This window comes from Aquarana catesbeiana, linkage group LG02 (genome assembly GCF_042186555.1).
Source record: "Aquarana catesbeiana isolate 2022-GZ linkage group LG02, ASM4218655v1, whole genome shotgun sequence".
In the NCBI taxonomy this organism is placed as follows: Eukaryota; Metazoa; Chordata; class Amphibia; order Anura; family Ranidae; genus Aquarana; species Aquarana catesbeiana.
This window is the reverse complement of record NC_133325.1, coordinates 773046634-773190812: the sequence shown is the minus strand read 5'-3', so window position 1 is coordinate 773190812 and position 144179 is coordinate 773046634. Positions and strand designations below refer to the sequence as shown.

The 144179-nt window shown below is 43.5% G+C and overlaps 1 protein-coding gene across 3 annotated transcripts; it reads left to right on the top strand.

Moving 5' to 3' along the window:
* Nucleotides 1-66141: 66141 nt before the first annotated feature.
* LOC141129354 (T-lymphocyte activation antigen CD86-like) lies at nucleotides 66142-132241 on the top strand. Of its 3 annotated transcripts, none has more exons than XM_073617329.1 (8): nucleotides 66145-66414; nucleotides 96531-96687; nucleotides 98242-98300; nucleotides 106826-107167; nucleotides 111681-111974; nucleotides 115831-115968; nucleotides 123066-123120; nucleotides 129869-132241. In XM_073617329.1, the coding sequence occupies exons 3-8, from the start codon at nucleotides 98255-98257 to the stop codon at nucleotides 129897-129899; spliced, it is 906 nt and encodes a 301-aa protein (XP_073473430.1). In that variant the 5' UTR covers nucleotides 66145-66414; nucleotides 96531-96687; nucleotides 98242-98254; the 3' UTR covers nucleotides 129900-132241. The 3 variants fall into 3 exon arrangements, with proteins under 3 accessions (XP_073473433.1, XP_073473430.1, XP_073473432.1); XM_073617331.1 differs by lacking the exon at nucleotides 66145-66414 and adding an exon at nucleotides 93452-93760; XM_073617332.1 differs by lacking the exon at nucleotides 96531-96687 and having other exon boundaries at nucleotides 66142-66414.
* The last annotated feature ends 11938 nt before the right edge of the window (nucleotides 132242-144179 follow it).

The window sequence follows — 144179 nt, the reverse complement described above, 5'->3', positions numbered from 1 at the left end:
CGTTTTATCATACTATTAATAAGGAACTTAAGAAAAGGGGTTAGAAGGGAGGGGGGAAGAGGAGGGAAAAGTCTAGAGAGAGAGAAAGAAGAAGAGGAAGAAGAGCTGCAAGGGGGAGGGAGGCCGAAGGCACTGTGAGGGACCCATGTCATAAGGTATCACTCAAGCTGGGGGGGGGGGGGGGTACAGGGGAGTTCATATTCCTGTCTGAACATTGTGTTCAGTCTTCAGGTGGACTAAAACCCGGACACATGATTCAAAACCCGGACTGTCCAGGTGAATCCTGGACAGGTGGCAACCCTAGCAGTTGCTCCAGAGGTTAGTAAATGAGGTAAAGCTACACTTTGCAATTAGTACCCAATCACATGCAAGGAAAAAAAAAAAAAAAAACATTTTTGTTTGCACATGATTGGATAATGGAAGTCTGCAGAGCTTCTGCTTATTTACTAAGCTCTGGAGTAAGTGCGCTTTGAAAAGTGCACAGTCTGGGGTTTATTTACTAAAGGCAAATCCACTTTACACTACAAGTGCACTTGGAAGTGCAATCGCTGTAGATCTGAGGGGGACATGCAAGGAAAATAAAAAAACTGCATTTTTGCTTGTATATGATTGGACAATAGAAATCGGCAGAGCTTCCCCTCATTTTGATCTTCCCCTCAGATCTACAGCGACTGCACTTTCAAGTGCACTTGCTGTGCACTTGTAGTGCAAAGTGGATTTGCCTTTAGTAAATCAACCCCTCTATTTTCTTTGAGTAAATCAACCCCTATGTGTCAGCATGCTTACCCCTAAGCATAAATTCCCCCTCCTCCAGGAAAAATCAACCCCCCCGCTGAAATCCCCCCTCCCAGCTTAAAACCTCTATGTCCTCAAATCCCTTTCAGCACAAATCCCCCCCCCCCCCCCCGCACAAAAAAAAAACTCCTACCCCTCAAATTTCCCCTCCAAGTACACATCCTCTCCACCTACTCCAAACACACCACCCAGCACAAATCCCCCCTCCTAGTACAAATATGCCCTGATCATCCTTACACTGTTGCTTTAATTTTTTTTTTAGCACTTTTATTGCAAAAGTCGCGTGACAGGTACTCTTTATGGAGGGATCTGGGGTTTATAAGACCCCAGATCCTTCTTCTGCCCTTTAAAGCTTTCAAAACACCAAGATCTGTGTTTTTGAATACTTAAATTTTCCAAAAATGACGCCGTTGACATCCAGGTAAACCAGAAGTGGTCTCATGTCATCACTTCCAGGTTACCATAGTGGAGACCCGATCAAAGCTGATCCTGGCCTAGTATGGGTCTCCAACCAGCCGGCGGACATGCCAGCTGGTAGCTCGGGACTCCTGGTGGGACGGGAGAGCCAGAGAGAGCCACGGAAGGCGACGGGAGGGGGGGATGTCCCCTCCCACTGCTTGTAATAGAAATCGAGCGCCTAGTTTTTTTTTTATCTCCACATTACCAAGAGGTCTGAGGCCACGCATTATTATCTCCAATCTCCATGCCCTGCTGCTAGGGAGTATGTGAGAAGCTGTGTCCATATGGCTTCCAGAGTCCAGAAATATCTGATATTAAAAAAAAAAATGTTGTACTTTCCAACAACCCCCAATAGACTGACCTCACTAGGGGTGCACTTAGACCTTGAAATTATTTCGAGTGTTCCATTGCTCTCTCCCATGGCTTTCCTCCTTTCAATGGCCAACTACCCTGAGCTAAGCTCCATCCAAGCTATTTAAGGGATCCTGCCAGAAAGGAAATTAAATTATCCTCCTTCCAGGAAGGATTTTCGTTTCCAATCATTTATATTAAAGTTTTAACAATTTGAACAAAACCCCCCCCCCCCAAAAAAAAAATTACAACGCATCACTGACTGTACACTTAGTCTATTTTTGGTTCCAATCTTTTTATTAAAGTTTTAACAGTTCCTGGAAGGATTTAAAAGGAAAAAATACTTAGGTGGGCCACCAAGGTGACCATGCTTACTCACTGCCTGTATTAAAAAAAAAAAAAATTATATATATATATATATATATATATATATATATATATATATGCATAATTGAAGATAGACAACTATTCATATCAAGGGCTGGTTGCAACTCGAAACAGAGCAACTAGAAGTGTTAAAAAACAGGGCAAAAGAATGCACTGCTATTGTCATTGCCATTGTTTTTTAATTGGCAGAACATTAGCTATATACCAATTTCGGGCTCTAGTTGGAGTTGACCTTTGAATACATAAAAAATTGACATTTGCAACTTTTTGATATCTTGCAGAACTACATCTGAATCGGCATAATTCCACATCTCATCTGGTCCTTATTATTGGTCTCCCAGGTACTTACTCCATGAGTTACTCTTAGCTGGAAATTACCATTTTCCATTAGATTGGAATTTACCAATAATTACTTGGAATATGACAAATATGTCTTCATGCTTGTTCTTTTTATGCTTAGAATTCTTCATAATTAGCCACATTATTCTGTAATGCAGGTTCCCCTTCCGTGTTTATAGGTATTGCAAAATATATCCTAAAAAGCTCCAGTATGCATACAAAGCAGATGAATATTTTAAAGCCCCGGTGCCCAACCCATGGCCCAAGGGCCTCATTTGGCTCTGTGGTATATGATGTGCGACCCTCGGACCTCAGCAATCTGTAGTTAGAACATTGATTAGGGTAATAGCACTGATCTCTACTAATCTCATGTAACATGTTCCCATTTTGGTATTGTCTTCTGCAGCATATCATCAGCCAAAAAACGTAGCATGTCCACACTCTCTGACCCTCATTTTCTCTATTAGGTCTGCAGTCTCTGACAGTCCTCCCAGGCATTACATATGTAGCGCTATTCCCTAGAGGGCCACTGGATTTGGGCCCCCCTACTCCTGCACATTCAGGCAGCATGCATTTTTCTCCAACTTGCATACAGACACAGAAACCAGTCCTTGGTTTTGTTGTTTTATTAGGGGAATAACAACTTGGATAGGGATGAGAAGTTATGGGATGCCCAAAACTGAATGGACAAACGTCACTATATATTCTACTTGCAGGAAAGAAATTTATCCCAGACTGTACTCCCTCTGGAATAATTTCAGTCCTTACAATACCCAGTATCCCAACTGCTGGCAGGAGCTCTAGGTCCCCTTTCAGAAAATATCAGCCCTCCTGGCTGCCTTGAAAAGCAACTACCGGACTGCAGATCATTTTTTCTACATTACTCTACTCAGCCAGTGACTGTGGATCGAGCACCTGGGAGCTCTGCCATCTATGTGGTGTATGGGTAGTAGCACTGACTTTTCTGTTTATACTTTGCCTTGAAAAGTGTCCCAGAGCAAGGGTTTTAGGTAAGCTGTGACACCTGTCCCTTTACAGGTGGCTGATTAGTGCATCCGACTGCCTTCTCCCTTGTTTGCCCTGGAGGGTGATAGGTAGATGTACTCACACTGTCCCCTTGGCTCCTGCTGCCTTGGTTAAGACAGATGTTCAGACCTCCTTCTGTACAGGTCTTCCCATGCTAGCCAGGGTGTCACTTGGATGAGATTGAAGCGTGGTGAAGATCCCTCTTTTCAGCTTCTTCTTCTTCAGCTCCAGCCTGGAGGCAGAGTCCTCCAGCCCTGGGGTCCCCTCCCAGGCCTCACGATCCTCAGCACTCCATCTACCAACCAGCAACAGCAACCACAACTGGCCAGGCTCCTCAATATTTAAAGTGGTTGTAAACCCCATTCATGAAATTTGACCTAAGCACATATATCTGTAGTGTTTACTTATCTCTCTCTAAAGCTCTAAATGCAGTGTCTTTCTGCTGCTCCGTTCTTCTGGTTTCAGCAGACACACAAGATAACAGCAGCTGAAAATTTGTGTCGGGGAGGGAGCTTAGAGGTAGATAAGCAGAGAGTTTGTCCATTCAGGGTACAGCTCTGCATGTCCCTTTGTTACTCTGCCTATGTGGAGGGGGGGGGGGGGGGTGTGCCTTTCCTCCAATCAGCTCTCACACAGTGTAAGCCCAAACTCCCCTCCCACTGCTGGAAGAGGAAGAAAGATTTGTAACATCATCTGCACTTTCCAAAGAATGTAGAAAGGGAAAGACAACAGATATACAAGTAAAACTTATGTAGGGAGATTTGTTTAATGGGTGTACCATCTGAGACTATTCACTTCACTGGGTATAGAAGAGGGTTTACAACCACTTTAAAGGCCATCTCCCCACCTTCTGGGCCATCCTTGCCCAGGGATTGGCAGAGATCCCTTGAATATTTAGGCTTCCATTTCTATACTCCCTCCCACTAAGTTCTGGAACTTTGCAGAAGCTTCCAGAAGTCAGGGGGTGGGTACTAGAAGCCCAGCCTGCGGAGGCTGCCAGCTGACCTCGATCTGAACCCACAGCAATTACTCAGACTCACTTAAGCTACTGCGAGTCAACAACTTTGTACACTAGTGGGTGCTACACATATATTGAACATTACGTGCGGACCTTTTGGTGATGTCAAGGGCCACATTAAGGCGTCCTTTAGCACATAAGTTGTTAACCACTGGTTTAGGGGTTCTTGTACACGGTACTGATGTATGAACATTAGATATTCCTCACAGAAAGGTTCTGCTTTAGCTACATTCACATCTAGCATACATTTTCCTGCGTAATTATCAGTAAATAATTACATAAAATGGTCCTGTTTTTTTTTTTTTTGTAAGTCAGAGTTTCTCAAACACTTTAATAGCACCAAGAAGGTGCTGCTTTAACCCCCCCCCCCCCCACACACACACACACACACCTCTCGTACTGGTCATGGCAGTTCCAAGGCTCTCCTGTTCCTTCTGTAGCCAGGGAAGCAGCTAATCAAGCACAATTTGTGCTTGACTGGCTGCAGTGGAGGACAGGGGTGACCTCAGGGGTCCAGCAGCCCACACCTAAGTGCGAATGAAAAAAAGTGCACATTGGGTGCACACATATATGTAAACAGCAATAGCACCACACATGTAAGGTATCAGCGCCAATGATGTAGTGAGAGCAATTATCATAGAGCCATAATTCATGGTTAACTTTAAGCTGCTAACCTGTAAAGGTTTTAACCACTTCAGCCCCGGAAGGATTTGCCCCCTTAATGACCAGGCCATTTTTTTGCGATACGGCACTGCGTTACTTGTGTTACCCACAAATATAGCTTTCTTTTGGTGCTGTTCGATCACCTCTGCGTTTTTTTTGCGCTATAAACAAAAAAGAATGACAATTTTGATAATTACTTTCTGCTATAACATATATAACATATAACATATAAAACATATCCAATAGAAAAAAAAAAAATTAAAAATCTAATTTGTATTCTGCTACATATTTTTGGTAAAAAAAAATCCCAATAAGAGTATATTGATTGGTTTGCTCAAAAGTTATGGCGCCTACAAACTATTATATATATATATATATATATATATATATATATATGTTAATATTTATATTTTTTTTACTAGTAATGGCGGCGATCAGCGTCTTATAGCAGGACTGCGATATTGTTGTGGACACTGACACTTGTTGGGGACCAGTGACACTAGCACAGTGATCAGTGCTAAAAATATGCACTGTCGCTGTACTAATGTCACTGGCTGGAAAGGTGTTAACATCAGGGGAGATCAAAGGGTTAAACGTGTGCCCAGCCAGTGATTTTGTGTACTGTGGGAGGTGCTTTTACTAAGGGAAGGCATCCTGCTTTGCAGGAACACAGGATCCATGCCTTCCCTACTGACAGAACAGCAATCTTCCTTGTTTACATAGGCAGACCACCATTTTCCCTCAGTACAGAAGGATCGCCGGGTGCCGGAGGACATGGGGGGTTGATTTACTAAAGGCAAAAAAGACTGTGCAGTTTGCAAAGTGCACTTGCTCCAGAGCGTCCATCATCCAATCATATTCAAGCAAAAATGCATTTTTTTTTAATTCTCCTTGCATGTGATTGGGTGCTCTTTGCAAAGTGAAGCCTTACCTCATTTACTAAGCTCTGGAGCAACTGCACTTGCAGAGGGCAACTGCAAAGTGCACAGTCCTTTTAGTAAATCAACCCCATAGAGTCCACGGTACCTGCCGATCAGCTCCTCCTGTGTATAATCACAGCAGGAGCAGGCCGCCAGCAGCGCCCATAGCTCCCAATTGTCCCGGATTTCGAGAGGCTGTCCCTGATTTTGAGCCCCTGTCCCTCTTTCCTCCTCCTTTGTCCCTCATTATTATAGTACAACCATCCACCCTAATCCTATTTGCCATTCATCTGGGCATCAGAAAACCCCTGTTTGTGATGCTGGAGGGAAACTCCCAGACACAACCACCGCAGGCTTTTTTCTCTTTCACATAGAGGAAGGTGAGAACAACCATTCAGCTAGTAAAGTCAGATCTTCAGAGGAAAGGTTGACCCATTCTGTGTCAATGACAAACACATTATTATTATCCTAAAGGCACGCCTCCCAACTTTTTGAGATGGGAACGAGGAACACCTATTAGCAAAAGTATGTAGGCACAGGACACACACCCTGCCACACCTCCTGCCACACCCCCTTAAAGGAGACTTAAACACAAAAAAAGATTAGTAAATCTCACAAGTGCTTTTTTTTACCACTACTATTTCTTTATATCGACTTTTTACATTTACAAATGCAGCAATTTAGTAATTGGATGAAAGGTTTAGCACTGGGAAAAATTTTTTGAAAGATAAAAAGTGCATTTTATATACATCTATATAGATCAGACCAAAATGAGGGACAAATGAGGAGGAAAGAGGGACAGAGGGACATTGCTCCAAATCAGGGACAATTGGGAGCTATGCTAAAGGATATTTATGACTTTCTTCTGCCTTGTCTGCCTGCCTGCTTGTACCAAATCGAAATGTATTTAACCACCTCAACACCGGGCACTTTCACCCCCTTCCTGCCCAGGTCATTTTTTAGCTTTCCCGGTCATGCAACGCTGTACCCAAATAATTTTTTTATAATTTTCTTCACACAAACAGAGCTTTCTTTTGGTGGTATTTAATCACTGCTGGGTTTTTTATTAAAAGAAAAGAAAATAGTTTTTCTTAGCTTCTGTCAGTAAATTTTGTAATAAGTAATTTTTCTGCTTCACTAATGGGCACTGATGAGGTGGCACTTATGGGCACTGATTAGGTGGCACTATTATGCCTTTTACTGATGGGCACTGATAGGCGGCACTGGTGAGCACTGATAGGCGGCACCGGTGGGCACTGATAGGTGGCACTGATGGGCACTGATAGGCGGCACTGGTGATCACTGATAGGCGGCACTGGTGGGCACTGATAGGCGGCACTGATGGGCACTGATAGGCGGCACTGGTGATCACTGATAGGCGGCACTGGTGGGCACTGATAGGTAGCACTAATGGGCACTGATAAGCGGCACTGGTGATCACTGATAGGTGGCACTGATAGGCGGCACTGATGGGCGCTGATAGGTAGCGCGCATAGGCGGCACTCATGGGCGGCACTGATGGGAATTGATAGGCAGCACTGATGAGCAGGCACTGATGGGCACTAAAAGGCAGCACTGGCAGGCACCAGTAATGGGCAATGATTTGTGTCACTGATTTGTGTCATTGATGGGCACTCATGGGCACTGATTGGTGGCACTCATGGGCCATGGGCATTGATTGTTGCCCTGATTACATACCCCGTTCTCCCCTGCGAGAAGATGATGCTAATCAGCTCTCCTTACCACGCACTCTGTCAATGTGGGGCGATGAGGGCCGATTACTGGAACTTCCTGTATTTACATGTGACCGGCCGGACACAGCCAATCACATGGTTGAAGAGCTGCGTCAGCGGCTCTTTACAGAGATCGTGGTCACACCGCGGCTGTTTTGGCGCGTCGTCATGTGACGTCCACCCAGAACGAGAGCCGCACCGTCCCTCCGTCATTTGACAGTGGGCGGGCGGCAAGTGGTTAACCTCCCTGGCGGTATTCCCGAGTCTGGCTCGGGGTGGATTTTTCATACCAAAAGCGGTATCCCCGAGCCAGACTCAGGCTTGCATCGCAGGATCCAGGAAGAGTTTACTTACCTTGTGCCCTGGATCCTGCGATGTCTCCCCGCTGTGATCGGCGAGCCGCTGTGTCTCGCTCGATTCACAGTGCCGAGCTCCGTTCCCTGCGAGCATTGCGACGCTCGGGGACGGAGTTCGACGGTAAATTCAAAAGTGAAACACACAGTACAGATACAGCATACTGTAATCTTACAGATTACAGTACTGTATCAAATAACTTAACATCCCCTTTGTCCCTAGTGGTCTGCCCAGTGTCCTGCATGCAGTTTTATATATATAAAAACTGTTCTTTCTGCCAGGAAACTGGAGATTGTCCATAGCAACCAAAACTGTCTCTTTACATCAAAAGTGGCTTTAGACCAGCTAGAAAAAAGCGATAATAAATTATAATCACTTGCAGAATTGAGCGATAGTGATTTGTGAGGAGATCCGTCATCAAACACTAAAAGTAACAAAAGCTACAATTCTGCAACTGAGCAAATTTCAGTGTTTTTGATTTGATTACATTATTATATAATTTTTATTATTATTATATTATTATTTGTTATAATTATTTATAGTTATTTATTATATTATAATTTTTTATTTCGTTTTTCAAACTTTATCATACCCGGGATATCTACTAGACTCTTGTTTGGACAGATTTAAGTGAGTTATTCCTAAGAATTACAGGCCTACAATATAAAACGCCAAATTTCTGTGCAAAATAATGGTACTGCTTTCAGCACCTAAAATCTGAAATAATCATACCGCCAGGGAGGTTAAGAGAACCAGTCTGTCCAACTATAATGGATTGGAAAAGGGAGATAGAAAAAATAATGGAAGCAGAGAGATGGATACATAGGGTCAAAGACCAACAGAATATATTTAAAGATACATGGGCAGGATGGCTATATTACTCCTCAGAAATAGGGGTGTATTAAACCCTTTTGGGGTGGAATTTCTGCGTTATGGATCAGATAGTCAATGAGATGCGTCTGGTGGGGGGGAAATTGGGAGGAGTTGGGGTTTTTTTTTTCTTTTTTTGTGTTGTTTTTTTTTTTTCCTCCCCTGGGAGGCACATTGGAGAGATGACTGGTCTCATTAAAGGAAGAGGATTAGTAAATTGGGCACGGGATGGGCAACACGTAATGGAATCACATTAAGAAGGGTAGATTGAAATAAAAGGTGGAGAGGTATGAAAAAATGAAATAGTAGAGTGAGATTATATTGAATTAAAACACTAAACGTAATAGGACATGAAAATAGTCATTCGAAATTATACACTTTTTTCATTTTTTTTCATTGTTTTCATTTATATATAATATATTATTTATATATAATATATATATATATATATATATATATATATATATATATATATTTGTATATATATTTATATAGATCTATCTATCTATCTATCTATCTATCTATCTATCTATCTATCTATCTATCTATCTATCTATCTATCTATCTATCTATATAGATATATATATCTATATAGATAGATAGATATAGATATATATATATATATATATATATATATATATATATATATATATATATATATATTTTTTTTTTTATTAGGTAATTTTTTTTTGTTTGTATTGTAGGTTGTTTGACACATGTAATAGGGTGCTGTAAAGCCCCCTTCTTAATTATAATGTTTTGCACAAATTGAGTTTTGATTATGGGTAGGTAAGTGGGCGGGCTTTCTCCTTTTTTTTTTTTTTCTTTCTCTCTTTTTAAGAGGACAAGAATCCGGTGTGTTTTCTCGGGGTGGGGGGGGTGGGGGGGGGGGGTTAGTGTGGTGTATGTTAATGAAAAGATTTATATAGATATATTGTGCAATGTGTATTTCTATGTTGTATGTTGAAATTTGTCTTAATAAAGAAAAAGTGATTATAAAAAAAATAAGAGATCCAGTCAATAGACCATTTATTTCACCAATGCTCTTCCCATAAGATTATATTTGAACTAACTAGCAGTAAACTGGAGGGGAGGAAAGAGGGATGTAACAAAACAGAAGGTAAACAAGTTGTAGCTGCGCTAAACCACCACTAGATGTCAGCACAATAGACAGTTTGATACAGCAATAGAAAAAAAAAAATTAAGTGGGACCGAACATAAAAATATTATGGCACGTAAGCGTATAAAATGCTTAATTTTTCTGTGTCTTTGCCGGCATTTTATTGAAGTTAGTGATAGGGACTCTTTATAAAGGCAAGAAACAGCCAGGAAACTAAAATAGTCAGCTGAGCCCCCCCACCCCCACCCCCATATTTCTAACAGTAAAAGGAACATTATTTTAGATTTTCCAAACATGCCATCACAGCAGATGTTTTTGGTACTTCGATGCCACATAAAGGGAAGTCAAAGCCACCATCCTCTGAGAAACTTCCTCTATTCCTTCGCCGTGACGCAGAAAAAATGCCTTTCTTTTGAAAACTTCTTTGGCTGAAAAAGCCGGAGAATGTTCTGCCCGGGTACACTGCAACTGGCCGACCCATCTCTGTACTTCTATTTACAAGAGAAATGACAAACTAAACAAACAAACCGCAGAGAAATAAATCGCAAGGAGCTAAAAATCCCCCTTATACAAAGTAGCCCGGGCTCTGGAGGATCACATCACAGTCATTCCTGGCCTGTGTGGGGGTGGGGAGGGCGTAAGATTTTAGAGAAAGTAAAAAGTAACAAAAAAAAAAAAAAAAAGGCGATGAACCGGAAAAAAAAAAAAGCGTTCCATAATTAATCGATGAGAGACTGTGTTAGGTTTGCTATGCTTGGCTAACTGCAAATAAAAAAAAAAAAAATTCAAGGTAAAAATTTTTTTAAGTGATTTGGTGCAATAAAATTAATGTAAACCTTACAGCAGTATTAAACCCTAACACAAACAGTTATTATACTGCAGCTTACTGATTCCTAGGCGTGATGGCTGCATTAGAATTCTTTTTTTTAGGCTTTCTTTCTTCTATTTTCATCAGGTGATCCAGCCAGAAAGTCTGTTGTTTTTTTTTTTTTAAAAAGCACAAGCTCCCCAGTAGAATGTAACACTTTACAGGGATGGAACAAACCACTTAACCTCTTCAGCCCCGGAAGGTTTTACCCCCTTAACCACTTCCGGACCGGCTCATGCCGATGTACGTCGGCACTTTGAACAGGGATATCGTTGTTATGGCAGCAGCTAGCTGCCATAACCCCCGGTATCTTCTTTAGTGAGCGGTCTGGTTTCAGATAAAAGTGGTCTCAGCGGCGGATTCGCAGCAAAATCACTTTTATTGGCGGTGGGAGATGGTCCCCCCTCCCGTCGCTCTCCGATGCCCTCCGCCGCTTACCGGAGCCGCCGGCAGCGGCGGAGGCGATCAGATCCTTCTCCCTGTTAGGTATGGAGATGAGTGAGAGGAAGATGGCCCCCACCCGTCTCCATACCATTGCAGAAGCGACATCAAAACGTCACTTCCGCCCATAGCTCTTAACCGCTTCCCGACCAGCCGCCGCAGTTTTACTGCGGCAGAATGGCACAGGTGGGCGAAGTGACGTTACCTTACGTCGGGCACCCGGCGACAGTTGGATTCGTTTCAGAACCAATCAGTCTCCAAGCCAATCATTTCTGCCCTGGACCTGCTGATCGGTCCTGACAAATGAAATCCTACCCTGCCTGTGTAAGTGTAAACACAGGCAGGGGAAGTGATGTCAGCTCCCCTTGTGGAACTCTTTTCCATTCCAGAGAGAGGAGAGAGGACATGAGTTGCACCAACACTACACTGACACAGTACACATAGGCACACATTTCATCCCCCGATCGCCCCCCCCCCCCAGTTAACCCCTTCACTCCCTGTCATTGTGTCACCCAGTGCAATTTTCATATTTTTCTTTGAACACTGTACTGGTGTCATTTGTGACACTAATCAGCGTTAGGGTACTTAGTAGTAGCCCCAGATAGGTCTAGGGACCCCCCTAACCCCCCCTAATAAAGGTTTAACCCCTTGATCACCCTCTGTCACCAGTGATCACTGTATAGTGTTAAGGGTGACGCTGGTTAGTTAGTTATTTTTTTATAGCGTCACCCTCCATATATTACCCAATAAAGGTTTAATGCCCTGATCGCCCGGCGGGTGATATAAGTTAGGTTTTGGCGTCAGTAAGGGTCTGCGTTGCCCCAAGCAGTGTCAGATTAGTGCCAGTAGCGCTAACCCCCACGCAGCATACACCTCCCTTAGTAGTATAGTGTCTGAACGGATCAATATCTTTGATCTGATCAGAACTATGTTAGCGTCCCCAATAGTTTAGCGTTCCCAGCCCACCCAAGTGCAGTATCGATCGATCACTGTCACTTACGAAACACTAAACACATAACTGCAGCACTCGCAGAGTCAGGCCTGATCCCTGCGAGCGCTAGCAGGTTTTTTGGTAACGTTTGAAGCAGTCGCTGACAGTCAGGTGCTCTTTTTTCCTGTGAGTCGCACTAGTGTTACAGTACATTACAAAAATGTCCAATCGAAGGTACACTAGTGAAGAGGCCTACACGTTTCTGAGCATGATAGATGAGAGTGAAGTGGAACTCACCCATCTGTCAGATTCAGGCTCAGAACACGAACCTGTAGACAGCAGCGGCACCCTGACAGATGGCAGGGACCATTACTCCATGGTCAGAGCTAAGGTCAGGCGTACCTGACCCCATTCTTCTGCTGTCGTTGAGGTGCAAGAACCGCAGGGCTCTGGCATGGAGCAGAGAGCCAGTACTAGTGATGCTCATCCTTCTGGTGAACTGGCAAGCACCAGCGGCCTAATACATCCTGGTAGTACATCCAGCACTGCAGTATCACGTGGTGACGTGGCGAGTCCCATAAGTGCAGTTCAAGCTGGCAATGTGGCAAGCACCACTAGTGTCCCGCACCTAACAAGAAGAAGACAAAGACAGGCCCATCGAGCCCATAGTGCCCTTCCTGCTGCATTTGCCAATCCGAATTGGGAGCCTTCCACTTCTGCAGCGCCTGTACTTCCCCCATTCACTGGGCAACCTGAAATTTAGGTGGAAACAGTTGATTTTACATCACTTGATTTTCATTTGCTGTTTTTCACGGAAGATCTCTATAGCTCTATTGTGGACCAAAGCAATTTGTATGCTGGTCAATTCATCGCCACTAATTCCCAGTTGACCCCTGCCAGAGATTGGAGACCTATTAAGGTATCCGAATTTAAGACCTTCCCGGGCCTATCCCTCCTCATGGGCATAACTAAAAAAAGTGAGCCACTGACCCAATTCACCATATGCCCTTGTTCTCTGCCTCCATGACCAGGACACAATACGAGCAGACCTTGTGGTTCATGCATTTCAATGACAATGAACTCTGTCATCCTCGCGGTGACCCTGAATACGATTGGCTCTACAAAGTTTGGCCCCTGGTAAACCACTTCAACCAGCAGTTTGCAGCCTTGTTTACTCCCCATCAAGTTGTCTGCATTGAGGAGTCCCTGGTTACGTTTTCTGGCCGCTTGTAATTCAAACAGTACCTTCCCAGCAAGCGTGCCAGATACAGGGTCAAGATGTATAAGCTCTGTGACAGGGCCACAGGCTATACATAAAGTTTTATGGTTTATGAGGGAAGAGATAGTCACGGGGAGACCGAGAACTGCCCAGACTACATAGGGAGCGCTGGTAAGATTGTGTGGGACTTGGTGTCACCCTTATTCGGAAAGGGGTACCACTTGTATGTGGACAATATTACACAAGCGTGACACTTTTTAGTCACTTGTTTGATCGTGGAATTGGCGAATGTGGCACCGTGCAATCTAATCGCCAGGGCTTTCCCCATCGGCTTGTAGATTCCCGTCTTAGGCTGGGTGAGAGAGCCTGCTTGAGATGTAATCATTTGCTCGCTGTGAAGTGGAGGGATAATAAGAATGTTTTTGTTCCATCCTCCCTTCACACAGACACAACGGTCCAAATTCAAACGGCGACTGATGTTGTGGACCAGTTGTTGGCGCCGTACCTAATTGCCTGTAAGGCCGGACGTTGGTACAAAAAAGCGTCTGTATATTTATTACAATTGGTTCTGCTGAATGCTTATGTGCTATACAGAGCTTCAGGATGAACTGGATCCTTCCTTAAATTCCAGGAAGAGATCATCAGAGCCCTTCTGTTTCCAGACGGTGCTGGGCCCCAACTTCCCAATCCAAAAGGAGTGAGCTGGCTGCATGAGAGGCATTTTCCGTATGTCCTCCCTGGTACCCCTACAGGCCCTACCCAGTCGTGTCTGTAGAAAGCGTGGATATAGGCGTAACACACGTTTTTATTGTCCCTCCTGTCCTGACCAACCTGGTCTTTGCATTGATGAATGTTTCAAACGCTACCACACACTAGTGAAGTATTAGCATAGGGTACAGCATTGCACAGTCCTAGGTCACATTTACACAGGGTCTCGAAAGATGAGATGGCCATCACATTTTGAGAGACCCTAATCTGGAACGTTTACAGTTTATATAAAAGTGCAAAACAAATACAAAATACAAAAAAAAATAAAAAAAACAAAAATAATTGAGGTTTTATTTTTCTTCTCTCGCTATTGTTCTCTCTCTTATGTTCACTCTCTATTGTGTGCTCTATTGTTCACTCTCTATTGTTCTATATCTATTGTTCTCTCTCTATTGTTACTGTATTTTAGAACTGGAACGTTTTATTTTTACTATGTTTTATTGTAAAATAAAGCTGCAGCACGGTTTTATTTATTCTGACAGCAACAGCGTTTGCTCCCATGATGCATAAAGCCGTGACTCCAGCGCTGTAGGAGGTGATTTCACCATCACAGTAAAAAAAAAGAGCATATATGCCAAAGCATGGGGGCAGGGGTGGAGGAGTGATTTGCTCCTAATATTAGGGGCGGATTGCCCTCATGCTTTGGCATATATATTTTAGGCACAGATTGAAAAAATCAAGTTTGTTTTATTGAGTTAATGTTTTATCGTTACCATTGTTTGCTTTTCAGGTATGCCATTCAGCTGCAGCACTGATTTATTCATCTTGACAGCAACAGCGTTTGCTCTCACGATACGAAAATCAGAGACTCCAGCTCTGTAGGAGGTGATTTCACCACCAAAGTTAACAAAATGGTGCATGTATATCCATCATTAGATGTGGGTGGATGAAGGGTGGTATTCTAATGGTGGGCATACTCACCGATCAATCTCTTTTTTTACGCTCAGCCCACAGGCTGCATGAAAAAAAGAGCATTACAATATAAGCCCAACAAGGACCAGCAACTTACTGGTATGTTGCTGGACTTTGAGTGGTTATACCAGAATGATGCCTGCAGGTTTAGGTATCATCTTGGTATCATTCTTTTCAGCCAGCGGTCAGCTTTCATGTAAAAGCAATGCTAGCAGCTAATTAGCCTCTAGACTGCTTTTACAAGCAGTGGGAGGGAATGCCCCACCCTCCCACCGTCTTCCATGGTTTCCTCTGGCTCTCCTGTGCCACTGGGGAACCTGAGAATGCAGCCAGTGGTTCTGCCAGCTGACCATAGAGCTGATCGAAAGCTATGAGCATTTCATGTCTTAGGTTTCGCCGGATATAAACAGCGCCATTGGGAAATTGGGAAAGCATTTTATCACACCGATCTATTTTTTTCAAAAAAGAGTATCTGTCACTACCTATTGCTATCATAAGGGATATTTACATTCCCTGAGATAACAATAAAAATGATCAAAAAAAATTCAAAATGAAAGGAACAGTTTAAAAAAAAAAAAAAAAAAAAAGCAAAATAAATAATAATAGTAATAAAAAAAAAACACCCCTGTCCCCCTGTGCTCACACGCAAAGGCGAACGCAATCTTCGGTCTGGTGTCATATGTAAACAGCAATTGCACCATGCATGTGAGGTATTACTGCAAAGGTCAGACTGAGGGCAGTAATTTTAGCAGTGGACCTCCTCTGTAAATCTAAAGTGGTAACCTGTAAAGGTTTTAAAGGTTTTTAAAAATGTATGTAGTTTGTCGCCGCTGCACGTTTGTGCGCAATTTTGAAGCATGTTATGTTTGGTATCCATGTACTCAGCATAGGATCATCTTTTTTATTTCATCAAACATTTGGGCAATATAGTGTGTTTTAGTGCATTAAAATTAAAAAAAAGTGTTTTTTTTTTTTTAATTGCATTTGAAAAATCGCTGCGCGATTTGTAGGGCCTTTGCTTTTAAAAAATATATAATGTTTGGGGGTAGAAAGTAACCTTCTAGCAAAAAAAAATATTTTTTCATGTAAACAAAAAGTGTCAGAAAGTGGTTAGAAGAGTGGGTGATGTGTGACATAAGCTTCTTTTTTTTCTAGTAAACTTTCTTTTATTTGAAGGTAAAAAGCATTTACAGAAATCTTACAGTTATACAATGAACATTTGTAAAGCCACAGTATACGTTCCCTAGAAAATTCAGTCATTTCAACATAAATGTCATCATCATGTGCGATGTGGATATGTTTTTCCATTTCAGCGACTTTGCAAATTCTAATAAACCATTGTTTGAGTGTGGGTATCTGCGTTTAACTCCAGTACAAGGGGTTGCACTGTTTCGCTGCGTTAATCATGTGCATTGCTAGAGATTAGTGGTAGGATTCGTGTGGTAAGGGCCAATGGTGGCGTAAGAGTTGGGCTGGGGAAAATTCTAGATCGTAGGAGGTAACCTGGGAAGTGATGCGGCATACTTCTTTCCAAAAAGTTTGTAGAGGGGTGCAGGACCACAAGATCCCCCTGTCTTGATGGCATCTCCAACAGGTTTTTAGTGTAGCGGGGTTAAATTTGCTTAGAAGGGCTGGTGTGCGGTACCATCTAGATTGTATTTTGTATCCATTTTCCTGCGTAGTGACGTTAGTTGACCCTTTATGGATATTCAGGAATATTTGTTCCCAGTTCTTTGTTGAAAGTGAGATGGAGAGGTCTTTCTCCCAATTTTTGTAGGCTAAGCTTTCATTGGCCTGCAGGTCTGCAAAAATGAGATTGTGCATGGAAGATATCAGGTGAGATTGGGGTGTCTTCTGGGTGCATAGCCTGTCGAAAGGGGTAAACTGTCTTGAACATTGCAAATCTTTGTACAGAGATTTTAGGTAGTGGGCAAGAAGTAGATATGCCAGGGGGGGGGGGGGAATAGGTGGCTTTTCTAGTCGGGTGGAGAGTTGGGAGGCAGTCAGGAGTTTCCCCTGATGAAAGAACTGGTGGTTCCTGATTTGATCTTGTGGCCAGTTGTCGGTGAGATAGTGGCAGTGCATTCCTGGAGGGAAGTCAGGGTTTAGTTTAACTGGGGTCAGTGGTCCATGGATGAAAGATATGGTGGTTTGGGTACACGTCTTATGGAAGCAATGTAAGGTAGGTCCTATTAATGGATGAAGATGAATTTCCGAAGGAATGTGACATGGAGTTATCCATGGTAGAGAGTCCAGGGGCAGGGTTGTGAAGGATGCTTCCAGGGAGACCCAGTCTTTGTGAGGGGAATGAACATTCCAGTCCACTATCCTAGTAAGGTGGGTAGCTGTGTAGTGGTTAAGAAGGACTGGGAGGCCTATACCTCCAAGTTGCTTTGGTCGGGTAAATTGCTAAAAGCTGATTCTGGGTTTGCGTCCCCCCCAGAGAAATCTGCAGCAGATATTTTTGTATGTTTTAAAGAAGGATAGTGGGATTTGTATGGGAACCGTCTGCAGGATGTATAACAGTCTTGGCAGGACGTTCATCTTTAGGATTGCCACTCTGCCAAACCACAAAAACATTCGTTTGTTCCAGTTTTTGAGGTCAGAGGTTAGTTTATTTAGGAGGAGTATGTGGTGTTTCATATATAGGTCTGGGAGTTTGGAGGGGATTTGTATACCTAAGTACGTGATTGACTCGTGTTTCCACTGACATGGAAAATTCTCTTTGCATTGATCTACTAAGTGTTGTGGTAAGGATATGTTGAGGGCAAAGGACTTAGAGAAATAAATTTTGAGGTTGGAGAGAAGTTGGAAGTGTTTAAATTCTGTTAGTAATACTGGTAAGGTGTTCAGTGGTTTTACTAGGAACAGCAGTATGTTGTCTGTGAAGGCAGCATATTTATATTTTCTGTTGGGTGTTTGAATTCCTTGGATATCTGTGTTGAATCTCGGTTTACAGAGGAACGGTTCGAGCATGAGTACAAAAAGGACAGGGGATGGGGGCAGCCCTGTCTCATCCCGTTACGGATGGGGAAGGCATTCGACAGAGTGTTGTTGACACACAATTTAGCTGATGGACCCGCGTATAGGGAGAGGATCGGGCCGTACATGTGTGGGCCTATGCCTATAGCTTGTAAGACCGCTTTCATGTAGTCCCATTCCACTCTGTCGAATGCCTTTTCTGCATCTAGGGACAGGAAAAAACCTTTTTTGGTTTGTTTGTGTCATCAGATGGTATAGGTTAATTGTCTTAATGGTATTGTCCCTAGCTTCGCGACCAGGGATGAAGCCTACTTGGTCCTGGGAGATGATAGAGGGGAGGAGTGGTAAGAGTCTGTTTGCTAGTATCTTGGAAAATATTTTGATGTCCACATTCAGTAGTGAGATTGGTCTGTAGTTTCCTGTTTGTGTGGGGTTTTCTCCATCTTTGGGGATGACTACTATGTGGGCTTCCAGCATCCCACATGTGAGAGGGTTTGAGGGAGAGCGGGATTTGAAGGCATTTAAGAAGGGGGTTTGGAGGGTATCCGAGAACGTCTTGTAGTATACCACGGATAGACCATCTGGGCCTGGACCCTTACCGGGTTTTAGTTGTTTAATTGCTTGTTCCCATTCTTTTATGGTGATCGGGGATTCAAGAGCTGTGGTGGCATCTTTTAAAATGTTCCCTGGGGCAAATTGGTCCAGAAATGATTTGATCTTGTTAATTCTTTTAGAGGGAGGAGTAAGGGGGGGTTGGTTATGCTGAGGGTGTATAGGGAGGAGTAGAATTTTTCAAATTCCTGTGCTATGTCGCTATTTTTCGTGAGTGTCTTACCTGTAGTGGAATGTGGTTGGTGTATTGTGTTGCTGGCTTTCTTCTTACGTAGTGCTTGAGCAAGGAGGTGGCCACACTTATTTCCGAACTCGTAAAAGAGTTTCTGTGATAAGGTGAATTTTTTTCTGAGGTTATGGCCTAGCTCCTCCTTTATACGTGTATGAGTTTCGATAAGTTCTAAGTGGGTTCGTTGAGCTAAGTTGTACTTGTGTAATGCTTTGAGCTTTTTAAGTTTGGTGAATAAGTCAGCACGTTTGGTTTTCTTTTCTCTTTTAAGTGCTGCTGTTAAGGAGATCAGTTTACCTCTTACTACAGATTTATGTGCCTCCCATTGTGTCAGTTTTGAGGTGTCTGGAGTGTCGTTTTCGGTGAGTAATTGACTAGATATTTGTGAATATCTTGTTCCTTTATTTTTTCTGTCAGGATGGTTGGGTTTAGTCTCCATATGTGTGTGAGTGAGTTTGTCAGGGAAGGTGAGTGTAACTGAGATAGGGTGGTGGTCAGAAAATGTCACTGGTTCTATGGTTTCCACTGTTATGCCCCGTACACACGGTCGGACTTTGTTCGGACATTCCGACAACAAAATCCTAGGATTTTTTCCGACAGATGTTGGCTCAAACTTGTCTTGCATACACACGGTCACACAAAGTTGTCGGAAAATCCGATCGTTCTAAACGCGGTGACGTAAAACACCTACGTCGGGACTATAAATGGGGCAGTGGCCAATAGCTTTCATCTCTTTATTTATTCTGAGCATGCGTGGCACTTTGTCCGTCGGATTTGTGTACACACGATCGGAATTTCCAACAACGGATTTTGTTGTCGGAAAATTTTATATCCTGCTCTCAAACTTTGTGTGTCGGAAAATCCGATGGAAAATGTGTGATGGAGCCCACACACAGTCGAAATTTCCGACAACAAGGTCCTATCACACATTTTCCGTCGGAAAATCCGACCGTGTGTACAGGGCATTAGAGTTGGGAGATCCTGTTGTGTGAGTCCATGAGACAATACAGTAACATATTTGTAGGTTATAACATACCTTAATTCTTGTATACGAATAGTGTGAATAAAGAGTCGCGTTGCAGTTTAGAACCATTCAGAACTTTTAACCGGTAACCTGAGATTTGAGGTTTACATGACACATACTGAAAAATATGAAAGAATGGAAATCCCGTCAGAATAGAAATATAGTAGTACTCACCACATATATTAAAGGGGGTGTGATCAAAAAACTGTATGTATAAAGGAAAAATAAAAAACTAAATGACCAAGGCACACAAAACAGAGTAAACTACAAAAAAGTTTATTAAGCTATACAAAGCTGAACACAGAAAAAAAGTGTACACAACCACCCCTAAAAGACAGATATGGTGGAAATACCGGTAAGGGGATCCCACCAATCTATCTGTACCCTCCCTGTAAACAGTATATAATCCCTCATAAAAAAGGCGAGGAAGTCCGCAAGTGGGGGAGGATCCTCCCTAGCCCAATAGATAGCACATGCCTATAGCACCTATGAAACCCCCTACTACCTGAGATGGCGGGCTGAACCATACAGTTCCTGAAGGGACAGCGTGATAATGCAAATGCACTAGATATTCACGCTGTTCCCAGACACAAACAGCTCAATGGCTAGCCATGGTATCTGCAGTCAGTCAGTCAAAGGAAAAAATGGGTGGTAAAAAATGGGTGTAAAAAATCAATTGTGTATTGGAATTGTGTCTCTATCTAGCATTCATTCAGCTATTCAGCCGTGAAGACATTTTGTCTTATAATAGACTCTTCAGCATATGGGTATAGTGCATATCTATTCACTCACTTGTCCCCATAGGTGTGCGCACAGGGTGTGCCGGGTGTGCCCGGGCACACCCTAATCCCCCCATGCGTATTAGTGTTATCGTTCTGTGTAGCAACTGGAACATGGGAAAGACCTCCCTCTTACCGACTCTGCCATACGAGAAGTGTTTATCCTTTACTCTTTCACTGTGCCAGAAGGGAGATCAATGTGCCGGGGTCATATATATGTAGATACATACACATGCATGTGTGTTTGAGCTTATGCACACCCTAATGCATTAGGCTGCGCACACCTATGCTTGTCCCCATTTGTGTGGTTACACACCACTTTTATATCCAGCGGCAAAAACTATACTGGACACTTGATATATCCCTGTTTCTAATAACACAGGAAGATACTTTTGGATGGACTTACATCTCAGGATACAATTGTCTACCAGGCGGAATTAGGCCCCTTTGTTTCATCCTATATCACAGCACTTTATCATCATATATATTCTTTGTCCTTCCATTGTTTTTTGTTTTTGTTAAACTTGTTCCTATTTTTTACCACCCATTTTTTCCTTTGACTGACTGACTGCAGATACCATGGCTAGCCATCAAGCTGTTTGTGTATGAATATCTAGTGCATTTGCATTATCACGCTGTCCTTTCAGGAACTGTATGGTTCATCCCGCCATCTCAGGTAGTAGGGGGTTTCATAGGTGTTATAGGGGTGTGCTATCTATTGGGGTAGGGAGGATCCTCCCCCACTTGCGGACTTCCTCGCCTTTTTTATGAGGGATTATATACTGTTTACAGGGAGGGTACAGATAGATTGGTGGGATCCCCTTACTGGTATTTCCACCATATCTGTCTTTTAGGGGTGGTTGTCTACACTTTTTTTTCTGTGTTCAGCTTTGTATAGCTTAATAAACTTTTTTGTAGTTTACTCTGTTTGGTGTGCCTTGGTTATTTAGTTTTTTATTTTTCCTTTTTACATGACACATAGTAGAAAACAAAAACATTAACAATATTAGTAATAGTAACATCCGTAGAAATTATGTGTAGGTCTTCTGATTCCGAGGGGTTATGCTCAGCCCTGGTTCAGCGAACAATAACTTTTGTATCGCTCGTCTAATCCAAATAGGGAAGTAAGTAGTGTGTCCTGATAGTGTGCGTTTGGGAGTATGTGTTTGCTCCTGAGAGTAAAAAGGTCTAATGTGTAGTTGGAAGTATTGTGGAATCCTTACCTGTGCATATCCCTCTCGGACTTCATATCACACTATCACATCCGGGAACGTAAGGGAGATAAGTACCATGGTCCACTATGGTAAAAACAATCAGAATGACATGTTATTTGAACATATTATCATACAGTTACTGCACTTAGAGGAAGTGAGAGGTTGATGAGAATAAAGCTTGAGGAAGGGGGAAGGGTCAAGGGTGGTGGGCAGGTTTGGGGAGAGGGTAAAGGAAGATGGAGAAGAAGAGGGGAGAGGGATGGGTGGAAATAATGGTTTCTCAGGGCAGAATTGGAGTGGTTTGGAGTTAGTCCACTGCTATTTGAGGTACCTGCTAGGGATGGTACCATAAGGCTGTAAGGCAGGAGTCCAGAGAGCTACTTGATCCCAGGTAGTGGAAGGAAAAAATAAAAGTAGATTAGATTACTAGTCTTCTGTATTATTGCAATCGATGAGGAAGTATTTGGCTCACGCCTTTTGTGCGGTGCTGTAGAAGATCGGTAGGCGTCCGATTAAGTTTTGTGAGAGGGCTATTGTAGATGGGTAGACCTTTCTTCTTGCATAGGGATAAGTTGTGGGATTTTTTCTTTTTTTTTGTCCTAGGGCAAGGGAGGATCATTCGGGCATTGTGATTCAGTGCAGTTTTCTCCCTTTGTGAATGGTTGGTCCAATGGTGAGGCTTAGGAGTCTACGGTGTGGATTTTAAATATAGTTCTGGGTATGCATCTTTCGGAAGTCCATTTCATCATCCATTGTATATGACATAAGCGCAGACTATGCTGTTCCTTGCTGTATGCAGTACAGGCTAATTTACTTGGTGTTTGAGTTCCGTGCCTTAGTTGTGCAGTGAGGAGTAAGCTTCGTCGGGCATAAAGTGCAGAGCTTTTTGCAGAGAGGGGGACAGCTGCCGGAGTTTTGGCTGGGGTCTGTAGTCTCTAGTGGGGATGAGCTTTATGTTCGGGTCGAACATGAGTTCGACTTGAATATTGGCTGTTCGCCCGTTCACAGACTAGCGAACAATTTGGGGTGTTCGCAGGAAATTCGAAAGCCGCGGAACACCTTTTAAAAGTCTATGGGAGAAATCAAAAGTGCTAATTTTAAAGGCTTATATGCAAGTTATTGTCATAAAAAGTGTTTGGGGACCTGGGTCCTGCCCCAGGGGACATGTATCAATGCAAAAAAAGTTTTAAAAACGGCCTTTTTTTCAGGAGTAGTGATTTTAATAATGCTTAAAGTGAAACAATAAAAGTGAAACATTCCTTTAAATTTCGTACCTGGGGGTGTCTATAGTATGCCTATAAAGTGGTGCATGTTTCCCGTGTTTAGAACAGTCCAAGAGCAAAATGACATTTCTAAAGGAAAAAAAGTAATTCAAAACTACTCACAGCTATAATGAATTGTCGGGTCTCGGTAATACAGATAAAAGTCATTGAAAGAAACGGCATGGGATTCCCCCACCGTCCATTACCAGGCCCTTTGGGTCTGGTATGAATATTAAGGGGAACCCCGAACCAAAATTTAAAAAAGATTATGTGGGGGTCCCCCCAAATTCCATACCAGGCCCTTCAGGTCTGGTATGGTTATTAAGGGGAACCCCACGCCAAAATTTTTTTTAAAATGGCGTGAGGGTGCTCCTCAAAATCATTTTAAGGGGAACCCCACGCCAAAATTTAAAAAAAAATTGGGTGGGGGTCCCCCCAAAAATCCATACCAGACCCTTATCCGAGAACGCAACCTGGCAGGCCGCAGGAAAAGAGGGAAGATGAGAGAGAGCCCCCCCCTCCTGAACCATACCAGGCCACATGCCCTCAACATGGGGAGGGTGCTTTGGGGTAGCCCCCCAAAGCACCTTGTCACCATGTTTATGGGGACAAGGGCCTCATCCCCACAACCCTTGCCCAGTGGTTGTGGGGGTCTGCAGGCAGCTTATTGGAATCTGGAAGCCCCCTTTAACAAGGGGGCCCCCAGATCCAAGGCTCCCCCATGTGCGAAATGGTAATGGGTACAAATGTACCCCTACCATTTCACAAAAAAAGTGTCAAAATAGTAAAAATTACATGACACGGCTTGGGGGCAAGTCCTTTATTAAAAAATAAAAAAATAAAACTGTCCCACAAAGTCTTCTTTTTCTTCTCTTTCTCCGCCAACGGACCAAAAAAGAGAAAAAAAAAAAGCCGCACCGACCCGCCTCCATGGGAGGCACCCGCCGTAATGACCGTCCTCTCAGGTGACAGTTCTTTTATAACCACACGGTGACGTTGCCGGGTGACCCTGCACCCCCTCTGACGCACGGGGACATCCCTATGGCTTCCCCGTAGCTTCCCCGTAGCGTCAGAGGGGGCGGGGTCACCCAGGGACGTCACCATGTGGCCCCAACCTCAGTTATAAAAGAACCCCATGGAGGCGGGTCGGTGTGGCTTTTTCTTTTTTTTTTTTTCTTTTTCGGTCCGTCCGCGGAGCAAGAGAAGAAGAAGACTCTGTGGGACAGTTTTATTTTGTTATTTTTTAATAAAGGACTTTCCCCAAACTGTGTCATGAAATTTTTACCATTTTGACACTTTTTTGTGAAATGGTGAGGGTACATTTGTACCCCATTACCATTTCACATAGGGGAGAGGCCGGGATCTGGGGGTCCCCTTGTTAAAGGGGGCTTCAAGATTCCGATAAGCCCCTCGCCCGTAGACCCCCACAACCACCGGGCAAGGGTTGTGGGGATGAGGCCCTTGTCCCCATCAACATGGGGACAAGGTGCTTTGGGGTGCTACCCCAAAGCACCCTCCCCATGTTTAAGGCATGTGGCCTGGTACGGTTCAGGAAGGGGGGGGCTCTCTTGTCCCCCCCTCTTTTCTCGCGGCCTGCCAGGTTCCGTGCTCGGATAAAGGTCTGGTATGGATTTTTGGGGGGACCCCATGCCATTTTTTTTTCATTTTGGTGCGGGGTTCCCCTTAAAATCCATACCAGACCTGAAGGGCCTAGTATGGAATTTGGGAGGACCCCCACGCAATTTCTTTTAAAATTTTGGTTCAGGGTTCTCCTTAATATTCTTACCAGACCCAAAGGGCCTGGTAATGGACTGTGGGGGAATCCCATGCCGTTATTTTTCAATGACTTTTATGTATATTGCCGGGACCAACAATTCATTATATCTGCCAGTAGTTTTAAATGACTTTTTTTCCTTTAGAAATGTCATTTTGCTGTCAGACTGTTCTAAACACGGGAAACATGCGCCCCTTTACAGGCATACTATAGACACCCCCCAGGTACGAAATTTAAAGGAATATTTCACTTTTATTGTTTCACTTTAAGCATCATTAAAATCACTGCTCCCGAAAAAACGGACGTTTTTAAAACTTTTTTTTGCATTGATCCATGTCCCCTGGGGCAGGACCCAGGTCCCCAAACACTTTTTTATGACATTAACTTGCATATAAGCCTTTAAAATGAGCACTTTTGATTATTCACGTTCGTGCCCCATAGACTTTAACGGTGTTCACGTTTTCGAACAAATTTTTAGCCTGTTCGCATGTTCTGCTGCGCACCAAACCGGGGGGTGTTCGGCTCATCCCTAGTCTCTAGTGCTATGGGGCAAGTGGGCTGAGGTTGTGTTGTCCGTGTTAATAGTTTTCCGAGGGTTAGAGTTAAAGGAGGACATTATATGGGTTTCAGTGTGGTGGCCTCAAGATCAAAGATCAGAAGGAAGCTATCGCTTTGTGGGACCATGGTAGGGTGGTTGTGACATAAGCTTCTAATGTTGTGCATAAAATGCCTAGACAGTTCAAAACCCCCCCAAATGACCCCTTTTTGGAAAGTAGACACCCCAAGCTATTTGCTGAGAGGCATGTTGTGTCCATGGAACATTTTATTTTCACACATGTGGTATCCCCATACTCAAGAGAAGCAACAGAATGTATTTTGGGGTGTAATTACACATATAACCATGGCATGTTTGAACAATATATCATTTAGTGACAACTTTGTGTAAAAAAAAAAGAAAAAAAACATTTGTAATTTTCCCGAAACTTGTGGCAAAATATACTTTCCAAAATGGGGTCATTTGGGGGGTTTGTGCTATCTTGGCATTAAGGGGAAGCAGTAGAATGTATTTTGGGGTGTAATTCCACATATAACCATGGCACGTGTGAGCAATATATCATTTAGTGACAATTTTGTGTATTTTTTTCTTGTCATTTTTCAATCACTCGTGACAAAAAATAAAATATTCAATGGGCTTAACATGCCTCTCAGCAATTTCCTTGGAGTGTCTACTTTTCAAAATGGGGTCATTTGGGGGGGGGGGGGGGGGTTGTACTGCCCTGCCATTTTAGCACCTTAAGAAATGACATAGGCAGTCATAAACTAAAAGCTGCGTAAATTCCAGAAAATGTACCCTAGTTTGTAGACGCTATAACTTTTGCGCAAACCAATAAATATACGCTCTGGTAATTGAGCAGTCAAATCTTCCAGGGCTGAAGTGGTTAAAGGGACATTTTTTTTCCCAAACGTCAAAATATTTTTTTTATTGCATTTTAGTGTCAGTATGAGATCTGAGGTCATTTTGACCCCAGATCTCATATTTAAGAGGTCCTGTCATGCTCTTTTTCCATTACAAGGGATGTTTACATTCCTTGTAATAGGAATAAAAGTGACACTTTTTTTTTTAAAGAACAGTGTAACAATAAAAAATAAAAAGTAAAATAAATTAAAAAAAAACAAAACATTTTTAACGTGCCCTGTCCTGCCAAGCTTGCGTGCAAAAGCGAACGCATACGTGACTAGCGCCCGTATATGAAAACTGTGTTCAAACCAGACAAGTGAGGTATCGTCGCGATCGGTAGAGCGAGAGCAATAATTCTAGCACTAGACCTCCTCTGTAACTCAAAACCTGCGACCTGTAGAATTTTTTTAAACATTGCCTATGGAGATTTTTAAAGGTAAAAGTTTGTCACCATTCCACGAGCAGGCGTAACATGCGTGACATGTTGAGTATCAATTGACTCGGCGTAACATTATCTTTCACAATATAAAAAAAAAAAATGGGATAACTTTACTGTTGTCATATTTTTTTAATGCAAAAAGTGTATTTTTTCCAAAAAAAGTGCGCTTGTAAGACAGATGCACAAATACGGTGTGACATAAAGTATTGCAACGGCTGCCATTTTATTCTCTAGGGTGTGAGAAAAAAGATATATATATATATATATATATATATATATATATATATATATATAATGTTTGGGGGTCCTACGTAATTTTCTAGCAAAAAAATTTTTATTCAACTTGTAAACACCAAATCTCAGAAAGAAGCTCGGTCCTTAAGTGGTTAATGACCAGAGCATTTTTCTGCGATACAACACTGTGTCGTTTTAACTGACAATTGCGCGGTCGCGTGATGCAGTACCCAAACAAAATTTATGTCCTTTTTTTCCCAAAAATAGAGCTTTCTTTTGGTGGTATTTGATCACCTCTGTGGTGTTTATTTTTTGCAAACAAAAAGAGCAACAATTTTGAAAAAAAAAACAACAACATTTTTTAGTTTTTGCTATAATAAATATCCCAATTTAAAAACATTAAATATAAAATTTTTGGTAAAAAAAAAAAAAAAATCGCAAGAAGCGTATATTGATTGGTTTGAGCAAAAGTTATCGTGTCTACAAAATAGGGGATAGATTTATTGCATTTTTATTTTTTACCACATATCGGACACTTTTTTTGGAACCATTTACATTTATACAGCGATCAGAGCTAAAAATAGGCACTGATTACTGTAGAAATGTCACTGGCAGGGAAGGGGTTAACACTAGGGGGCGATCAAGGGGTTAAATGTGTTCACTCAGTGTGTGTTCTAACTGTGGGGGGGGGGGGAGTGACTAGAGGAGGAGACATATCGCTGTTCCTAACTAATAGGAACACACGATCTGTCTCTACTCCCCTGACAGAGCTGGGATTTGTTTACACACACAGATCCCTCGTTCTATTTCTCATGCCCGAGAGAGGAACTGCATTTAAGAATTTTCAAGAAATTTCATATGAAATAGTAAAATTCCTCTTATAAAGAATCTATTTTAAAAAAAGAAAAGAAAAGTCTATTTTCGAAATGGAAAAAAAGTAGTCCAGTGGGGCAATTCTGAGTACATCGTCGCAGTCTATATGGCGCCTCCACTGTAGATCTGTATGGACACCTATTGACTGTCCTTCATTATTATTCATTGTAAGTGTCCCCAAATACAGTGCTTTGGGTAGGTTTGATATCTCATTTCAATTCCAATAAAAATAACTTAAATTTGAAAACAACTTCAACAATCAGCTTCAGAATAAGTAAAAAAAAAAAAAACAAACAAACAAAAAAAACACATTTGCAATAAGTTTTCCATTTCAAAATGGAAAACTTATTGCAACATTCTGATGTTTAAAAATAGACTTTTTTCCATTTCATAAAAATAGACATTTTGTTTCCGTGTAATAGATGTTTTATAATAGAGCCTTAATAACATGAATGTGTATTATTGTGTATGAACTTTTATACTCTTTCACTTGTGTTTGTAACCCGGATGAAGGGGGAGTGTTGGAACTCCCCAAATAAGTATACTCCACTGATTATCTGATTAATCACTTGCCTACTAGGCACTTTCTCCCCCTCACTGCCCCGGCCAGTTTTCAGCTTTCAGTGTTGTTGCACTTTGAATGACAATCACAACACTGTACCCAAATCAAATTTTTATCATTTTTTTGAGACAGATGGAGCTTTCTTTTGTTGGCATTTAATCACCACTGGGTTTTTTATTTTTTGCTAAACAAACAAAAAAAAAGAACATTTTGAAAAAAAAAACCTTTTTCTTAGTTTCTGTTTATAACATTTTGTAAATAAGTAATTTTTCTCCTTCACTGATGTGCACTGATGAGGCTGCACTGATGGGGCGGCACTGATGGGGCGGCACTGATGGGCACTGATGAGGCGGCACTGATGAGGTAGCACTGATAGGCGGCACTGATAAGTGGTACAGATGGGCACTGATAGGCATCACTGATAGGCGGCACTGATTGGCACTGACAGGCAACACTGGTGGGCACTGTTGGGGCTGCACTGATCATCAGGACACTGCTGCACTGATGTGCACTGATAGGCTGCACTGATAGGCAGCACTGATGAGGCAGCACTGATGGGCACTGATGAGGCTGCACTGATGGGCACTGAGGTAGCACTGATAAGCGGCACTGATGGGCACTTATAGGCGGCACTGACAGTTATCACTGATAGGTGTCACTCATAGGCAGCACTGGTGGGCACTGTTGGGGCTGAACTGATCATCAGGACACTGCTGCACTGATGAGGCTGCACTGATGTGCACTGATAGGCTGCACTGATAGGCGGCACTGATAGGCAGCACTGATGGGCACTGATAAGCGGCACTGGCAGTTATCACTGATAGGTGGCACTGATAGGCAGCACTGGTGGGCACTGTTGGGGCTGCACTGATCACCAGGACACTGATTATCAGTGCCCTGATGGTCAGTGCATATGTCGAAATAAAAGAAAAACAGGGGCGCACCAGCCTTGTGCATTAACTTTTAAAACATTTATTAGATAAAAATGATAAAAAGAAACAACTCACAAGCAATAGGTGGAGGAGGCACAACATAAAGTGTACCGACAGCCAGCATGCGACAGGATGAGCGATACCTTCCAAAGATCGTAGAGGGGCGCACAAACATCACAATCAGCTAACGCGTTTCGAAGGGAATGTTCCTTCTTTGTCAGAGCTATGCCTTTTTTTTTTTCTTTTTTTTCGGTTTTCACTAGGATCCCCCATCCTTGAGGGCAGCAAGGCCTGTGTTGACGTATCTTTTATATGGTGATCCACCTGTGCGCAGGAGTCGTTGTTTCTTGTTTGCTAATGTACAGTCAGTGCATATGTCCCATGTGTGGATTTGCTGGTTTTCAGCTCTCCTCTCTTCATGCTTTGTCAGCGTGAGGGGAGGATTCCCGATAACCGGCAAATCCTGTTTACATTCTGATCAGCTGTGATTGGACACAGCTGATCACGTGGTAAAGAGCCTCAGTGATTGGCTCTTTAACTCGATCCGTTATGAAGGACACAGCGATCACAGATCACTGCCGATGCGCACCGCAAGGGGGCGTGCAGGCAATGCGAGAATGGGAGGACGACATATGGCGGCCTCTCGGCAAAGTGCGACCACGCTGTAGCCGTCATAGCGCAGTTGCAAAGGGGATAGAGACCATTTTGAAAGCTTTCCCTATTCATGTGGCACCCTCGCTGCTTCTCACATATTCTTTTTTTTTTTTATTGCTTTGTCCCCGCTAAGGAGATTTACTCTCCCTGCTTTTCATGGTGACCAATGTCCCTGAGGCTAAACGTTAAGAGAGAATTCAAAACTTTCAGTTGCCAGATCAGCAGCAGAGGGGAAATCTTCCAAAGAAGACGCTTGTTGTGGTGACAGCTGTCTAAAAGGTGATTTATTTCGCATTCGTCGGATTTCTTCCTACTTCTTGTTGTGTCTGCAGGACAGGAAGTAAAAGGAAATCTTTGGTACAGATGACAAGTGTAGCCAGGTGCTTGGCTAAGAATGAAGAGTGAGAGAAATACTGCCTGCAGCTACTCTCTGTAGCAGTTGCCCTGCGGTGCTGAACTGGTAACAGCTATAACAGCAAGAAGAAGGAGCTGTAACATTTCCGCAGCACTGCCCTGTGGGAACTGTAGTCTGGAGGGGAGAGACTCCACTGCAATCAAGCTTTTGAACTGCATTTCCCAGGGAGATACTGTATTGCCAGGAGGAGGGGAAAGAGCTGCATTTTCCCGGGCTGTACAGGACACAGCTTCCTCTTGCTGTGAGGAAGACCGGAGAGTGCACATCGCTATCCAGTGTGTACCACCACTGTTGCATAACAGTGGCCTGAGCAGATCATTCAGAGCTTTGCCAACATCAGATGAGTGTTTCCCACCCTCCCTTTTCCCTCTTCTCACTCTTCCTTTTCTCTCACTTCCTCTCATCTGGTTATTTATTTTGAGTTACAGTATCGCTATGCGACAGATTGGGTTTTTTTTTCAGTTTATTTAAAAAATCTTGGCATCTGGGGAGGTTCTCATAGACTTTGATGGCAGTGCTTGTTGGCAAAATTTGGATAATGGTGGGTTGGCCGATCTCAGTTATTGTCATTCCTTGCCAAAAGAGGTTATGTTTGTAACATGGTAGTGATTTTAGGTTGTATTTGGCATACCTTGATAGTAAATTGTCCTGGAGGTGGTGTAGTGGTGGCCAGGGGCCTTAACATGGATATTTGTGGCAGCTACAGAAGTTTTTTGATTCTGATATGTGCCCTCAAAGACCTTAAGACGCTTTCACACGGGGCGGACTATTTGGGTCCGCCTATCAGTTTTTTAGGCAGACCAGATCGGACCATCCATTGCTTTCAATGGAGTTGCAGGCGTCAATGGACATGTGTCTGTTGACACCTGCCGACATCTGATCCTATCCACCAACAATAGACTTCTGGGGGGATTTGTTCCCCATCTGTCTGGTGGATCAGATCGGATAACAGTCGAATGTAAATGGACAGGCAGTCCGTTTAGATCCGACTGCCCATAGAGGACAGTGGGCTGTGCCTGTTTCACATAAGTGGAGAGGACAGGGACAAGCCATCAGTCTGCTCAGCAGGTATCAGCTCAGATTATATTTGTTCTGTTTTATTATGTGTATATGGTTTTTGTACCTGTAGCACCCTTTTAGGTAGGTGCTAGAGAGAGAGAGAGTATCGTTTTTGTGTTTCCCTACCTAACAGGGGGGCTGTTAGGTAAATTTAGGTGCTTTCTGCCTACCAGGGAGCAGGGATCCATTGATAGGGTCTGCTCAGAATGCTTAGATGCTGCTCATGTTATCTGTCTGCTTCACACTGGTCCGATAGGATGAGGCGGTGGGAGGAAACCTGACAAATGGGAGCATAGGCGTAGTTACAGCCCTGGCTATTGGCAGAAGAAGGTGCCTCAAGGCATGCTGGGTGACTGTATATATGCCTAGGGCACATGTGCTGCTGCCCCTCCTCTGTACAGGCTGCCTTGCGGCCTCAGATAATCGACCTGAGGGCTGGAGCTGCAGGAGCTTCAACCCGGATGTCCTGCGGAGCTGACTAGAAGGGAGACGCTTCTAGCAGGATCTGTTCCTGGCTACTGTGAGTACAGACCTGCGTCTAGGGGACTGTTCTGTGAGGGCCATCCCGTCAAGCTAGTGAAGTCAGTGAACAGGTGTCAGCCAAAGGGGATACTGGCGAGTGTCCTGAAGAAGAGTGGTACATTGAGTCTGCTGCCAGAGGAAGCAAAGGACTTATTCTTCCACATACTGTAGCTATAGCGTGGTCCAACAGGGAATCTGCTATCCAGTTCCGTTTAATGGGTTCAAGTGAGAGTTGTCCTCGTCTGTGCATAGTTCAAGTTGGAGTATCCCACTAATCCCTTCTCCTATCCAAGTTCTACCCATAAATGCAAAAAAAAAAAACCAAATACCCTAGACCAGTGGTTCTCAACCTCAGTCCTCAAGTACCCCCAACAGGCCATGTTTGCAGGTTTTCCTTTATCTTACACAGGTGCTTTAAATATGAGTCAATGGTTTGGTATTTTGGACAGCTATTTTATTTTAAGAGAAATTCCCAAAACATGGCCTGTTGGGGGTACTTGAGGACTGAGGTTGAAAACCACTGCCCTAGACTGATCATTGGATAACTAACGGAAGAGTGTGTTAAAATACCCAAGTGTCTGGCTGCAGAATAATCAGAGGGAGGCCCAGGGAAGACTACACTCGGCAACCCTTACGGGGGCAGTGCTACATACTTATTTTGTAATTTTGTATTTATAAGAAATGGCTGCAATGGTCATTGGTCAACAAAATGGTTGCAATGGTCAACTCTCAAAAGAAAAACAAATCTAATCATTGTACAGGGTTTGTTTGGGTGTTGAAGGTAAATTCGGAAATCCTTGCTGTCTACAATCACTTAGTCATGTCCTGTAGAAACAACAGAAAGTGTGAACAAACCTCTTGAAATTGAGGGAAATCCCTCTTAGAAAGTTGTTATGAGGACAAGCGTGTCCACAGGAAGGATTCCCTCTATTCCTGTCCTGGTTACTCAACATTTTGGATTTCCTATCACTTTAGTTTCTAGTGACAATGGTTACCAGGATGAGCAGAGAGGGTGGATCTCCCCATTTGAGACTCAGACAGCAATAGAAAAATTACTGGGGATTTTACCCTTCATTACTCAGTTCAAAACTGCCAAAACGTTTGGTAGTTAGATACAGTGCCTTGAAAAAGTATTCATACCCCTTGACATTTTCCACATTTTGTCATGTTACAACCAAAAAACGTAAATGTATTTTATTGGGGTTTTATAGGATAGACCAACACAAAGTGGCACATAATTGTGAAGTGGAAGGAAAATGATAAATGGTTTAACATTTTTTACAAATAAATATGTGAAAAGTGTGGGGTACGTTTGTATTCAGACCCCCTGAGTCAATACTTTGTAGAACCCCCTTTCTCTGCAATTACAGCTGCAAGTCTTTTTGGGGATGTCTCTACCAGCTTTGCACATCTAGAGAGGGACATTTTTGCCCATTCTTCTTTGTAAAATAGCTCAAGCTCTGTCAGATTGGATGGAGAGCGTCTGTGAACAGCAATTTTTAAATCTTGCCACAGATTCTCAATTGGATTTAGGTCTGGACTTTGGGCCATTCTAACACATGAATATGGTTTGATCTAAACCATTCCATTGTAGCTCTGACTGTATGTTTCGGGTCATTGTCCTGCTGGAAGGTGAACCTCCGCCCCAGTCTCAAGTCTTTTGCAGACTCTAATGCCCTGTACACATGGTCAGACTTTGTTCGGACATTCCGACAACAAAATCCTAGGATTTTTTCCGACGGATGTTGGCTCAAAATCCGATCATTCTGAACGCGGTGACGTAAAACACGTATGTCGGGACTTTAAACGGGGCAGTGGCCAATAGCTTTCATCTCTTTATTTATTCTGAGCATGTGTGGCACTTTGTCCGTCGGATTTGTGTACACACGATCGGAAAATTTTATATCCTGCTCTCAAACTTTGTGTGTCGGAAAATCCGATGGAAAATGTGTGATGGAGCCCACACACGGTCGGAATTTCCGACAACAAGGTCCTATCACACATTTTCCGTTGGAAAATCCGACCGTGTGTACGGGGCATAACAGTTTTTCTTCAAAGATTGCCCTGTATTTGGCTCCATCCATCTTCCCATCAACTCTGACCAGCTTCCCTGTCCCTGCTGAAGAAAAGCATCCCCACAACTTGATGCTGCCACCACCATGTTTCACGGTGTGTTCAGGGTGATGTCCAGTGTTAGTTTTTCTCCACACATAGCGTTTTGCTTTTAGGCCAAAAAGTAAAATTTTGGACTCATCTGACCAGAGCACCTTCTCCCACATGTTTGCTGTGTCCCCCACATGGCTTCTCGCAAACTGAAAACAGGATTTCTTATGGATTCCTTTCAACAATGTCTTTCTTCTTTCCACTCTTCCATAAAGGTCAGATTTGTGGAGAACACGACTAATAGTTGTCCTGTGGACAGATTCTCCCACCTGAGCTGTGGATCTCTGCAGCTCCTCCAGAGTTACCATGGACCTCTTGGCTCTTCTCTGATGAATGTTCTCCTTGCCCGGCCTGTCAGTTTAGGTGGACGGCCATGTCTTGGTAGGTTTGTAGTTGTGCCATACTCTTTCTATTTTCGGATAATGGATTGAACAGTGCTCCGTGAGATGTTCATAGCTTGGGATATTTTTTTATAACCTAAACCTGCTTTAAACTTCTCCACAACTTTATCCCTGACCTGTCCGGTGTGTTCATTGGCCTTCATGATGCTGTTTAGTTGGGGGTATCAGAGTAAAGGGGGCTGAATACAAATGCACGCCACACTTTTCACATATTTATTTGTAAAACATTTTGAAAACCATTTATAATTTTCCTTCCACTTCACAATTATGTGCCACTTTGTGTTGGTCTATCACATAAAATCCCAATAAAATACATTTACGTTTTTGGTTGTAACATGACAAAATGTGGGAAATGTCAAGGGGTGTGAATACTTTTTCAAGGCACTGTTTATGTTGTATCGTAATGTCATTTCAAAAGTTGTATTCAATCTTTTCATCTGCAGCTTTCATTACATTAACACCCGGTGATGCAGCCATAAAGGTCTATGTCACTGCAAAGTTCCTAGCCTCCTAGAGAGACACATGCCCTACAGTTGCCCATCCAGAAACCTCATCCCTTAGAGGGCCATCAAGTCTGACCTAACATATATAGTTACATAGTTACATAGTAGGTGAGGTTGAAAAAAGACACAAGTCCATCAAGTCCAACCTATGTCTAACCCCCTCCACAACTCCCATCCCCCGCAGTGACACCTTTTCCCATTTTTTATTAGTTTATGATCATACAATAAAAGTATGGGAATACAAAATATGTATTAAATTCTGGATGAAACTAGTTCCATCCAGAATTTAATACATATTTTGTATTCCCATACTTTTATTGTATGAGCATAAACTGTTTTATTACTGTTGGGGCATGGAGGGTTGTGGAAGAATTTACAAGGCTCTGGTTTCAATAAGGTTGAGAAACACTGCACTAAGGGGTGAATTTATTTTAAAAAAAAGCATAGCAATTTGCCTAGTGAAAGCAATGGCATCCCAGTCTTGATCTGTAGGCCCACCCTTTGCAGCTATAACATAGTTACATAGTTACATAGTTACATAGTTAGTCAGGTTGAAAAAAGACACAAGTCCATCCAGTTCAACCATAAAAAAACAAAAAACAAAAAAAACAAAAAAAAAAATATCGTACAATCCAATATACCCAATACTATACCCACAGTTGATCCAGAGGAAGGCAAAAAACCCCAGCAGAGCATGCTCCAATTTGCTACAGCAGGGGAAAAAATTCCTTCCTGATCCCCCGAGAGGCAATTGGATTTTCCCTGGATCAACTTTACCTATAAATGTCAGTACCCAGTTATATTATGTACATTTAGGAAAGTATCCAGGCCTTTCTTAAAGCAATCTACTGAGCTGGCCAGAACCACCTCTGGAGGGAGTCTATTCCACATTTTCACAGCTCTTACTGTGAAGAAACCTTTACGTATTTGGAGATGAAATCTCTTTTCCTCCAATCGTAAAGAGTGCCCCCTTGTCCTCTGTGATGACCGTAAAGTGAATAACTTAACACCAAGTTCACTATATGGACCCCTTATATATTTAAACATGTTGATCATATCCCCCCTTATTCTCCTCTTCTCAAGAAAGAATAAATTCCGTTCTCTAATCTTTCCTCATAGCTGAGCTCCTCCATGCCTCTTATCAATTTGGTTGCCCTTCTTTGCACTTTCTCCAGTTCCCCGATATCCTTTTTGAGAACTGGAGCCCAAAACTGAACTGCATATTCCAGAATGAGGTCTTACTAATGATTTGAACAGGGGCAAAATGATATCTCTCTCTCTCTGGAGTCCATACCTCTCTTATACAAGAAAGGACTTTGCTCGCGTTGGAAACTGCAGCTTGGCATTGCATGTTATTATTGAGCTTATGATCTACCAAAACCCCCAGATCCTTCTCCGCTATGGATTCCCCCAGTTGTACTCCCCCTAGTATGTATGATGCATGAATATTCTTAGCCCCCAAGTGCATAACTTTACATTTCTCAACATTAAACCTCATCTGCCACATAGACGCCCAATTAGACAGAGCATTGAGGTCAGCTTGTAAATTGGAGACATCCTGTAAGGACAGCTTCAACTCTTCTGGGAAGGCCGTCCAGAAGGTTTAGGAGTGTGTCTATGGGAATGTTTGCCCATTCTTCTAGAAGCGCATTTGTGAGGACAGGCCCTGATGCTGGACGAGAAGGCCTGGCTCGCAGTCTATGCTCTAGTTTGTGCACTGATGGGCAGTCATGTTGGAACAGGAAGGGGCCATCCCCAAACTGTTCCCAAAAAGTTGGGAGCATGTAATTGTCCAAAATGTCTTGGTATGCTGACGCCTTAAGAGTTCCCTTCACTGGAACTAAGGGGCCAAGCCCAACCCCTGAAAAATCACCCCACATCATAATCCCCCCTCCACCAAATGGTTTGTACAATTGCACAAAGCAAGGTCCAAAAAAAACATGGATGAGCGAGTTTAGGGTGGAGGAACTTGACTGGCCTGCACAGAGTCCTGACCTCAACCCGATAGAACACCTTTGGGATGAGTTAGAGTGGAGACTGCGAGCCAGGCCTTCTCGTCTAACATCAGTGCCTAACCTCACAAATGCGCTTCTGGAAGAATGGTCAAACATTCCCATAGACACACTCCTAAACTTTATGGGTAGCCTTCCCAGAAGAGTTGAAGCTGTTATACCTGCAAAGGGTGGGCCAACTCAATATTGAACCCTACGGACTAAGACTGGGATGCCAATAAAGTTCATGTGTGTGTGTAAAGGCAGGTGTCCCAATACTTTTGGTAATATAGTGTACTATAGTGTATTTGTTCTGGGCGAATGGTGCAAAAAACAAACATTATTAAAGCGAAACTCCACTTTTGTTGAAAAACATTCCCCTCTGGGCGATCTCTGTACATTGCAAGGATTATAACAACCTTTGTTGCAGATTTCTACCTTTTGTTATTCTGAAGAAATCCATGTGTGTTTGTCTGTGCCTCTGTGCGGAGTGGGTCTAATGGGAGTGGTTTCATAATTAACTGTCAGCTGTGGCAGCTGCAGGGCTCTAATGAGGAAATCTGCTGGGCCTGCATCCCTAGATGTGCTGCTATTGGAAATATCTCACCAAAAATGACATTTTTGTTGCAGGGGATGCCTGAAATCTGACTTGTATCTTAGTGCAGACTTCTCTGAAAATTGGTGAGCCAATCACACAAGCAGGAAGTGATGTTTCTGGGGAGTGGTCATTACACACTCTATATACAGAACAACTCCATGTAGCCATATTGCATGGCTTTATAGAAAAATTACAGTGGCTGCAGACTGAAAAGGAAATTTTTAATAACATTCAATTACAATATTACTTGTATCGCAGTTGTATACGCTATATTATTTTTTCTTTATTTGCTATCCCCCCCCCCCCCCCCCCACGAAAGTGGAGTTACCCTTTAAGTTATTTCCAATGCTGGTTGAATGTTTTCCATTGATTTAAAATGGAAACTACCGTATTTGGCCACTAGATGATGCCTATGATGCATAGCGTCATCTAGTGGGCAAAAAAGGAATTGATCATTTTAAAACAATGTAAAACATTCGCGCAGCACAGGAAATAGCCCAATTTTTAATTTTTTTTTCCTAATTAGCACTGAACAAATGAATGTGCACTTTCACTGGGTGAATTGCGACATTTTTTATTAATACCAGATCAGATGTGACAAAAGGCGCAACTGCTTGCTAGGTTTTGGGGGCCATTAAGAGACAATAGCACTGCAAGCATGTTTAGGTGCGTTTTCAGGAACGTGTGCAGAAACGCACATTTCCGTGCACGTTCCCAGAACGAGCGGGTGTGAATGGGTCCTTAACCATTAGCTAGAACAAGGCCACCGGAGTCAGTAACTGGCTCTACCCTGTGCCGCCTCCTCCATATTCCCGGCAAAGCTTCCCCTCTCAGCTGCTGGAAATAAGGGTCACTGCTGGGAATTCTGGGACTTTTGATGAGTAAGACAGAATGATGTCATAGGTATAGTCATACATGGACTGAATATGAAAATGTTGATTTGGTTAATAAGATACAACATTTAATAAATGACAGAAAAAAGGACATGTGAAAGCTGAATGTAAAACAGTGTGTAGGAGTTGGCACAGGGGGATGCCGGTGAGAAAAAATCCCCCCCCACCCCTAAAACAGGAACATTCATTGTTGCAGATTCAACAAGAGAAACCAAAGCTGCAATGAGGCCTCATTCACATGGGCACTGAGGTCCATAGTCCGTGAATGGGCGGCTGTTGCATGTAAGTGTATAGGGACACATTGGCTACATGGGCACAGATGCTCCTTCCAGTGGCGTCTCCAGCTTTCATATTTAGAGGGGCACATGGGGCATGGGGGGACAGGGACAAAAGTAGGGGGGAACTATAAAATGCATATATATATATATATATATCTATATATATCTAGATATCTATATCTAGATATATATAGATATATAGATATATATAGATATATATATATCTATATATCTATATCTATATCTATAGATATATCTATAGATATAGATATAGATATATCTATATCTATATCTATATCTATATATAGATATATATATCTATATATAGATATATAAATATATACTGGGGCCCTTTACTACGACCCCACAACGGGCCCTTTCACATGTTCTGCGGTGAGCTCCCTTCCTACTGTATTGGGTCCCCCCAGGGTGGCAGAAAACAAGAGATATATGTCACCAGCATACCAAGAAAATATAAGGGTCCAAAGCAGTGGGAGAACTATCAGGGTTGCAAAGGTTGTCTTGCCTCCGGGCCCTGGTGTTCTGCCACTGTGGGGTTCCCCAGCCTCCTCTTGCTGTCCTGCCCCTGCTATTGACAGTGCTGGTCTGGCATCTCTTGGAATTTACAGGCTGGTTCTCCTGTCCTAAGGATGGGAGAAATCAGTCTGTTTTTTCAGTAACTGAGAGTCCTGGTGGAGTCCTTCCTGCAACTCGCTCTTCTCCCTGCCAATGAGGATGCAGGGGAAGGAGCAGATCGGGCTGCCGTGGTTGTGTGAGCGCTCGCATTATGCAGTGTCAGCAAGCAGAGGGAGGGGGGAGGAATCACCCGCAGGAGCTGACTGGGGACTCTCTCCCTCTTAGACATTGATTTTTTGCACATGGTGGGGCACAGCATAATGTTGGGGAGGGGGGTCAGGGCCCCCTCTGGCCCCCCCTAGGGACGCCATTGGCTCCTTCCAATTTGACAGGCGTGCGGGTGATGGTGAGCGCCCCCAAATGCTGACCTTGTATATTTGGGGCCGTGCACCCGTGCACTTGTCAAACTGGGACGAACGGCTGCGTCCATGCAGCGTCTGCATCCTTCTACACTTACATGGTGCTAATTATAAGATGAAACAATCAGTGCCACAAGTAAAAAAAAAATTGTGATGTTTAAATAAGATAACCTAATAATAAACGTGCACAGCTGCTAAACACCACACCACACTAATTTCAAATTGGATAGTAAATAAATAAATGTAGCGCTATGTGTAAAATTATAAATATAAAGTGCAAATCTCTAAAAGAAATAAATCCTACATATAAATGAATAGTCCATAAAATGAAAAAATAAAACATGAAAAACTCTTCTTGTGATCAGTGTATCTACACAATTCCACCACAGTGATTGTTCGTCCTCAAAAGGAGTACACACCACCACCAGTAAAAATGGCCTATCTATGGTATACGGGTGTCTGCGCCCATGTAGGGGCCGCTTCACACCAGAATCGCACAGGATCGCAGACCCCTGCAGTGAGATTTGGCAGCCCATACAGTAAAACCTTGGTCTGAGAGCGTTTTGCAAGACAAACAAAATTTGTTAATAAATTTTGACTTGATATACAAGCAATGTCTTGATATAAGAGTAGCATCATGTCACAACAGAGTATAAAAGAGAAGAGAGGCACCTCTAAGTGCCGGTTCACACAGGGGCGACTTGTCAGGTGACCTAGTGCCTGACAAGTCACCTCCCATTCTGTACAATGGAACCGTTCTAATAGGAGCGACGCAAGTCGCTCCGACTTAGAAAAAGGTTCCTGTACTACTTTGGGGGCGACTTGAGGCGACTTGCATAGACTTCTATACAGAAGTCGTTTTGCAAGTCGCCGTGGAAGTCGTGTGCAGGTCGCCTTGGTGAGGCGACCTGCAAGTCGTGCCGCCCCTGTGTGAACCGGGGCTAAGTGTAGCAATATGGTTACATTTAATGAAGGTACAACATTTAGCAACATATTCCTACACTTAACCACTTGAGGTCCGGGCCATAGCCGAATAACGGCTACAGCACGGACCTCAATCTCCGGGTGGCCGTCATGGGACGTCCTCCCCTGTGCACGCGCACCGCGCGTACCCTGCGGGGTGCGCGCTGTGCGCGCTGTGAACACCGAGTCACGGAGACTCGGATGATCACAGATCTGAGTAAGGGGCCGGTCCCGGCCCCTTACCATGTGATCAGCTGTCAGCCAATGACAGCTGATCACATGATGTAAACAAAAGCTCGGTGATCGGTTTCGTTTTCTCCTCACGCTGTCACCGGCTTATGTCAAAGGGACATCGGTCCCGAAGAGGAAGGAGGCACAGATGCCTCATCTGTGCCTCCAAGTGACATCTGTCATTGCCACCTGTCAGTGCCCACAGTGCCCACAAGTGCCACCTATCAATGCCCACAAGTGCCACCTATCAATGCCCACCAGTGGTGCCAATCAGTGCCACCTAGCAGTGCTGCCATCAATCAGTGCCCAATCAGTGCCCAACACTGCCACCCATCAATGCCCATCACCGCCACCCATCAGTGCCCATCACTGCCACCTATCGGTGCTCATCAGCGTACATCAACGAAGGAGAAAAATTACCTGTTTGCAAAATTTTATAACAAAATATAAAAAAAAATATAATTTTTTTTTTTTAAATTCGGTCTTTTTCAATTTTTTTAACAAAAACTAAAAACCGCAGAGGTGATCAAATACCACCAAAAGAAAGCTCTATTTGTGGGAACAAAATGATCAAAATGTCATTTGGGTACAGTGTTGTATGACCGCGCAATTGTCATTCAAAGTGCGACAGCGCTAAAAGCTGAAAATTGGTCTGGACAGGAAGGGGGTTTAAGTGCCCAGTAAGCAAGTGGATAAAGGCGCCTCTCTTCTCTTTTATACTCTGGAGCTCCTGCTGGATTTTGCTTCTAATGCCCTTGTGGAGGCTTCCGTTTGTAAATGGACATTTTATGGTTACACAACCTATCACATTGTTATAATCTTTTTATATGGACTATAAACTGAAGGACTTATGAATAAATGGTTGTGGAACGAATCATTGGAGTTTTCATTATTTCTTATGGTGAAATTTGCTTTTGATATACAAGTGCTTTGGATTACAAGTATGTTTCTGGAACGAATTATGCTCGCAATCCAAGGATTTACTGTACATTTAAATGGGCTGCAAATCGCACCAGAACACATAAAAAGTAGTGCATGCTCTACTTTTAAAAAAACATGCTGCACCAAATCACATGGCACTAAGGTACCATGCGATCCGATGCCCGCAAACGCACTGCATTTGCAATCTGCGTTTGGGGTGCTGTCAGGGTCAGGTCAAGGGGTGGGTGCCCTGGGCGCAATGGTTTATTGCAGGGAGGGTGTCCTGACCCTAACCCTAAGGGAAAGGGTGGGGGGGCGCGGTTTGGCATCTTTGCCCTGGGCACTGGATGACCTTGTCCTGGCACTGGGTGCTGTTACCAATATATTGGCACCTGCAGCAGATCGCAAAGGCAGTGTGTTTTGAACGCGATGTGGGAAACACATACATACCCTCGCTACTTTTTGACATGGGAATGAGGAACACCGATAAGAAAAAATACGTAGGCATAGGACACACCCCCTGCCACGCCCCTTTAAAGAAGAATTATAAAAAGAATTAGTTAAACTCACAAGTTTTTTTTTACCACTTCTGTAATTTTTGGCTTTTGTAATTCACAAATGCAGCAATTTAGAAACTGGATGAAAGGTTTAGCACTGGGAAATACTTTTTTGAAAGATAAATAGTGCATTTTATATACAACTATAGTATCTCACACTAGTGAGTACACCCCTCACATTTTTGTAAATATTTTATTCTATCTTTTCATGTGACAACACTGAAGAAATGACACTTTGCTACAATGTAAAGTAGTGAGTGTACAGCTTGTATAACAGTGTAAATTTGCTGTCCCCTCAAAATAACTCAACACACAGCCATTAATGTCTAAACCACTGGCAACAAAAGTGAGTACACCCCTAAGTGAAAATGTCCAAATTGAGCCCAAAGTGTTAATATTTTGAGTGGCCACCATTATTTTCCAGCACTGCCTTAACCCTCTTGGGCATGGAGTTCACCAGAGCTTCACAGGTTACCACTGGAGTCCTCTTCCACTCCTCCATGATGACATCACGGAGCTGGTGGATGTTAGAGACCTTGCGCTCCTCCACCTTCCGTTTGAGGATGTCCCACAGATGATCATTACGGTTTAGGTCTGGAGACATGCTTGGCCAGTCCATCACCTTTACCCTCAGCTTCTTTAGCAAGGCAGTGGTCGTCTTGGAGGTGTGTTTGGGGTCGTTATGTTGGAATACTACCCTGTGGTCCAGTCTCCGAAGGGAGGGGATCATGCTCTGCTTCAGTATGTCACAGTACATGTTGGCATTCATGGTTCCCTCAATGAACTGTAGCTCCACAGTGCCGGCAGCACTCATGCATCCCCAGACCATGACACTCCCACCACCATGCTTGACTGTAGGCAAGACACACTTGTCTTTGTACTCCTCACCTGGTTGCCGCCACACATGCTTGACACCATCTGAACCAAATACATTTATCTTGGTCTCATCAGACCACAGGACATGATTCCAGTAATCCATGTCCTTAGTCTGCTTGTCTTCAGCAAACTGTTTGCAGGCTTTCTTGTGCATCATCTTTAGAAGAGGCTTCCTTCTGGGATGACAGTCATGCAGACCAATTTGATGCAGTGTGTGGCGTATGGTCTGAGCACTGACAGGCTGACCTGCCACCCCTTCAACCTCTGCAGCAATGCTGGCAGCACTCATACGTCTATTTCTCAAAGACAACCTCTGGATATGACACTGAGCATGTGCACTCAACTTCTTTGGTCGACCATGGTGAGGCCTGTTCTGACTGGAACCTGTCCTGTTAAACCGCTGTATGGTCTTGGCCACCGAGCTGCAGATCAGTTTCAGGGTCTTGGCAATCTTCTTATAGCCTAGGCCATCTTTATGTAGAGCAACAATTCTTTTTTTTTCAGATCCTCAGAGAGTTCTTTGCCATGAGGTGCCATGTTGAACTTCCAGTGACCAGTATGAGAGAGTGAGAGCGATAACACCAAATTTAACACACCTGCTCCCCATTCACATCTGAGACCTTGTAACACTACTGAGTCACATGACACCGGGGAGGGAAAATGGCAAATTGGGCTCAATAATAAAAAATAATAAATAATAAAATATTTTCAAAAATGTGAGGCATGTATTCATTTTTGTCAGATACTGTATACAAATCAGACCAAAATGAGGGACAAATGAGGGGGAGAGAGAGGGACAGAGCCAGAGGGACTTCCAAATTAAGGACTGTCCCTCGAAATCAGGGACAGTTGGGAGCTATGCACCCATGGATCGCACCTTTCCAGCTCTCGCAGCAGATCGCAAAGGCAGCGCGCTATGAACGCGTTGCAGGAAGTGCGTGGAACGTGCCTTAATCACACTGTGTTCTGCGGTGAACTGGCTCTAAAAGAGGCCTGTGGTGTAGGAAAGGCAAATTCCGTGTGTGTTTCCCTCACTGGGTTCAAAAGCTCTGCCTTTTGAACTCGGAATAATTGATCGATTGTCCACAACCCATTCAATCGATTGGCCACACACACAGGTATGTGGATTTTGATTGAGAGTGAAGATACGAGTTGTAATAGCAACCGTAAATTATCGATGGCATCTCTGTTTCCACCATGTAATCCCATAATCTGAATAACCTGAGCGGTCAGAATACAATTGTATGTATAAGGAAAGTATCTCAGTGCTGCCGATCAATGCAACGTGTTCGATAATTTCCGACTTCATAGGAGCATCAGTTTTAGACGCACGTCTAAGCCTCGCTGTAAAGGGGTATATTTATAAAGCATTGAATGTAACTTTTAACAAAAATCCATTGCAGGTGAATCTTCCTGGCGCATGTTTTTTATATGAAAGTGATTGATTCCCCTTCAGTAAATGTTTGGTGAAGGTCACATTTTCTGCTGTATAAACATATCCCTGAGCCAGCACCTTTTTCTTATAGGGAAGGGTTAGAACATTGGTTAGGTTTTTGTTTGTGGGAAGATTCATCTTCTCTGTTTGCCTGGGTGACCATTGTCACCAAAAGAGGAAGTTTGAGCAAATCTAATATTTTACTGTTGTCACCAGAACAAGAGGTGAAGTCATTTCTCTCCTTTATTTTTTAATTAGGTTTTCTTGACCCATTTAACGCACAAGAAAAAAACGTTTCTTGTAGTTGGCCACCAGATTTGCACACATCTCAGGAAGGATTTTGTCCCACTCCTCTTTGCAGATCCTCTCCAAGTAATTAAGGTTTTGAGACTGGCGTTTGGTAACTCGAACCTTCAGCTCCCTCCACATATTTTCTATGGAATTAAGGTCTGGAGACTGGCTAGGCCACTCCATGACCTTAATGTACTTCTACTTGAGCCACTCCTTTGTTTTCTTGGCTGTGTGTTTTGGGTCATTGTCATGCTGGAATACCCATCCACCACCCATTTTCAATGCCCTGGCTGAGGGAAGGAGGTTCTCACCAAAGATTTGACGGTACATGGCCCTGTCCTTTGTCCCTTTGATGCAGTAAAGTTTTTCTGTCCCTTTAGCAGAAAAACACCCCTCAAAGCATAATGTTTCCACCTCCATGTTTGACGGTGGGGATGGTGTTTTTGGGGTCATAGGCAACATTCCTCCTCCAAACACAGTGAGTTGAGTTGATGCCAAAGAGCTCGATTTTGGTCTCATCTGACCACAACACTTTCACCCAATTCTCCTCTGAATCATTCAGATGTTCATTAGCAAACCTCATATGGGCCTGTACATGGGCTTTCTTGAGCAGGGGGACCTTGCAGGTGCTGCAGGATTTCAATCCTTCACGGCGTAGTGTGTTACCTGGTGTGTTACTTGGTGACAATTGTTTTCTTGGCGACTAAGGTCCCAGCTGCCTTGAAATCATTGACAAGATTCTCCTGTGTAGTTCTGGGCTGATTCCTCACCATTCTCATGATCATTGAAGCTCCATGAGGTTAGATCTTGCATGGAGCCCCAGACCAAGGGAGATTTACAGTCATTTTGTGTTTCTTCCATTTGCGAATAATTTCACCAACTGTTGTCACCCTCTTCTCAAGTTGCTTAGCGATGGTCTTGTAGCCCATTCAAGGCTTATGTAGGTCTACAGTCTTGTCCCTGATATCCTTGGACAGATCTTTGGTCTTGGTCATGGTGGAGAGATTGGAATCTGATTGATTGCTTCTGTGGACAGGTGTCTTTTATACATGTAAATAGCTGAGATTTAAGCCCTTTAAGAGAAACATATAATGAGCTCCTAATCTCAGCTCTTTACCTGTATAGAAGACACCTGGGAGCCTGAAATTGTACTGATTGACATGGTACCGTACAGCAGGCACATATCAGGAATATGAAATGTTAGGTTCACATATTCTTTATTCGTTAAACCTAGGGGTACAGGGATAAGGAGTAATAACTTCTTTATTCCTCACTCCTGTAGGCTCCCTACATCCATGCAACCGCTCCTCTCTAAGGTGCTCCTGGCCATGGTCGTGCTTTTGCCTCCTCTATGTGCAATGCATGGGTAATAGCACTGCATTGCATGTGTGCAAACACGCTGAGAGCTTGCCTGAGCAGGGTTGAGGTGCATATTACACCCTTTTCAGTTCTCCCTAGACCTAACATTGTATGTAATGATGCCAATGACTTGCCTGAGCAGGGTTGAGGTGCATATTACACCCTTTTCAGTTCTCCCTAGACCTAACATTGTATGTAATGATGCCAATGACTTGCCTGAGCAGGGTTGAGGTGCATATTACATTCTTTTCAGCTCCTACTAGACCTAACATTGTATGTAACGATGCTAATTACTTGCCTGAGCAGAGTTGAGGTGCATATTACACCCTTTTCAGCTCTCCCTAGACCTAACTGGCATTTAACTCTTACAATTTAAGGGGTACGGGGCACTGTAAGGTTTTTTTTTTTCCCTCTATCTAAGAGTTGGGCTTCAATCCTCTGTCCCATGGACTTTTACCACACCAGTTTCAGTAAAGATGACCAGCCAGTTGCAGCCTCTCCATATGCAGTCAGCCAGTCTTGTTGCCACCCCTTAATAATGATGTCATCATGCCTATTCTGTATTCAGGGCAGGACCCAATGACTAAAATGTTTTAAAACAAAGAGGCATCATCAACCTCATCAAAATGAAACATGGGTGTTGCCAGAGGTAGCAGCACTGAAGACCAGAAGACTGGGACGTTGGATCTTGGATAAAGGTAAGTATAACTGGGTCATAGAGACTATAAAAAAACATATATTCATTGAGAGTGGGTTGTGGGGTAAACACTAATGTATTTTTTTTTTTTCATAGACTTAGGAAACTTTCTTCTATTGCAGTGCTGTGTGTCCTTGTGCAATGGAAAGTCAGTCTTTACTATTTTAATTTGCTCAAGTAGGTTGTACATTGTGGGGACTTCCAAATTAAATTCGTGCTCATGTTATAAAAAAAGAAGAATGTCCTGGGATCCTTGGTTTCCTTTGTCTCATGAAAATAACCATTAGGCTGTTGTTTGCTGTACACTAAAAGGAAACTGAATAACCAGATACAGGAAGTCAATGTGCTTTGTCAGTAATATTAACTTGTAGGACGTGAGTGCAGCAAGTGACATAAGAAGTTTTGTGTTACACAGCATTTAAGACCTATTTATAATCGGAAGTCAACACACCCCATCTTTGTATCAGGTCTGTAATTAGCATGATGCTTGTTGGCCAGTGTCTAGGACTGTGCCAAGACTCCACGTTTATAAACCATGACAATGCTTTCTAATGACGTTTTTTTATTCTGTCCACATTTGGACATATAGTATACAACCAATATGTGTGGACACCTGACCATTACACCTGCCTAAATGGCCTGAAATGTGTGGACTCCACTGCAAAATGATTGAGTTCAAGTTTTTCCAGTGAGGGGTGCTGTTAATGGTACAACACACACAGTATAAATACATTGTAGACAATTGTGATAAGACTCTTTTCTGTTCCAGCATGACTGTGCCCCGGTGTACAAAGCCAACCACGTGAAGACATGGTTTGATGAGTTTGGGGTGGAGGAACTCATACGGCCTACACAGAGCCCTGACCTCAACCCCACTGAACACCCTTTGAGATCATTTGGAACATGGAGCAAGGTCTTCTCATCCAATATTAATACCTGACCTCACACATTCACTATTGGCTGAATGAGCACAAATTCCAACAGTCCCATTCCAAAAGTATGTAGAAGGCCTTCCCAGAAGAGTAGGATCCTGCATAGCAATGGGAGGAGAGCAACTCCATATTAACCACCTGCTGACTGCCCTACATTTATTTTATTTATTTATTTCAGGTACTTATATAGCGCCATCAATTTACGCAGCACTTTACATATACATTGTACATTCACATCGGTCCCTACACTCAAGGAGCTTACAATCTAAGGTCCCTAACTCACATTCATACATATACTAGGGACAATTTACACAGGTTCCAATTAACCTACCAGCATGTCTTTGGAGTGTGGGAGGAAACCGGAGTACCCGGAGGAAACCCACGCAGGCACAGGGAGAACATCCAAACTCCAGGCAGGTAGCGTTGTGGTTGGGATTCGAACCAGCGACCCTTCTTACTGCTAGGTGAGAGTGCTACCCACTACACCACTGTGCCGCCCACCTATGATCCGGCTCTTCTGAGTAGGGCGGATACATGCGCCCCACCAGGGCCTCGCGCCCAGCGGCGGGTACCATGGACTCGATGTCCACCGATACACGCTGATTGTTTAGTACACAGGTAGAACAGTGATCTGAAACAAGACAGCTCGCCGCTATGTCAGTAGGGTAGGCATTGATCCTGTGTTGATCCAAGGACACGGATCTATGCCTTCCCTTAGTAAAAGCACCTCCACCACAGTAAAAAAAAATTACTAGTTAGGCACACAGTTAACCCTTTGATCACCCCTGATGTTAACCCCTTTCCAGCCAGTGTCATTAGTCTAGTGACAGTGCATATTTTTAGCACTGATCACTGTATTAGTGTCACTGGTCTCCAAAAAGTGTCAGTTAGTGTCCAAATTGTTTGCGTGTCCAATCAGTCCCGCTATAAGTCACTGATTAAAGGCAAAAAGATGTAAAGAAGGAAATGGTCAGATAAGGAGTGTGGGAGACGTTTACATAACAGTAGAGACAATGGGAACTGGCAGTATTGGATATTTAATGGTGTAGGTCTGCCCTTTAGAGATCCTTTGGCCTACTCCTAGAAAAAGGCTATAGCTTCTGAAAGAGACAAGTGGCAGTTAAACAATGCTGGGTGGTAGTTTTTGACCATATTTTTGTTACCAAACATAGTTTGTGTTACTAAATTTTTAAACTCAGAGAAGGAAAGAGCTGGAGACTGTCAAACTCTTCCTATTACTCTTTTTTTATAGCTGTAAAACTATATAATGTAAGTAGTGCCCAGCTTTTTGAGTTGACCCTTCTTCTTAGAAGAAGGAATTAGAAGAAGGAGTGCCGCTTTCATCACTGGGCAGTGGCAGTGTGTCCATAAGGGCGCATGGGCGCCGCCCCCTCTGTCCTGCCACCCCCTCTATCAGCAATAGATAGATTCATGCATTGCGTGAATCCTACAATGGCCTGAATTACAGCGGCGGGGGGTGTTTTTGAAGCCCCCTGATTAGAGCCATAGGCTTTAATAGGCATCAAAAAAAGTGACCTGCGAGCGCCATGCTGGGCGCTTGCAGATCACTCAGCTGTGTTAGAAAAGCAAATGAATATTCACTTTCCTAACACTAAAGCGCAACTCCGCCAATCAGGTCTGTTACCTGTCACCTGATTGGTTGAAACAACAGGCGCCACTATTGGATGCCTATCAGGAGGAGAGGACAGGAGATGAGGACGGCAGGAGGCATGAAGGACCCCACTCGTCGTCATCACCAACTGCCCTACCAAGACAGGGTAAGTGCCGGGCAGACGGCGAGTGGGCGGTGGGGGGATCACACTGGGGGCATTCAAGGGCACACTGGCAGCATTTAATGGGCACACTGGCAGCATATGATGGGCACACTGGCAGTATTTGATGGGCACACTGACAGCATTTGATGGGCACACTGGCAGCGTTTGAAGGCACAGTGGCAGCATTTGGCACAGTGGCTGCATTTGATGGCACAGTGGCAGCGCTTGATGGCACAGTGGCAGTGTTTGATGGGCACAGTGGCAGCGTTTGATGGCACAGTGGTAGCATCTGATGGGCACAGTGGCAGTGTTTGAGGATACAGTGGCAGCATTTGATGACACAGTGGCTGCAATCGATGGCACAGTGGCAGCATTTGATGGGCACAGTGGCAGCGTTTGATGGCACAGTAGCTGCAATTGATTTTTTTGCGCCCCCCCCCAAACATTTTCAGCACCAGCCGCCGCTGTCACTGGGTGACATATTTGGCCTTCTCTGGAACTCACCAGAGAACTGGTAGTCAGCCACCCCATTCTGCTTATCACGGACGAGGTTTGGAATGTCTATAAAATATATTTTTTTGCATTGCAACATAATTTATCCTTGAATTTCACAAGTCTACTATCATGACATGCAGTCAGAATAGCGTATTTGACCTGATCAAAATTCTACTGAGGAGAAGATTGGGATTGTAGGTTTACAAAGGGAAGCAGTTGGAAATTTGAGCAGAACGGCCATATAGATAGTATTATACCTAACCTAGAGTAGCTCTAATGACTTCAATGGGAACATAGGGAGCTTGAAACTAGGAACATTGCATCTTCATCCCTGCGGATGGTAATAACTGTTTAAGAATCAATTTGAACACCAGTCCCAGACTGGATTGAAAAGGAACTACGACCAATCAGGTTATGATAATCATCTCTGTCCTTATTGGGGAGATTTTTGCTTATTTCCTGTCAAGACAAGAAGTAAAAGGGGTATTCTATCCAGAAGGGACACGAACCAAAACAAAACCCACTATTAGTAGAGTAAGAAGGAGTTAGATCTTAGGACTGTGCTTTTATTGCTTTCTGTGCATTCCTGTCCCGGTGACAACCCAACACCCCATTTCTTATATGGGAGTCACAGGGAGAGAACGTAAGGCAAATGCTTCTGAGTGGAGTCAGAGACAGAAATAAAAAACCTGATAGGATAGTTAAGTTCTTCATATTATTTATAACTAAAAAAAAAAAAATTACTTTACATCTCTTTTTTAATATTACATGAGTAAAATATTAGATTAAAGTATAAAGTTTCATTAGTATGAACTCGTGTATTAATTATTGTTTGTATGTATAAGTTTTTATTATCTGTGTACATAAAGACAGCCCTTTTGAAAACAGAAGACTGCAAGATGTGTTTTATTAATGCCAAGTAGGAGGTACCCCAAAATATTATAATTTATTAAAGATGACATGTGCCTTGTTGATTTGTGTTAAATGTAAATTTAATTCTAGTTCCACTTTAAAGCTGAATTCCAGGATCAGTAAATTTTGCCTAAATCCATTCATCCTGTGTATTCTTCCTTGAATCTTGGTATGCTTTGTGTATTTCCCTCTGTGAAGGAGCTTCCTGTAATAAAGACCGCTCACTGCTGCTCTCTCTCCTTGTGCAGGGTGACTGGCCTTGTCTCCGCCCACTCCTGTAGTTTACTGCAGGCAGCCTGTAATGGGTAAAGCCTACTGGGCTCCTCCCACATCTCTGCTTTCTGAACAGGATATGTACAACACAGTGATGATGTCACTACTACTTTTACAAAGTAATTGCTGAGTTTGCAAAGGCATTTGGTGCGCATAAAGTAGATTTATATCCTCTGTGGCTATTGAAGACTACATACAGTTGTGTTCATAAGTTTACATTTCCTGGCAGGATTTATGATTTCTTGGCCATTTTTCAGAGAATATGAGTGATAACACAAAAACTTTTCTTTCACTCATGGTTAGTGTTTGGCTGAAGCCATTTATTATCAACCAACTGTGTTTACTCTCTTTAAATCATAATCACAACAGAAACTACCCAAATGACCCTGATCAAAAGTTTACATACCCCAGTACTTAATATCGTGTATTGCCCCCTTTAACATAAATGACAGCTTGAAGTCTTTTGTGGTATTTGTGGATGAGGCTCTTTATCTTCTCAGATGGTAAAGCTGCCCATTCCTCTTGGGAAAAAGCCTCCAGTTCCTGTAAAATCTTGGGCTGTCTTGCATGAACTGCACGTTTGAGATCTCCCCAGAGGGGCTCAATGATATTGAGGTCAGGAGACTGAGATGGACACTCCAGAACCTTCACTTTATTCTGCTGTAGCCAATGACAGGTCGACTTGGCCTTGCGTTTTGGACCATTGTCATGTTGGAATGTCCAAGTACGTCCCATGCACAGCTTCCTGGCTGATGAATGCAAATTTTCCTCCAGTATTTTTGGATAACATACTGCATTCATCTTTCCATCAATTTTGACCAATTTTCTTGTGCCTTTATAGCTCACACATCCCCAAAACATCAGCGATCCATCTCTGTGTATCACAGTAGGAATGGTGGACCTTTCATCATAGACCTTGTTTACTCCTCTCCAAATGTAATGTTTATGGTTGTGGCCAAAATGCTAAATTTTGTTCTCATCACTCCAAATGACTTTGTGCCAGAAGGTTTGAGGCTCATCTCTGTGCTGTCTGGCGTATTGTAAGAGGGATACTTTGTGGCATTTGCGTAGTAATGGCTTTCTTTTGGCGACTCGACCATGCAGCCCATCTTTCTTCAAGTGCCTCCTTATTGTGCATCTTGAAACAGTCACACCACATGTTTTCAGAGAGTCCTGTATTCCACTTGAAGTTATTTGTGGGTTTTTCTTTGCATCCCAAACAATTTTCCTGGCAGTTGTGGCTGAAATTTTAGTTGGTCTACCTGACCGTGTTTTGGTTTCAACAGAACCCCCTCATTTTCCACTTCTTGATTAGAGTTTGAACACTGCTGATTGGCATTCTCAATTCCTTGGATATCTTTTTATATCCCTTTCCTGTTTTATACAGTTCAACTACCTTTTCCCACAGATCCTTTAACAATTCTTTTGCTTTCCCAATGACTCAGAATCCAGAAACGTCAGTGCAGCACTGGATAAGAGATGCAAGGGTCTGTCAGGAGTCCAGAAACTCATTGACCTTTTATACACACACACACACACACACACACACACACACACACACACACACACACACTAAATACAAGTAAACAGATCACAGGTGAGGATGGTTACATTTAATAGCCATTCAAACCTTTTTGTGTCAACTTGTGTGCATGTTATCAGGCCAAAATCACCAGGGTGTGTAAACTTTTGATCAGGGTCATTTGGGCAGTCTCTAAAGAGAGTATTTAAAGAGAGTAAACAAAGAGTAAACAAAGTTGGTTGATAATAAATGGCTTCAGCCAAACACCAACCATAAGTGAAAGAAAAGTTTTTGTGTTATCATTCATATTCTTGGGTATGTAATCTTATGAGCACAACTGTATATTTAAATAAAAGTTTTGTGACCAGAGTTCTGCTTTAAGTTTTCTAATAGGTTCATCTTTGAAACTATCTAATGGATGCACCTTGGCTGATTCATATGTAAATATAAGATTTATAACATTTGGAAATTCCCCAGAGGGAACTACAGACTGGACTAATACAAATACAAATTGGGGAGTGGCATACCTGATGTATCTCTAGATATCCATATTATCCCTCCCATCAATTCTCTGGAATATAGTCAGTCACAGTCAGCACAGTAACAACGATGCTGTATACCAGTGTTTTAACCTACCAGATTGAAATTTACTGACACGACAACCAAAATTTACTGGCACAGCCAAGTTTTTACTGCCATTTCCAAAGGTTTCCAAAATTACAGTTTTAACTGCAAATTTTACTTCTGGAGCCTCTGAAAAGCCAATGCAAATATTGGTTTCTAGACATGTGTAGACATGCTCACTATATGCTTGGGCCTAGCAATTGCTTTGTCATAGACAGGGACCTGTATCTACTGAGAGAGGTGATTACAGGGGTGTGCCTGAGGCTACATGGAGCCACAAGGGTCACAGAGGTGCACTAGGAGTCACTAGATGACCTAACCCCGCCCCAACCCCCCACTCCCCCTCTTGTTTGGCATAGCATTTGATTGACAGCAGCTGGACCCAATGACTCCCAGTGTTATCAATCTGTCCAATGAGCAGGGAGACAGCGGTGAGGTGCTGCTCTTGTGCACATTGCTGGATCAGATCGGTCTCAGGTAAATATAAGGGGGGGGTGGGGGTTGGGGGGGATTTTGCGGCACAGAAGGTTTTTTAATCTTAAAGTGGGGTTCCCATTTAAAAAAAAATTAACAGTCAGCAGCTACAAATAGCAACTGTGGGCGCCGGGCTGTGATTGGCCGCTCAGTCATCTGGGACCTGTAATGGATCCCAGATAATTTGACAAGAGGGAGGGAGCAGAGCTGAGCCCTTCCTGTGCCGAGGTGATGTCACCATCCCAGGCACTGAAAGAGGCAGACTACGAGGGACCCCCTAGCAACAGGCATTTAGAGGTGAGTAAAAAAAAAAAAAATTCCAAATGTTTTTTTTAATTTTTTTTTAGGCACATTCATTTATTTATTTATTTATTTATTTTTTGGGTGGAACACCACTTTAATGCATAGAATGCATTAAAGTGAAAAACCTTAAAAGAGAAGTATGGGGTTCTTTTTTTTTTTCAGAATCATACATACCTAGGTGAATACAGCATTGGTCTGATGCTGAATCTGTCCCCTGCCGGATCTAAAACTGAGAACTGAGCGATGAAACACTGCCGATCACTCGTTTTTCAGAGCTCCCTGAGCAGAGAGCTGTTTACTGTCAGTCACAGCCCTCTGCTCTGACCCCCCCTCCCCCCCTCGCTCATTGCAGCGCTGGGCTGTGGAGGGGGTGGGAGGGGCTAGCTCAGGCTTTTAGCGGCTTGCTGAGAGGCTGAGCCGGGTGCCGGTCCAGGCACGTGGGCGGATACTGGCTTCATGGCCACGATCTTGTTTGAGCCTGGACCAGCTCGGTGACGTCAGCCAACCGCGGGCTTCACAGGAGTGCAGAACGATCTGCACTCCTGTGATCCACATGAGGGGTACAGCCAAACAAGCTTTTTCCTTTAAGGCTTTAGAACCACTTTAACAGGACCAGGAGACAAAGGGGATCTCACAGACAGCAATGAATACACCAGAAGGTGTCAAACACTTCACCAATCTATGCAATTAAAAAAAGATAGTTTTGGCATTAGATATTTTTTTCCTTTTTTTGGTAGAATTAAATGTTCATAAAAGAATAATACATTTTGTAGAACACAAAATTCTATCACACAATTTCGTATAAAAAATGACTCATGCTTTTTTTCCCTGCATTGTGTACATTCTGAACACCCTTTCTGTGTGCACAATCCATCAGCAACTGAACATGACAGTTTTATTGTAATTCACTGCAGTATTACACTATGCATTGTTTTGGCTACTTATAGTCCAATTTGACAGCATGCATGGGTGACAATACCAAAACTAAATTAAGTAAATATTGTTATCCTAAAAAAGGAAATGACTGATTTAAAAAAAAAAAAAAAAGAAGCAGGAAATATATATAAAAAAGGATAAGTGTTTGACGTAACAAGAATTTGTGCAACAACATAGATGTTTGGTTTACTGTAGATACACAAGAAGATAAATTATAATTTTAGCTACTGTGTTTTTAAAGTTTAAACTATATATAGAGCACAGTCTTTGTTTGATCTATAAACATCTGGTACATGAAAAAGGATTCCTCCAAGCACTATGGGTCATTTAAAGAGACAGTAAAACAGCAGCTGGCACCACAGTTCCCTTTATCTAAATGATACTAGCTCATTATGAGATACTTACCTTAGAACGAGGCACCGGCATCTCACCTGGTCCATGCCAAGGGAGCTGACATCTCCCCTCTGCGTGTCTTCCGGGTATCGCGTCTCCGGCGCTATGAGTGGCCGGAGCCGCGATGTCGTCACTCCCGCGCATGCACGCGGGAGACTTCTACCTGGCAAGCTCCAGAGTTTGCCGGGCTGTCAGCTGAGAATCCCCTGTGCGCATGCGCCACTGCAGTCAGCGGCTCATTGCAAGGGGAAAATCTCCTAAACCTTACAGGTTTAGGAGATTTTGTTTTACCTACAGGTAAGCCTTATTATAGGCTTACCTGTAGGTAAAAGTTACAAATAAAGGTATACAACCACTTTAAGGTACTTGTATAGCACCGTCAATTTACACAGCGCTTTACATATACATTGTACATTCACATCGGTCCCTACCCTCAAGGAGCTTACAAACTAAGGTCCCTAACTCACAGTAGTCATATACTAGGACCAATTTAGACAGAAGCCAATTAACCTACCAGCATGACTTTGGAGTGTGGGAGGAAACCAGAGTACCCAGAGGAAACCCACGCAGGCACAGTGAGAACATGCAAACTCCAGGCAGGTAGTGTTGTGGTTGGGATTCGAGAGAGACTGCTACACACTACACCACTGTGCCGCCCATTAGTGTATTAAATTGTAACCTCTGCCTTCCTTCATAAATTGTACTATCTCTTTATAATGTAAAGAGCTGTGCAAACTGCTGGTGCTTTATAAATCCTGTAAAAAATAAATTTAAAAAAGTTTGTTTTAGCAAAGGTGAAAGCTAAAGTGGCTGATTCAGTGAAAAGGGGCTATGCGCGCCATCTACTGGCTGAATAGAGTATTGCACACTATGAATAAGGAATATTTCTTATTAATCTGATGAACAAAAAGGGAAACACATTTTTTTTTTTTAATTTTACCCCTTTCAGCTCCGACCATAATAAATAAGGTGAAAAAATACATATAAAATTGCTATACATTAGCGGGCACAATAAAATTTCTGAGGACTGACGCATGGCTAGTGGAGCAGTTTTTTTCTTCTTTACAGAAGACTTTTCAAAATCCTGTGTTTGCAAAATACAAATCACTGTTTAATGTGAGATCTTCACACAATGGAAATAAGAGACGTTCTGATTTGTTAGCAGGATTAAACCAGCAACGCATTTCTTTAAATGTGCTAATCCTGGGAAGTTCTTATGTTAAGAGACATTATCATTAGTATAGTAAGGCAAATTGGTATATAGTCAAGGCCCCTCTCGCTAGTTATGTAATGGGGTCATGGAGTGCCAACCCTAAATATATAAATTGGGATGGGAAAAGGAAAATGTGTTTTGGGGCGTTAAACGGTCACTTCCAGACATATGAATTGTTGCACAAATTAATAAAATCTTATTTATTGAAAATAAAGAAAGAGAAATACATATATACGTAAAAAAGGGAGGAATGAAATATACACCCCTAAGACAGATAATACATTTACAGCAAAACATTACAGAGAAGCAATCAACAGTCAACATGTTTTGCGGTTAACATACACATCCGCTTCTTCAAGGCTTGTTTGCTTCTTAATTTGTTCAATGTCTGTTTACAAACAAAAACAACAATATGCAGTAAACAAACATATACATAATCCAAAATATGTGACACATTTTAGAAGGGAAAAAGAAAAATTGTTGTATCACCTTCAATCCCCCCCCCCGGTTACCAGCCCCACATTTACCCCATCTATGGCGACGGGTGGCGGCTTCCCCTGCGTCTCCTCCTCGGCATCACGGTGGTCTTGCGTCTCCTCCCTGCTCCTCCTAGGCCAATAAGATCACTTCTCCTTTCGGCCAATCAGGAAACGGGTCTCACGACCCACTTCCTGATTAACCGGGAGGAGAATCAGTGTGACAATAGCGAAAGTTAATTCGCTATTGTCACACAAATGGGTTGGCTCGGGGCGCAGAGCAGAGATGTGGGAACTTGGTGCTCTATTGACTGGTAGGGATCACGCAGCACACAGAGCTCAGTCGCAGAATTGTCAATGTTGTCAATTTCAGTGTCCGATGAGGAATTTCACCACGAATCACTATCGCTCAATTCTGCAAGAGATTCAGATTCACTATCGCTGTTCACTAGCTGGTCTAAAACCGTTTTTTACATAGAGGGGCGCTTTTTGGATGCCATGGACATTCTCAAGTTTTGAGGCAGAAAGAATGACAGAAAGAACAGTATATAATATAAAAGTGCAGGCAGGGCACTGGACAAAGCACTGGGGACAAAACTGATGTGTAATGATTTGATACAGTAATGTAATGTACAGATTACAGTGTATTATGTTTTTTTGTACTTTTTGAACTTGCCGCCGGGCTCCACCCCCCGATGCGTTGCGACGCTCGCAGGGTACGGAGCCCGACACAGTGATACATCGGGTGGAGGACACAGTGGGAGGACACCGCAGGATCCTGGGGACAAGGTAAGTTACCTGTACCTGGATCCTGGGATGCAATCCCGAGTGTGGTTCGGGGTTACCGCTGTTGGTACTGAAAACTACACCTGAGCCACACTCTGGATTACCGTAAGGAGGTTAAGCTCCAAGGGGTGGCTGGAGTCTGGGCGGAAGCTGCTATTCATCTCACTTCATGCACATGGGCCTGCTTCATGATGTGCGACTTATGGATCTTTTCCTTTGACAGCACTGCTGCTCTCTTTGGTCTTCCAGACCACAGGTCGCTCAGGGTGCCTCAGCCTTCACCTTGCTGTACAGGCCAACTCCTGACCCCCCCCGATAAGGTTTGCCCAGCACCCGGTGTAATAGAGCATATGATCAACTGCAACTCCATTTTGTAATCTACCCTCCATTTTAAAAGCTTGTTTTTGAAAAATTTTACGTGCCTCATCTTACACTTCTTTCTTGTTAGAGTTTTAGACTTTTTTGTTTGAGCCAAGTTTCAATGAAAACTTTCACTGTATGACTCATTGTGTTTAGGCCAATTCTCAGAGTCTATGTAGATAAGCTACCTTTGTAAATTCCTTTCAGCTGCGTAAAACTAATGATGAAATAAAATCTCTCTGTAGAAACCTGGTTAACCCTTAGAAACTTAGGAGCGAGTTTACCCCTCCCCTCTTTTGCTGTAACTCACATAAAAAGATATTATTCTTAATAAAGATTTTAGACTCACTTTGCACACAAAAGCTGCCTGTTGTGTGTGTGTCATTAGGGTCTCCAGAATTCTGACGGGTTGGCTGTGGATTACCAAGGGTGGTCGGCTATCTATCTATGCTATCACACAGGTTCTCAAACACTCCTTGGAAATTCAAACTTCTTCCAACCTGCTAGTCACCTCAGCTTTCCCAGTCTCCTCAGACCCGGGTGACTTTCCCAGTCTTAAGAGCATGAAGACCCCCCAACATGGGGTCTCGTCTCCCAAGCAAGTCACCCTTCCTGGCTGGGGGACAACACTCTATTCAACAAAGGCTGTGTCCCGGAATGGCAGCAACTGCCCAGAGCTACTCTCAGGCATGGCTTATAATGACCCTGCACACCTCTGCACTCACACAGGCTGCAGGCGTCTAGCAAAGCCTGGACACAGGATTGAAGGTTGCATCCCACCCAAGATGCTTTGAAGCCTTCCAACTCCAGGCCCCTCACCCGGAACTACCAAACGTGGAGAAAACATACAACACAGTTTTCTCCACTCACAGTAAACGCACAAGAGCTTCTCAAACCTAAACTTTGACGATTATGTGTCATCTTTACATCCCTTTCCTATTCCCACACTGTGGCAAGGCCTCACACTGTTACTGTACACCCCGTTCTGGTTTTATTGGCCATCAGTGGCCCACTGGGCAGACTTTCCTGCAAATCCTCTCCTGTAGACACAGCACGAAGTAAGAGGGAACCTCTCCAAAGTGAGAACATTTTTCTCTTAGTCGGTGGTTTCCGTACCAAGTGTTCCGATTGAATGACTTCCCCTCTGTTCCAGTGACAACTCAACATTTTTGGATTTTTCATCACTTTCTGACCCATGGAGAATGAGCAATAGAACAAGTAGACAAGGTAAATCTCACAGACAGCAATGTAATATATCGGGAGGGGTCTGATCCTTCACCAATCTATCCAATTTATAAGAATAGTTTTGGTTTTAGATACTAAATAATAATACATTTTGTAGAACACAAAATGTATAAAGATCATACCTGTTAATATTTCCTATTAATTTTATAAATAACATTTCCTATGTAAAATATGACTCATACTTTGTTCTCCATATTGTGCGCACATTCCAGCAGCGACTGAATATGACAGGTCAACTATAGTGAATCATGCTAAAACTATGCATTGGCTTGGCTGCTTATAGTCCACATTGACAGCATGCATTAAAAGGTGACAATGTCAGAGCTGAATTAAGTAAAAATGGTTACCTTAGAAAAGGAAATGACTGATTTAAATAAAAGCAGGAAATATATATTAAAAAAAAGCATACGTGTTTGACATTACAAAAATATGTGCAACAACATAGTCTAGCTTTTCAAGTTTATTTCAGCTATTTTTAAAATTTAGACTTTAGGGTGACAATACCAAAACTAAATTGAGTAAACATCGTTATCCTGAAAAAAAAAGGAAACGACTGATTTAAAAAGAAAAAAGCAGGAAATATATAAAAAAAAGGGTTTGACGTTACAAGAATATGTGCAACATAGTCTAGGTGTTAGGTTTACTGTAGATACGCAAGAAGATAAACTATAATGCTAGGAGTCCAATTTATTTTAGCTATTTTTAAAGTTTAAACCTTTTGCTAAATATATATAGAGTACAATCTTTGTTTTGTCTATAAACCTCTAGTACATGAAAAAGGATTAAGGGTAATTTTTAAGAGACGGTAAAGCAGAGCAGCTTGCTCCACAGTTCCCTTTATCTAAATTAATCCGAATCTCTGGACTTAGTGGACTTGTAATGGAGGAGTCACTGCTGTTATAAATGATTTGAGTGGTGGTTATTAGATTGTAACCTCTGCCCTCCTGTATTAAATTGTATTGTGACTGCACTGTCTTTTTAATGTAAAGCGCTGTGCAAACTTTTGGCACTATATAAATCGTGTATGGTTGTAATAATAATAATAATAATAATAATAATAATGGGTCTGCTTTAGCAAAGGTGAAAGCTGAAATAGCTGAATCAGTGAAAAGGAGCTAGGAGCACCATCTACTGGCTGAGTAGAATACTGCATATTATGAATATGCATTATTTCTTATTAACCTGATGAACAAAAAGGGAAACACATTTTTTTTTTTTAATTAACTCTTCCAAGGGCTGACAATAATAAATAAGGTGAAAAAATACATACCAAATTCCTATACATTAGTGGGCAGAATGTAATTTAATACGGGCCGACGAACGACCAGTGGTGCCGTTTTTTTCTTCATTACAGAACACTTACAAATGCAAATCACAGTTTAACGTGAGATCTCCACACAATGGCTATAAAAGACGCTCTGATTTGTTAATAGGATTAAATTACTCTAGATGCCCTGAGATGTAACCTGGTTAAACAAGCTACACACTTCCTTTAACCATATTAATCCTGGGAAGTTCTTATGTTAAGTAACATCCTCATTAGTATTCTTAGGTTAATAAGGTCTATCAGGTTATGTGACTCGATGTCCTCCCATTCTTGCCACGCATGCGTGCCCGGAGGGGGGCGTGAGGCGATTGGTGGTGCATTGTATCCCTTAAAATAAATGGTGTGCAAAGTCTTACAGCTCTGATTCCTTAGAAATCAGCCACAGCCTGAGTAGAAAAGCCTGCTCCCTGCACCTTTCGAGTCAGAACTAGAGCTCTCCAATCAGAAAGGTCCATGCTCCATGTTGATTGGGGAAAGGGGAGGGGGTTTAAACTGATTAACAGGGGGTGTGTTGGATGCATCTGGAATGTATTCAATACGTAGATTTAGGCTGGGTTCACACCTAAGCCGCATGCGGCTCACAGCAGAGGGTCCGGTACGTCCCTGTTCTCTGTTTCAGGGTCGAATTTTCAGACCTGAAACAGAGCCAAAGACGCACAGGACTCCTATGCAATTTGCTCAGCAGCCGCCACGAACATATGTGAACCGGCTCCATAGAGAGCCGGTAACAATCTCCTGTCATGCGAATTGGATGCGAGAAATCTACATCCAATTTGCACTAGTGTGAATCCAGCCTTTAAACTGAAAGTTCAGTTGGGCTTTAACCCTTGTGCTGCCACTGACATAAAGCTTATGTGGGGAGCAGCAGCAACTTTTAGACATAGTCTTGGCTGCAGCCGCCAGGAATGTCAATGTGGGTGTACTTTACAGGCCGACTGACAGCTGGAAATGATTTTGATTGCTGATCCTCCCTCTGGTGAATGATACAGGATGCAATGGGGTTGAATTACTAAAGGCAAAAAGACTATGCACTTTGCAAATGCAGTTGCTTCAGAGCTTAGTAAATGAGCAGAAGCTCTGCTGATTTCCATCATCCAGTCATGTGCAAGCAAAAATTCATTTTTTTTAATTTTCCTCGAATGTGATTGGGTGCTCTTTGCAAAGTGAAGCCTTACCTCATTTACTAAGCTCTGGAGCAACTGCACTTGCAGAGGGCAACTGCAAAGTGCACAGTCCATTTACCATTAGTAAATCAACCACAATGTGTATTACATCACTTCCTGGTTCAGAGCTGTCATTCCCCAGCATTGGTCGGGGAAGGAGCTGATGGAGGGTGACCTGTGCTCCACTGACTTCAGTGCAGGCATTCATTCAGCCTCGTTTTGACCTCCCCATACCCCCCCCCTCTCCCTTGCAGATTGGAGTTCCACCTCAGGACCTCTAGTACACCCACTGGTGTCCCTGGCGCCCTCTGTTGGGGAATACAAACATGGGCCGCCCAGTATGGAGGTCCGCCCAGTCTGGACTAGGTGCCAATACATGTTGAGTGTTAAGCGATCTGTCCCCTCCAGCCCCTCCTTCATATGTTTTTAAGTGGATGCAGTAATCTATAATGCCCTCAAGCAATACTACATGGTCAGCACTTACCTTCTATTATGTTTTCACCACAATGGTCTTTTTTATTTTTTATATTTACGTTAACAATGATTGTTTTACTGTTTCACCCTAGGCTCATAACAGTTTTTTAAAATTATAGACATACCTTTTGTTGTACTGATTCCAATCAGATACCCCTGAATTAGAGTGTATATCTCGAAACGCGTCGGGTACTCCTTGTATGTGTGTTCCATATGTACCGGAGTCCTATGATTGTGAATTTCATTTTGCATTGCATATTTGTTTGTATCACGCATCCTGTATTCCCTTGTATATCCACTTTGTGTTTTGTAGATTTGTTGGATCTACACCCCTCTTTGACTAATAAAACTCACTTTCATTACAAATTCATGCTCTTTATTACTCCAGAGTAGGTTTCTCCCTTTAAAGTCCCGTTAGAGGAACAAATTCCCATTTACCTAGATTATTGGGGATGTGGGTTAACCCTACTCTCTAGACCAACTCAGCACCACCCCTTTAAATTTCTGACTTCAGTGCAGGGGAGACATCAAGGGTTAAATATATTATAACAGCATAAAATGGAGATTTCGATTCTGACAAGTGCCGTTTTCTGTCTGGTTCTCTTTAAAGTGAACTGATGCCTTGCCCATGCAGTTTGTGGATGACTGGCCATCACATTCAATGGGAACTTATTGAACATTCCTTTCCAAAAACCATTAATATGGAGTTGCTTCACTTCTCTTTGTGGCTAGAACAACCTTCACTTATCAGGGAAAGTTTTCCACAAGATTTTGGAGCGTGTCTGTGGGAATTTCTACCCATTTAGCAAAAGGAGCAGGAACTGATGTTGGATGAGAAGACCCGACTCAACAATGGCATTCCGATTCATCCCAAAGGTGTACAATAGAGTTGAGGTCAGGGCTCTGTGAAGGCCACTCAAGATCTTTCACACCAAACTCATCAACTCATGGGGTTGATTTACTAAAACCGGAGAGTGCAAAATCTGGTGCAGCTCTGCATAGAAACCAATCAGCTTCCAGTTTTTTTTTGTCAAACCTTAATTGAACAACCTGAAGTTAGAGGCTGATTGGCTACCATGCACAGCTGCACCAGATTTTGCACTCTCCGGTTTTAGTAAATCAACCCCCATGTCTTTATGGGGCTGGCTTTGTGCTCTACAAGGTTGTAGGAGCACAATTATCTAAAATATCTTTGTACGCTATAGTATTAATAGTGCCCTTTCCTGAAAACACTTGAATGAAATCATTTGGATGTCTGCATGTGTTTGGCTATATTGTATACTCTCATTTAATTAACCACTTACCGGGCACCTTCCCCCCTTCCTGCCCAGGCCAATTTTCAGTTTCAACGCTGTCTCTGTTTAAGTGGCAATTATTTTTCTTCGTTTCTGTTATAAAATGTTGTAAATAAGTAAGTTTTCTCCTTCACTGATGGGCACTGATAAGGTGGCACTGATGAGCAGGGATGAGGTGGCTCCAATGAGGTGGCACTGATAAGGTGGCACTGATGAGAAGGGATGAGGTGGCACCAATTAGGTGGCACTGATTAGGTGGCACTGATGAGCACTGATAGTTGACACAGATATGCAGCACTGATGGGCACTCATAGGCGGCACAGGTGGGCACTCATAGGTGGCACAGATGGGCACTAAAAGGCAGCACGGATGGGTACTTATGGGTGGCACTGATAGGCGGCACTGATGGGCACTGATAGGTGGGCACTGATGGGCATGGATGGGCACTGATAGGTGGCACTGATGAACACTGATGAGTGGGACTGATTGACACTGATTAGGAGGCTCTGCAGGTATTGCTGGTGGGCACTGATTGGCATCATGTGTGGGCACACATTGCCACCCATGGATACCAGGGATACCATACCTGAGGGTCATCAGTGGTGACCATCCCTGGTGGTCCTGGTGGCATCCCTGGTGGTCCTGGGTGAGCATCAGAGGGGGGGGGCTGCACTGATAAACTCCTCTACTCCTGTCAGACGCGAGTGAGGAAAAGCAGATAAACGTCTCTTCCTGTTCATATCGTGATCAGCCGTGATTGGACACGGCTGATCATGTGGTAAAGAGTCTCTTTACCTAGATCAGAGTTGGGGTATGTCAGACTGACACGCCACAGCAACGATTGCCACATCGGCTTGTTATCCTGACCACGTCATATGACGTCCGGTCAGGATATCACAACCACTTTGCTGATGTCATTTTGCTATATGGCGGGCAGCAAGTGGTTAAATTCTTTACCACTCCATTTCTTGGATGTGTACTGAGGAATGCCTGGTACAAAATTCTATCTCATTTGAAGGACTTTTTGAAACATTTAAAGGTCAAGAGCATCAAATACCTTTAGTGCTATCAGGAAGTCTCATCCTTCATCAAGCCGGCCCCCTAGTACATTGTCTTCTGATTTCATTACCATTGACTGCTTAAGCCCTGAAGAAGGAGGAAGCTTTTTTTTTCCCCCTGAAACACATTGGATGTATTTGATGCTCTTAACCTTTAAATGTTTCAAAAAGTTCTTCTACTGAGATGAACGTTTGTACCAGGTGCTCCTCAGTACATATCCAAGAATTTACTGTCTGGTGAGTGCTTCCCTTTTTATAATCTATGAGGTAGTAGCCTAGGACCAAAACAGAATCCATCTATGTTTTATCTCAACTATGAGTCTGCTTCTTTGAAGGAGAAAAAAATCACTTTACAGTAGATCCATGAGATCCAACTTTCACGTCTATCGATCCAGCAATATCACGCACACATCCGTTAGAATACATTTGGCTTTTGGGAGCAAAGAGTTTTAGAAGTAGGTACTTCCTGGTATGAGGAACACGTAACTAGCTCCCCTTTTTTTTTCCATATAACTGTTCTCCTGATTTCTGATTGGACACTCAGATACCATCATTGTTACAGGGATTTAGAGACAACCCTCAGTCCTGAGTAAGCTCAAACTAGGACAGAATTGGTCTTGTCTGTTATCTTCTGTGGTTGAGCAGCAGGTCAAGGAAGGTGCACCTGTTACTTTGCCCTACATAGACTAAGCATATAAAAAAAAATAAAAAAAAACCTACGCATTGTTATTGATTAAAGGTGTATTGTAATAAGTGTTATCCAAAATTTTTGTTATCTATTCCTTTTTTTTTTTTTTGCATAGATTTATGAAAGGAGAGTGAACATCAAAAAGGGGAATTCTCCTTAATAAGAGGAAGATCTCCTCCTACACTTCTCCTACACGTCAGAGCGTCCTCTACTTCCTTTTGCATTTTTACTATTCACCCAGACTCTCAATACTCAGTCTCACTTTGACCCGAGCCGGGAAAGTCCTATCACAACTCATTTGGATTATACTTATTTTTCAGCTACCGACACTCGAGAGCTGTAAGTATCTCCTAATCTTTCTTATTGATTTACTGGCCTGCTTCCACGAACCAGAATTTCAGGTTTTACTGGCACATGCTTTATGCTAGGTTTGCATTTTTATCTGCACTTTGGACGCATTCCCACTTACTGTACAATCAAAATAATAATACGTGATAAGTGCTGAAGCTGAAGACTGTTTATTGTAGCCTTTCTCAGCCTTTTCAACACAGAGGAACCCTTGAAATAACTTTACAGTCTCAGAGAACCCCTGCTAAAAATTACTATATCTACAAAACATGATACATTAGTATGATGGTCAGTAGGAAGAGTGCTCCTAACACTTGTGGTCATTGTGAAAAATGACCCCCCCTACAGATAGTGAAAAAGGTCAATGGTGTCAGTGGGAAGCTATCTGAGGGGCAGAAATTGCTCATTGCTTAAGGAACCCCTAGCAACCTCTGGAGGAACCCTAGCGTTCCATGGAACCCTGGTTGAGAAACCCTGGTTTAATGGATCAGCAAACCTAAAACTAAAGAGTCTATTTATGAGAAAGAACTCGTTAACTGTAACTCATTAATGACACCTGTTCCGAATAATGGCATATTTTATATTTTTAAATGTATTTTGAGTTACCTGTTGGTCTATGTTATTGACTACTGACTAATAGGTATTGGGTACCAGTGATCTTCCCCAATCCCCCCCCCCCCCCCCACATTCTGACCATTGTGGCAGGTGTAATCTCTGGGCATTTGGACAACTTGGTCCCTCTCTGTGCTACTGTTGTGTGACTGAAGAGTGCAATGGATTTCACATTCGCTACATAATAATGGCTGGTACATTATTTATTGGTGTCGGGCACAGGGAGTGAAAAAGCACAGTGGTGGAAGCACACAAGACGCTGAAATAAATACAGACTGTTTTTCTCATATTTTTTTTTAAGTAAGATTATTGATGCAAGAGACTTTTTTTTATGATTTTTAAGGCGGATTGCACATTATCATCCTGTTTTTCTCTATGTACATAATTGATTGTATATTAGGCACTGCACTTCGATTATTTTTGTCACAGCACACACATGGGAATGTGATTCAGCTGCTGTTTTAATATGCATTGCACATTGGGTGTAACTTAAAAAGTTGATCTATTAGGTGTTTTTAAATGTAAGTTTCCATTTGTCTTTCAATAAATCTTTGATTGTTTAACCTCCCCTGAATCGTGGGGAAATTAATTTTGTTATTATTATTTGTTACAATTATTTATATTTATTTATTACATTATAATTTATAATTTTGTGTTTCAAAATTTATCATACCCGGGATGTCTTCCAGACTCTTGTTTGGACAGATTTAAGTGTGTTATTGCTAAGAATTACAGGCCTACAATATAAAACGCAGAATTTCTATGCAAAATAATTGTACCGCTTTGAGACGCAAAAATCTGACATAATCATACCGCCAGGGAGGCTACATATACTAGACTATGGGAGACATTAATTTCATTCCCACATGTCGTCTGGAATCCTGAGGGAAATATCGAGGGGTGATAGCCAGGAGTCTGGAAGTGGGGGGGATCACCATCACCGGGGATATCCTTAAGGCTGATTCATAATTTTATGGAGGTGAGAGTTCTGTGAGCACTGAGCAGCTGTGTGAAGTTTCAGCATCGCTCGTTTTAAGGGGATTGTTTTTGAAGGACTATTTATTTACTCACTTTAATTTTGGAGTTTTTTTTTTAACTTTTTATTCACTTTGCACCTTTCACTTTATTAGTGGAGATATAATTGACCTTTTCACTCTTCTACATGGGATGTTTATCTATACATATTCATATTCACTTGCTGTTTATGTTGAAAAAATTGCGCTGATCACTTTATATAAATTTATTAACCACTTCAGCCCCGGAAAGATTTGGCTGCTGAATGACCGGGCCATTCTTTGCGATTCGGCACTGCGTCGCTTTAACTGACAGTTGCGTGGTCGTGCGAAGTTGCACCCAAACAAAATGGACATGTTTTTTTTCCCACAAATAGAGCTTTCTTTTGGTGGTATTTGATCGTCTCTGTGGTTTTTATTTTTTGTGCTATAAACAAAAAAGCGACAATTTTGAAAAAAAAAAACACAATATTTTGTACTTTTTTGCTATAATAAATATCCCCAATTTAGGGGATACGTATTCTTCTACATATTTTTGGTATAAAAAAAATCGCAATAAGCATATATTGCTTGGTTTGCGTAAAAGTTATAGCGTCTACAACATAGGGGATAGATTTATAGCATTTTTATTTATTTATTTATTTTTTTTTTACTAGTAATGGTGGTGATCTGCGATTTTTATCGAGACTGCGACATTATGGCGGACACATCGGATATTTTTGACACATTTTTGGGACCATTGGCATTTATACAGCGATCAGTGCTAAAAAAAATGCACTGATTACTGTAAAAATGTCACGTGGCAGGGAAGGGGTTAACACTAAGGGGGCGATCAAGGGGTTAACTGTGTTCCCTGCTACGTGTTTCTAACTGTAGGGGGAGGTCACTGACCTAGAGCAAATGACAGATCATGGTTCCTAGGAACTCACGATCTGTCTCTCCTCACAGAACAGAACGGGGATTTGTGTGTTTACACACACACACACATCCTTGTTCTGCCTCTCGTGCTCGCGATCGCCGTGGCTGGTGGTCATCGCGACTGTCCAGCACGAGCATCAGCACCCCCGCAGTGCAGCGGGCACGTGTGCGCGTGCCTGCTATCCCGATCCCGCGAGCCAACGTACAGCTATGACAGCTCGCGGGATCGTGCTGACCTGCCACAGTAAAATTACAGCAGCTGGTCGGCAAGCGGTTAATAAATCTTGCCGTTTACATTACATCTGTGGGTACTACTTTGGCATTTCAAGTGACAATGTGATTATATATACAGCAATTCTTCCACCACATTTATGGGCTTTAATCTGTCATTAAAGCGGAGTTCCACCCAAAAGCGAAACTTCCGCTTTAAGCACTCCGCGCCCCCCAACATGCCACATTTGGCACGTAATTTTTTTTTTTTGGGGGGGGGGAGCGGGTACCTAGTTTTGACAGGTGCCCAACTCCCACCTCCGCTCGGGCCGCCTAGGCGACTCCTCCTCTCCCCCTCCCTTCTGAAATCTTCTGGGACGCATCACAGGTCCCAGAAGATTGCCGGCCACTGAAAAGGCGCAGAGCTACTCGCGCATTGCGCGGTGCACACCCGACTGTGAAGCCGCAAGCTGTCACTGCCAGGTGCCCACACTTGTAATGCCGGTGCCGCGGAGAGGTGGGGGAAAGGAGCGAGTCTTTGGGGCGCCCGCATCGCTGAACTGTGGCACAGGTGAGTGTGTGTTTATTAAAAGTCAGCAGATACACTGCTTGTAGCTGCTGACTTTTAATAAACTTAAAAATGACTCGAACTCCGCTTTAAATTTTCCGAAAGGAAATGGGTAAAACAAAGTGAGTTTCAAGCAGTTCTGTGTCAGCTGAAACTATTGTTCTGTTAACTAGTTCCTGTTGGATGGATTACTATATAAAAGGAGATTGAAGTAGATGATTTAACTGTGATTTTTGGCGTGGATATACCAACATATCAGAGGTACCGGTGCTGCTTCTGTATATAATTTTATATATATACTATATATATATATATATATATATATATATATATATATATATATATATATATATATATATATATATGTATGTATGTATGTATGTATGTGTGTGTGTGTATATATATAGATATATATATGTGTATATATATATATATATATATATATATATATATATATATATATATATATATATATATATGTATATATATATATATATATATATATGTATATATATATATATATATATGTATATATATATATATATATATATATATATGTATATATGTATATATATATATATATATATATATATATATATATATATATATGTATATATGTATATATATATATATATGTATATATATATATACATGTATATATATATATATATATATATATATATATATATATATATATATATATATATATATATATATATATATATATATATATATATATATATAGATCTATCTATATAGATAGATGTACCTTTTTTTTTTTATTTTTTTATTATTATTATGGGTGCTTATATAGGGCTGTCAATGTATGCAGTGCTTTACATATATATTTGTTACATTTACATCAGTCCCTGCCCTCAAGGAGCTTACAATCTTGCGTCCCTAACTCACATTTATACATACACATAGTGGGGTTGATTTACTAAAACTGGAAAGTACAAAACCTGGTGTGGCGGTGCATGGTAGCCAATCGGCTTCTAAAATCAGCGTGTTCAATTAACCACTTCAGCCCCGGAAGCATTTGCCCCCTTAATGACCAGGCAATTTTTTTCGATACGGCTTTAACTGACAATTGCGCGGTCGTGCGACGCTGCACCCAAACAAAATTGATGTCCTTTTTTTCCCACAAATAGAGCTTTCTTTTGGTGGTATTTGATCACCTCTGTGGTCTTTATTTTTTGCGCTATAAACAAAGAGCGACAATTTTGAAAAAAAAAAAAAATTTTTTAAACTTTTTGCTATAATACATATCCACAAAAAATATATAAAAAAAACAAATGTATTCATCAGTTTAGGCCGATATGTATTCTTCTACATATTTTTGGTAAAAAAAATCACAATAGGCGGATATTGATTAGTTTGCGCAAAAGTTATAGCGTCTACAAAATAGGAGATAGATTTATGGCATTTTTATTATTTTTATTTTTTCACTAGTAATGGGGGCGATCTGCGATGTTTAGCAGGACTGCGACATTGCGGCGCACAGATCGGGCACTTTTTTTGGGACCATTAACATTTATACAGCAATCAGTGCTATAAATAGCCACTGATTACTGTGTAAATGTCACTGGCAGGAAAGGGGTTAACAATAGAGGGCGATTAAGGGGTTAAATGTGTGCCCTCAGCGTTTTCTAACTGTAGGGGGGATGGGCTTACTGGAACCTGACAGAGATCACTGTTCCTGATCACTGGGTACAGTAGATGTCATGATCCCTGTCAGAACGGGGAATTGCCTTGTTTACAAAGGCAGTTCCCTGTTCTGCCTCTGTAATAGGTGATCGCGGGTCGCCAGCGGACATCGAGTGCCTGCGCGAGTCGCCGTACAGCTACGGCGATTTGCGCAGAAGAGCCAACCTGCCGCCGTATAACGGTGGTGGCTGGTTGGCAAGTGGTTAAAGTGGTTCTAAAGCCTCAGTCCATCCCCGGGAAGTGACTAGGTCACCTTGGTCATGGTTGCATATCGATTTTGTGGGGCCTTTTCAAGGACAGACGTTTTGTTTTTGGTGTTGATTCCTTCTCAAAATGGCTGGAAGTTGTATCAGTTATATCCCCCACCTCAGCCACTGTCATAAGAGTTTTAAGGTGGCTGTTTGCTACACATGGTTTGCCAGATACAATCGTGTCTGATAATGGAACGCAATTTACCTCCTCAGAATTCAAAACCTTTATGGCAAGCAATATTATTCGACATGTTACGATTGGACCATTCCACCTGTAGCACCCTCTACCTTAGGTAGGTAGGTGCTAGAGTAGGTTTTTTGTGTGTACTGTCAGTGCAGGTAAATTTAGGAAGGCCTTGCTGTGAGCTAGGCCTGTTTTGTTTTTGATCTGGGGGCAGGGGAGTGGTTTAGTGTAGCAGCAGGTGACTGACATGTGCCTCAGCTCTTGGGCGCCTCCTCTGCTTCCAGTGAGAAGGTTCTGGAAAAGGGGTAGGGCAGAGTGCTGGAGTGACATGGGGTGTATTTGGGAGCCCTGACCAATCCCCAACTAGGATTGGCAGGGGGCAAGGCGTCCTATTTATACCCATGGTCAGTCTGTTGTGGGAGGAGTTGTTGGGTGGAAAAAACTGAATGATGGCGTGCTAGGCTGTGGTGGCCCTTAAGGGACCCCCTTTCTGGGGGTGGGGGGTGTACCTCAGGCCTAGAGCTGGGAGGGAGCCTCTCTCTACACGGTCATTGAGAGGTGTCCTGGAACAGGAGCAGGAGGAGGTGTCAGGACTGTGCTCAGCCCTTCCTTCTCTCAGCTGTCGGCTAATTGACAGCTCCTATCTCTCCACAGTGACTCACCTGTTGATGATATCCTCCTCATCAGTCCTGCCTACTTAAGCCGTCCAGTCCAGTCTTCGCCTTGGTCACATCTCTAGAGACGCTTGCCTGTGTTCCTGTTAAAGACTTGCTTGGCTGACATTCCTTCTGGCTCCAGATCCTGCTTGCTGTGCTACTATGCTGTTCTCTGGCTCCCTGATGTTTTGGCTTGTCTGACTATCTGTTCTGGTTCCTGAACTCTGGCTATGTTTTGACTACGTTTACTCTGTTTACCTTTTTTTATTATTATTAAACAAGTGTGATTTAACTGTACTTCTGTCTCAGTCTGATTCATGGTTTCTGACAGGAGGACAATTGGGAGCACTGCTGGACAAGTCATTCAGGAGGGATCTTTGTTGGGGTCGGTGAGTGAGAAGCACAGTGAGAAGCTTTGGGAGAGACATGCCAGGATTGGATGTGGAGCCAGAGGGAGAGACTGTGGTGTTGTTGAAGTTAATTCGCTGCAGCCAGGAGGGTTGGCAGGATTTGCATCGGACGTGCTGGGAGCAGTAGTCCACCAAAGATCAGTTAGCACAATTATCTTCTTCATCTAAAATGGCTACTAGGAAAATGTTAGGACTTATTCAGAGTGAGGCCTAGCCATGTGCTAACGGTGACAGGAATCTAGAATTGGGCAGTGAAGGAAAGCAAGTGATCTCAAGTAGTGTGCCGGAGGAGATGTGCAGAAGAAGAGACTGTCAGTTTAGATTCAACCAACTTTATTTTTCATTTAAGATGTATTCATCATTGGGCATCCCATGTCCCTTTGCCCCATCCAGGTTTAATCCCCTAATAAAAGCAACAAAAACAAGCAAGAGACTGTTCATTGACTGGAGAAAGTGTGCCTAAAATGGATGTCTGACCAAGCAGGGTGATATGTGTGGATGTTGAAACACACAGCGACCCCACAGGGGCATCGCTACACACCCGTCATCAAATGGTCAAGCTGAACATATGGTTCCGACCACCAAAGAGACTCATTAAAGAGAATTGTTCAAGGAGATTGCAAACAGAGACTTCCAAAGTTCCTTCTGCAACAACATGTGACAACAAGTTCCTTCTGAAACAACATGTGACACCAAGCACTGGTTGTAGCCCAGCAGAGCTCCTAATGAACCGTCATCTAAAAATATGTTTGGACCGTTTACAGCCTGATCTGACATCGGAGGTACAAGAAAAGCAAGAACTGCATTTTAAAAAGGATGCTAATGTCTCTGTGAGAGTGTTTGAGCCTGACAGTGCTGTCTATGTCAGAAACGATGCTGCTGGGCCTCGTTGGATACCGGCAAAGGTGCTTGTGACTACAGGACCTTTGTCATACAAAGTACAAATTACTGATGGTAGAATATTACGAAGGCACGTTGATCAGATCCGAGAAAGAAGTGGGGAAATTGTACCTGCTGCTGGTTCTAGTGGTCCTGGGATTCCAGTGATCCCAGATCATGGTGAACCATTGGTTGCTACAGGTGCTATTCCTCCAGTAAATATGTGTCCCTCAGTCCCTCTGACACAGCACAAGAAGAATTGCACCCAACTGAGGGTCCCAGGGAACTGTCTCAAACAGTGGTCCTTATGCCGCGTACACACGAGCGGAATGTCCGACAGAAAAAGTCAGACGGAAGCTATTCATTGTATATTCCGATCGTGTGTAGGCCTCATTGGACTTTTTTTTCTGAAGATTCTGACGGACCTAGAAATAGAACATGTTGTAAATATTTCCGATGGAACCAAATCCTATCGGGAAAACCGCTCGTCTGTATGCTGTTCCGACGGACCAAAAACGACGCATGCTCTGAAGCAAGTACGAGACGGAAGATATTGGCTACCGGCTATTGAACTTCCTTCTTCTAGTCCCGTCGTACGTGTTGTACGTTACCGCGTTCTTGACGGTCGGACTTTGGTGTGATCATGTGTACGCAAGACAGTTTCAGCGGAATTCCATCAGAAAAACCTTCAGAGTTTATTCCGACGAAAAAAACGGTCGTGTGTACTCAGCATTAGGCGTCCAAGGAGAAATATTCACCTTTCCAGTTATTTTAAAGACTTTGAGGCGCAGGGGGAAGGAGTGTTATGTATTAGTGTGTTATACTGCTCTCCATCCAGTAGGGGGAAGCATTGTAAATATGTTCACTTGTGGCATAATCTACTGAAAACTTCTATTTGCAATATACATTAGCAAACAGTGGCATACCTTGGGGTGTAGGACATGAAGAACAGTCAGCCAGTGCCATATTAAGAGCATTATAGGCAACACAGTGCACTGGGGCCCTGTCTACACAATCATGCACGATTACCCATCAATTGCAGCTTTACTGTGCCCGTGAATGCAGCCTCACTGTGCCCATCAAATGCAGCCTCACTGTGTCCATGAATGCAGCCTCACTGTGCCCACCATTGCAGCTTCATTGTGCCCACCATTGCAGCTTCATTGTGCCCACCATTGCACCCTCACTGTGCCCACCATTACAGCCTCACTGTGCCCATGAATGTAGTCTCACTGTGCCCACAATTGCACCCTCACTGTGCCCATGAATTCAGCATCACTATGCCAATTAATACAGACTCACCATCACCTGGTAAACACACACACAGCGGGCATCTCCTCCTGTGTATCACAGAGCTGGCTGGGTCTGTGTTCGGCAGCCGCACTGTAACAAGGTCCCGCCCCACTAGATGGCCTACCGGTATCCCGGTAGACCAGTCCAGCCCTGGCTGGGGTCACTGGGCAAGTGAGGCCCCCAGGCAACTGCCCAGTGTGGCGATGCAAAAAGACGGCCCTGCAGTCAGCCTCGGGTAGAGAAAACTGGGGATGCTCTATAATCACATTCCAATTCACCTGCATCTACAAGCAACCCCCAGTGGCAGGAAGGGAGAAGTGCCTGTCTAGAGGGAAGCCAGGGGTGCTGTCTATTTTATAACGCTGGGAAGGGGAGCAGCAGCATGTCACCAGCTCAGTAACGTACCGCTGCTGGAGCTGCTCTGTCTTTCTGAGTGACAGGGTCAGCCGTGAGATCGCCCGGCGCTCGCGGGTGTCCGTGAGCCTGCAGCCAAATGCAGGAGTCTCCCGCGATTTGCGGGAGTCCTGGGATGTCTGCACCTCAATACCGGGCACTTTCCCCCCTCCTGCCCAGACCAATTTTCAGCTTTCAGCGCTGTCACATTTTGAATGACAATTGCGCGGTCATACAACACTGTACCCAAACTAAATTTTTATTATTTTCTTCCCACAAATAGAGCTTTCTTTTGGTGGTATTTGATCACCTCTGGGATTTTTATTTTTTGCTGAAATTAAAAAAGACCGACATTTTTGAAAAAAAAAAGTACTTCTGTTATAAGATTTGGTTTTCTTCTTCACTAATGGGCACTGATGAGGCGGAACTGATGAGGTGGCGTTAATATGTAGAATTGATGGGCACTGATAGGCTACACTGATGGGCACTGATAGGCTACACTGATATGCAGCACTGATAGGCGGCACTGATCAGTGACACTGGGCACTGATAGGCAACACTGATGGGCACTGATGAGGCTGCACTAATGGGCACTGATGAGGCGGCACTGATGAGGTGGCACTAATATGTAGAATTGATGGGCACTGATAGGTGCCACTGATGGGCACTGATAGGCGCCACTGATATGTGAAACTGGGCATTGATAGGCTACACTGATAGGTGGCACTGATGGGCACTGATAGGTGGCACTGGTGGGCACTGATAGGTGGCACTGATGGGCACTGATGAGGCTGCACTAATCGGCACTGATGAGGTGGCACTAATATGTAGAATTGATGGGCACTAATAGGCGGCACTGATGGGCATTGATAGGTGACACTTATGGGCACTGATAGGTGGCACTGATGGGCACTGATAGGCTGCACTGATAGACGGCACTGATGGGCACTGATAGGTGGCACTGATGGGCACTGATAGATGGCACTGGATAGGCAGCAATGATGAGGTGGTACTGACAGGCATTACTGATTGGCATCTGAAGGGCACTTACAGGCGTTAATGATAGGGCCCTGATTGGCACTTGTGCAGGCACTGATTGGCACTTTTATGGGCACTGCCTGGCGTTAATGATGGGGCACTGACTGGCAGCTGATGGGCACTGATTGGCAGCTGATCTGCACCTCTCATGGGGGCTATGCTGATAATCAATGTGCTGATTATCTGCACAGACCCTCCCACCCCTCTGACAGGAGTGCTGCCGATCGGCTCTCCCTGTCAGCGTGAACCGAGGAATGCTGTTTACCGGCACTTCCTGGTTCACGCTGTGATCAGCTGTGATTGGTCACAGCTGATCACGTGGTAAGAAGCCTCTGCTCCGGCATGTTATCCTGAAAGGTGTCATATGAGTCAGGATAACAAAACCACCTCCCGGCCGTCATTCTGCTATAGGCTGGGTGGGAAGTGATTAAATACACAAACAATTGCTCCAGTTTTGATCAATCTCCCCCCTTAGTAAACAAGGTGAAGTTCTGCTGAATTCCATGATATGTAAACATTTCACCACATTCACTAAGCTGATGGAAAACCCCCTTTTCTCTGTTCAACTTCCCTTGCAGAAGGGACATTCTATTTTTTTTTATCTGTTATTAATAATGGAAAAAACGTCTGGTGATTACTCAGGCTGTCTTTGTTCGTTTGCCATCATAGGAAGTGTTTACAGTGCCTTAGGTAAACCCGGCCCCCGGCCCCCAGCGCCCGGCTCACCCACCCACTGGCTTCCACATTGGGGTTGGTCTACTCAAAGCAATATTAAACCTGAAAGCAAACATTTATTATATTGCAGTTTAGCAATTCTTAGGTGTGATGGCTGCATTTGTTTTCTTTTTTGGGCTTTCTTTCTTTTCTTTTTTCACCTGTTAATCCAGCCAGCAAGTCTGTTGTTTTTCACAGCACAAACTCTCCAGCGGAATTTATCAGTTTACAGGGATGAGACAAACCATTTAACGCCGGCAAGGGTGATTTAAAATGATCCGCTTTTATTTATTCATGCAAAACCTTTATCCCAAAAGGAAAAAAAAAACTGTTTGCTGTAACTGATTATGAAGTGTGAGCTGGAGTTTGGCTTTGATTTGTTCGTGTATTTAAATCTGCTAATATATTTGACACTTCCCTTACACCAGACTGACGATGCTGCTGTCTGCTGTGCCTCCTGTGCTCATTCCTCCAGAGTTGTGTCTCACGGATACTGTCCAGATCACAGCTGAAAACAGAAAGGAAAGGTCTAAAAAAAAAAAAAAAAAAAAAAAAAAGAATACAAATGCAGCCACCACATCTAATGATTGGTAAGCTGCAATACATTACATTTTTGGGTTTAACTACTTCAATACCGGGCACTTTCCCCCCTTCCTGCCCAGGCCAATTTTCAGCTTTCAGCGCTGTCGCTGTTTAAATGACAATTGCGCGTTTATCCATCACTGTACCCAAACAGGAAAAAAAAGACCAAAAATTTTGAAAAAATTTTTTTTTTTTTTTTGTTTCTGTTATTAATTTTGTAAATAAGTATGTTTTCTCCTTCAATGATGGGCACTGATAAGGCGGCATTGATGAGGTGGCACTGATGGCCACTGACGATGCGCACTGATAGACGGCACTGATGGGCACTGGTAGGCGGCACTGATGGGTGGCACTGATATGCAGCACTGATGAGCATTGATAGGCAGCACTGATGGGAACTCATGGGTGGCACTGGTGGGCACTGATAGGCGGCACTGGGCCTTGATAGGTGGCACTGCTGGGCACTGATATGTGGCACTGATAGATGGCATTGATAGGCATCACTGATGGCACTGGCAGGCATTGGGGATGGGCACTGATTGGCATTTCCCTGGTGGTCCTGGCGGCATCCTGGTGGTCCAGTGTGGTGGCATCCGAGGGGGGGCTGTGCTGATAATCAATCAGCAACTGCACTTTGCAAAGTGCACAGTCTTTTTGCCTTTAGTAAATCAACCCCACAATGCAAAAATGGTGCAATCAATAAGACACAATGTAAAAGTGGTGCAATCAATGAGACACAATGTAAAAGTGGTGCAATCAATGAGACACAATGTAAAAGTGGTGCAATCAATGAGACACAATGTAAAAGTGGTGCAATCAATGAGACACAATGTAAAAGTGGTGCAATCAATGAGACACAATGTAAAAGTGGTGCAATCAATGAGACACAATGTAAAAGTGGTGCAATCAATGAGACACAATGTAAAAGTGGTGCAATCAATGAGACACTTAACTAAAGACAAACAGACTGTGCACTTTGCAAGTGTAGTTGCTCCAGAGCTTAGTGAATGAGATAAAGCTTCACTTTGCAAACAATACCCAATCACATGCAAGGAAAATAAAAAAAACCTGAATTTTTGCTTGCACATGATTGGATGATGGAAGTCAGCAGAGCTTCTGCTCATTTACGAAGATCTGGAGCAACTGCAAAGTGCACAGTCTATTTGTCTTTAGTAAATCAACCCCGGTGTGTCTCATTAAAGTGGAGGGCCAACCTAAAAGAAAAAATTCATGAAAAATCCTAAAAAGAATTAAAAAAAAAATGAAACTTAACTAAACCCTTGTTGCTAGGCAGTCTTCCTAATCTGCCTCTTCCTATTCCGCGGCGTGTTCTGCTCCTCGGTGAGCGGCCCCGTTGCCTTCTGGGAACTGTGTGTGTTCCCAGAACACCACGGGGCCATTCACAGAGCACCGCGCCGCTCGCGCGTGCGCAGTAGGAAACGCTCCACTGCCTGTTTCCCTTACCTAGGATGGCGGTGCCGGGACCCCGAGAGCCGAGGGACGGGTCGGCCTCGGGCGGCCGACATCGCGGGCACCCAGGACAGGTAAGTACTTATTTAAAGTCAGCAGCTACAGTGTTTGTAGCTACTGACTTTTATTTTTTTTTTTCAGGGATGGAATCCCGATTTAAATGTGTCACTTTTACGCTGGGGTTGATTTACTAAAGACAAAAAGACTGTGCACTTTGCAGTTGCTCCAGATCTTAGTAAATGAGCAGAAGCTCTGCTGACTTCCATCGTCCAATCATGTGCAAGCAAAAATGCTGTTTTTTTATTTTAATTTTCCTTACATGTGATTGGGTATTCTTTGCAAAGTGAAGCTTTACCTAATCTACTAAGCTCTGGAGCAACTGCACTGTCTATTTGCCTTTAGTAAATCAACCCCAATGAAAAAAAGGGGAACATTTAGAACTACATTTGGTGCACAAGTCGCTGTCAGAACTAAACGTGTTGCAAATGCTTCATGAATTTAGAGCAATACATTAATAAAATGGATTAGCACCAGAGAATTTTTAAATCCACCCCACCCAGGATTTGTGGCTAGCACGTGTTTAGCTGACTGAAAATCATTTTGCAAAATGAACAGGAGTCAATGTCTTTGAGTCATTGGCTCAGAACTGAGAAGCACAAAGTAACTTCTATTTTTTATTCAATCTTTCCTGAACGGCTTGCTGTGAGTCAGCAGCTCAGAGAATAATAAGTGCAGTGAGTCAGAATAATAGAACAAGAAGGGTTTCAGTGGCAGCTCCGAAATTTTCATATGGCAAGTTTTACTTTAAAGGGGAACGTATTAAAAAAAAAGGTAAAGCCAGCCATAGACGGATCAAAATTCAACCTGTTTATCAGGAACCAGCCTTATTTCAATCCATCAATCCATCCGTTGGAGGGACTCCAACGGAAAAGATCCTCAACTCATGCATGGTTTGGAGATAGATAAAGATAGATAAAGAATACATCATTGTGCAGTATTACTGATATTCAAAACGTTTATCAAAAGTTATCCAGTATACTCACAAACATAGATGTAAAACTCGCATGTCAATCCATAAAAACAGCAAGAATGTTTGATATGACGAAACGCTTTGGGTGGAGCTTGGTTACGTGACGTCACCGCACTGTGAAAGTCTGCATTTTTCATGGTTGGAAACATTCTTTTTTTTTATGGATTGACATACAAGTTTTACATCTATGTTTGTGAGTATACAGGATAACTTCTGTGCTCAGTCCCCTCTCGATCCAGTGATGTGCACCTGAGCCTTGGCTGACCAAGGTCTCTCTCCCCTTTGGCTGAGACACAGAAGCGGGAGACATTGGCTCCAACTCCTGTCAATCACAGCCAGTGAGGCAATGAGGAGAAGCAGGGGCAGGGCCAGGCCGTGGCTCTATGTGTCTTATGGATGCAGGGGCTATATTGATTGGTTTGCGCAAAAGTTATAGCGTCTACAAAATAGGGGATAGTTTATGGCATATTTATTATAATTTTTTTTTCTTAGTAATGGTGGCGATCTGCGATTTTTATCGTGACTGCGACATTATGGCGGACACATCGGACACTTTTGACACTATTTTGGGACCATTGTCATTTAGACAGTGATCAGTGCTATAAAAATGTACTGATTACTGTGTAAATGACACTGGCAGGGAAGGGGTTAAACACTAGGGGGCAATCAAGGGGTTAAGTGTGTCCTAGGGAGTGATTCTAACTGTGGGAGGGAGGGGCTTCAACTCACATGACAGCGATCACTGCTCCCGATGACAGGGAGCGGTGATCTCTGTCTTGTCACAAGGCAGAACAGGGAAATGCCTTGTTTACATAGACATCTTCCCGTTCTACCTCTCCACACCGCAATCGCGGGCCGCCGGCGAACATCGAGTTCCCGGGATCCGCGGGCACGCTCCCGAAAGGCGACAAATTTAAAGGGATGAACCTGTACGCTCATTTGCCTGCCTGCGCCCTTCTGCCGACGTTTCTGTGTGTGTGCGGCGGTCGGCAAGCGATTAAGTGGGCTGTAAAAAGTGAAGATACCAGGAATCAGGGCTTTTTTTTGTTCAGAAAATAGGTGCAGGCCCTCCTTCCTTCCGAGTCACCCGATTGCAGGAGAGCTGTGCAGAGGGGAACATAGGTGAGCGGAGTGGAAGTGGGAACCTGTCAGAAATAGGTACCTGATAAAAAAATCTGATCCAGGCGGGGTAAGGGTGGGGAGGATGAGTGGAACTTTCTTTTGTAAAGGAAGTTCCCATTTAAACAGGTTTCTTTGTGCCTAGAACATGACCATTACAATACGTACTAGGGTTGCACCGATACCGGTATCTGTCCGGATGGTATTTCCACAAGTACTTTTACTCATGCAAATGCTCCGATACCCAAAATGATACTTTACAGTGCAATTTGAGCCCATATGGGCTCGAATCACACTGAAAAAAAAATCTCATGAAATTTTAACAGAATGCGTTGTCCTCTCCGAATTACATGTGGTTTCCCCACACCGCTCCTGGCTTGTCATAGTGACTTCAGCCTGAGTTCACAAAGGAGCGGTGCGGGAAACCGCATGCTATTTGGACAGGAGTCGCGTCGCATGCGTTTCTTTGCAGTGCGATTTGAGCCCATTCATTTTGTATGGGCTCAAATCGCACCGCAAAGGTATCAGTGAGTACTTGACTGAAAGTGTCGGTACTTGTACTTGCCGGTTACAAAAAAAAAAAACCGTATCGGCGCCTCCCTACTACCCGGTTTCCCCAAAAATAAGACCTAGCGCGATTGTCCGTGATGGCTGCAATATAAGCCCTACCCCAAAAATAAGCCCTACCCTGAAAATAAGACCTACAAACTTTAACTAGGGCTTATTTGGGGGGTAGGGCTTATATTGCAGCCATCACCAACAACCGCGCTAGGTCTTATTTTCGGGGAAACAGGGTATGTACAGATTTTCCCCGAACAAAAACCAGATTTACAATCAGAATTTTTTTTTTTTTTTGGTCATAAACATTTAACTAAAGTTTAGAGCTGATATAGCAAATAATCACCAAATTCATCATTTAAAGTGGTTGTAAACCCTCCCTAATGACTTTTACCTATAGGTAAGCCTAGAATAAAGCTTACCTATAGGTAGTGGAAAAATCTCCTAAACATGCGCTGTTTAGGAGATATTTCACTTGTAGTTCGCCGATGATGTAATCGGCGCATGCGCTGTGAAGAAACGGACCTCCGTGCCGTTTCTTTCCTCAGCGTGCGCTGTTACTGAAGGCTCCCACACGCATGCGCGGGAGTTACGTTGCGTGGCTACGGCCAGTCAGAGAGCCGGAGTCCGCGGCCCCCGGAAGGAAGAGGGGCGAAGATGGACGCGGCCTGCTCAGGGGACAGCGATGGATTTGTTTGCAGGTAAGTGTCACATAATCGCATACTAGCCCATTATGCTTTTAATTTGCAGGCTTTGCAGGGACCAAAAGAGGAAGCAAAACCCATCAGGGTTTACTTCCTCTTTAAAGTGGTTGTACACCCTGTACAACCACTTTTACCTACAGGTAAGCCTATATTAAGGTTTACCTGTAGGTGCTGGAAATATCTACTAAACCGTGGATTTACAGATTTACCGTGGATTATATTTACAAAAAAAGCCATGCGCTACTGTCTACGGTGCATGCGCACTTTAGAAAGGGCAGATCGTGGCGTTTTTATAAGGGGTCATGCTGTGACTGGCGGCTCCTGCGCACACGCACGGGAGTGACATCACGCGACTCTGGCCAGTCACAGAGCCGGAGTTTGCGGTCCCGGAATGAAGAGGGCTGAAGATGGACGCTCCCTGCTAGTGGGGACAGCGGTGACATCGCTAGCTTCGGTTTCAGGTAAGTGACACATAATGGGCTACTGTGCAATGCATAGTAGCCCATTATGCTTTACCCTACAGGGAAATAAAGAGGAAGTAAAACCCACCATGGCTTACTTCCTCTAAGTGGAAGATAACAAATCATAAGGTACATCAGCAAATGAGCGAGCCTATCATAAGGTAGAAAACACATATAACACATTGTACAATTGGTACTAATCTTGACCCATAAAAAATGAGTGTCAATACTAAGATACCCCGTCAATGATTACCCTATGAAGAAGAGGAGATATATTATTATATTATTATATGTTTGTAAATATTTTATTCTTTTCATGTGACAACACTGAAGAAATGACACTTTGCTACAATGTAAAGTAGTGAGTGTACAGCTTGTATAACAGTGTAAATTTGCTGTCCCCTCAAAATAACTCAACACACAGCCATTAATGTCTAAACCGCTGGCAACAAAAGTGAGTACACCCCTAAGTGAAAATGTCCAAATTGGGTGCAAAGTGTCAATATTTTGTGTGGCCACCATTATTTTCCAGCACTGCCTTAACCCCTCTTGAGCATGGAGTTCACCAGAGCTTCACAGGTTACCACTGTAGTCCTCTTCCACTCCTCCATGACGACATCACAGAGCTGGTGGATGTTAGAGACCTTGCGCTCCTCCACCTTCCGTTTGAGGATGCCCCACAGATGATCAATAGGGTTTAGGTCTGGAGACATGCATGGCCAGTCCATCACCTTTACCCTCAGCTTCTTTAGTAAGGCAGGGGTCATCTTGGAGGTGTGTTTGGGGTCGTTATCATGTTGGAATACTTCCTTGTGGCCCAGTCTACAAAGGGAGGGGATCATGCTCTGCTTCAGTATGTCACAGTACACGTTGGCATTCATGGTTCCCTCAATGAACTGTAGTTCCCCAGTGCCGGCAGCATTCATGCAACCCCAGACCATGACACTCCCACCACCATGCTTGACTGTAGGCAACACACACTTGTCTTTGTACTCCTCACCTGGTTGCCGCCACACACGCTTGACACCATCTGAACCAAATAAGTTTATCTTGGTCACATCAGACCACAGGACATGGTTCCAGTAATCCATGTCCTTAGTCTTCTTGTCTTCAGAAAACTGTTTGCGGGCTTTCTTTGTCTTGTGGACCTTGCACAAAGCAAGGTCCATAAAGACATGGATGAGTGAGTTTGGGGTGGAGGAACTTGACTTGCCTGTACAGAGTCCTGACCGCAACCCGATAGAACGCGTTTTGGGATGAATTAGAGTGGAGACTGCGAGCCAGGCCTTCTCGTCCAACATCAGTGCCTGACCTCACAAATACGCTTCTGGAAGAACGGTCAAACATTCCCATAGACACACTCCTAAACCTGCAAAGGGTGGGCCAACTCAATATTGAACCCTACGGACTAAGACTGGGATGGCATTAAAGTTCATGTGCGTGAAAAGGCAGGCGTCCCAATACTTTTGCCAATGTAGTGTGTGTATATATATATATATATATATATATATATATATATATATATATATGTTTTATATACACACACACATCATCATATTTACCCCAGCAATCAGCCAATGGTGAAGCACCTTTCTTGTGCTGTCAGGTGACTAATCACACTTTGTACAGTACAGCGCTGTCGCCTTAAGATAAGTCTGTGATGTCACCCTTGCCTTACCAGCAGTAGAGATTTCCTTGAAATTGTATTGCAAAATGCGGCTTAAAAATCACATGGCAAGCCGTAAATGATACCAATATATAAAAATAGTGCAAGTCCACATACAGTAAACTTAGGGATTTTTTTTTGCATTTACGATTACTTTACCTTTGGAAGGAATTGCACAGAGCAGCCCTAAACCTCCACTTCTCGGGTCACCCCGCCTGTGCTTCTGGCTCCTCCGCTTTGACAAGTGCCCCCAAAAGAAGCCACTTTCTATGGGGGCACTCATGCGGGCTCACTCCCGAGCCACGCCTGCATTGATAGACAGACAGCAGGGCTTGGCCCTGCCCTCCCTCGTCACTGGCTTTGATTGACAGCAGTAAGAGCCAGTGGCTGCCAATGCCTTAGCAAAGCCAGTGAGACCAAAAGGTGAGGGGAGAGAAGAGCTGCAGATGCTGGATTGAATGAGGGCTCAGGTAATTATGGGTTGTGGGGTAGGTGTGAGGAGGACATACTACTACCTAAACATTTTTTGACTTAATACAAGGAATGCATTAAAGTAAAAAAAAAGTTTAGGCTTTATAACCACTTTAACTGATGAAAGTCTAGGGTTGGAGCAATAAGATACTTACCTTACTCCTTGCTGTGGCAGGCTTCTGGCACTCTCCTCTCCAATGCAGCAGATTGTGAGCGAGCTGTCTCTGTCCTCACGTATACAATGCAGGACTATTGGTCCTGCGTTGTACATGATAATGTCAGAGTACAACTGCTGGCTGAAGCGCAGAAGATAAAAAGCTTTGGAGGACCAGTTGCACAGCAGAATGGAAGTCGGTTGGCGCAAAGAATACGGTAAGTAGTCCAGCTTGTTCCTCTACCTCTAGACTTTCTGAGAATTTACTCTTGCAGTGTTAGGGGTGGGGGAGGGAGCATTGCAAGAATATATTTTATAATGTTTCAGCTTTAAGGTTGGATGTCACCGGTCATTTTCACAAGGACTGACTTTCGATAGGAATAATCGCCGACATGATATGGATCGACATAGGGAAGTGAATTTTAGTAGGATAATAAATATGGTTGTAGTCATGATCAAAGTATCTCAGTGTAGCTGTCTGATGCAAAATTAACAATAATATTCCGCCTTGGTCGATCTGATCTGGTCAAATTTTAGTCTAAATCCATGGGAAGGGAAGTTATAGCTATTTGATTGCTTGCAGATTCGCTCTTTTGATCAGATCTCACATCAATCAGATAATAAAATCGAAATGTGTATGGCCACCATAAGACACATTATTTTAAATCAATCATGTAAAAAAAAATGAAACAAATAAAGTATTAGGTTTTATAAAGTCAAATAAACAAATAACCCCATTGCAGCAAGTAAAGAGATGTGATCCCAAAGGATCCTTCCAGGCAAACCTGCCCTTATTCTATCCACTGCCATATACACTATATTGCCAAAAGTATTGGGACACCCCTCAAAAATCAGGTGTTCCAATCGCCACATGTGTATAAAATCCAGCACCTAGGCATGCAGACTGCTTCTACAAACATTTGTGAAAGAATGGGTCCCTCTCAGGAGCTCAGTCAATTCAAGAATGGTACAGTGATAGTTTGCCACTTAGTGCAATAAGTCCATCTGTGAAATTTCCTTGCTACTAAACTGCAGAGTCAATAGCTACAAACCTCCAAACTTCATGTGGCCTTCAGATTAGCACAACAACAGTGCATAGAGAGCTTCATGGAATGGGTTTCCATGGCCGGGCGGCCTCATCCAAGCCTTACATCACCAAGTGCAATGCAAAGCGTTGGATGTATTGGTGTAAAGCACGCCGCCACTGGACTCTAGAGTACTGGAGACATGTTCTCTGGAGTGACGAATCACGCTTCTCTGTGGCAATCCGATGAACATGTCTGGGTTTGGCAGTTGCCAGGAGAACGGTACTTGCTGGTCTGAATTGTGCCAGGTATAAAGTTTGGTGGAGGGGGGATTATGATGTGGGATTGTTTTTCAGGGATTGAGCTTGGCCCCTTAGTTCCAGTAAAGGAAACTCTTAAGGCGTCAGCATACCAAGACATTTTGGACAATTTCATGCTCCCAACTTTGTGAGAACAGTTTGGGGATGGCCCCTTCCATAAAGACATGGATGAGCGAGTTTGGGGTGGAGGAACTTGACTGGCCTGCACATGACCGCAACCCAAAAGAACGCGTTTGGGGTGAATTAGAGCGGAGACTGCGAGCCAGGCCTTAATGTCCAACATCAGTGCCTGACCTCACAAATGCGCTTCTGAAAGAATGGTCAAACATTCCCATAGACACACTCCTAAACCTTGTGGACAGCCTTCCCAGAAGAGTTGAAGCTGTTATAATTGGGAAGGGTGGGCCAACTCAATATTGAACCCTACGGACTAAGACTGGGATGCCATTAAAGTTCATGTGCGTGTAAAGGCAGGCGTGGAATATACTTTTGGCAATATAGTATATTCCAACCTGGAGACTCTCAAAAATATAGAGTTAGGACCGCAGTATATACAGAGGACCCTTGATGTAGGCACTGCAACTTCCACATATATTTGCAAACTAAACCCTCCGCTTTTAATATGAATTGTTAGACAGGGCCAATTTGTTTTTTTTAAGGCTAGCTGGTAAGTGTGTTGGGAAATCTTGTGTTTGATTGTGATATGCATTGCCCTTCCATGTGCACCTTACTGTAAAATCTAGTTATAAATTAGGGTGGTTGCCATCCTTTTGCATAGCTCATCAGTCTGAGGAAAACTGCTTTGGCATCTACTCCTCTCTATCAATCCCTCCACTGGCTTCCGCTCACCCAACAAATTAAGTTCAAAATACTAACAACTTCTTACAAAGCCACCCACAACTCTGCCCCCAGCAATATCACTAGCCTAGTCTCTAAATACCAACCTAATCATCCTCTTCGTTCCTCTCAAGACCTCCTGCTCTCTAGCTCCCTCATTACCTCCTCCAATGCTCACCTCCAGGACTTTTCCAGAGCCTCTCCAATCCTATGGAACTTGTTACCCCAATCTATCCGATTATCTCCTACTCCTACTACTATCTTTTAGCCGATCCCTGAAAACACTTCTCTTCAGAGAAGCCTTCCCTACCCACACCTAACAACTGTATTTTAATTTTTTCAATCACCTCACCCCCCACAGCTATTACCTTTTTGTTCCACTTGACCCTCCCTTCTAGATTCTAAGCTCTAACGAGCAGGGCCCTCTGATCCCTCCTGTAACTGTACTGTCTTGTCTCCATGTTGTAAAGCGCTCCGTAAACTGTTGGCGTTATATAAATCCTGAATAATAATAATCTATGTTAGTGGGATGGAAGGGAGCTGGTGAGGGTTGCATAGGCATAAAGAGATCTGGGGGGAGGGGTCTAATGGTTGAAGGGTGCTGAAGGACTATGAAGGAGGAGGTAAGGGGCTTCTGGGGGGTATTGAGGAGGAAATGGGAGGTGCAGGGTTAAGTTGACCCCTCGCCCTATGTGTACTCAGTTCAGGTCTGTTTCTTGGTGCCGTTCCTGCTGATATAAAGGCAGCCTCGCCTTCCTGCCTCTGGTCATGTTATATGTCACCTGGCAAGTAGAGACAGGAAGGCCAGTCTGCCATCACTCCTCAGTGGCACCACACTGAGACAGAGGTACTGTATATTGAAAAAGAAAAGGGTTTTGGGACTTTATATGAAGCGAGAACCAAAAGGGGTACCTGCCTCCATCCCTGTCATTGATTTATAAGAAGGAAGAGAGCAAGAAGTGGGACTTTTTATGAAGCACACGGCAGTAAATAAAGAAGTCTAGTGACTGGGAGGTTATGTTTATTTATATTGTATGATCTCTTATAGGACATTTTTGGTCATGAAACCTCTGAACAATAAACTTTTTATCACATGCAACATAAGTTACATAATGATCCACAATCCAATAGACCAGGGTTTCTCAACCAGGGTTCCATTGAACCATAAGGTTCCTCCAGAGGTTGCTAGGGGTTCCTAGACAAGACTAACACACAAGACAGTTCCTACACAAGACTAACAACATAAAATACAGTGTACGGTAAACCCAGGTCTGCTGGGCGGTATGCCAGAGAAGGGCTCATACCTTAAAAGTAAATGGATGTTTCTGTAGAGAAATTGTTTTAAGAGAAGTACCCTGAGAAGGGGAATGGGTGGGTGGGTACAGCGCACTGGAACCGACACAGACCATCGTGGGTGGTCTGGTTAAATACCCACCGGGCTCCTCCCATAATTTCAGGCCAGCATACTGGCCTTCCTATTTATGGTCGGAGCCCTCTGTCCTGAGAGATATGAAGCACATAAACACGTCACAAGACTAACAACATAAAATAGACCTGAAGTGTGCCCTGGCCTGCTGTACGGTAAACCCAGGTCTGCTGGGCGGTATGCCAGAGAAGGGCGCAAAAAGACTTGGTTAGGGAGGTAATTATTTATTTAAGTTTACTGACATACTACAGGGCAAGCTTGCTGAAGGCTCGTGACATTTCTGCTTGTGGATTGGGGATGTATCGAGCGAACCAGGTGGTTTTCCACCTGCCCAAAAACGGCTGGGGTCAAAGCTTAAGTTGCGCAAAAGGGTCCTGACGTGAGTAGTGAACTGGTTGGTACTTAGGGGGCTAATCGGGAATGGTAGCAATGGGCTGTCCTGCGAGGGATCAGACAGATGAGCAAATAACTGATCTAGAATGGCTATGGGGCACCAGGCGTTGTGAGTTCTGAAGAGCATGATGTCAACCCCCGGACCGGACTGTTGTGTCTTAGACACCGCGAGGTGCAAGATGAAGTGACTGTGGTGATGCGTGAGGTGGCGTCTGCGTAACATCTTATGACTGGGGCCGGTGACTGTGAATTCGCTGGGGCGTAGAAAGCCATAGAATGCCAGGTAGATGGCTGCTTGGATGACCAAGCTGGGTAATAAGCCAAAGGGGGAACATGAGAGGATAGTGGACATGTCTCAGAATATGGCACTGGTGACCGGTAAGCGTTTGCCGCTGATTTGGGGCTGTTGTTTGTGAATATCTCGCAGGATGGCCTTGACCGCATGGGCAGCGAACAAAGATGGTTTGTAGGATCTTGTAAGGAGGTGAAAGGCTGGATGTCAGCTAGGTAGAGTCTAATGGTATTGTGCGACAATGCCAGCTGAGTGTGGCAGTACGATATGAAGGCCAGGATGTGATGGAGATCTCCTGGTATTGCCCCGGGTTTAGCAGATAGAAACCTGTGACAGATCCTCCAGGCAGTACGCTAGGCTTTCAGGGTGTTGTGAGATAATGACAGGTTAATTAGACTAGTAGCGTCGTGAAGGTGTCTCTTCAATCCAGGGTTAGCTGCGACCAATGTGGGATAACAGACATGGTTGGGTCGGCTCCAGGTTCCTGCGAAAAGAATGTTGTAAAGTTAAGATGAGATAGAGCATCGGCCGAGGTGTTGCATTTGCCAGGGATGTGGACACAGAGGACTTTAAATTGGTGCTGTAATGACAGTTGCACCAGCCTGCGTAGGAAGGACATGATGGCCAAGGACTTGGACTTTATTTATGATGATTGCCTGTGGCAAATGTCACTGTTTGTCCTGCACAATTGTTGCCCCAGACTTGAGCTGCTGCAACAATGGGGTAGATCTCGAACAACGAGGAGGATTGACTGAACCCTGGAATCAAGAGTATTTATAGTGGCCATGGTCCTGCAAACCAGAGATGGCCAAAAATTGCTGCAAAGCCTGTGGAGGCTGCGGCATCCGTGACTATTTGGGGTGAGGTGGGAGATGCTGACGGAATGAACATCGAAATGCCGTTCCAATTTGTTAGAAAATCATCCCACATGGCCAGATCAGCTATCGCTCCTTCGTCTAGTTTAAGGATTTGGTCAGGGTCTTGTACCTGGGAGAGGAACACCAGGAGGCAGGAGACAAAGGATCGCCCTTGAGGGATAATCCTTATGGCAAAGTTAAGCATGCCAAGCAGGGATTGTAGTTGCCTCTTAGTGCAGCCTTGAGTACTGGTGAAGGTATGGATGACTGTCCTTATGCGGGTCAACATGTCGGGAGGCAGGCTAGCCTGCATGGCACGAGTGTCGAGTATGACAGCCAAGAAGGTGACGATCTGTGCCGGGCCTTCCACTTTCTTTTCTGCTATAGGCACGTTAAGATTGTGGAAGATCTGTCTTAGGCTGTTTAGATCTACTGGGGGCTTTCTAGGTTTCTCTATGAGTAGGAAGTCGTCTAAGTAGTGAATCACTTTCTGACAGGACGCGTGATGTGAGAGGATCCAGGAAAGGGCCTGAGAAAATGTGTCAAACAGCCACGGGCTGCTTTTGGAGCCGAAAGTTAATTTGGTGGCGAAATAGTACGAGCCTTTCCACTTAATTCCGTGCCATCGCCATAGGTACGGTTCGATTGGTAACAACTTGAATGCGTCCGAGATGTCCGCTTTAGACAGCCAAGCGCCTACTCCTACATGAACGATAGATTGAATAGCTAAGTCTACAGATGAATATTTAAGTGAAAACTCTTCTGAAGGTATGAGGGAATTTAAACTGGTTATGTGGGAACAATGAGGCGCAGACAAATCATAGACTAAACAAAGTTTATTTGGAAACTTTCCCTTGACAAGCCCTATAGGGCTGACTCTCCGTACAGAGAAAGGTGAATGTGTAAAGGGACCGATCAAGTACCAACGGTCTAGTTCGGGCTGCAGCGAGGTGGTGATGGCTTCCTCGTCGGTATCGGCTGAAAGCAGGTTCTTGCACTCGTGAGTAGTGTTGGGGAGTGTGATAAGTCCGGTGTGAAAGCCTGTAGTAAATCCCTGGACGAGGAAGGCAGCCAGTGAAGGTGTTGGGTGTGAGGAGAGGTAAAACCCGAGCCATCCGACGTGCACTCGGCCTAGTCGTGCGGATTTAAGCTGTTTGATACCGCAGGTGTTTCTGGGGTGAGCTTTGTGATATGTGAGGCAGATATGAAGGAGTTTGCAGTGAGGGAAGTTACAACCCCCGAAGTTGAAATTGTTGCATATGGCTGCGCCCCCTAGTGCATGGATGGGTTGTCCTAATCTGTCTGCCTGGGATGGCTGAGTAAATGCCGTTGGGTTGTGAGCGGCACTAGAGATGGAGGGAAAGCTGGGGGGGCGTCTGCCACCGGACTCGGAGCACCAGTTAGCCATATGGGTAGAAGACTGGCAGTTAGTACAGAGTGGGGAACGTAGGCCAGTGAAATGGCGACAGAACAGCTCTGTATCGATGGTGCTCCACTTGGTAGTTGCCTGGAACTGGGAGAGTCTGGCTGCTGCTTTAGCTGAAAATGGTGGCAGTCATAAAATGAGCATCCTCCATATTTATAGCCTAGATCCACTACTGCATGTAAGTATAGATCCAGCTCTTCCCTCCTGTTGGGGTTGACCGTGCATAGTACGTCTCTGAGCATCCAAAAGACCAGCACAAACTCCGTAATAGTGAGTTTGCAGGTAAGCCTATGGTCTTTAGCCTTCAGGATGACGTAGACGTCCCCCCATGAAAAGGACTTGTTTTCGGTCAAGTCATGTACTGCGATGAGGAGGTATGCTAAGTTAACGTCCTTCCCATCCATAATGTCCTTCCTGATGCCTGCTGGGATGAGATGTGTGGGGAAGACGTAGGTGCAGATGTTGGGCGTACCTGTAAGGAGAGGCATGGGGGTGACGGTGGTGACTGTAGATGGTGAGGGTGCAGCTTTATGTACCTCCAAGGTTCCCACTCTTGCCTGGACGTCGGTGACTGCTGCCGACAGTGTGGTCACCAAGGAGTGCAGCTGAGTAATTGCTGAGGAAATTGACTGCAGTGACGCCTGGGTGTCTGGTTGGGCTGCCACTGGTGGAGGAAACAGCAGCCTAAAGAGCTCAGCTTTTCTAGCAGTCGCAGGGTAGGGAATACTCCTGCGCCGTAGTTCTGCTGTAAGCTTAGGGATGGTCCAAGCTCTGGGAGACTGCGAGCCGCCGTTTGCTGTCATCGCTGTCGGCCTGCGGCATGGCGTCAGCTAAGATAAGGGGGAAATGCATATGTTTTAGATAAGTTGTAAAGGTAGGAGGGGATAGATGTTTGGGTAGATGAGATGGAAGGCAATAGAAAAATAAAGGATAGGACAAGGAACGACAGTCGTAGTGACTGCTAGTTGGCGTGCGAGCGCTGTTGAGTGTGACTTTAGAAAACTCAAAAGAATGCGTGACAACCGAGGTGAGCCAGGAGGTGATTGGTTAGGTAACCGATAGCTCGGGTGTGGTCTGTGCTCGGCACAGACTAATGAACCAGACCCCCCCAGGGCGGACTGGGGCGGGTAGCTGAAGTCTGGTATTCTAAGTAGGAATGTTGCGATCTGTAGTTTATTGACGTATGTTCAGTCTGCTAACGCTTGCACTGCCAGCAAGGTGGACGTTAGGTGACCTTGTCTGCTTGGTGAAAGATCTCGGATCGCTCTTCAAAAACAGTGACGTGCACAGAAGTATGTGACAGTTGCTAATGCCTCGGGAGCAAGTCAAATCGTGTATGTGACGTAAACATGTCGTGAAAGAGTGTTTTTTTTTTTTTTTTTAAGAGAAAAGCAAAGGAGGATCCCTTTGAATTACGCACCTGACTTGAAGCCCTAGTAGTGGAGTCTTGGTTGGGTCGACTTGGGTCGACCGGGAACCTGTAGTAGGGGTGACATAGTAAAATTTTTATTTATTTTTTTTTTTGAGAAGGGGTGCTAAGAGCTGTTCGGGGCAGAAGTTGGCCCCCTGGTGAAGAGATGCAAGCCCTCAACAATTTTTTTTTTTTTTTTTACCTGAGGAAGATACTGTCCAAACCTGGTGCAGGATGGACCAACTGGAGAACTCTACTGACCTGAAAGGGGAAAGTGATAAAGAAATCGGTGAGTAGCCGTGTTGCTACTGGAGATGAGTGGCCGTTTTGAGCCATTTGCGTAAATGTTTGCAGCGACTGCAAGTAAGCAGCCTTTGGAAGGCGAAACAAAGCTTAGCGGAAATTTTAATTATGTAGGAATAACCGTGCACAGCATTAGTACAAATAGATGGTGTGAGTTGTGTATGTTTATGCATGAAAGAACGGAAGGTTTAGGGATGCGAATCGTAAGTACTACTGTATTCGTGTCGTTGATGCGACTAGTTCGAACCGGGCTGGAGTGTGAGTGTCGGTGGTATTGTTTGTGAGGGATCTGAATCGTTGAGCCGGTGATGCGATTGGGTTCGGATCGGTTGGTGAAGTTGTATTGCCAAGGATCCAAATTGTTGAGCCTGTGCTACGACTGGACTCGGATCGGTTGGTGAAGATTGCATTGCAGAGGATCCGAATCATTGAGCCGGTGTGCGACTTGACTCCGATCGGTTGGTGGGGTTGTATTGCCAAGGATCCGAATCATAGTGCCAATGATATGACTGGACTCGGATCGACTGATGGTAATGGTGGTTGAAAGCGCTTGTGTTTGCCGGGGATCCGAAAGCGTAGTGCCGAAGCTGCGACTAGATTCGGATCGGCTGTTGGTGAGTGTTTGATATCCAGTAAGAGGTGTAGGGAGTCAGTTAGGTGAGGTGGGTGTTTCGTAGGAGGTGTAGGGAGTCAGTTAGGTGAGGTGGGTGTTTCGTAGGAGGTGTAGGGGGTCAGTAGGTAGAGTGGGTGTTTCCTAGGAGGTGTAGGGAGTCAGTAGGTGAGGTGGGTGTTTCGTAGGAGGTGTAGGGAGTCAATTAGGTGAGGTGGGTGTTTCGTAGGAGGTGTAGGGGGTCAGTAGGTGAAGTGGGTGTTTCGTAGGAGGTGTAGGGAGTCAGGTGAGGTGGGTGTTTCCTAGGAAGTGTAGGGAGTCAGTTAGGTGAGGTGGGTGTTTCGTAGGAGGTGTAGTAAGTCAATTAGGTGAGGTGGGTGTTTCGTAGGAGGTGTAGGGAGTCAGTTAGGTGAGGTGGGTGTTTCGTAGGAGGTGTAGAGAGTCAGTTAGGTGAGGTGGGTGTTTCGTAGGAGGTGTAGGGAGTCAGTTAGGTGAGGTGGGTGTTTCGTAGGAGGTGTAGGGAGTCAGTTAGGTGAGGTGGGTGTTTCCTAGGAAGTGTAGGGAGTCAGTTAGGTGAGGTGGGTGTTTCGTAGGAGGTGTAGTAAGTCAATTAGGTGAGGTGGGTGTTTCGTAGGAGGTGTAGAGAGTCAGTTAGGTGAGGTGGGTGTTTTGTAGGAGGTGTAGGGAGTCAGTTAGGTGAGGTGGGTGTTTTGTAGGAGGTGTAGGGAGTCAGTTAGGTGAGGTGGGTGTTTCGTAGGAGGTGTAGGGAGTCAGGTGAGGTGGGTGTTTCGTAGGAGGTGTAGGGAGTCAGTTAGGTGAGGTGGGTGTTTCGTAGGAGGTGTAGGGAGTCAGTTAGGTGAGGTGGGTGTTTCGTAGGAGGTGTAGGGAGTCAGTTAGGTGAGGTGGGTGTTTCATAGGAGGTGTAGGGAGTCAGTTAGGTGAGGTGGGTGTTTCGTAGGAGGTGTAGGGGGTCAGTAGGTGGAGTGGGTGTTTCGTAGGGGGTGTGATGTGTGGGACAAAGGTTCGAGACCATGCGCCGCTAATGCAACTTGATTCATAAGTGAGTCCGTACTGTTCGTAATGCCTAGTCGGCTAACTATGAATGGTGCCGATCGGAGGCTTATCACGTAGTCGTTAGGTCGCGGATGCGACTGGCTCGACTAAGGGACAGAGCTAGGCAAAGGTGCGAATACATGCGACTGACATAGTAAGACTTACGGCAGTTTACAAGGGGGGGGGGCATGGTAACATAACGATTCCATTTGTATAGGAACGGTAACAATAAGTCCTGCCTGCGACAGCGACTGTAACGGTCGGAAACCTGCGAACGGGGAACTGCAACGTGCTGGATCTCGAGAGCAGGAACTCACAACGTGCGGTGAGTTAGCAAAGTCGGCCTGGTGACGTAATACCGCGCACTGGAACCGACACAGATCATCGTCCTTCCATAATTTCAGGCCAGCATACTGGCCTTCCTATATATATATATATGTATATATATATATATATATATGATGTATAATTTTTATTTTTTGCCCTTATTTTTAGTTTTTAGTTTTATTTTCCAGAATCATCATTTTTTGAGATTATCTAGACATGTGTGTTCTTTATTTCTAGATATATTCCATGGGTTGTGCTCCTGATGATCAGGCTATAAGGCTGCTGTCAGTGAAGTGCTCGAGAACGGAGGGGGCAAAGCTCCTAATGCACTTTTCCCTCCTCTACATGTCTACACTGCACCCAGGGCACGTGCTCCTTCTGCCCTCCTCCCCCTTTGTTCTGGCCCTGGATGTGACATTCAGACAATATTGTAATCAGTTAATAAGCTGAATAAAAACTCCATTATGTTATCAATATTGGCAAAGAATGAAAACCAAAAGCAAATAAGAAAAAGCGGGGTGAGGTAACCAAGGTATTACTCATGAGGAACTTCTATTATCAGTCTGCTATCAACTAGCATACAACTGTACAAAGCAACAGGCACAAGAGCATCAGACAGGGAAAAAAAATGATATTTATACACAGTATATACATATAGAGTAGTCACAAGATGCAGTAGTAGACAACCTTGCCTATACGGACATTCACTTTAGTGTCCGTTTTGAATTTCATGTGTTTTTTTTTTTTATTTACTTTGTCCCTTCAGGAAAATTCGTCTCACATTCTGTCCTATTGACGCCTTTATTGACGTTGAAGATTGAAGTGCGCCGACAACGTATTATTCATCTGATTGCTTTGCGGTGCCACCTTGTTGATTTAGCACCTTGCGCTTGTGTGTAAAACCTGCGGGAGTGAGAAATAAGGTGAGTAAAGCTGATTTTTATTGTTACTCGTCTAGACAAACTTAACCACCTCAGTACCGGGCACTTTCACCCCCTTCCTGCCCAGACCAACTTTCAGCTTTCAGCGTTGTCACTCCTTGAATGACAATGGCGCAGTCATACAACACTGTACACAAATAACATTTTATCATTATTTCCCACAAATAGAGATTTCTTTTGGTGGCATTTAATCACCACTGGGGTTTTATTTTTTGTTAAACAAATTAAAAAAGACCAAAGTTTTTGAAAAGAAAAAAAGTTTTTCTTTGTTTCTGTTATAAAATTTTGTAAATAAGAACATTTTCTCCTTCACTGACGGGCACTGATAAAGCCACACTGATGAGCTCTGATAGGTGGCACTGATATGAAGCATGGATAGGTGGCACTAATGGGCACTGATAGGCAACAATGATAGGTGGCAATGATATGCAGCACTGATGGCCACTGATAGGTGCCAATGATAGGTGGCACTGATGGGCAATGATATGCAGCACCGATGGGCACTAATAGGCGGCACTGATAGGTGGCATTGATGGGCACTGATAGGTAGCACTAATGGCCACTGATAGGCAGCAATGATAGGTAGCACTGATATGCAGCACTGATGGCCACTGATAGGTGGCAATGATAGGTGGCACTGATGGGCAATGATATGCAGCACTGATGGGCACCGATAGGTGGCATTGATGGGCACTAATAGGTGGCACTGATGGGCACTGATAGGTGGCACTAATGGGCACTGATAGGCAGCAATGATAGGTGGCACTGATATGCAGCACTGATGGGCACGGATAGGTGGCATTAGTGGGCACTGATAGGTGGCACTAATGGGCACTGATAGGTGGCACTAATGGACACTGGTAAGCGGCAATGATAGGTGGCACTGATGGGTGGCATGGATAGACAGCACTTATGAGGAGACACTGACAGGCATTACTGGGTGTTCACACCCATGTGATCTGATTCGTGTCCAAACTGTCAGTTTGCAGTGTGATATGTGAGCTGAAAAGGTGTCATTAACAATGTATTGACACTCTCAGCAGTTTGCATAGGGAAGTGTGAACTGCAGTGCGAGTCGGGGTGCGATGCGGGAGCCCGCAATGGATTCCCAGTGTTCCCGCATTGCACAAGTATGAACCGAGCCTAAAGGTTTCAATCATGTCTCCCCTTTCCCTTCTTCCCTTCTTTCCTCCAGACTATACAATGTTTTTCTTTAGATGCCTCCCCATGCATTCTGGTGCATTTTTAATGCATTTTGCTGCCTTCCAGTAAAGTTCTGTGCAGAAAAAAAAGCAGCATGTTCCACTTTTTTTTTTGCGCTAGAACTGACCGCACTGGTGTGAACTAGGCTATTGGAACCCATATGATCTACTATCCATGCGTTTTTGATGCAGAAAAAAATAAACTACTGGACTGCAACTGTGAACCGCCTCACCAGCTTCTCATAATGATGGTTTCATTGGAATGGACTGCTGTCTTTTTTGGTAGCTAGAGTATTACTTGTTCAGTAACGAGTTATTGTTGTTTTCATTGCAGGCAGCCATCAAAGATGACTAAGACTCTGATTTTTTACATCATTTTCCTACTAAACACAGGTAAGTCAATTATCGAAATGATCGGTTATAAAATGTACAGCGACAAGACGCAGAAAGTACACTGCTAGATCTGAGCTGATAACTTCCTTATACAGTATTACCTTGGATTGTGAGCATAATCCGTTCCAGGAGAATGCTTGTAATCCAAAGCACTCGTATATCAAAGCGAATTTCCCCATAGAAGTCAATGGAAAAGAAAATAATTATTTTTGGATTTACTTCTATTACATGCAATACCGCATGTGGCCAGAGGTGGGGGGGCGCCGGAGAGCCTCGGAAACACTCGGGAACAGAGTATTTCCGAGTGATTCCGAGTATTTCCGAAAGGGCTCCGAACCGTTCCGAGTGTCCCCGGCGCCCCCCGCACCTCTGGCCAAATACGGTACTGCACCGCCCATTAGCTTGAATTCTGCCTGTTTTGCGAGACAACACTCGCAAACCGAGTCAGAATAAAATTTTTTTAAAAAGTTGCTCGTCTTTCAAAACGCTCGTTAACCGCATTACTAGTAAACCAAGGTTCCACTGTATAACTTTTCAGGAAATGTTTTGCAGCTCCTCACTCTGGGAATAAATATGGCAAATTTTAATTTGTACCGTACTGCGAAGTGCCACAATCGATTTCTGAAATGAAGTAGGCGAGGCCCTTTGTAGAGATAATGGGGCTGACTTACTAAAGGCAAATACTGTAAACGGTGCTTTTTGCAAAGTGCAGTTGCTCCACAGATTAGTAAATGAGCAGAAGCTCTGCTGACTTCCATCACCCAATCACGTGCAAGCAAAAATGCTGTTTTTTTTATTTTCTTTGCATGTGATTGGGTATTGTTTGCAAAGTGAGGCCTTACCTCATTTACTAAGCTCTGGAAAAACTGCACTCTGCAAAGTGCACAGTCTGTTTTAGATATGTGCAATTCGTTTAGTACCAAATTCATTTTTTAACAAATTTTGTTAATTCCAAAATTACCGAATTTTTCAATTTATGAAATTTACGAAATTTACGAATTTCCAAAATTACAAATTTCCGAATTTCGAATTTTCAAATTTCCGAAATTATGAATTTTCGAACTTCCGAAATTACAAATTTTCGAATTTCCGAAATTACGAATTTTCGAATTTCCGATAATTTCAGATTTCAGAAATACGTAATTCGGAAATTCGAAATTTCGGAAATTCAAAATTTGGAAATTCAAAATTTCATAAATTTAAAAATTCTAAAATTTGGAAATTTGAAATTCCAAGAATAAGAATGAAAATCTGTAAATTAAAAAGAATGAAAATCTGTAAATTCGAAAACCCGAAAATCTGAAATAATAACTAACTAATAATAAATAATAAATTATAGGTATTGGAATTTCCTTTCAAATTTGGCTGTTGCACGTAACAAATCCAAATTTATCTGAAGTTACGAATTATCCGAAATAACGAATGCCGCATCTAAACAAATGGAACGTAACAATCTAATAATAATAACAATAATAATAATAAAAACCTTTTTATTATTATTATTTATTATTAATTTGTTCCATTCAATTTGTTTAGATGCGGCATTCGTTATTTCGGATAATTCGTAACTTCAGATAAATTTGTATGCATTACGTTCACAAACAGCCAAATTTGAAAGGAAATTCCAATACCTATAATTTAAAAGTTAGTTATTTCGAATTGTACTGATTTTCTTTCTTTTTTTCAGATTTTCGGATTTTCGAATTTTTGAATTTCCGAAAATTCAGAAATTCGGAAAATCGAAAAATTCGGAAATTCGGAAATCCGAAAATTTGAAATTCGGAAATTCGAAAATTTGGAAAATCAGAAATTCGGAAATTCGAGAATGAAAACAGAGAATTTGAAATTTGGAAATCCGCAAATTCGAAAATCGGAAATTTGAAAATTTGGAAATCTTAAAATTTGAAATTTGGAAATTCAAAAATTTGGAAATTTGAAAATCCGAATTTCAAATTTCCGAATTTCGGAATTTTCGAATTTCCGAAAAAAGCAAAAAAACAAATGAAACTAAAACGAACAAATTTTTTGTCAGTGCACATATCTAGTCTGTTTGCCTTTAGTAAATCAAACCCTATGCATCCCCATGAAAGGTTATCAATTTAGAGTCTTCTTAATTTACCCTCATTTTTTTTTTAAATCTGAGTTTGACATGCCTACCGTATAACGCTTAGTGTGCTACTTATAAAACATTTGCAGCATAAACGTCAGGAACATCTTTGCAAACTGAACAAATTTCTCTGCATGTTTTCAAATACAATAACTCCACTTTCATCAGTTCCATCTAGTGGCCAAATAGTGGTATATCTTCTCTTGGAGGTATTTTAGAAAACTGTACCACATTTTGGCCACTAGATGGAGCTGATGATACAGGAGTTAATCTATTCAAAAACATACAGTCAAATTTTGATCAGCTTGCGCAAATCTTTTCTGACGTTCGCACAACTCATTTTGTATAATTAGACCCCTAAGTTCAGAGAATAAGAGTAAATCTACTCTAATAAAAAAAAAAAAAAACAGGGCGCAGTCTTACCCCTAGGTCGACCATAAATAGGGTGATTCCATCCTGGATTTGGTAGCCTGAACCTTCCTCCTGGAGAGAAGGAAAATTTTTGTGCGTACTGCGTGTGCATCAGATCCCTACATCACAGGCGGTCCTAGCCCTATCAAGAAGTGCAACTATCTGCCCTTCAGGTTTTCTGGCCTGCCAGGCTGCATGCCCGGATAAGGGTCTGGTATGGATTTTTACGGCTTTTTTATTTTATTTTTTTATTTTGGTGTGGGGTTCCCCTTAAGATCCATACCATACCCAAAAGACTGGGGGGGACCCCACGCCATTTTTTTTCACTTTTTTTACCGGCAATTTTATATTTTTATTATTCAGCTGTCAGCGGGAAAGCCCATTGACAGCTGATGTGACTCATCGGTTGTTAAGGATGCTGCAGCCGGGTTCCTGTCCCCGCTGCTTAACAACCAGCTTTTAGTGTGCCCTGATTGGGCAAAGCTTTGCCCAATTAGGGTGCAGAATGCACTCTGCAGGGTGGCTGTGTCAGTTTCATTCCGGGACACTGTCCCGGGAATGAAGGTGACTGGGACTTGGGACAAACCTGCAAAATACGGGACTGTCCCGGGCAATGCGGGACTGTGCCCGGGACACATAGTCACCCTACTCCAATGTGCTAGGTTAATGTTCGCTGGGTAAAATGGAACATGCTGCATTTAAATGCAGTGCAACTTGCTGCATACACACTACAGTCTGCCGTGCATTAGGGGAAAAAAAATAAAGTATTTTGGTTTCTGCTGAGGGAAAAAAAACACAGCAACACAATAAGCTAAGGAAAAAAAGCATAGAAAAAACATGCCAGTGTGTGAGTTTACCTACTTGCTGTAGTTGTACTGTGGCAGGTTGTCACGGCTGTGCGAATCGCCGTCATTGTACGTCTTTAAGAGGCTGTAGCAGGCGCACGCCCGCACAGCGTCCCCGGAGCCACGATCGCTCCACAGAGAGCCAGAACGGGGATCTGTCCATGTAAATGGATAGATCTCCTGTCTGACAGGGAAGTAGAGAGATCTGCTGTCCCTAGTGATTAGGAACAGCGACCTCTCTCTACTCCCAGGCAGCCCATCCCCCCACAGTTAGGAACACCTCCTAGGGAACACACTTAACCCCTTGATCGCCCCCCTAGTGTTAACCCCTTCCCTGTCAATGACGTTTATACAGTAATCAGTGGCTATTTTTTAGCTCTGATTGCTGTATAAATGTCACCGGTCCCAAAAAAGTGTCAAAAGTGTCCGATTTGTCAGCCGCAATGTCGCAGTCCTGCTATTACTAGTAAAAAAATAAATAATAAAAATACCATAAATCTATCCCCTATTTTGTAGACGCTATAACTTTTGGGCAAACCAATCAATATACGCTTATTGCGTTTTTTTTTTTTTTTTTACCAAAAATATGTAGAAGAATATATATTGGCCTAAACTGATAAAGACATTTGTTATAGCAAAAAGTAAAAAATATTGCTCTTTTTTCAATCAATGCAGTATAACCAGTGCCCATCAATGCAGCCTGACCTGTGCCCATCAATGCAGTATAACCAGTGCCCATCAATGCAGTGTGACCAGTGCCCATCAATGCAGCCTGACCTGTGCCCATGAATGCAGCCTGACCTGTGCCCATCGATGCAGCGTAACCAGTGCCCATCAATGCAGCATAACCAGCGCCCATCAATGCAGCATAACCAGTGCCCATCAATGCAGTATGACCTGTGCCCATCAATGCAGCGTGACTAGTGCCCATCCATGCAGCCTAACCTGTGCCCATCAATGCAGCCTGACCAGTGCCCATCAATGCAGCCTAACCTGTGCCCATCAATGCAGCCTGACCTGTGCCCATCGATGCAGCGTAACCAGTGCCCATCAATGCAGCGTAACCAGTGCCCATCAATGCAGCATGACTTGTGCCCATCCATGCAGCGTGACTAGTGCCCATCAATGCAGCATGACCATTGCCTATCAATGCAGCATGACCAGTGCCCATCAATGCAGCGTGACCAGTGCCCATCAATGCAGCGTGACCAGTGCCTATCAATGCACCGTGACCATTTCCCATCAATGCAGCGTGAATAGTGCCCATCAATGCAGCATGACCAGTGCCCATCAATGCAGCATGACCAGTGCCCATCAATGCAGCGTGACCAGTGCCCATCAATGCAGCGTGACCAGTGCCTATCAATGCACCGTGACCATTTCCCATCAATGCAGCGTGACTAGTGCCCATCAATGCAGCGTGACCAGTGCCCATCAATGCAGCGTGACCAGTGCCCATCAACGCACCGTGACCATTGCCCATCAATGCAGCGTGACTAGTGCCCATCAATGCAGCGTGACCATTGCCCATCAATGCAGCGTAACCAGTGCCCATCAATGCAGCATGACCAGTGCCCATCAATGCAGCGTGACCAGTGCCCATCAATGCAGCGTGACCAGTGCCTATCAATGCACCGTGACCATTTCCCATCAATGCAGCGTGACTAGTGCCCATCAATGCAGCGTGACCAGTGCCCATCAATGCAGCGTGACCAGTGCCCATCAACGCACCGTGACCATTGCCCATCAATGCAGCGTGACTAGTGCCCATCAATGCAGCGTGACCATTGCCCATCAATGCAGCGTAACCAGTGCCCCTCAATGCAGCATGACTTGTGCCCATCCATGCAGCGTGACTAGTGCCCATCAGTGCAGCATGACCAGTGCCCATCAATCCAGCCTCACCTGTGCGGAGGAAGAGGTAAGCCGGCTGGATCATCAGAACGGGGATTGCCCGCTGTAACAGCTTTCATTTGAATTGCCCGTGTTCCCGCTTCCTGGACCGGTGTTTGGTCTATCAAAGGCACCGGGCCAGGAGGCGGGACTGTGTGACGGTGAGTGCTGGGAACACGGGCAATTCAAATGAAAGCTGTTACAGCGGGCAATCCCCGCTCTTTGATGATCTGGCCAGCTTGCCTCATCCTCTCCTCTCTCTCCTCCTGGCTGGGAGAACGTCTCCCATTCAACCCCGCCTGGCGGCGGTACTCACCCACCCACTCTGAGGCGGCCCCACGCCCGCCAGCAATCATTTCCCACTCGCAAAATGCAAAGAGGGGAGTGGAAAACTTGAGGGCTGGTCTAGGCACAGGTACACTTCAAAGGGCTTTTCCACTTTTGTTCAGTTAACCTCGTGACCTCCGGAAGATTTACCCCCCCTTCATGACCAGGCCAGGGCTGTGTTGATTTTAGGGCTGAAACAACTAATCGATTAATCGACAACTAATCGATTATGAAAATAATCGATTACTATTTTCATAATCGATTAATCGGCCAGTAACATAATGGGGTTAAAAAAAAATTAAATTGAGCCTTTTATAGTACAAAAAGAGCAAATAATCGCTACTGTAAATGTTACTTTCACAGTTCTACAGTAAAAAAATGAACCCCTTACAATAGAGATTATTTGCTTTTTTTGTACTATAAAGGGCTAATTTTAGTTTTTTTTAAACCCCCATTATGTTACTAAACCTCTTAGACGTGGTTCACATCTGTGTGTTTTTTGGTGCTTTTTGCAGAAACGCACTGCAGTTCATTTACATGGTTTCCTATGGGACACGTTCACATCTATGCTTTTTTTCAGCTGCTGCGTATTTGGAAAGGTTCAGGGACTTTTTTTTTTATGTAAAACGGTGCTTTTTTGGTTCAATACACTTCAATGGAAAAGCTGCAGAAAAGCATGTAATGCGTTTTTGTAGCAATTTGTGTTTTTTAATCTGCCCAACAACAAATTGGGCCAAAAAATGCAAAAAAAAATGCAAATTGCAGCAAAATCACGTGCGCAAAAATCAAAACGCACAGCAAAAAGCATTGCAGAAACATATCAAAAGCAAACTGCATAGGTGTGCACCGAGCCTTATGCTGGCCACACGGATCAATTTTCAGAAGAGAATATTCAGACGAAAAATCTTTGTACATTCGCTGAATGAAAGAATGTTTGAAATTTTCACTTGTTTTTAACATTCTGTTTTTAAAATGAACGAAAACCACATACACCGTCTGAAAATTCCTTTGACCAAGAAGTTTTCTATTTACAAATTGTCACCATGGTTGAAAATGAACGTCAAATTGACCCCACTAACAATTAAAAAATTGAACAAATGTTCTTAAAATGCCATTTTTTTTGAAGGAAGACATTGTTTGTTTTTTAAATAAAAAAAAATTGATCTCTGAGTCTGATGATATTTACCAGATTCACCCTTTTTTAATAGTATATATCCTCTAATAGTATATACAGTATATATCTCCTCTAATAGTATATACGGTATATCTCTTCTGTCTGTATTCTCAGAGTGGATTAGATATGTTGCTCCCTAACCATATAGTTATTTATATTTACCACTGCAAAGAGATATTTAAGAATAAATTGCCTTTTTTTAAAACTTTACATATTAACTAAATTATACACAACACTTTTTTTTTTTAAGCTTATCAACCGATTAATCGAAACAATAATCGGCCAACTAATCGATTATGAAAATAATCGTTAGTTGCAGCCCTAGTTGATTTAACTGACAATTGCGCAGTCGTGCGACACTGCAGCCAAATAAAACGTATGTAACTTTTTCCCCACAAGTAGAGCTTTCTTTTTGTGGCATTTGATCACTTCTGCGATTTTTATTTTTTGCGCTATAAAAAAAAAAAAAAAAACAAGAATTTTGGGAAAAATTAACAATAATTGTTACTTTCTGCTATCAAACATATCCAAAAAAAAGAATTTCTTCATAAATTTAGTGCTATAGTACCAAAAGTATTATATATATTTATTTGTATTTTCCATATTTTTGATATTATTTATACATTTGGTATGAAATTAATTATTATTTTTCCTGTCACTATTTGACCTTTGGTTATACTACGAGCTGCTCTATATCTGGTTATATTTACAATTGTGGTTTCCAGATTGCGCGGCTTAGAGATTTTTTACATTCATTTATACATTTGTACCAAAAGTATTGGGACGCTTGCCTTTACACGCACATGAACTTTAATGACATCCCAGTCTTAGTCCGTAGGGTTCAATATTGAGTTGGCCCACCCTTTGCAGCTGTAACAGCTTCAACTCTTCTAGGAAGGCTGTCCACAAAGTTTAGGAGTGTGTCTATGGGGATGTTTAACCATTCTTCCAGAAGCGCATTTGTGAGGTCAGGCACTGATGTTGAACGAGAAGGCCTGGCTCGCAGTCTCCGCTCTAATTCATCCTAAAGGTGTTCCGTCCGAGGTCAGGACTCTGTGCAGGCCAGTCAAGTTCCTCCACCCCAAACTCGCTCATTCATGTCTTTATGGACCTTACTTTGTGCACTGGTCCAAATCATTTGGTGGAGGGGGGATTATGGTGTGGGGTTGTTTTTCAGGGGTTGGACTTGGCCCCTTAGTTCCAGTGAGGGGAACTCTTAAGGCGTCAGCATACCAAGACATTTTGTACAATTTCATGCTTCCAACTTTGTGGGAAAGGTTTGGGGATGGCCCCTTCCTGTTCCAACATGACTGAGCACCAGTGCACAAAGCAAGGTCCATAAAGACACGGATGAGTGAGTTTGAGGTGAAGGAACTTGACTGGTCTGCACAGAGTCCTGAGCTTAAACTGATAGAACACCTGGGATGAATTAAAGCGGAGACTGCGAGCCAGGCCTTCTCGTCCAACATCAGTGCCTGACCTCACAAATGTATTTCTGGAAGAATGGTCAAACATTCCCATAGACACACTCCTAAACCTTGTGGACAGCCTTCCCAGAAGAGTTGAAGCTGTTATAGCTGCAAAGGGTGGGCCAACTCAATATTGAACCCTACGGACTAAGACTGGGATGCCATTAAAGTTCATGTGCATGTAAAGGCAGGTGTCCCAATACTTTTGGTAATTTAGTGTAATTTATGTTGATTTTGAGAGCAAAGTTCTGCTTTAACATAACTTACCCCCCCCCCCCCCCCCATTGTTATTTTTATAGCTTCTATGGTGGGTGGTGCCAAAAAAGCCAAAGGAGTCGCACTAGTCAATGGCGTAGCTGAATTCCGGTGCACGCTTGAAAAACTTAAAGCTATCCCCGAAGAGAAAGTGGATATCTACTGGCAGCGAGGAAATGACGTTCTCAGCATGAAGTCCGAAGGTGACGAAAGTCCCCATATCAGCAGCAGGTATCGCAACCGCACCTTTTTAAAGTGGAACGGAGACCTGAAACTGGTCAATGTGAACTTGGAAGACCAAGGACTATATGAATGCTACGCGTTTCATCTGGAGGGAGGAAAGCGTGAGAAAGTTGATGACTGTACCTACCATCTGGATGTGCTTGGTAAGTGCTGTTGTTACTTTATTATACTTTATGAAACTGTCACCTGTATAAACAACTTGCTCTGATAATAGATTGTTCTGCGTGGGCGGTCTGTAGTCTGTATCCCCGCCCAGCCTTGGAAAAGACCCCGCCCACTTCAGACCACTTCTGGCACCATGCTTGAATATGGGGGTATAATTGGAAATCAAATGGGCAGGGCTTAACGTGGTATTAAACCCAAAGCCAAAAATGTATTATATTGCAGCTCATCAATCATTAGATGTGGTGGCCGCATTTGTTTTCTTTTTTTAGCCCCCCCCCCGTTTTCACCTGGTGATGTGGCCAGTAACACACCTCCTGTATTACTGAGACACAACTCTGGAGGAATAAGCACAGCAGACAGGAGCATTCTCAGTCAGAGGAAACCGGAAACCAGGGGGGGGGGTGTTAGATGTACTAGCAGATTTAGATATACTAACAAATTGAAGCCAAAACTCCAGCTCACACTTTATAAGCAGTTACAGCAATTGTTCTTTTGTTTTTCTTTTTTTGGGATAAAGCTTTTACAGAAAGAAATAAAAGCTGATCATTGTAAGCACCAGTGGCAAATGGTTTGTCTCGTCTCTGGAACTGATACATCTGCAGGAGAGCTCGTTCTTTTGAAAAACAATAAAATAAATAAAAGTCAGCAGCTACAAATAATAATTTAATAATCGCACACTTACCTGTCCCAGGGTCCATGGATGCGGGGGGAACGTAGCCCCGCTCCTCACCTCCTCCTCTCTGCGGCGCAGGCATTGTCACTGTGGCACTTCACAGCCGGGCACGCACTGCGCATGCGCGAGCTGCGTGCCGTGACTGGCCGGACAATCATTTGGGACCTGTAACTTGTCCCAGATGATTGCCGAGAGGGAGGGGGGAGAGGTGAACTTGCTTCTGGCGTCGCGGTGCCGCGGAGCTGGAACCCTCTAAAAAAAAAAAAAGGGTTTCTGCCCCCCCCCCCCCCAAAAAAAAATGACATACCAAATGTGGCATGTCAGGGGGTCACTTTCCCTTAAAGCGGAAGTTCCATTTTTGGGTGGAACTCCTCTTTAAGCTGGTCACATATTATACAATGTTCTTATTGAATTTCTTTCAGGGCCAGTTCACACCATAGAAACGCAGTCCAGATGCGTTCCGGATGATTTCTGCATGAGCGTTTTTGATGCGTTTTTGGTGTGTTCCAGTGTTTGTTCTTTCTCCCTCTTTTTTCTTCACCTTAAATAAGGAAATGTGTGTTCCGGTGCTTTTTTTGTGTGTTTAGGTGCGTTTTAGTGCGTTTATATGTGTTCCTCTGCGTTTTTTGTGTGTTTAGATACGTTTTAGTGCATTTATATGTGTTCCAGTGCGTTTTGTGTGTGTTTAGGTGCGTTTTAGTGTGTTCCAGTGCATTTTTGCTGCGTTTTACTGCTTTCCAGTAGAGTTCAGTGCAGAAAAAATGCAGCATGTTCTACTTTTTTTTTTTTCTGGAACTGGAACGCACTTGTGTGAACTATGCCATTGAGAACCAAATGACCTACTATCCATGCTTATTTGAGGCAGAAAAAAATTGCGCTGGACTGCATGTGATGGGAACGGGTCCTTAGATTTACCTTCAATTACGTAGTGCAAGGGCCATACCAACTAAAAGTGTTTAGATTTGAGCTCATGTTATATGGTTTTGGTAAATTTAAAGGGACTTTTTACAAGAAAATGGAATAATATATGGCCAGCCTTACTGGCTGAATCACCAGATGAAAATATAGGAAAGAAAGCCTAAAATAGGAAACTAATGCAGCCACCGCCTCTAAGAATTGGTGAACTGCAATATAATAAATTGTTTCTGGGTTTAATAACGCATTGTGGCGGAAATGTTTAACACCCAGCTTATTTCTTACATTTTGTGTCCCAATGGGGGAGATTTCTCTTGACTTGGATGCAAGAGGAAGTGAAATCTCAAAAGGGTGAAAGGAAATTCCCCTCCTAGACAGCTAACACTAGAATAGGCGTCTTCATTTAAAGATTTACCCTCATCTCTTGTTCTGGTGACAACTTAAACATTTTGGATTCCCCATTACTTTGTGTATTGTTGACACCAGCATGAAGAGAGAGAGTTCATCTCCCTGGTGGGGACACACACTCACCGGCCACTTTATTAGGTATACCTTGCTACTACCGAGTTGGGCCCCCTTTTGCCTTCAGAAATGCCTTCATTCTTCGTGGGCGTGGCATAGATTCAGGGGTCAAGTCCTGGGGAAAAAAAAGTACGGGAACTCACCCAAAACCCCCCCACCTCAAAAACACAAAATGTGTGTATATCGCCTTTACATCAGGGTCCGCACAGTTCCCCCTTGCACTGTAAGGGGGAATCATGGAGACTCTGATGTAAAGGGGAATGCCGGGAACTCTGCCCCCTTCACTCCCCCCCCAGTAATGTCCTCTGTCCCCTTCACTCCCCCCCAGTAATGTCCTCCGCCCCCTTCTTTCCCCCCCTGTAATGTCCTCTGTCCCCTTCACCCCCAGTAATGTCCTCTGCCCTATTCACTCCCCCCCCAGTAATGCCCTCTGTCCCCATCACCCCCCCAGTAATGTCCCCTGCCCCCTTCACTCCCCCCCAGTAATGTCCTCCGCCCTCTTCTCCCCCCCCTGTAATGTCCTCTGTCGCCTTCACTCCTCCCCAGTAATGTCCTCCGCCCCCTTCACTCCCCCCCCAGTAATGCCCTCTGTCCCCTTCACCCCCCCAGTAATGTCCTCTGCCCCCTTCACCCCCCCGGTAATGTCCTCCCCCCCCCCCCCAGTAATGTCCTTTGTCCCCTTCACCCCCCCAGTAATGTTCTCTGTCCCCTTCACCCCCCCAGTAATGTCCTCTGTCCCTTTCACCCCCCCCATTAATGTCCTCTGTCCCTTTCACCCCCCCCCCATTAATGTCCTCTGACCCCTTCACTCCCCCCCCAGTAATGTCCTTTGTCCCCTTCACTCCCTTTCCCCCCCCAGTAATGTCCTCTGGCCCCTTCACTCCCCCCCCCCAGTAATGTCCTCTGTTCCCTTCACTCCCCCCCAACAATGTCCTCTGTCCCCTTCACTCCCCCCCACTAATGTCCTCTGCCCCCTTTCACTCCCCCCCAGTAATGTCCTCTGTCCCCTTCACTCCCCCCCCCCCAGTAATGTCCTCTGTCCCCTTCACTCCCTCCCCCCCAATAATGTCCTCTGTCCCCTTCACTCCCCCCGCCCCAGTAATGTCCCAGTAAATATAAAGAAATAGAATAAAACAGAATAGAATAGAAAATATGATGGAATAAATCAGAATAGAAAATAAAGGAATAGAATAGAATAGATTAAAATAGAATAGAATAGAAAGTAAAATGGAATAACACAGATTAGAAAATAAAGGAATAGAATAAAACAGAATTTAATAGAAAATAGAATAATAGAATGGAATAAGACAGAATAGAATAAAACAGAATAGAATGAAACAGAATAGAAAATAGATGAATAGAATAGAACGAAAAAGAATGGAATAGAAAATAAAATCATAGAATTTACTAAAACAGAGTAGAAATATAAAGAAATAGAATAGATTAATACAGAATAGAAAATAAAAATGGAATGGAATAAAACAGAATAGAAAATAAAGGAAAAGAATATAACAGAATAGAATAAAACAGAATATAATAGAAAATAAAATCGATTGGCATAAAACAGAATAGAATACAATTATCTAAATTCGAATTTGAACATTAATTTGAATTTAAATTGGAAACATATTGTAATAAATACAGTAAGGTATAAAAGTGAAATAAAATGATGATTCCTACTGAGGATGCTAGTTTATAGAACAGAAAAGAATAGAAAATAAAGGAATAAAATAGAATAGAATATAAAAGAATAGAATAAAATAGAATAAAGTAGAATAGAATGAATATAGCCATGATCTGAAATTCAAATTGATTTGAAAATAAGGAATATTCAAAACAAATTCTGAAAACAATCATTCTAACATAACGAATATGTTTAAATGAAATTAATAACAAATTAGCTTAGCAAACAAATCTGAAACGAAAATAAACAATTTTTTATTCTCTAGTCAGCACTGATTGGCTCCTTGTGCTGCTTCTTCCTCTCACACTCCAGCCCTGCTGTATAGGGACTGCAAGAGGCTGATATCCGGTCAGATTCAAATACTTACATTGCTTATATTTAAAAAATACATTTAGTGTAACTAAACCCATCGATTTATCAGTTTTTAAAAAAAATGGGACATGCCAGGAACGTAACTGTCACATTTTCTTGTGCTCCCAACCAAACTGTCAAACCATCCAATGGCTGGTGTCATAACTGATCACATGGGCAGTGCTATGGCAGTTGCAGATCAAACAGAAGCAGCTTCCTCGGCTGTAAAGGATAGGAGGGTTTAGTTCCACTTTAATGGTTCCAGCTGCATTCATGTCTATTTATATCTGCCTAGAGCTTAACGTTAACAACTCAGCTTTTTTTTAATTTTATTTTTTTATTACAGCCAATTATAGTGAGCCAGAAATCAGCTACGAACCTTCCGTTCAGATAGTAGATAACGGAACCTCTATGCATTTCAAATGCAGCTCGGGTCATGGATTCCCCAAACCACAAAGAATCACCTGGGAAACGTTTTCTGGAAACAGAACTAAGATATCACTCAAACCTATCGAAATTAAAAACATCAATCAAACATTTAATGCTTCCAGCGAGTTTTCATTGAAGGTGGAGGAAGACGTCAACATTACCTGTGTACTGGAAGCCCACCACAATGTGACCTCTAAAGTCCTGCAAATAGGTGAGCAGGGGATGGGGAAATCCAAGCACATGTCCTTACTCTAAATCAAGGACCCCAATATCCCCCCTAAGCTGTGAACTCTATCTCTATGGTTCAACCATTAAGAATAGCCAGATACGAACATAGGTGTGCGCAGCCTATTGCATTAGGGTGTGCACCCCAAAGCTCAAACACACATCTGTGTGCATGTATACTGACAGTGTCAGTATGGCAATGGATGATGTCAGTAGGGCAGTGGACTGTGCCAGTAGTTTTTATTTTTTTGTATTTCTTATTTTTTTATTATTATTATTTCTTTTTTTTATATTCTAATTTACAATATATTTTTATTATTATTATTTCGTTTTTTTCTTTTTTTCTATTTTAATTTTATATATATATATATATATATATATATATATATATATATATATATATATATATATATATATATATATATATATTGTAAATTAGAATATATATATATATATATAGTGGTGTATAGTGGGAAAGTGGTGTAAAGGTCAAAGACGAGGAGGGGTGGAAGTGAGATGTAGACAGCCTGTGAAAGAGAGTTGAATCCCTAAACTATGCACACTGTATGCAGTGTGCTCCTGAACTCTGCACTCTGTGCATAGGGCACCCCTGAAACTGCACTCTGTGCATAGGGTGCCCCTAAACTGCACTCTGTGCATAGTGCACCCCTGAACTCTGCACTCTGTGCATAGTGCACCCCTGAACTCTGCACTCTGTGCATAGCGCACCCCTGAACTCTGCACTCTGTGCATAGCGCACCCCTGAACTCTGCACTCTGTGCATAGTGCACCCCTGAACTCTGCACTCTGCGCATAGGGCACCCCTGAAACTGCACTCTGTGCATAGCGCACCCCTGAACTCTGCACTCTGTGCATAGTGCACCCCTGAACTCTGCACTCTGTGCATAGTGCACCCCTGAACTCTGCACTCTGTGCATAGCGCACCCCCAGAGCTCACACATAATGCACTCCTGGTATTTATTTCCCCTTTAAGATCTTCCCAGGGTTAGTGCAATTTGATCACACCCCACTGTTTGATGCATTTCGACAGATGGGTTGCGTTTCTCTATGGTTTCTGCTTTCAGAAAATATATAATGTTTTGGGGGGTTTTATGTAATCTTCAGGCCTGTGTGCAAAAAAAAAAATGCAAAAACAGCTCTGGCAGCAAAAGGGTTAAACACAAAATGTTCTGCATTACTCATGATACAAGACTCTACTACTTTTATTGAGCTGAAAAAAGTAAAGTGTACAAAGTGTATCAGTTGACAGAAGCATTGTCAGTGTTTACAGTGTTACATTTTTCACTGTCCAATAATATAAACAGAGCATTCCGTAGAAACAAGCTTAGTCTGTTTGGTACCGGTTTCGTTTTTGTTATTTTGCCTTCTTTATAGAGTAGTATTTTGTAGATTTCATATATCCAGCACAAAGATAACAATCATATGTCTCTATCTAGATCAGTATTTCTCAACCAGGGTGTCGCAACAAGCATGGGACTCAGTCTGCCGTGGATCAGCGACATGAGTTGCCGTGGTTGAGGGCGGACTGGCCCACAACAGCCATTGACTTTTTGGGTCAGGACTCAAGGTATCATTCGTTGATGTGGTGACGGCGGACCACGGCAAAGCATAACGCTGATCCAGGTGGAATGCAGGGCCATGCCCAGCATTCAGGAGATGGAAGTCCTCTTCCTCCACCAGACCACCTCTACAGCCCTCTAACGCTCTGCTGGAATCAAAAGATAGGCCTCTGATGTGAAGAGGGGACTGTATGATTGGGGCGCTCTGTGATGGGGTACTGCTGTGTGACTAGAGGGGGCTATATGATAGGGAACTTTGTGATTGGAGTGCTCTGTGGTAAGGGTACTGTATGACTAGGGGGCTATAAGATGGGGAACAGAGTGATGGTAGTGGTGGACTATAGCAAAGTATGAGGCTGATCTATGTGGCCTGCAGGGCCATGCCCAGAATTCAGAAGATGGATGTCCTCTTCCTCCACCAGACCGCCTCCACACCCCTCTTATACTTTGCTGGAATCAAAAGATAGGCCTCTGGTATGAAGAGGGGACTATATGATTGGGGCGCTCTGTAATGGGGTACTGTGTGACTAGGGGGCTATATGATTGGGAACAATGTGATTGGGGGGCTCTATGATTGGGGAACGCTGATGTGATGGGTTGACTCTGTGGTGATGGGGAAACTCTGACATGATGTGGTGTTTTTGATGTGATGCTGGGGCTTGTGTATAGGGGGACCTCTGAAATAAAGGGGTGACACTGTGATGGGGGCTGTCATGTATAGGGGGGCCTCTGATCTGATAAGGGGACTCTGATGTGATGGCGTAAGCCTCTGACATGGTGTCGGACCTCTGATGTGAAGGAGGATCTTTGATGTGATTGGGGGACTTTTGATGTGAAGGGGTGGGCTCTGATGTTATGGGATTCTCTGATGTGAAGGTGTGGGCTCCAATGTGATGGTGGGGGTTTGATGTAAAATGGGACCTCTGATGTGAGGGGGGTTCTGATGTGAAATGGGGCATCAGATGTAATGGGGGGGGGGCCTCTAATGTATCTCTGATATGAAGGAGGGGGGCTTCTGAAGTTATTTTCATCAAGGTGGTAGTGTGCATTGTCCTCAGCTCAGGTTTACCATTGATGAGTAACATTTAAGTCTTTTACACTTTAGAGTTGGGTGCCCCAAGATTTTTCATACTTTTAGAGGGCGCCAAAACCAATGGTACAAAAAGCGCTGCTCTACAATACAAGCATATGCTGCTGAATACTATACATGCAGTTTTCACTGAAGTTTTCATTATATGCTCTGTTTCAATAGCCCAGGCCTGTGACAGGTTTACATGGTGATTTTGCATGGAATGGAACTAATGTGACACAAGCATTTAACCATACCTCCCAACTTTTTGAGATGGGAATGAGGGACACCTATAAGCAAAATTATTCAGGCCTAGGACACACCCCTTGCCACACCCCCTTTAAAGGAGAATTGTACAAAAAAAAAACAAGATTGGTTAAACCCACAAGTGCTTTTTTGTTACCACTACTATTCCTTTATATTGGCTTTTGGAATTTACAAATGCAGCAATTTAGAAATCAGATGAAAAGTTTAGTGCTGGAAAATACTTTTTGATAGATAAAAAGTGCATTTTATATACATCTATATAGATCAGACCAAAATGAGGGACAAATGAGGAGGAAAGAGGGACAGAGGGATCATTGCTCCAAATCAGGGACAGTCCCTCGAAATCCGGGACAGTTGGGAGCTATGATTTAACGCCTGTTGTGGCACTGTACCACTGATTTCAATGGGTGAGTTTCACGGGTGCCACCTGTCGATCTCCATAAGCTAAAGTTAAATTTGCTGCGACTGTGAAGCAAAACATAATGGCCATGGCATGTGTATGCCCCCCCCCCCATCTGCCTGGCCAATCTCAACTCTTAATTTCCTATTGTGGGCTGACAACACTCAACATTTTTGTGGATTGAATGGTGTCAAATCTGCCCATTGTCTTTTGCAAAACTACAACCACTACTACTGTCTTCTTATCCACAGCATATGGACTACCAAATTGACTTGTAGTCTAAGAAAAGAACAAGGAGGGCTAATTAGTCTCTGTGAGGGAACAAAGCAATTTTTGCACTTATAAAACAGATCTAGCAAAACTTTTTCAAGGGTGAATTTAACATACCAAAAAGGGCAAACAAAAGAATTTCATTGGTGGGGTTTACATACACATTGAATTGCTTCGTATTGTATGACTGTCATAATGCTACCTAACAGCTGACTCCTGCCTGAATCAAGACTACTAAAGTATTATTTCTTCACAGTGGTGAAAAAAGAATTACTGCCAGACACTCCAGACAGGAGTCTCATCATCATCATTCTGAGTGTCATCATCATTACTTGCTTCACGGCTATAACAATTCCATTGGCAGTCTGTAGAAAAAAAAAGCAGAGTCGGGCCAGTAAGTATCCTTTCTGTTTGTGTCAATCAAAGTTATCTATTTTCCCCACGTACGGACATTATATGTGATGTGATATAAAAGTCTATAGCTTTATAAAAAAAATTAAAAAAACAAGACTCAAGATCATCAACCATTTTTTTTTCAGTATAGTCCCCTAAAGTGGAACTAAACTCTCCTTTACAGCTAAGGAAGCTGCCATCTTGGCCTCTGATCTGCAATTGCCATGGTGCTGCACATGCTATCACTTTTGACACCGGCCATTTGATGGCTTCGCAGCAGGGCCAGATCTAGCCTATCTGATCTGGGGGTGCAGTAAAAAAAGCCATGGGGGATAATGTCAACACAGTGTGTGAGTCACTGACAGTCTGCCACACAGTGTCACAGCGTGGGAAATACTTGTATGAGGCTGTAATTAGATTAGGATGATCAAACAGAACCTTGCCCCCTTACATCAGATGTCTCTGTCAGAGTCTCACTTTACATCAGGGTCCCCATCAGAGTGCCCTCTTGCATCAGATGTACCCATCAGAATGCCCCCTTACGTTAGTGTCCCCCTCAGAGTGCCCCTTACATATGATCAGTTATCCCCATTACAGTGCCCCCTTACATCAGGTGACCCCATCAGAATTTCCCCCTTACATTAATGTCCCCATCAGAGTTCCCCCTTACATCAGGTGTACCCATTAGAGTGCCTCCTTACATCAGGTGTACCCATCAGAGTGCCTTCTTACATCAGGTGTCCCCTTACATCAGGTGTTCCCATCAGAGTTTTCCCCTTACATTAGTGTCCCTATCAGAGTTCCCCTTACATCAGGTTTCCCCATCAGAGTGCCTCCTTACATCAGGTGTACCCATCAGAGTGCCTCCTTACATCAGGTGTACCCATCAGAGTGCCTCCTTACATCAGGTGTTCCCATAAGAGTTTTCCCCTTACATTAGTGTCCCTATCAGAGTTCCCCCTTACATCAGGTGTACCCATCAGAGTGCCTCCTTACATCCGGTGTACCCATTAGAGTGCCTCCTTACATCAGGTGTCCCCATCAGCGTTTCCCCCTTACATTAGTGTCCCCATTAGAATGCCCCCTTACATCAGGTGTACCCATCAGAGTGCCTCCTTACATCAGGTGTACCCATCAGAGTGCCTCCTTACATCAGGTGTACCCATCAGAGTGCCTCCTTACATCAGGTGTCCCCATCAGCGTTTCCCCCTTACATTAGTGTCCCCATTAGAATTCCCCCTTACATAAGGTGTACCCATTAGAATGCCTCCTTATATCAGGTGTACCCATCAGAGTGTCCCCCTTACATTAGTGTCCCCATAAGAGTGTCCCCTTACATCAGGTCCACCCATCAGAGTGCTCCCTTACATCAGGTGTTCCCATCAGAGTGTCCCCCTTACATTAGTGTCCCCATCAGAGTTTCCCCATCAGAGTTCCCCCTTACATGAGGTCCACCCATCAGAGTGCTCCCTTACATCATGTGTCCCCATCAAAGTGCTCCCTTACATCAGGTGTACCCATCAGAGTGCCTCCTTACATCAGGTGTACCCATCAGAGTGCCTCCTTACATCAGGTGTCCCCATCAGAGTGCCTCCTTACATCAGGTGTCCCCATCAGCGTTTCCCCCTTACATTAGTGTCCCCATTAGAATGCCTCCTTACATCAGGTGTACCCATCAGAGTGTCCCCCTTACATTAGTGTCCCCATCAGAGTGTCCCCTTACATCAGGTGTTCCCATCAGAGTGTCCCCCTTACATTAGTGTCCCCATCAGAGTGTCCCCTTACATCAGGTGTTCCCATCAGAGTGTCCCCCTTACATTAGTGTCCCCATCAGAGTTCCCCCTTACATGAGGTCCACCCATCAGAGTTCTCCCTTACATCATGTGTCCCCATCAAAGTGCTCCCTAACATCAGTGTACCCATCACAGTGCCTCTTACATATCATCAGTTATCCCCATCTTATGCCTCCTTACATCAGGTGTCTCCATCAGCGTGTCCCCTTACAGCAGGTGTCCCCATTAAAGTACTCCCTTTCATTAGTGTCACCATCAAAGTTCCCAAATACATCTGGTGTCACCATTAGAGCACATCCTTACATCAGTTTCCCTATCACAGTGCCCCTTACATATGATCGGTTACACCCATCATAGTGCCCCCTTACATCAGGAGTCCCCATCAGAGTGTCCCTTTACATTAGTGTCCCCATCAGAATTCCCCCTTACATCATGTGTCCCCATCAGAATTCCCCCTTACATCAGGTGTCCCCATCAGAGTTCCCCCTTACATCAGGTGTCCCCGTCAGAGTTCCCCCTTACATCAGGTGTCCCCATCAGAGTGCCCCCTTACATATGATCAGTTATCCCCATCCTAGTGCCCCCTTACATTAGGTGTCCCTATCAGTGTGCCTTCTTATATCAAATGTCTCCATAAGACTGGCTCATGAATTGGGGATGCACTCTCAGAGACCTGGGGAGGACTGGACACAGATAGAAATAGGAACCTGACAGATTTTCTGCACACTCTCCACTACATTCCACAAAAGTTAGGGTTCGTTCATGAGAGCCCGCACTCTAAATGCATGCATGCTGGTGTACGCTGTAGGGGACGCTGTGGTGCATTGTTACAACGCTTTAGATGGTTTACATTTTTCTTTTAACTTGACACAAATCCATGCACTCCAGCACTGCACTGTAGTAACATGCGGTGATGTGCATTGTGCTGCATAAAATCGCAGACATGCGCACTGCACCTCACCAAAGGGGTTATGGTGTGCATAGGGCACATAGAAAACACTTGCTTTCTATGTGCCTTTGTGTTTAGCCTGCATTAATCTATGCGCGTCAGTGTGGCTCAACCCACATGGTGTGAATGATAACCCAAGCTGGAGAGAATAAGTCCTCCTTCACACAGGGCGTATCAGTGCGTACACCTGTGTGATGCCATGTTTACCCTCACAAGGATGCACAGGTGTTCCATGCACTGTATTTCTACTACTATGCTACTGTGATATTCATCTGCAGCCAGTGGCGTCGCTAGGGGGTGGCTTTTGGGGCTATAGCCCTGAATCTGGGACCCATAGCCCCGACTCTCTGCAGGGGTCCCCAAGGGGAGGGGAGGCTCTCTGGGGACCGTGATGTAAGTGGGGGGGGGCTCTCTGGGGACCCTGATGCAAGGGGGAGGCTCTCTGGGAATCCTGATTTAAGGGGTAGGCTCTCTGGGGACCCCAATGTAAGTGGGGGGGTTCTCTGGGGACCCTGATGCATGGGAGAGGCTCTCTGGGGACCCTGATGCAAGTGGGAGGCACTCTGGGGACCCTGATGCAAGGGAGAGGCTCTCTGAGGACTCTGATGTAAGCAGGTGCTCTCTGGGGACCCTGATGTAAGGGGGGTCTCTGGGTACCCTGATGTAAGTGGGGGGCTCTCTGGGGATATATATACACACACATGTATATTACTGTATATACATGTGTATGCCCGCCCAAGCGTATGACTTTATTTACTACACTGCTATGGCCTCTAGCCCCAGATCTTTTGTAGACCTAGCAACACCCCTGTCTGCAGCTGATGCGTTTCAATAGCAGTTCCTCACCCACATGGGAATTTCTGCAGATAGTTGTCTATGTAATATACAAAATATAACAATGACATACCAAGCAGCCCAGTGAAACTTCAGTATCATTGTTTTGCTGGTGCTTTATGTTAATATAGAAGTCTGACAGCATGTGGATCCAGTTCTTGTAGTAAAGAGTATGACCTATCACGGAAGGAAGATCTGCAGAGTCAGTTTGTTTTTATGATGCTGGGAAAGTACGGGGAATTCCAGGCATTCCATTTCAATTTCAGAATTAAAAAGATAAAGAAAGCCATTCCATCGGATGAATTATGCATTGTAACTCAATAATATGTATTTTTTAGGTTAACACACCACTGAGGGTAGGCTGGTGGCAGAGCAGTCCCCCTAATTATTGGTTGAGCCATAAAACATGACAGTGATGATGTCATGATGATGTCATAAAACAGAGCAACGCTCAGGCTACCTGTTGCTCCTCCAGTGTATTTCAAGGCTCCATTCACACCTATGCAGTTTTCTTTTCAGCATTTCTGCAGTGCTTTTTGCAGGTTTTTTTTTACCACGTTTTGCGTTTTTGCGTTTTTGCGTTTTTTTTATGCTTTTATTTTGGAAAATTTGTTGTTGGGCTGATTGAAACGCTAATAGCGGCAAAATGCTTTTCTGCAGCTTCCCCATTGAAGACTACTGAAGCAAAAAAAAGCACCGTTATGCATTTAAAAAAGTCCCCGACCCTTTCCAAAAACACAGAGGCACAGAAATGCATTGATGTGAACGTGTTCCATGGGAACCCTTGTTAAAAATAATGTCCTGTGTTTCTGCACAAAGCATGAAAAAAACGCACTGGTGTGAATAGAGCCTTAGCTACCAAAACCACTCCCTTCCCATTAAACAGGAGTGATTGTCACTGTCAGGGGTGAGCGCATTTCTTACACTGGGATAGAAGATTTACAAATCTGCTATTTTTTTGTAACTATAATTATCTGCCCCCTGAATGTGCGCACGCTGGTGGGCGTTGTGTAGGGGGGTCACACGATCCGTTGTTACAATGTATCACACTGTTTACTTTCTTTATTGAAGTGTCACAAAATTATACTTTATTCAACACATTGCAACGTGCATTGTACCGCATTGTGCCGCATTTTTTTTTTTTTGCTGTGCATTTTTATGCAACACACACCAGTGCAACTGTGCACCTGTATGGTGTGAACATGACACATAAAAAGCAATTGTTTTCTCTCTGCCCTGATGTTGAGCCTGCACTGAACAATGCTGATCAGCTCATGTCAGTGCACACCATTTGAATGAATCCTAAGGCTAGGTTCTATGCATGTCAGGAAGGTTACGGAAAGTTGCCCACTTTCCTTACATGCGAGAAACACACTGCCCTTTAGAAGATGTACAGCAAGTTAATAGCAACCCCATGCAAGTGCCATGCAAACTGCATGGCATTGCAGCACTATGCAGTTCGGTGCCACATGTTTTTGGAATGGAATCAGGGACTTCTTCATTTTTGCGGTTTTCACGTATAGGGCAACCCATTGAAGTGAATGGGCTGCCCTACAGGCGATGCATGGGAACGCGCTGAAAACACACAGAAAAAGGCACCATTCTCCGACGCACCTGTAGGCAGGGCCGGTGCTACTACTAGGCAAACGAGGCAGCCGCCTAGGGTGCACTGCTGCCTAGGGCGCCTGGCCACTGGTGTTTCTACCCTCTTCTCTCTGCAGCAAGTAACTAAGTCTCAGCATCAGCAGGCAGCCGCCGCTCTGTTCGCACATAGTGTCAGAGGCTCAGCTGCGGTGGAGGACTGTGTCTGTGTCCCAACTCCCGAATGAATGGAAGCAAGCAAACATTCATTGATGGGCGCTGGTAGGCTGCATTGATGGGCACTGGTAGGCTGCATTGATGGGCGCTGGTGAGGCTGCATTGATGGGCGCTGGTAGGCTGCATTGATGGGCACTGGTAGGCTGCATTGATGGAAGCTGGTGAGGCTGCATTGATGGGTGCTGGAGAGGCTGCATTTATGGGCGCTGGTGAGGCTGCATTGATGGGCACTGGTGAAGCTGCATTTATGGACGCTGGTGAGCCTGCGTTGATGGGCGCTGGTGAGGCTGCGTTGATGGGCGCTGGTGAGACTGCATTAATGGACACTGGTGAGGCTGCATTTATGGGCGCTGGTGAGGCTGCATTTATGGGCGCTGGTGAGGCTGTATTTATGGGCGCTGGTGAGGCTGTATTTATGGGCGCTGGTGAGGCTGCATTTATGGGCGCTGGTGAGGCTGTATTTATGGGCGCTGGTGAGGCTGCATTTATGGGCGCTGGTGAGGCTGCATTTATGGGCGCTGGTGAGGCTGCATTTATGGGCACTGGTGAGGCTGCATTTATGGGCGCTGGTGAGGCTGTATTTATGGGCGCTGGTGAGGCTGCATTTATGGGCGCTGGTGAGGCTGCATTTATGGGCGCTGGTGAGGCTGCATTTATGGGCACTGGTGAGGCTGCATTTATGGGCGCTGGTGAGGCTGCATTGATGGGCGCTGGTGAGGCTGCATTTATGGGCGCTGGTGAGGTTGCATTTGATGGGTGCTGGTGGGCTGAATTTGATGGGCGTGTCATTAAAAAGGTGGGGTGTACATGGGCAGGGCAATGGGGATGAAACAGGGGGGCGGCAAAATTAGGTTTCACCTAGGGTGTCAAAAATTTTTGCACCAGCCCTGCCTGTAGGTGTGAACCATGCCTTATGTTAGTGTGTATTTTTCTTTTGACCTGGATTTAGAGGAAGAAGGTTGAATGATGATGGCCATGTATTTATGTTATCTTTTAATACTTCATTCATTTTTTAAAATCTTTTTTATTTACTGAGGAAATTAAAAGTGATCTTAAAGGCAGATTTTTTTTTTCTTTTAATGACAAACATGTTATACTTACCTCCTCTGTGCACTTATTTTGCACAGAGCAGACCCGATCCTTCTCTTCTCGGGTCCCCCACAGGAAAGAATAAAACCTGTCATTCATCAAAGAAGCAATGTGACTTCTTCTCCTTAGGCCTCTTTCACAGGGGCATTCCGATCAGGTCAGTCCGTCAGTTTTTCAGGTGGACCTGATCGGAAAGGTCCATGTAGCCCCATGGACTGGTGAATGTAAAGGCACTTGTTTCCGTTTACACCCGCCTTCCTCCGGGGGCACCCAGGCCCAGAAAGAAAAACGGAAAAGGACTGCATCCTCAAAGGGTGAAGTCCATTTACACCCAGGTGCCCAAGTGCCAAAGTCCATTTTGTCCAGGTTCTCTGGGCAGAAACTGAATGGCCACAGATGTGACATCCCTCCCGTTTGGCTCTGATCAGCAGGGGATCTGTGAGCAGATCTGTGAGCAGATCCCCTGCTGATCAGAGTGGACTCTGCTCCATGTGAAAGGAGCCTTAGGATATTAATCTGAAACCCAAGTATAAAAACATTTTTATAGTGTATTTTTTTGTTTTCTGACGTGTAGTATGTGTATATTGTTTAAACTGATAATGTCTCTATTTACAGGAGTAAATGGGTGCAGCAGAGGCCACCAAATGGGATCGGTAACAGCAGTCTCTCAGTACGTATGACATACATTCTATATTAAGAAGGCTCTACTGAGATCATTTTCTTATAGTGGAGAGGTTTTTGGTCCTTTTTGGGCCACTTCCCGTAACCTTAGAACCCAACGCGGGCAAAAAAGAAAAGTGGGGTTGTGCCCTCACTGCACGGGTCAACTGCTCATTTTGTCCAGGGGAGAGGAGAAAGCCTATCCACTTGCCGACCAGCCGCCGCAGTTTTACTGTGGCAGAATGGCACGGCTGGGCGAAACAACGTTATGTAACAGCGCTTCGCCCTGTGGCCGCTTTTTTGCCCCCCGGAGCCGATGCGAGTGCCGGGCTCCCGCGATCACCGCTGACACACCGAGAACCGGAATCTGTGTGTGTAAACACACAGTTTCCAGTTCTCTGAGGGGAGAAGAAACAGATTGTTTGTTCATACGCAGTATGAACAGCGATCTGTCATCTCCCCTACACATTCCCCTCCACCCTTCAGTTAGAACACAGAGAGGGAACACAGTTAATCCCTCGATCGCCCCCTAGAGGTTAACCCCTTCCCTGCCAGTGACATTTTTACAATAATCAGTGCTTTTTTATAGCACTGTTCGCTGTATAAATGACAATGGTCCCACCATTGTGTCCTCCACAATGTCGCAGTCCCATTAAAAATCAAAGATCGCCTCCATTACTAGTAAAAAAAAAAAAAAAATTATAATAAAAATGCCATAAAACTATCCCCTATCTTGTAGACGCTATAACTTTTGCGCAAACCAATCAATATACACTTATTGCGATTTTTTTTTTTTTTTTACCAAAAATATGTAGAAGAATACATATCGGCCTAAACTGAGGAAAAAAGTAATTTTTTAAATATATTTTTATGGGATTTTTATTATAGCATAAAGTAAAAAAGATTGCGTTTTTTTTTTTTTTTTCAAAATTGTCACTCTTTTTTTGTTTATAGCGCAAAAAATAAAAACCGCAGAGGTGATCAAATACCACCAAAAGAAAGCTCTATTTGTGGGGAAAAAAGGACGTCAATTTTGTTTGGGTGCAATGTCACGCGATCGCGCAATTGTCAGTTAAAGCGGCGCAGTGCCGAATCGCAAGAAAGTGCTCTGGTCAGGAAGGGGGTAAAATCTTCCGGGGCTGAAGCGGTTACTTAATTCAGCTGTGGACTGTTCCTGACGTCCTCATGGACCAGGGCCGGTCTTTGAGTGTGATAACATCAGGAACAGTCTACCACACAAGACTGCTAGACCATGGGGGGGGGGGGGGCACAGGGACTGTTCTTGAGGGAGGAGGTGCATAGGATTAGTTAAACTGGATGTAAACCCGAATTTTTTTTTTTTTTTTTTTGATGTCATAATGTAGAGTATAAGATTTCCTATCATTTGAGCCCAGTCTTGCCACAAAGAGTTAATCCAGCTCTGAGCAATCCTCTTTTATTGTTCAGTGAGATAAATCTTGACAAACAGAGAAAAACTTTGTCAAATCCTCCCCCTTGCTGTGAGTGACAGGTGATTTACATATCTCGTGCACTAGCCTAAGACATGTATTATTTTTTAATTCCCTCCCCCACTCCTTTCTTCTGCTGCTCTGCAAGGATTGGCTGTTCCACCCCTCAGCATGATTTGGCATGCTGAAGTCATGTGGTTACTTTCCTGTCTTTTCACTGGATGTTAGAGATCATAGCAGAAGTTCAGTGTTAGAAATACACAGGAGAAAATGCATATTGACAAGGGGAGTGTAGAGGTGGGCGGGGAGTCTACTGACATCACGACTCCACCCACCGAGCTCCAGACAACAGACCCCGCCCACAGAATCTGCAGTTTTTCGGGTCTAATAACAGACAGAGGGGAGACATTTGACAGGTAAAGATACATGCAGGAGGCATGTATATCCTTATAGATAACCCCTATGGCAGGAGTTTAGAAAGGATGACATTGGGTTTACATCCACTTTAAGTATATTTCTGTTCTCCACACCCCTATCAAAAAATGAGCAGTTGACCCGTTCAGTGTGGGCACAGTCCCACTGCATGGGAAAACTTTTTTTTATGTCCGAGTTGGGCTCTAACATTAGGTTTTCAAGCTGAACTCCAGCCTTTCTTTCAATGACATCTTACTTTTAACTTAAAAACAAACTGGCACTTTATTTAAGTCTATGCACTTCAACACTGCACACAAAGGTAACAAGCGTGGTGCTGCATAAAATTGCAGACATGCTCACTGCACCTTTACTGAAATTGCTTGTTCTAATTTCACTGCACACTGCGAGCTTCTCACAATGTGCTTTTTTTTTTGGATTTTACCAGATTTTACAGGTGCTAAAGACAAAACAGAACACTATTCTAAAGTTAAATCATTTTTATTTTGTATATACAAAATAAAAAATATTTAATTTTAGTAAAGTGTTCTGTTTTGTCTTTAGTACCTTTAAAATCCCATCATGTGCCTTTCCAAAAAATTCTATATAAAATTCTGGAATGCGGTGCTTCTATCCTTGTATCTCTAGCAAATCTATCCAAAAAATGTTTCTCGCAAGGCGCATTAGAAGCTGCCACAAGTCAGATGGAGCCCGTCTCATTTCCTGGCTGGATGACATTCAGCATCATCTGATATGGGAAATACATCCTCCGCTCCAAAAAAATTTATAAGTGAAAAAAATGTAATAAAAATTGTTAGGTAAAAAGCTGCTCCCCTTGTTGAGCAAACAACAGTAGATTTAGTAATGTGTAGGGGGCGCTAGCGGTTGACAATAAATTAAGAAAAGTGAGACAGCTAGGTCTCAATGTGAAAACTTATCATAAGCATGCAAACATAAGTTGTGAAAAAATAAAATGTGAAAAATAAAAATGAAAAAATTATAACACACAATATTATAACAAAGGTAGTGAGGATAAAGTTTCAAAAGTAGAATGAACACAATATTGGAAAGGAAAAAATGGTGATCTTCCAAGATAAGTAGATTCCTCTATATAGACAAACGAAAAATCCTTCACCAAGAGTTAAGGTACACCTCGCAGTGGTATATAGATATCTGCATACCAGATACAAATGACTCCTTTAGTTAAAAAGAGAGTCATTAGCGCTTGTGCAGGATTGGGACGGCTAGATGCTGGATGGTTATAGACAGAGAACCCTTCTTGCCCCGGTAGTCAGACATGGGATATATGAAAGACAATAGAATCTTCCATAGTGTAATACAGTTTATTAAAATTCTTAAAAACAAGGGGTAAAGCCAAAGGCTGCTTACATTAAAAGGTGCCTGCCCGGCACTGGGGCTGCTCGCTCATCTGGGTAAGGATCTCAGTATGGATGCCGTCACACTGCCTCGATGGTCGGCGTGCGTTCCACCCGGCGTATGCAACAACCAGAGATACCGGACGTAGGAGGAGATCACGTGACCAGGTACCGCTCCAACGTACGTTTCGTTTGAACGTCTTCAGGGAAGCGATCAGCATCATCTGCCTAGAATAACTTTCCCTGGCCCTAGGATTGCCACCTGTACAGGAATAACCCGGACAGCCCGGGTTTTGAAAGCTGTGCCCAGGTTTCTGTTCCACTGAAACCCGGACACAGCAGCATATGCTCCCAACAGTCTAGCCGGTGCGGTGGTTGTTCATACCTCCAGCCCCCCCATCAGCACCAGCACGCACCCCCCCAGCTCCTGCCGATAAATCCGCTCTCCAGAGTCCCGCCCTGCTCCCCGCCCAGCCTCCTCTCCCATCATGCAACACCTGTCCCCCACCTCCGACGGGTCCTGTGGCTTAAGATTATTTGTATAGGAGGGGGTGAGGATAAGTGCTGAAATGAGGAAGAAGGGGCTATTGTGTTGGGACTGGGGATTTAGGGGATAGTGGAAGGGGACATGTGCTGTGGAAGGGGGAAGACAATTTGTTTTGGGGGGATTGTTCTGGAAGGGGGAAAATAGATTTTTGCTGGTGGAGGGTGAGCATAAAGATTAATGCTGGATTTTTTTTGCAGGAGAGGGAGTGGGGATTTTTGATGACAACGTAATGTGGAGCAGGGCCGTCTTTAATATTGATTGGACCCTGGGAAAAACTTTTATTGCCCCCCCCCCATGCAGTTTTGCTCTCCACCTGCTCTGAGACCTACAATAAATAGCAGCTAGACTCAAAATCAGTTTACTGAATCAGATCAGGCAGCTATTGCGGCTGGTTGCCAGAGGTTACAGGGTATCATTACTGCTCACTGACTGGTTGCTAGAGGTTACAGCACACATTACGGCTCACTGATTAGTTGCTAGAAGTTACAGCACATGATTTATGTTAATTGGTTGCTAGAGATTACTGTGGATATGACCTCAGGGGGGCATGATATACATATCAATGATGCCGGCCGCCACTATTTACATATAAATGCCGCCGCTATTTACATGTGAATGACTGTAATTTACATGTAAACACAGGGTCTGCAGGTGAGTCATCTGTACACAATAGGGCAGAGCTGTGCAGCATTAGTAGCAGCACTTCACACTGATATATACTCAGCACGGGACTAAAACTTCAAGGGATAAGGGAATTTAAACCAGGATGGTTGGCGTATGAGGCAGATGCTTTGGGCCCCACAATAACGACAGCTGCCCCTTTTGCCCTGCCTTAAAGACGGCCCTGAAGTGGAGGAGAGTATTGCTCACGGGGGGAATTTTGCACTCTTCTTACCCCTACACTGTGCATTACACACCCCTGACTCCAGCACACTTTTTGTTTTGTACTCATGACTCCTAATATGCATTATACACTCCTGTCCCCTGCATTCTGTGCATAAGACTCACAGGCTCTTTCACACCTAGGCGTTCCTGATCTCAGGCGCAATAGAAACATCTTTTAGCTGACAGGCGTCCCACGATTCTGTTCGATTTTGCCTCGCTATGTCAAGCGACAATCGCAAAATTGGGCCATGATTGGGGTGCCATTGAAAGTAGCGGGTTCACGAGTGCATACCATGATTTGCGGCGATTCAGGAATCGTGGGCAGAATCACAGTGATTCCGCCTGCGAGCGGGAACTCCTAGGGGTGAATGGAGCCACGCTCACTGTTCACTGTGGTACACTAAGCTGCATTACTACTCTCCTTTCTCCTTGGGGAGTCCAAAAGTGCCCCAGGTCTTTTACAATCTTATAGTGTATACTAAAAAAAGAAAACATTCCATGCGCCGCTAAAGTGTTCCGATTTGGCTTGAAGAAAAGGTGGCAACCCTACCTGGCCTGCTCCTTTCATTAATTGGATTTCGGTTCTCTCAATTATAGAGGCTCAGCATCACATGTGGGTGTTACCTAGGGTGGTCTGCATGCAAATACAGCATGCTTGTAAACACCCACTCCTCCAGTTTTACTTTAAACTTTACTATATATTGTAGAAATTGATTGATTACAGAAATAATGTCATTTACAGAAATAGCATCATAAATGTTGCAGGCTACAAACTTTTTCAAGTAGAAAGGTAGTGACCATCAATAAGGCACATTTTCAATAGCAATATATACTACGATCTTAGAGACCACAGAATGCCTGAGAAGCACTTCTCTTGGAGGAGTTATCCAGATTACTGAGTCACGCTGAGATCCCCAGTTTGTCCTCCTGATGGACATTTTTAAGAAGCTGGCAGAAGAGATACCCTAAAACGTAAAATCTTGCAAGCAAACCAAATATAACATAATGATCGTACTAATTAGTTCACCTGTTGGCACTGCTCACAATCCCATATGTTACCCTGTATCTCCTGTACCCTACCCTCCTCTTCAGGTTCTTTTCTCTGTTCCATGTTCCTTCTCTCTCCCTAACAGATGGCACTCTATCCCTGACTTACTTCTATACTGCAAGTGCGCCGAATGATGCAGAAATTGCTATTTAAACACTTCTGTATCAAAATGGCTGCCTAAACCTTAATGGGTTTAAAGAAGAAAGGTTTTCCGGCGCTCAGATCTTGTGATGTCAGGAATGGAATTGTATAATGATGGTTCTGATAGAACATTAATGTTAGGCAGCCGTCCTCAGAGGGTGTCCATAGCCTCTGTGAGCATAGTACTGAAAAGGGAAGGGGGGTGTGGAGGCGCCAACTCTGCTGACACTGTTATATGGTGAAGGTGTAATACATACACTTACTGGTAAGTCAGTTTAGATGGGGTGGCGATGTCCATCAGGGGTTGTGTTGTCCTGGGATGTGGTGGTGTGCAGGCTTCACTGGCGGTCCTTCACCTCAGGGGATGTTGGTTCCTGGTTGAGAGAGGCTTAACAGCGGTGTCCAGTGTGTGGAAGCTCCACGCTAACCACCCTAGAACCCGGAAGCGAAAGTGATGTCAGCGGTGCACAGCTGAAGAACATCGCTACCCCATCTGAACTGACTTACCAGTAAGTGTATGTATTACACCTTCACCATATAACAGTGTCAGCAGAGTTGGCGCCTCCACACCCCCCTTCCCTTTAAAACCTTAATGGGATTGTGGCATCCAATAGGAGATGCTGGCATCCCTAAGATGGCTGCTTGGAGCCCCCAGATTAGTCCCAGATGGCTTCCTGTCAGTCCAAAGAAGAAGAACAGTACCACCCTAAAATCACATACAAACTGCAGCCAAAAACCTGCCTACATCAGCATCTATAAATAAAGCCCCCCTGATTCATGGTATTGTAGCAAGATAGTTAGAATAAGTGGCAAAAATTTTCAGAAAGATATTTTAACAATGGCAATCTCCATATATCTTGTATGATGTTTCCTTTAATTACAAGCCCCTTTTGTTTTTTCAGGGAGCAACATATCCTGATGTCTACTGAATAAGAGACAGCAACCAGCTGATCAAGGAATACGAATAATCAAGACACATTAGGAGAATTCTGTTTTGTGGTCCTAGTTCTCTGTATGTTTACATTTCCAGAATGTCTTGGAAAACATCAGTTAACATCCTAAAAGTTGAACTCTGATGCAGTGTAATCCTCTGATTCCATAATTAATTTTATAAAACCATAGAGATCCCAGGAAACATTGCAGATATTGAAGCTAAACGAATTATGGACTGCTCTAGAAAAAAAATGTGTTTATGAAAGCCATTCTGCCTGGAAACTCCGATACTGAAAGTGCATGGAATTTGGAGCTTACTCTGGAACATTCTAAACTTGCGTGCTGTACTCTGATTTTTATTGTTCCATAGTTATCAAAAGGGAATTGTACTGTCACTGGGAAAGCAAGACAATCTGGCATCCTAACAAGGTCATCAAAACAAGATGTGGTTTCCAAATTCCATCTTTAAACATTTTGGAGAATAGACCCTCTGCAGGTCAAGGGAAGCCAGTTTGCACACATTTCTTACTGCAAAGGGATCATTTCTAGAGGAGAAGCTAGGATGCATTCATCCCATTCAACTAAACATATTCTGTTTGTTCATGTAATGTTGAAGACTATTTACTGTTTAGCCAAGCGACTTCTTCAGTTAATTTTCAGGGTTTCATGTTCTCATGTGTCAAGAGGTTGACATCCCTCAAATTTGCAAAAAATTTCTATTTATGAACAAACAAAACAGTACCCTAGACATGCTCAACTAATGTTGATAAGCTGGACTTGCAAGGAAATGTTTTCATTCTCCTGGAATGTTTCTTTGTTCATCTTCATGATTTGGACCTGGATGAAGGTGTTGTGGAAGGAGCGACCAAAACTAAACATCATAATGTGCCAAGATAAAAGAAGAGTTTTGGTTGGTTCCTATAGATTGTTGTGTACTGCACATCACTCCTTGCCCAAGGGATCATTGTTTAAACTTCCTGTACTTATAATGTGAACCAAGGAAAGGGAATGGACATGGAGCAAGAAAATCAGACAGTTTGGGTTATTTGGATAAAGGGAATTGATTTTAATTTGACATGGGGCTTGCTAGTACTGGGATAGCACCTGTGTACCACACCCAGTGTGGACCTCATGGTAGGAGTTTTGTGAGTTGAACCAATATTCAGTGCATTAGACCCTGGAAGATCTTTGGGTTACTATTTTCTTCAAAAAATGTGATCCTACCTGAAAAAATTAACTCCTACACTGTGCAGGGCCAACAGGTCAAAAAAGTATTTGGTGCACCATTACATAGTTAAGCGCACCAAATAAATCTGTTAACCTTTCCTATGGAAAGGGTGTGCTTAAAACATTTTCACAATATTTTTTCAAGGTACTGGTACTGGAAGTCATTAAGCCCTGAATTTAGGGCTCCATCTCAATGTGGGACCCAGTACAACCTCACCCTCTATCTCAGCGCTTTTTTTTGCCCCTTTACAATAGGTAAATCATTGTATGGTATATTCTGCTATCTTATATTAACTGCTATATTGCATATGTATTTTTCTGCTGTTATGGTTTGTTTATTATATTTTTATACTTTATTCTTGGTGTTCGGTGGTGGTATTGTATAATATATTGTATCAACATCAGTTCTTTCACTAATGTTTAGAGCCTTTAAAAGCCTTCTGTTGATGCATTCCTTTTTAACTAGGGTGTGACCATAATATTCACCCTTTTCCTGACATATGTAGGTCATGCTGATTGCATATTTAATGATCAGCCATATAAAATAGATATTTTGATTATGAAACCTAGTGGCCTGATACACCCAGTGACTGCTTACCCTGTTTCCCCGAAAATAAGACCTAGCGTGATTGTCGGTAATGGCTGCAATATAAGCCCTACCCCCCAAATAAGCCCTAGTTAAAGTCCTTGCAGGTCTTATTTTCAGGGTAGGGCTTATTTTCCGGGAAACAGGGTAGGGCTTATTTGGGGAGTAGGGCTTATATTGCAGCCATCACTGACAATCACGCTAGGTCTTATTTTCGGGGAAACAGGGTATATGTATCGGAGACTCCAGCAGAGAGGAATCTCTGCTACCATTCCAGGTTCTCTTCCTTCCCAAATTGGGGTTTTTGGTCTTTTTCATTTTCTCCTGTTACATTATTCATATTTTAAAGTTAATCTAGGTGCTCAGGCCACCAGGGGAGGTGAAAAGAACTTGAATCAAGTAGCGCTTCCCATTGGTTTTCCAAACAAACCGTTAGCATCTCTAGTTTTTGGTAGTCACTTTAACTTGTGTTTTTTAAGAATATTAACTGTATTTTATTTATATAAAAATATGTAAGCTATTTTTTTTTTATTACCAAAGCTTCCCCTTGTGTCTTTCTTTCTGCCAGTATTCTGAGTAATGTTCTCTTGCATGAATGTTGCAATTTTTTTGTGACTACAGAATAAGTAATTGGTCAAATATCACTCGCTTACTGAACAAATGTTGTAACCATTGGTATATGTGTTGAACAAGAAAAGGCGAATACTCTATCAAACAGCCTAGTATTAAAGCCCAACTCTGGGCAAGTTGTTTCCCCCCCCAACCCCAACACTCCCGTCACCTTTCTAGATGAAGCCCTATTTTTTTTCCTATACCTAACTTGCCTCCAAAGCTGGACATTTTTTCAAGTCTGAGTGAAGTCATCCCATGGTTTCATCTGGCTCAAAGATCTTTAAAACTCCAGTAGAGCTGGAGTTAGAAGTTGAGGAGGCCAGTTGATGGCCAACACCATCAACCGGCCTCCTCAACTTCTAACTTCAGCTCTATTGGAGTTGGAAGATCTTCGAGCCAGATGAAGCCATGGGATTACGTCACTCAGACTTGAAAGAAGATTCCAGATAGCCGGTTTTGTTGACAGGTCTTCTTAACAGGAAATGCTGCCTCTACAACATTTAGCAGGTGTAATTTTCTAATCAATCAATGGTGAAAATAGTTGGGGACCAATTAAAGAATTGTCTTGGGGGCACTTAAATCAGTTTTAGAAAATACCTTTAAATAGCCAACTTTTTTCCCTTTAGCTGTCTTGCTTTTGTACCCTTTTACTCCCTCTACCTCCCTTAAAGCGGAGTTCCACCTCCAAAAAAAAAAATGAAAGTCAGCAGCTACAAATACTGCAGCTGCTGACTTTTAAAATAAGGACACTTACCTGTCCAGGGCGCCCAAGATGTCCTCACCCGAAGCCGACCCGTCCCTCGGCTCTGGGTGGAGGAGCCGGCAACCTTAAGTAAGGAAATCAGGAGGTGAAGCCTTGCGAGTCTGCGCATTCTGACTGGTCCCTGCTGTCTTCTGGGACCTGTGTATCTCCCAGAAGTCAGCAGGGGGGGGCAGAGGAGGGGCCGAACATGGTGTAGATCGCCCCGGATACAGTGGGAGCAAATACCTGTATTATATTCACTATTTTTGGCCATGTGTTTTTCGTCATCTAGCAATATTTTATAATTACTCTGAAATCCAAGGAGCTTCTGCTGCACATAATCCTTGAATAACACTTTATCCATGCGCCAACTTTGAGGCATATCCCAGGGTCATAAAATCAAATCAATAACTTATTTTAAAGTGATATTAAAGGTTATTTTAATTTAAATAACAAACATGATATACTTACCTGCTTTGTGTAATGGTTGTGCACAGAGCAGCCCCGATCCTCTTCTTCTCGGGTCCCCTAGTCGGCACTCCTGGCTCCTCCCTCTTGACCATTCCCCACATTAGCAAGCCATTTGCTACTGGGCACTGGTGCATGCTCGTTCCCGTCCATAAGACACACAGAGCCGTGGCTCGGACCCACTCCCTGGTCCCTCCTTATTGGCTGACAGGCTGTGATTGACAGCAGTGGCAGCCAATGAAGAGGGCGAGACCCAGGAAAGCCAAGGCTCCTGTGTACATCGCTGGGGGGCTCAGTTGAGTGTTGGGGAGGGCTATGGGCGTAGCAGCAAACAGAATATTTTTTACCTTCATGCATGGAATGCATGAAGGTAAAAAACATTCAGCCTTTACAACCACTTTAGGTATCCTGCACCTGTTATTGCGCCAAAGAGCAGCCCCTCATTAGCCTCATTATTTTACCTTTTCCTTCATAGAAAGAAAAAAAAACAGACAGTGGGAAATAAAAATAGTTTGGCTGCAAAATAAATTTCTTTAAGATCACTTCCCCCCATTTCTAATTAATATCAAGAGGTGGTGGGAAAAATTTGGTTCAAAGCAACAACAACAAAAAAAGTTCATGTGCAATATTGAGATAAGCTGGAGAAGATGGTGATGGTGGGATAAAGGGAAATTGGAAAGTGATTGACCAAACTGTTTATTTATAGTATATGCATTTTTTTTATGTTTAACAGTTAACTGAACTCTTGCACCTTAGCCAGCTTATTGGCATTTCCTGCTTGCAATTTATTTTAATTTTTTTATTATTTTGGTAGCTTGTTTTTAGGAGTTGTAAAAGAGTGTCACACTTTGGGAATTAATTATAAAGCAGTGACTGTGACATTCATCATACAATCACTATAAATAGAGCATATGCACAGCGAAGACACTCCTGGAGTCATGTATTAGTAAATTTCAAATTCACTCCTTTATATATTTAAATATACACTATATTACCAAAGCACATTTGTGAGGTCAGGCACTGATGTGGACAAGAAGGCCTGGCTCGTAATTCATCCCAGAGGTGTTCTATCGGGTTGAGGCCAGGACAGTCAAGTTCCCCCACCCCAAACTCTCTCATCCATGTCTTTATGGGCCTTGCTTTGTGCACTGGTTCGCAGTCATGTTGGAACAGGAAGGGGCCATCCCCAAACTGTTCCCACAATGTTGGGAGCATGAAATTGTCCAAAATGTCTTGGTATGCTGATGCCTTAAAGCCCTGTACACACGATCGGACTTTCCGATGGGAAATGTTTAATGACAGGCTGTTGGCGGTAAATCCGACCGTGTGTATGCTCCATCGGACAATTGTTGTCGGACTTTCCGCCAACAAATGTTGGCTAGCAGATTTTAACATTTTCCGAAGACAAATGTCTGTTGTCAGATTTTCCGATCGTGTGTACACAAGTCTTTCAGACAAAAGTCTAAAGTACAAACACGCATGCTCGCAAGAAAGGAGGAGTCGGAATTTGTCAGTCTTGTAAACCAGCATTCGTAATGGAGAATTAACATTAGTGACGTGGCAAATTATGAAATCTCCAAATGCAGCTCACAATTCTCTTCTTCTTTAATGGGATAATAATGAAGCTGCTTTGCTGGTGATACTGATGGAGTTATTGCAAACAAATTTTCAAAGGCTTTTTTTTTCTAGTGATATCAAGAATAATATTATTATGTTTTTTTTTTTTTTATATGGGCAAGTTACCACAACACCATTATCCTGTAGTTTTTAAGATCAAAGATACAACTATGTTGGTGTCCCTTGTCAATTTTATATTGTATTTTTTTAAAATGTAACTGCCGTCTCCCAAACTGTCATTTGAAGTAAAACACATAGCCAAGTATTATTCTACACAATTTTTTTATTGTGCATTAAAAAAAGAAAACAAATAAAATTAGACATGCTATCTGCCAATAGAACAAAAAGTGCATTCTATGCATCCAAAAATATAGAAAATATACCAAATCAAATCATTATTCAACCAAAAAAAAACGTCAAAGCAATAACTCCAAGGCCAATAATAAATATCACGTTATCTCCTCCGATTCCGCAACATGTCTGGTTGACAAGCGGCGGTTCAGAAACAAACTGAAAAGCGCAAATCAACACTCACCAAACTTCTAACACGAAATTAGCAGAAGGAGCCCAAAGGGTGGCGCTAAAGAGCTGGAAAACCACGTAGTACGTCATTACGTTCGTAATTGTTGGCCAACAATTGTGTGCCGTGTGTATGCAAGACAAATTTGGGACAACGCCCTTCGGACAAAATTCCACGGTTTTGTTGGCCAACAATCCGATCGTGTGTACGAGGCATAAGAGTTCCCTACACTGTAACTAAGGGGCCAAGCCCAACCCATGAAAAACAACCCCACACCATAATTCCCCCTCTGCCAAATGATTTGCACCCATGCACAAAGCAAGATCCATAAAGACATGGATGAGCGTGTTTGGGGTGGAGGAACTTGATAGAACTCCTTTGGGATGAATTAGAGTGGAGACTGCGAGCCAGGCCTTCTCACCCAACATCAGTGCCTGACCTCATAAATGCGCTTCTGGAAGAATGGTCAAACATTCCCATAGACACACTCCTAAACCTTGTGGACAGCCTTCCAAGAATAGTTGAAGCTGTTATATCTGCAAAGGGTAGGCCAACTCAATATTGAACCCTACAGACTAAAACTGGGATGCCATTAAAGTTCATGTGCGTGCAAAGGCAGGCCTCCGTTTGTAAGATACTGTGTATATATATATATATATATATATATATATATATATATATATATATATATATATATATATTTATATTTATATATAATGATAATAATATATCTATATATTCTATAGATATATGTAAAAAGTTCAATGGAAATTCATCTCTTCAGGTCAATGCAACTACTTTTCACTATAAGGCTGGGTTCCCACCATTGCGAATTGGATGCGGGATCCCTGCATCCAATTCGCAATAGCAGGAGATTTTGACCGGCTCTCTATGAAGCGGGTCCGGTGCATTTTGCAGAAAAAACGCTGTGCGTTATTTGGTCTGTTTCAGGTCCGAATTCATCCCAAAATTCGGGCTGAAATCGGACCTGAAACTATGAACCAGCAAGCACTGGACCCCTGCTGTGGGCCGAGCCTAAAGCTCTGCGTAAACTGTGGGCGCTATATAAATCCTGTATTATTATAATAATAATAATAACAATAATAATTGCAAAGCATCATTAAAATACGGGAAGCTAAAAAAGAAAAGTCTAAGGACTATAATTCCATGTCCCCTATTTCAAACATTTAACCTCTTAAGGCACTGTAAATACCTTATGCATTAAAATGGAAATAAAACAATCCAAGTAATGTTGGTGAGCAGTCTCTATGCATTTACATGCACTGAAAAAAATGTAAATAATTAAGAAAAATAAAACTGTTCAACTGCATAGATGTGAATTGGTCCCTTTAATCATATTTCAATTTGGAAGTCATGCCTTTATCATGCATTTTAACTTTTAATTAATAGAGAATGTAGATGGCTTCTGTATATATTTTTCTTGTTTCAATATTATAGTCGAGACAAAAAAAAATGAATTGTAAAGCCCAACTCCGCTTTAGACTTTAAATACTGTTTTTTTTTTTTTTTTTTTGCAATGAACACCAACGTGGAATAGATTTTTAGTTGAACACCAATGGAAAGTTCACATTTTGCACTGAGCACAACTGCAAAGGATTATGGTTTAATATTTGTTATCTTATTAATCATTATACTGTATGGTATTATACCAATCCCTGATCACACTAACGTTCCATTTGCTGCAAATATTGTAAAAAATATTATTTCAGGGGTTCCCCGAACATTTTTTCGAGGGCTAAAAATGGCTGCTATAGAGTGTGACTTGAGTAACAGTTCTGAGTCTGCTGGAGCTGCTAACATCCCAGCAGCAGTCTCAGGGCTTTTGAATGCCTACACAAGGGAGGCTTTTACAGGTAAAATATATGCATAAAATAAAATTAATGCACATATAATCATATAGGATTTATTTGTTCAAATGAATGGTGTGGCAGACAGGGTCTCTTTAAATGACCTATGCTATTCCTTTAGCTATCCCTTCTAACAGTGCCTGTACATAAAGGCTGTTGTAAGCTTTTTATTACTCCCCCTAGCCTGTCACAACTCCCTAGATAGCAGCTGTGAAATTCTTTGTAAAAATCAACGGTATGTATGCCACTGTGATCGGAATGGTCAATGGCATGATTGGTTATTGGCAGTACTGTGAATTATCAAGTGTACAGTACTAGCACCAGTGAAGATCAGTGGTGTTACTACTAACAGTTAGTTATACTCAAATGCAGTGGCGGCCCGTCCATATGGGGCGCAGGGGCGCGGGCCCCCCCAATCTATACGCCTGGTCCCTAATCTACATGCAGGGAACCGGACACATGGATTTCAATGTTTTGTGTTTTTTTTTAAGCATATGATTAGAGCCTGAGGCTGAGGATGGGTTTGGAGCGCAGAATGCTGAGCCCTGAGCCCACCCAGTTGTGTGGCAATAGTGAATTAATATTCGCTATTGTCTTCCTGCAGGAGACGGATGGTGAAGGCGCCGATCAGAGGCAGATGAGGAGGATCCAGGCACAGGCTGCTGCTTTTTGATCAGGGGCCGTTGCTTCTCCTCACGTCCAATCAGGAAGCGGGTCCTGAGAACCGATTGGCCAGGGAGTCTTAGAACTCCTTGCCAATCGGGTCTCAAGACCCACTTCCTTTTTAGCTGGGAGGAGAAGCAATGGCCCCTGAGTGAGGAGCAGCAGCCTTAGCCCGGATCCTCCTCATCTGCCTCTGATAGGCACCTTCACCGTCCATCTCCTGCAGGGGGGGCGGGTGTCATTGCTGCCTTACGGTATGTCTCCCGCGTGGGAGGGGGATCGCCGCCTTTCCATATGTCTTCCGTGGGGGGGGAGTGGGTGGCGATAGTTTGCACCTCCCCTCCAAAAAAATATTGAGCACCAGCCACCACTGCTCCACTGGACTTGTTCTGTAATGTTGAAGATATTCCACATCTTATTCAAGAAGCCTCTTTGATTCTAATGAGGAAGTAAAGAAGATGCATTAGAACTGAACAAGCTGCTTAAATAAGCTTCAAAATCTCTTCAACATTATAGAATAAGTCCAGTGTAACTAACCAAAACTATTGATACCCTGACATTGAATAATGGAATAATGAGAACCTTCATAGACATCCACGGTGTTGACTTGGCAGTTTCATTCTTAGGAAAGCTAACTGTCACAATTGCTTGTGCTCCCAACTAAACTGTCAAACCATCAAATGGCTGGTGTCATAACTGATCACATGGGCAGCATCATGGCAATTGCAGATCAAACAGAAGCTAAAGTGGCAGCTTCCTTGCCTAAAAAAAGGATAGGAGGGTTTAGTTATGCTTTAATATAATTGAAAAAAAATCTTTTTTGTTGTTGACTTGATGATCAAAATAAGAAATTATATTTTTGGCAGCTGCTAAACAGTTTTTTGGTCAACATATGAAGGATAAAAATCTGTACGCCTTTTTTTTTTTACTTGTGTCTTCTAATTTTTTTTATAATGCAGGCATTGTTGTAATATGTGTAGTGTTACTTATTTTTTAATTAATTTCTGTGTATGCATTTATTTCCATTATGCCTTTGGTTTTTCTTCTGTGTTTGCATTTACATATATTTCTACATTTTTAAAATAAATTTATTTATGGCTAAAGTTGTTTGTGTCTGTTTTTGCAGCCTAAATAAATTGCATTTAGCATTTTGTAAATCACAGGTAGAAAAAAAAGTGTGTAACTATGCAATATTCAGATGAAGCAATACAATAAAGCAGGGGTTGGCACACAAACAGCTCTATTTATAAATGTAAATTGCTATCGGAATGTCTAAGCATTCCCACAGCCATCATGAACAATCCTCATAATCTGTCTACATCGGTGTTTCTCAACCTTTTTTCAGTCAAGGCACCCTTTAAAATGATGGAAAGTCTCGAGGCACCCTCCAAAATTATGGACAGTCTCAAGGCACCCTCCAAAATTATGGACAGTCTTGAAGCACCCTCCAAAATTATGGACAGTCTCAATGCACCCTCCAAAATTATGGACAGTCTTGAAGCACCCTCCAAAATTATGGACAGTCGCGGGGCACCCTCCAAAATTATGGACAGTCTTGAGGCACCCTCCAAAATTATGGACAGTCTCGAGGCACCCTCCAAAATTATGGACAGTCTTGAGGCAACCTCTAAAATTATGGACAGTCTTAAGGCACCCTCTAAAATTATTGACAGCCTTGAGGCACCCTCCAAAATTATGGACAGTCTTGAGGCACCCATTCTAGAAATGTAGTAACTATTCTAAAAAGTTTACATAATATCACAACAGCAATACATGTAGGACACACAACATTAAAGGTGATTTATTCTTCCAAAGCAAATACACTTTTGCACAATGGTAATGACTAGTATTCCGATGTTTCTCTTCTCCCTCAATTTCTCTCAATCTCAAAGCTGATTGAGAGAGGCAAGGGAGGATCAAACAAGGATGATATGCCGGCAGCTGACATCCTTCTTATCAACTGATGTCATTGGTCGTTAGGAGGTTGGCAGCTAGAAGGCTGTAATGGTGCACAATAAAAACCTGTGGCTTTGTGTAACTAAAAGGCAGGTTTCATCCATCCACTGGCTTGTATTCAATTTTTAGGCATTTTGCCAAGGCACCCCTGAAGAAACCTCAAGGCACCCTGGTTGAAAAAAGCTGGTCTACATGTTTATGTCCTATGATCGTCAGCTCCATCTAATGACCGTAATGCAATGTTTTCCTAACTGAGGTAATTCAGGAAATTTGTATTATAGCCACTAGAGGGAGCTGACGAACATAGGAAACATATTAGACACACTATGGGAATTGTTTGTGTTGCTTAGACACGGCATTCTTTTTAGTTTTTATAAATAGACCCCTAAGGGGGAGATTTACTAAAACTATTGCACACATAATCTGGTGCAGCTGTGCATAGTAACCAATCAGCTTCTAACTTCAGCGTATCCAATTAGGTTTTGACAATAAGACTGGGTTCATACATCCCCATGGATAGTTGCCACCATGCTTCTCGGCTTAGGTCAGTACCTAAAAGCCAGTACATGAGGCTGAAATGCAATTGTACCGAACAGGATGAATTTTTAGTACAGGCAGAGACCCTTACACAGAGATTCCTGGAGAGAGGGTTATTCAATGGAGTCCCCATCGGATACTCTCGATCAGTTTAAATTGGTAGACAGGGCAGACCTTTTGAAGGAGAGGCCTTTGAACCAAGAGGGAGATAACGCCTTTAAGAATCCTTTCATTACGAGTTTCTCCAATCAGCATCAAAATATCAAGCATATTGTTAATAAACACTGGCACATCCTGGGTAATGATAAGATATTGAGTACTATCCTGCCAGCTAGACCCCAGGTAGTATTTAGGGGCGTTCCCTCCTTGAGAGATAAATTGGCCTCTAATGTTCTTGATCCTCCCACCATTAAACCCAGTTTTTTCACTGAACTGATCAGTGCAGAAAATGCCAAGTTGGTTCTCTTAATGGGTGCAAAACCAGGAGAATGACTAGGTTAATTTCTAGCTGTACCTCTAAGGAATATAAAATAGAACCCTTTATTACCTGCTCTACCTTAGGGGTAGTATACTTACTGCAGTGCCCTTGTGGACTGCAGTATGTGGGCAGGACCAAACGTCCCCTCCAAGTACGCTTGAATGAGCACATTAATAATATCCGTTAGGGGTTCACCAAACACTTTGTCTCCAAACATTACCTAACAGTACATAATAGAGACCCTACCAATACCATCTTTTTAGGGATTGACAAATATAGACCCCTTTGGAGGGGCAACTCCTTTGTTAGAAGTATTTCAAAATTGGAGATGTCTTGGGTTCATAAGATCAAGTGTTATACCCACCATAGTTTGAATATCGATGTAGATGTTAATGCCTTCATAGATAACTCTTAAGTGATATCTTCCTGGTGTCTTCTTAGTAGGGATGAGCTTCGTGTTCGAGTCGAACCCATGTTCGACTCGAACATCGGCTGTTCGATCGTTCGCCGAATTGCGAACGTTATGGGCCGTTCGCGCTAAATTCGTGTGGCGCGTCACGGCCCATAATTCACTGCGGCATCGCAGTGCATTGCTGGCTGATGATTGGCCAAGCATGCACTATGACCCGCATGCTTGGCCAATCACAGCGCCGTCAGTAGAGAGAGCTGTAATTGGCCAAAGCCAGGGTGGCTTTGGCCAATTATGGCTCAGGGGATTTAGTACACACCCCACACTATATAAGGCCGCCTGCACGGCGGCCCTGTGTAGTGTGTGTTCCGGTGTGCTGAGAGATAGAGAGAGAGAGAGACAGTGTCATTTGATTTGAGTTAGATAGATTAGGCAGAACAGTCAGTCAGTTAGCTGCACTTACAGTGTATTGTGTATATATATGCATCCCAGGTGTTGCATATATATATATACACTGTATTCAGTTTAGCTAGATCCGTTCCTGTTATCTTCTATCTAGACTATTTACATTTAATGCAGTGCGTCCTGCTCACAGTGTTCAGCTAGATCCGTTCCTGCTATTTACATTTAGTGCAGTGCGTCCTGCTCACAGTGTTCAGCTAGATCCGTTCCTGTTATCTTCTAGACTATTTACATTTAGTGCAGTGCGTCCTGCTCACAGTGTTCAGCTAGATCCGTTCCTGCAATTTACATTTAGTGCAGTGCGTCCTGCTCACAGTGTTCAGCTAGATCCGTTCCTGCTATTTACATTTAGTGCAGTGCGTCCTGCTCACAGTGTTCAGCTAGATCCGTTCCTGCTATTTACATTTAGTGCAGTGCGTCCTGCTCACAGTGTTCAGCTAGATCCGTTCCTGTTATTTACATTTAGTGCAGTGCGTCCTGCTCACAGTGTTCAGCTAGATCCGTTCCTGCTATTTACATTTAGTGCAGTGCGTCCTGCTCACAGTGTTCAGCTAGATCCGTTCCTGCTATTTACATTTAGTGCAGTGCGTCCTGCTCACAGTGTTCAGCTAGATCCGTTCCTGTTATCTTCCTACTGACAGGCAGGCTTGTCTGGTTACAGTATATAAAGCTACCTGAAGAAAATTACAGGTGTTCTATTTGATCCTATTAGTACCACGGTCAGGCAGCTAGACTATTTACATTTAGTACAGTGCGTCCTGCTCACAGTGTTCAGCTAGATCCGTTCCTGTTATCTTCCTACTGACAGGCAGGCTTGTCTGGTTACAGTATATAAAGCTACCTGAAGAAAATTACAGGTGTTCTATTTGATCCTATTAGTACCACGGTCAGGCAGCTAGACTATTTACATTTAGTACAGTGCGTCCTGCTCACAGTGTACAGCTAGATCCGTTCCTGTTATCTTCCTACTGACAGGCAGGCTTGTCTGGTTACAGTATATAAAGCTACCTGAAGAAAATTACAGGTGTTCTATTTGATCCTATTAGTACCACGGTCAGGCAGCTAGACTATTTACATTTAGTACAGTGCGTCCTGCTCACAGTGTTCAGCTAGATCCGTTCCTGTTATCTTCCTACTGACAGGCAGGCTTGTCTGGTTACAGTATATAAAGCTACTTGAAGAAAATTACAGGTGTTCTATCCCAGCTTAGTGCAGCTACAGGCCATTAGTATGTCTGGAAGGCCAAGAAGGAGAGGCAGACAGTCACAAGCCAATAAGAGAGGGCAAGCAGGCTCTGTGTCTAGTGCTGGTCGTGGAGACGGTGCATCCTCATCAGCACGTGGCCATGGGACACGCTTGGCCTTTTTTTCGGCAGCTGGCCGTGTTGAGCCGCAACATGCGGAAGACTTGGTCGAGTGGATGACCAAGCCGTCCTCATCCTCCTCATCCTCTCTCACCCATGCCCAGGGTGCTTTGTCTGGCAAAGCAGCGGCCTCTTCCCTCAGCTCAATGTCATCAGTGACTCCTTCCCTAGCTCCACCATGTCCTCATGAGGATTCCCTCGAACTGTTTGACCACAGTGTTGGGTACATGCTCCAGGAGGATGCCCAGCGTTTGGAAGGCTCTGATGACGATACTGAGCTCGATGAAGGCAGTAACATGAGCACGGACAGAGGGGGTGCCCAAGAAGGACAGCAATCTGGCAGTCATGCTCCCCCTGCTGCAGCATACTGCCAGGTTTGCTCCAGTGATGAGGAGGGAGGGGATGATGAGGTCACTGACTCAACGTGGGTGCCTGATAGGAGAGAGGAGGAGGAGGAGGAGGAGGAGGAGGAGGAGGAGGAGGCGGCGGCACATCACCAACGAGGCAGGATGCCCTCCAGGGGCCAGCCTAAGGGCAGCACATTGACTGCATCACACCCCAAAGCTCCACATGTGCAGGGCGCTGCAGTCTCTGCGCGTTATTCAAAAAGTTCTTTGGTGTGGGCCTTTTTTGAGACGAGTGCATCAGATCGCACCGCTGCTATTTGCAACATATGTCTCAAGCGTATCTCGCGTGGCCAAAACATCTCCCGCTTGGGTACCACATGCTTGACCAGACATATGTTGACCTGCCATGCAGTTCGTTGGCAAGC

What these genes read in the sequence shown, in the direction of transcription:
- LOC141129354 (XM_073617332.1), top strand. Translation starts at nt 98,255, where the DNA reads ATGACTAAGACTCTGATTTTTTACATCATTTTCCTACTAAACACAG. An exon ending in CATTTTCCTACTAAACACAG is followed by an intron (nt 98,301 to 106,825) that starts GTAAGTCAATTA and finishes TTATTTTTATAG; the next exon opens with CTTCTATGGTGGGTGGTGCC. An exon ending in AAAAAAGCAGAGTCGGGCCA is followed by an intron (nt 115,969 to 123,065) that starts GTAAGTATCCTT and finishes CTCTATTTACAG; the next exon opens with GAGTAAATGGGTGCAGCAGA.